The sequence below is a fragment of the Panulirus ornatus genome, chromosome 32, assembly GCF_036320965.1.
Source record: "Panulirus ornatus isolate Po-2019 chromosome 32, ASM3632096v1, whole genome shotgun sequence".
Taxonomy (NCBI): Eukaryota; Metazoa; Arthropoda; class Malacostraca; order Decapoda; family Palinuridae; genus Panulirus; species Panulirus ornatus.
Window position 1 is genome coordinate 19,894,605 of NC_092255.1, and position 144,179 is coordinate 20,038,783.

At 39.7% G+C, this 144,179-nt stretch overlaps 4 protein-coding genes across 13 annotated transcripts in view; 2 read left to right on the forward strand and 2 right to left on the reverse strand.

Moving 5' to 3' along the window:
- LOC139759127 (dual specificity protein phosphatase 10-like) overlaps positions 1–7,611 on the forward strand; it is a 45,830-nt gene extending 38,219 nt beyond the window's left edge. The window contains exon 5 of the mRNA XM_071681111.1: positions 4,416–7,611. Coding sequence (XP_071537212.1) covers positions 4,416–4,714 — 299 coding nt within the window. The 3' untranslated portion in view covers positions 4,715–7,611. The remainder of the gene's footprint in view (positions 1–4,415) is intronic.
- A 9,245-nt stretch (positions 7,612–16,856) lies between these two features.
- On the reverse strand, positions 16,857–34,048 carry beta4GalT7 (beta-1,4-galactosyltransferase 7). Its single transcript, XM_071681115.1, has 9 exons — positions 33,950–34,048; positions 32,587–32,692; positions 30,323–30,455; positions 27,678–27,810; positions 26,171–26,264; positions 24,084–24,307; positions 23,386–23,532; positions 21,653–21,782; positions 16,857–21,195 (listed from the first exon to the last, which is right to left on the reverse strand). Exons 1-9 carry the CDS (start codon positions 33,961–33,963, stop codon positions 21,007–21,009), a joined length of 1,170 nt encoding a protein of 389 aa, XP_071537216.1. The 5' UTR covers positions 33,964–34,048; the 3' UTR covers positions 16,857–21,006.
- Positions 34,049–37,479: 3,431 nt separating this feature from the next.
- On the reverse strand, positions 37,480–111,053 carry LOC139759134 (uncharacterized). Of its 3 annotated transcripts, XM_071681116.1 has the most exons (8): positions 110,920–111,049; positions 98,505–98,613; positions 74,354–81,203; positions 68,168–68,385; positions 66,841–67,016; positions 63,684–63,894; positions 61,814–61,954; positions 37,480–40,443 (listed from the first exon to the last, which is right to left on the reverse strand). In XM_071681116.1, exons 3-8 carry the CDS (start codon positions 81,126–81,128, stop codon positions 40,261–40,263), a joined length of 7,704 nt encoding a protein of 2,567 aa, XP_071537217.1. In that variant the 5' UTR covers positions 81,129–81,203; positions 98,505–98,613; positions 110,920–111,049; the 3' UTR covers positions 37,480–40,260. The 3 variants fall into 3 exon arrangements, with proteins under 3 accessions (XP_071537217.1, XP_071537218.1, XP_071537219.1); XM_071681117.1 differs by lacking the exon at positions 98,505–98,613 and having other exon boundaries at positions 110,920–111,053; XM_071681118.1 differs by lacking the exon at positions 98,505–98,613 and having other exon boundaries at positions 74,354–80,902.
- Positions 44,533–55,507, forward strand: LOC139759135 (uncharacterized). Of its 8 annotated transcripts, none has more exons than XM_071681125.1 (5): positions 44,533–44,634; positions 47,569–47,884; positions 54,355–54,546; positions 54,696–54,926; positions 55,175–55,507. In XM_071681125.1, exons 2-5 carry the CDS (start codon positions 47,684–47,686, stop codon positions 55,355–55,357), a joined length of 807 nt encoding a protein of 268 aa, XP_071537226.1. In that variant the 5' UTR covers positions 44,533–44,634; positions 47,569–47,683; the 3' UTR covers positions 55,358–55,507. The 8 variants fall into 8 exon arrangements, with proteins under 8 accessions (XP_071537226.1, XP_071537221.1, XP_071537224.1 ...); XM_071681120.1 differs by having other exon boundaries at positions 44,553–44,634; positions 47,609–47,884; XM_071681123.1 differs by having other exon boundaries at positions 44,600–44,738.
- Positions 111,054–144,179: the final 33,126 nt, after the last annotated feature.

Here is a 144,179-nt window from a genome sequence, read left to right on the forward strand (position 1 = left end):
TGACGCCCCGCCTGACCCCGGGCGCATGGATTTTCCAAGCCCGATTCAGGACCTCCACGCCCGCCACCACCCACCCACCCACCACGCCTCCCCACCCCTTCCCCTCCCCTCCCGTCTCTCTTCCCCCCAGTGCCCTTCCTGGAACATACCGTCCACATGCCCGCCAGAGCTTTGAGAGAAACTTGAGTCATTGTCTTCCTGCTGGGTAGCGCGAACAAAAATGGTCATCACCGCCTACCTAGGTTCTGCCTTTATGTTTCTGATGTCTGGGAATTTCTCTTTGGACTAGAAACCAGTATTTGAAGTCATCATAATCAAGTGGAGTGAGAAGTTATCTCGTTATCTTTCCGCTCATTTCACATTTATATTGTGCGGATCAAGTTAAACAAAGCCTCTCGGTTCTCAAACATCCATTTTCAACTTGTTTTACACGAGCTTCCGTGTAAATATATAAGCGCTTCGTATTTTCTTTGTATCTGTAGACCAAGATATATCTTCAAAGTGAGACCCAGGTTAAGTGTTAGGTCCACCATCTGTGACACACGCAAGACCATGACCCCCTATTATTTCATTGACGGTCAAGATACCGTCCGCGATATCTTGTACAGCATGAACGTTAGCGTGCGGTTTTATCTCCACGATCTGTCCTCGTCGCCGCCTGGCTTCCTGCTAAATCAGAAGGCCTCGCTGCCGCTGTAAGCTTGGAAGATAATCACAGAGCGCATCTCCCCGGGCATGGTCTGTGGTTGGGTTTTGCGAGGATGGCGCGCAAGTTGTACGTGGCCACCAGGACGACTCCCCCACCACCACCATTCATGGTAGGGACCTGCTGCTGCTGGCCGGGTCATGAATGGTGGTTGTTGGGAAGGAGGGAGGGAGGGAGTAGCAGCAGCGAGCGACGGCCGGGGGCTTCCAGTGTGTGGGGGTAACAAAGCCTGGGTTTATGTCTGCATACTGCACGGAGTGGCCAGCGGCGGCGGTGGTCCGGCCCGGCCTCCGCCACATGACATAGTTGACGGTGTTGCCGCGTGTGTAGCGTTTCCTGGTGTGTGTGATGAGTTGCTGTAGGGTTCCCATGACACCTACCCATCCACCCCACTCACACCCACCTGCCTCACACAGACACACACACGAACCTCTTTTATTTCATCACCGAAGAACTTCTATTATAACCTAAGCCGCAAATAACAAACGAATTTATCAGGACATTATTACTCAAAGTTTGAAAGTTGATGTACGAAGATTAGGGTAAATAAGCAGCTGTGTAGTGGGAGTAAGAAGGAGGAGGAGGAGGAGGTGGTGGTGGTGGGGGGAGAGGCAGCGATGGGGAACCAGCAACAGGTAGACTCCAGGAGATGACTCATGAATGGGCGGGGTCGCTTCACGATTCTGCCGAGGCAGCTGCAGAGTCGCTGCTGCGCCATGACTTCACGGGATTGTCCGCCTCTCGTATCCACACCTTTCTCTCGCCTAGTCACTCTCTTGCCCCCACGTTGATATTACTCGACCGAAAATATCGCGAATCTCGGCTCGGAGTTGGCCGGCGCTGGTAATGTGGATGACAACGGCATAGTCATCTTGCACGTTTTCGGACGGGGTCTTGTCATGTAGGGAGAATGGAGCGTTGGTTGGGCAAGATATAATTGAGACCTGCATATGACAGACTTCAGAATTAGCAGCCAGTAATGGGATACCACCTTTTTTCTCTCTCTTCGCTGGGAACACTTCCCCCTGCTGATTCGCACATCAATTTTCTCTTTCTCTCGTTACGTCGCCGTCTTTTGTCCGACGCCTTCTGAGGAGTGTTGACGGAGGAACCCCCTAGAGAGAGAGAGGGCGGGCGCGCCCATCGAGCAGTAACCAAATTGAAAACTCGTGTTAGGAAGAGAAATCTTTTCATAAGCGAAAGGGAAGAAGATGATGAGAGGGGAGGGGAGGGGGTTGGGGGCCGCGAAGGATTGGGGTGTCCGGAGAAACAGTGTTAAGGGGAGAGGAAGAGGGGAAAGAGATGGAAGGGGGAGATTTCTGGAGGGGAAGCGAGAGGGAGGGGAGGGGGTGAGACTGTGGTCATTGATAATCCTGGACTGGCTGAGCCATTCATTGTTTACAGCTTATGCCATGTGTTGGCCGACGCCCCGGGGAAACAAGATGGGAGGGGTGATGGAGGGGGAGAGAGAGAGAGAGATCACGTCGGTGCTGTTAGGCCTCGGCCTGAGCCGATCTGAGCCGCCTGTTTGCCAACCGGCATTAAGAGTGGTAGGAAGGGGACGACTGGCGGTTCGTCGTCTCCACCACACCCACCTCCTCCAGCATCCCACACACCTGCCCGCACCGCAGCGACCCTCCCTCCCTACCCTACTGTCTGGCCACATGCCACTCACTTCATCTCGGCCCGTCATCTGGTTCCATGTAACGGACAAAACAGTCTCCTCGCGTACTCATCTCTGCCTTCACGTCGCATCTCTGCCTGTACCGTCGTGCTCAAGGGCTTCAAGCTACCTTCGCGAACAACACGTGAAAGACTGCTGGAGGAGCGAGTGTTGGTTTCCGTACCTCCTGCGCCTACCGATGGTCAGGACATTAACTCACGGTCTGTTATCTGTGGATGGCAGGTCTGAACTAACCGTGGCTGTTTACTTCCCGTGAAGTATTTCGTACATGACAGTGACTGTCGCGTGATAGGGCGTCTGGCTGCTGAATGAGTCTGTGGAGGGATTCCTTCCACGCAGCACAGGTGCAGCCTACGTGACACAGCAGGGCCAGCCATTACAGCATACAGACACAGCTACCGTCTGCCTGCTGGCCGGATTAGTGACTCACGCACTTAGTCATCCTCCCCACGCTCACCTGCTTCTCCCTCTCCCCTACACACCACCACCACCACACCACCACCCATGTGCACAGTACAGCCGGAATTACAGTACCCGCACCAGGCACGAGACCAAACACTACAGACGTGAGGAGAGGGAGGGGGTCTGGGCCGGGCTAGGCTGCAGGCGAGGTGGTGATGGTCAAGAGTAAACATGACGGGTTGTGGTGGTGTTGATGGTGGGGTGTGAGGCTGCTGCTGCTGGTCGGCCGGCCGGCTGCATGCCTGCTTGCCTGTCTCACGCTTCATCAAACATCATGCCAACACCAGCCACCTACAGCCACACACATAGCTATTTCCTTGTGTGTGTGTGTGTGTGTGTGTGTGTGTGTGTGTGTGTGTCTAAGTACATATATGTATAAAACGTTCTGGAGGGCGTGCTCGAGGGTCGTACCGTCGTACTCGAGGATACGGTAAGAGAGGGCGAGGTTGGCGTGACACAACGCCGTCATCTCCCACCAAACCACCTCCCTCAGCTCTCGTGCAACCACGCCACAGTTGCACTCCATTGTGCATTGTTCCGCCTAACGTGGACGGAAGAGAGAGAGAAAAAAAAGAAATACCTTCATTTCTGGTAAATGTCCCGTAGCATATGTCGGTAATGTATCATCCCACCACAACAAATATTCGGTAACCTGTCGTAAATAGTTTACGACCAAAATCAAACATTTTGACGTTTCCGACACCTTCGGCCGAAGACGCCTAGTCTTCACGCGCACACTTGAGGCGCCGCTGCTGTTCTCGGCGTGCCGGTGGGCGGATTTCCCTTTTATTTCATTACACTAACTGAATCATTCACTCGGGGGGAGATCTGTCCACATCCCTGCGGCTGATATCTGGCTCAGTTAGGAAACCGACCGACCCTCTTGCTCTGATTACTGGCGAGTCTGACGGTGTGACACATTTAGTGAAGCTAACGATCACGTCACAGGAGAATATTACCCGCATGCCTTTGTAACGGATGTAACTTACTGCAGGGTAGCAAGGCCAAGAAGAGGCGGGAGCAGAGCCACCAGACTGCTGTCGTAAAGAACCTTAACGTAAGTACGTGAATAATTAATATACGATTTCGATGATGGAAGACAAACCCACACGAGGCAAGTTTAGAGCGGTGGACCAATAGGCGTGCGTGCGTGAGGGGTCCCGGGCGCGTGTGGTGTCTCCACCGGTAGGCGTGTGTGCGCGGGTTCCCCGGGCGTGGGGTTGTCGCCAGTTCTTGGGCCTAACAATAGTCCTCTCTCCCTATGACTCACCCCGCGAAACAAAAGCGTCCCAACAATTATTGCTTTGTCCCCATAGCTGCCGCTACCCCCTTGGTGGACAGTTGGTCTGAAGGCTGCTTGAATAGCAGTTAGCATTTGTATGGGGAAGTCCATTGTGGTAGGAACCCCTGTAGGAAATGGGTGGCTTTCATATCTAGGGTGGAAATTAATGAGTGAAAAAATATTCTTGCTGTAGTTTTAAAACAAAATGTGTGTGTTTGTTCTGCTTTTCAAATTCCAGACTTTCGCAACGTTGGCTAACCATCCATTGTTTTCTTCTGCAGACGATGCCCGACAGGCAGGCGCTCGGGTGCTGGTCCACTGTCAGGCCGGGGTATCGCGCTCGCCCACCATCGTCATCGCCTACCTGATGAAACACACGCGCATGACCATGGTCGACTCCTACAAGTACGTGAAGGCGCGGCGCCTCATCATCTCCCCCAACCTGAACTTCATGGGTCAGTTAGTGGAGTGGGAGACAGCCCTCCAGGCCAACAAGACCGAGGCGGACTGCAAACCCTGCCACCAATGTCAGTGGCAGCGGCAGGAGGTCAAAAAGGTCCCCAACGCCTGCCAGGTATGACAGCCGCCCGCGCTGAGCAGACACAAGGAAATGGCCCTGGGTATGGGCCTGGGTAGCTTCGGTCCGGGCGTGGTGGAGGCCAGCGCTGGGTCGGGAGGGCAGTGCGGCTGCTGGAGGCGCATGGAGGGAGGAGGAGGAGGAGACCAGGGTCGTCCGACCAACGACCACCACCACCACCACCTCGCACCCGTCGACCACCGTCTGCGCGACGGTCTCCAGTCACATCGGCTGAATACGCTCTTTATTGACGACTTGGAAGTCAAGCTTGGTGAAGAGGTGGGAAGACGGGAGGCAGCCGCAGGAGACGACCTCGTCATTCATAACAACATACGCACTGCCAGTATGCTGTTTGATGGTGACGACGTCACACTGAAGTCTTCGAAGAGGTGTCACTGCAGAGAGAGGGACTTGAGGGGAGGAGAAGCAGACGATGCAAGCACAGCCAAAAGAATGCGCACTGAACAAGTGGTCCTTAGTTTGTAAACGTCGTTAACATAATCAAAATCAGGGTCAAATGTATTGAGTCTATATATGCATTAGTAGAGGGGGGAAAAGTGAGCGTGTCTGGCTTGGCCGAGTGTAATGGTATTGTGTTGCACGTCAGTGTGTTCTGCAACATTGTTAATCAAAGTTTACTGTTAAGGGGCTTTACGAACTCTCGAAGCCCTTGGACTTCCACGTTATATAAATATATTTTTTTCATATCTTATTCCCTAAGTTCACCAACTTAACAAATCTTAGATATTCTGTACAATGAAGGTTGTGAGAAAGGAAAGTCAGAAAAAAAATCTTGTGTTAACAAAGTGTCTCTATGTTACTACTTTAGTAAGGTCAGTGATAACATGAATGTCTGTGGTGTAGAGAGAGAGAGAGAGATGTGTAGCAGGTCTGGGAGGAGGACGCTCAAGCTCTGTGTGCGCAGACGCTGTAACGGAAACTGTTTGGTCAGGGAAACTTGACGTAAACAGGAGAGCGGACCCTTGGGCCTGCCCAGATGCTCCCTCCCCCAGCAAGGCGGTGACCTAGTCCTTGTATGGTGGGGGGTGGGTAGTTCTGACAGCGCAGTATTAGTACAGTAAATGTGTACCTATGCCTTAACTAGTTTGTTTATCACTAGTGATTCATCATATACGTTCAAGTATAACTAGTTTTCCTGTGTCTCATGTACGTGAGGAGAAAGTACTGCATTGCCTTATCAGGAGCCTTTCACTGTTTCTGACAAGTTAAAATGTGATAAGTCTCCTTCAGTCTTCAACTTGGTGATGCGAATAGCGAATCTGTGCTTCGATCAGGGGTCCTTTTTTTTTTCCTTCTTTTTTCTTTCTCGAAGCACATTTTCCACAGTCACTACTCGCATTCCAGATTTTTCATCCGCCATTTTCGGGGGCACTTTATAGATGAGACGTGGTTGGTGATTAACGTTCTGTGGAGCCATCTTGTACATACATACATACATTACCAGCCCAGCCAGGATATTTCTGACTGGCTGCCTTCCTGTAGACTTGTAGTGGTGGATAATCAATCTGGTAATAGCCTCTTAGGTATCATGTAATGAAGTTAAGATAGATCATTCCAGCGGTTCACAAAGTTCACACGGAGTAACAAACAGTCATGGGAGTCATATATATATATATATATATATATATATATATATATATATATATATATATATATATATTATATATATATATATATATATATATATATATATATATATATATATATGGTCACCATAATCTACCTCGTCAACATAGCCGCATCCTGGAAATGTTGCCGAGTTAAAACTGGGGGTGACTGAAGGACCAAATATAAAACTATAGAAATACATAAAAAAAAAAATATCTATAGAGAGAAAGAGAGAATCAGGTGTGGCGGTTACCCGTTTTCGTGGCTTCGTTAATAAAAGCGAGGCTCCTCCCTATTGTACTTAGATGCCTTTACTCAATCAGGGCGATTTGTAAGGGATCTGATGTGTGTGTATTTAATGTTGTGAGTTTTGCCAGTGGTGAGTGGACTTTGCATAAAGCATTTCTATCACTAGAGTAAAATTAGGGAAAAAAAATATATAGAAGTGCAGTTCAGTTGCATTAGAACGGAAGTAGTGACGTGTCATTTCGGCGTCTTGCACTCAGGGAGTAGAGGTGGTAGTCCCGGGTAGCTGCGGGATACCGCCACCTCGCTCATTTGGCTCAGTTTTCTCCATCAAATAGTTTATATATATATATATATATATATATATATATATATATATATATATATATATATATATATATATATTATGTATATGTATATAAATAAATAATAATCATGATTTATGCCAATAAACTTTAAATACTATTTATAACAAACATTTTTTGTAGTACAAAGACAAATTTTATCATTTTTCATGTTAGGTTTTAGTCTCCAGAGAATAAAACTTCGTTCTTGTGCCACTAGAATTGTTTCTAAACCCCCCCCAAACCCCCCCCAGCGATGTCGGGTAGAGCAAATGCCCCACAAAGACAACGGTGGAGCCCCTCCCACGCATCACCCAGGCGTGGGAGGGAGCAAATGCGAGTGAATGTTTGAGAGTACCGGACGCCATCACTGAACATGATACAAGTCTGCTCAGTCAAGCGTTGGGAGATGCGTATATAAAAGTGTATACATACACGACAATCTCGTATCTTTTATGTTTACAGCCTGAAAACGAAAAAAATCTAGTCTTCTTAAAATTAGGTTTACTTCATGTTTTTAATTTTTAATTATTTTTTGGTCTGAATCCAGAAAATTGTATTTATTGTACATGATTTAGTGCAAATCATGACTTTGTATTTATTATCTAGAAACTACTGGAGAAGGCTTATATACCTGCCCTACCAGTGAAAAGATTTCAAAAAAATAAATGTTCAAATATATGAATTATATTTAATTTCTCCTACAAGTCGATGAAATTTAACTATGGTAAAGACAACCCACTGAACTATACACAAGACCTTCTACTGGCTCCTTCAGCCGATGAAAAGGCTGCTCTACTTCCAGTGGCAGGAGAAGGAGGATTCCTTTTGGAGTCTTAGAACCTTCAATGATCCACAAAAGACGACAATAAAAGCAGTGAAAAAGACAAAAACTGACAGCTTATAGAAATACCACACAAAAGACCCTGTTAAACATACACTAAAATCAGAAGTTATCTATCGATCTATAGCCATACCAACCAACATGCTAAACCTCCAAATGAGGATTCAGTGTAGACACAACACACCATAAAGCTCAGTGAAGGATTGCACCTCATGAAATACGAGGTTGGTGCAGGCATACAACCCACAATATAGAAGAGCTCAGTATAGCATACAACCCACAGAAGAGGTTAGTGTAAACATAGAGCCCACAAGACAATTCAGTCTAATGTAGACATACCCCAGCTTTCTGTGGCCAGAAACTGGTACTACCTATAACTCAATGATCAGATTACAATGAAGAGTTCTACCTACGGCGCGAGATCTTCCAGGAGAGTCTGCTGCCTTCAACCAAGTGGTGATGATACAGCCTCGCCAAGAGCAACTTTTCACTAAAAGTAAAACAGGAGCAAGTGTTTTTTTTTTCCCCTCGAAAGTTCAGTCTCTTTCCCACAAGCTACCTCTCTAAATCATAAGAGAAGTCATTGTGTCTCATGATTACTAGGCGTAGGTCTATCCTATCACTTGTACAAAATCCGAGCAGGAATACTAAAGTGGTCACACACAGCCTATACATAATCTATAGTTCCCGAATCACATACAACTTCCAGCTACAGCTTCAGCGATCTCCCAGTTCCAATCCCAAAATTTTAGCCTAGAATCTAAATCTAGAATACAGCGACCACTGTAACCCAAAAAACCTAAGGTTCAAACGCAGCCTATTATGGCAACGTAATTAAAATCCAATACGGTATAAAATGCTCAGATAAAGATTTAAGGGGTCACACACAGCCCAAAACTTGACTTCAAAAGTTACGTAAAGAACAAAGCAGCATTTCATTTTAGGGGAAAAAATAAGGTCCACTGTCTAATTTTCAGTGGTTACAAGAAACGCGTAGTCTCAGTTGAAACCATCTTTATATGACCACTCGCAATAGTACACAATGGAACTATCAATGACGACATTTCCTAACTGTTATTTATCAATACTGACACCCCTTCTCCAGGGAGCTTCTACAGCTTCAAGACGAGATGATAACTACGATGATAAGCTCGCCGGAGGTGACTCGTATCTCGCGGCGTAACCACAAGCAGCAAGCAGACTCCGCTTACGCCATAGTTCCAAGCAAAAGCACAATTCACCATTCCCGTGGGACCAGTAATAAAGAGCTACACTCATTACACAAAATATACAGGTACAATTCAAGCAGTATCCCACCGGAGAGACATCCCTAGTGCAGTCATAAAATCTACAGAAAAATGTTATCTCGTCACTTACGATGCACAGGACAAAGTCAAGCGTCTACACTGTGGCCTATCGTCAACATAACCACAGCTAGTACTGAAGTTAACTTTTCCACAAACATTTCAAATATTTCCCCGATACACGTCAAAGCTACCCACTCTGATCATACAGTTCTTTACATCCAAATAATCAATTCCCAGTTAAACGGTACCAGTCAAAAAACATCCGCTCTCGTCAAGCGCGTATCCCTCCACAAGAATAAAAAAAAAAAAAAAATCATACGTCCTGGTGTATCCATAACAAATGGTTTTTTACACACCATCATCAAAGAATCCCTACCTTCGCTGATGGGGGCTTCCCGTACAATGTGCTGAGCGCGACTCTCTCTCCCTTTCATCCTAGTCTTATATTGTGGCGGCTGAAAGATTCGAGGGTAAGTAAACAAATCGATTTGAGGCGTTCGCTTTACACCGCCATCTCGACTTCTCATCCAGTCTTGTCTCTCTCTCTCTCCCTCCGCCGGTGGATCCAACTCTTATCAACACCATTATCTTGTCTCTTGATGTGGTGGTGGGTGTCACTCCCGGTGCTACACGCCATAAGCTAAGCCGCTGGTCCTTACAACCCTCCAGCACTACTCCCGCTCCCCTCCGACAAGCGGTTGTTGGGGGTCGAACGATATCCCATAACCGCCCCTATTGGCTCTTAAATTGTTAGACAACAGCCTTGATCAATTATCTACTTTTAAGAACCATAAATTCTTCTTACTGTCTCGTCAAACAACGGATTTCATTTGAATGAAAAACAAATATTGAGTTCCACAGTGACTTTCATACTCACAGGCGAAGCTAACGCGTCGACAGAATACACTAGGAGTGAGGAAAACTGACTAGGATGTTTGTGAGGGAGTGTGGATGGGTGCTGAACAAACGCCTCCCGCGCTTCATGTATTAGTTATGATGTGCCCAAAATGGGACGCATCACATCAAAGGAAATCAGAGAAACGTATTATTTTGTTTTCTACGGTTAAATATTGACGCTGCCAACATCTTTGAACCAAGGGATACTATTATACAATAAAGTCTTACGCAATGGGAGCCATTTTATTTCGTTAAACCTATTGCAATTTTTCGCCCTTTCAAAATTCCGCTTCTGTGAAATATTAATTCCTTACATTCCCTAGATGTGAGTTACATATTTCATTTTTGTTACTAGAAGCTTGATTTTTCCATTTCTGAAATACAAGTATTCCTTATTTCCTGCGTTCCGCACTCAATTATAGCGAAGCACAGAGAACCACACCACTGTGTTGTTCCTGTTCGACCTTGTACACTCATCTGTGGCGCCACGGTTACTGCCCTGATGCAATCCGGTTTGTTGCCATAATATTTGCTGGCCAGGATGTGTACACGCCAGAACAAACATTCTTTCGTAACACCTCACTTCCACAAAGCAAAACACAGCTACTGCTCCAACCACCACCCACTGTGTCGACTATCCTCACGGGGCTGGGGTACAACGTTGGCCCCAGTGCCCATCTCATGCTGTTATTTACAGACTCGAAACCAGCTCTTTTTACGCCTCCGTCAGGCGAGTGCCCTACAAGGAACAACCCCACCGTACGTTCCTTACTGTGGTGACTAAAGTAATACTCAGGATATCCAGTTTCTACGAATCCCCTCATGTGTTGGACGTGATCACCATGGACCGTGTTTGATTACACTCGCTAAAAAGTGCCTGTTTGCGCCATGATCATCACACCAGAAGTGGTCTAATAGAGCCTGTAGTTCGCGCCGTCTTTCCCAATGAATACATATATCTAGAGATGCTGAAACGCCAGGCGGTAAAATAAACAGAAAACGACGACTCGGAGCAAACACCAATATGGTTAACATAGACACTTGTACCACGAAGTGTGATACAGTCACAATCAGGTATGTCCGGCAAGTTACACAGAATCTTGACCGGTGCATTCAAAGTGTCGGCTCACCTCTGTAATTGTTAATCACTTAATCGTACTCCATGTTGCCTGAAATCCTCCAATCAATGATTTCGGGACGTCACTAGGGCACTACCGCCATGTCAATGATACTCATGCATTTGACCATATCAGTCGACTATGTCCAAGGATTTCTATGACGAGTTATATCCTGTTTCGTGGAACTGTCAAGTATATGCAGTCGCAACCAATAAGCGTGTAATTCCCTCCCACAGTGTATTTCATATCAAGTATTTTGTATCACGAGTATTCTCTGACCCCCTTCACCATTATCATCCATGCCAACATCATTGCTCCCATTTCCGATGGGACAACGACCCTCTTTGGTCCATGGACCCCACTCGGGCCTTCCTGTCATATTACTGCACCCACTGAATGCTCCATGCCTGCCTCCACCTACCCTGCGCTGTGACCTAATCATCTATCCTTGTAGCACTTTTTCGATGTACTGGGAAATAAAAGCCTTGGTAATTTACAGGGGGGAGAAATCTGCATAAGCTAGCGGGAAGAAGTTCTGAAGTGGTAAGTGTGGACTGTGTTGAACATCTCATTAACCCCTTCTTGAGACGGCTGGGGGGAAAAATGCTGGCAAAACCTAAGACCTGATCCTAAAACCAAAGGTCGTGGTGCCAACATACCAAGAGGTCGTACAGGAGTGCTCAAGGTTTATCACAGGGATACACTTGTCCTCGTGTGTGGGTCCAGGGAGAGCCCGAAGTCATACAGTACACCCACATGACCTCGACTGACCTTTGCCCGTATATCGCCTGACAAGTTAACTAATCACGGTTCGGACCGCCCACCGCATGAACCAATGTGACCTTACAGAAGAAACTTGCTGGAAATACAACGTTCTACGGCAGCCAAAACTTAACAAATACACACGAGTACAACAAATATTGGTTCGGTTGTTCGGTCAGCTATTTGCTGCAAGCTTTCTTAAGCCTATCAAACTGCCAAATAAATGACGCCTTCCACGGGCGAAGATAATTCTACGACCACAAACAACCCACTCACACACATATGGCCCAAGCGGGGTTGGGGGGAAACCAAAGTTAATGGCACCTCACTGTAAACTTATATTACCTAATCCTACCACCCATTCTTTCGCCTGTTATGTTTACGGATCCTCCACATTCTGTAGTACTTTCCACTTCAGGTTCTGCAGACATCTCACGCCACAAGGCCGTTTGGTTCAAAACTTGAAAAACACACGGACAAAAATTGTGGCGTGTCGCCACGACCAGAATGACGCATGGGAAACGCCAGTTCAACCTCGCCGTTTAAATTCCAGCGCAACTTTTAAAAACATATGAGAGACGCGTCCTTCAACGCAACGGAAGGTTGCTCATATTCAGTCAGCATTCCTCGGCAGCCACAACGACCCTGCGACCAACGTCAACCCAAATGACCATAGTAACATGACCCCTGTAGCCGGGATAACCAGTCCAGGGGTAAAAATCTTAAGCCTTGTCGCCGCTCTCTGAAAGAAAACTAATTAGCGTCTTCCAAACCCGGGATCTGCTAAACGTTTGGATTTCAAAAGAGATCTGCTTTAAAAAAACGAGTTCATAACGAACCATCTGAGAACGCACCTGAACCCGTCCAAAATCTTGTGAAGTTCGTCATGGTGGGTTCAAGCATTCCCCCAAGTGGTAATTCTAAATATAATTTGGTCCACCTTTACCAGATGAAATCATCAACACACAGGATACGCAAGTCCAGATTAAACTTTGTTGGGAAACGAGTGATGCAAGACATTACCTCAGAGGCTAAATACGATGGGATTCTACTAACTCCTATATTACCATTATTCAAAAATCAAACTAATATTGCCCGACCTATGTTTCGTTATCGTATAAGAAAACCTACATGAAATTCTGATCGATACGTATTACCGAGGGTTGAAAAATATATATATATATATCCATTATAAACCGACCGTGGCTGATAATATTAACCGATATTCGATCGAATAAAAAGGTCCCAGACAATGTTAAAGTATACAGACTGTCAGGGGTCGTGTACCCGCTGCCATCGCCCATCTGTTCCTACAATGCCAGTAATTAAAAGGCAAAAATTACATCTAAACATAGAAACAATTTCACCTTATCCGAATGTCTAAACCATAATTTTTGTTTCTAAGGTCTAAAGCTCTTGTTCGGTAAATTTTCTTGTACTGGGAAGAGACTCATAATGTCAGAAAGTCCCACATCAGTCCAGTCCTGCCCATCTTTATGATCATTTGTTCCACTTTCCTAAGACGCGAGAGACCCATTGCCCACAATGCGAATTACCCCCGACAATTTCAACTAGGTCTTCAACGCTTATCATCATAATAGAAGCTTCACCTTAAAGACACAATAAAAATCACATTACATGAACTCCTTTTGGGTAACACGACCTCGCCAGACTTTATCCCATCACACCCAGAGGTTTTTAAAACACAGGAGTACACAAGGGTTGCACCGCTGCGCTCAAGATTAACTTGAGAAGTAGAAACCTGACGTCAGCGAGTCTCACATGCGTTTAATGTTGAAGTTTACGACACGACTATGCAACGTTAGTAAATCACACGTCCCAAGAATGCACAGTCTACCCACTTGAACTCATTTCAAGCAAATTTTACTCTAAGAGATAATATACGATAATTGCTTACTGCCTCGCGATTGTTACTATGTTTATGACCTAGCGTAACCCAACGGAATTTGCCCAAGTGTTTAATGTAGGTAGACTGGTGTATCCATGCTGGTGTATCTATGCGCATTACTGCATTTCCAAGCATAAAGTCTCCTACCTTACTGACAATCACATGATATATACACACACGAGACAGAGCACCGCAGTGTTATGACATCAAACAACTCTACAACTTGCTTCATGTTTAAAAACGAATGAGCGTGAGTCACGGAAATGCATGAACAGAACAAAAAAACATAACCCAAATTATTGAAATATAATACCTTAAAAAGAAGAAAAAAAACTGCAACGTTAATATCATATCCTACAAGATTATAATTAGGTTTGGTTAACGACATGATTAACTTCGCTGTTAAGTAATTTCATTGTTACGTTTACGTTGTCAATAAAAATTGTTAAAACTACATCATTACCTAATAAATGGTAATTTAACATAATGAGAACAACGCGTTTTCTCCTTGATAGATTTTGACGAAAAACAAACATGAAAACTGCTTTGATAGATTTTGACGAAAAACAAACATGAAAACTGCTTTCACGATCAAAATCTACCAAACAGTAGCAAACCAAACTTTCCATCTACCTGTGGCATCCTACTGCTATACCAATTGATAATACATGCAAAATACATTGAACAAAATGAATCTATAAACGACATGAAAGAAAAATATACAGTGGGCCATTCCTAACAAGTTAAATGCACAGAACAATTCAACCACCACAAGAATGTTATTCGTAAATACATCAAATGCTAAAATCCATATTACTGTACTGTAATCAGTGCCATCAGTAGACGATACAGTCCCCTCAATTACATGGAATCTGCGTACTTACGATATACTGAAAAATACCCATGAATCCAATCTTACAACCTTTCATTAGGGCATTACCTATGAAATGTCTCCCATATACCTCTTATTCAGATGTAACCTCTTATAACACCTACCGTTCAAGTCTGATCCATGCATCCACTTGTGACAGAGAAATGGCGTCCACTAATAGAAGCACAGAATTACGTGGAACACCACAAAATTAAAAACGAACTGGCCTATGCGCACGGTTGCCAGAGGTGAGTACCCGAGGATACGGACATGACAGAGAGTACGACCCTAATTTCTTTTACAAAGTTTTTGCCTTTGTGGAGAACCGTACAGAAAAAGTTTTTCTTATCTAACTTTTACACCTGATTAAACTCGCATTGAAAAGTACATGTTTTATGAGTAAAGAGTACTCAGAATTAGACTATTTCAAAAGCAGTACAACACACACACACACACACACACAAAAAAAAAAATGGGACTGCAGACGATTCCTTAACACTTGTTTTCAGGACCTCCTATTCGTCAGATTTTTACCTGATTCATTATCACTGATTTTCAAAACGACGAAATTTGTCGAAATTGTTGAATTTCAGCGAATATTGGTTATGGATTATGTGCACAACTACGTTCGGAAAAACCTTACAGCCCCTGACTTTACCTTTCATGGATTATGGGGACAAACAGAAAACCATCCAAAATACATTATAGATATCTCAACTTAAAATTTTCGTAATGTTCACAGAAATAATATATTCATACCATATTTATCCAATTTCGTGGTCAGCGCCCAAATGAACTTTGCTTGCATCACAATCATGTCAAAGCAACTATAATGGGTTCCAGCGTCGACACCTTCAAATATATCATACGTACTTTATTCGTAATTTCAGCTAACTTATCCAATACAACTACAAAGAATTTAACTTGAGCTAGTGTAACTTAAGATCATTAAATTCTGCCCTAATGTATAAGATGGTGTCCAACGGGGTTTTTAATGAACCGTTAATTCACATTCAGAATGCAGTAATACTACTGAAAGCTGAAACCAGAGGGTTTTTTAGAAAAAGAGTAACAAATATGTTAACATCACCGAATGACTCTTCTCCCCAATTATTCTTTGAGCTTATTTAGCTGTTAACGTGGTCCTCACCTTAACAGCAATGTCATTAGAACCATCTTCAGAAATTGAGTCCTTTTTAATGTCCCCTTCCTTGCAAAAAAAAAAAAATGCTAAAGCTTGCTCTTAAAACTTATTACAAGTTACGGTCTCGTAAAATATCAATGTTTGTCATGATGCCCTCTTCTAAACCAGGTAGTTGTCTTTTCTTTCTACCTCATTCACATATGGACTGCTTTTATTCTGTCCTGAAACAATCTTTCCTTGTCACACAGAACACTTAACTCTCAAAACTTAATATTCATAAAAATACATTTTTCTAAAGTAAGCGCTATGCACTAGCCCTACCTTTTGGAAAAATGGCAGGAGCAACAAGTAGAAGTAGATAGGAACATTGGACAGGAGCATTAGGTAGAAACGTTAGGTAAAAGTAAGGGGTAGGAATATCAGGTGGGAGCATTAGCTACAACATCAGGTTGGAAAATTAGGCAGTTACAGTATGTATGTCTTATCATCAGATTAGGTCTTATCATTCATTTCAAAAACAGAAAAGTTTACAAGCATAAATGTATTACACAATTTGTCAGAAACTGTGTGTAAGCATCTTTTGTAAAAATTCCCATACTCTTTTAGAGTCTATCTATTCCCATACTCTTTTAGTCTACCTTTATATTCATGTGCATGTAAACTATGCAAGATATTCTATATTTTAAATGGAAACATATGCAAGATATAAATACATATATATACAGGATATTCCCTCAAAGGCCCAGTCCTCTGTTCTTAACGCTACCTCGCTAACGCAGGAAATGGCGAATAGTATAAAAGCCAGAAAGAAAAAGATATCTATATATATTTTTTCAAACATATTCGCCATTTCCCGAATTAGCGAGGTAGCGTTAGGAACAGAGGACAGAGCCTAAGAGGGAAAATCCTCATTTGGCCCCTATCCCCAGGGATAATATATCTATATTTTTATAATATTATTATACTTAATCGCTGTTTCCCATGTCAGTGAGGTATAGCTAGGAAACAGACAATATTCATAAGACTTTTCATAAGTATATTCTAAAGGACAATATTTATAAGACTTTTCATAAATATATTCCAATCTGATATTTATTCAAGTACAAAGAAATTGTCAACTACCTTTACAAAGGTTTCATCACTGCAATAAGAAAATTAAGACACAATTCATATGATTTTTCTGCATCAAGCATATCTTGCACACAGTAAATGGCACAATTCGGAAAACATCCTTCGATGATTTCATAGTTAGCAAATAACACCTTAAGTTAACAGACACATCAACCTGACAAGCAGATGAACTGAGATTGAAGGATGGATAGAGAGACAGCGTCACACTATAAAATTTACTGAAAGCTGTGTGCTTACAGTAACAAGAAAGTTATCGTAGAATATGTGACTGGTACTTTTACATTGCTAAATATATTCTCTACCTTCAACTTAAATGTATAAAAATAAATAGATCGTCTTACAATACCACTGGAAAATTGCAACCCCAGCCTATTATGAGCAATGATAAAGGAATGTGTCATACAAAAAAAAATCTTACAAAAAAGTCCTCCTTTCATGTCACATATCTAACTATTTCACATTAAATGCCAAAAGAACATGATTTTCCAAGCTTTACAGTTCATACTTCTTTCAGGTATCTTCATGGTCAACAACTCATATATTCCAAAATCCAATTCCAGTGCATGTTACAAGTTTAAATTCTAAATTGAACATTGCAATCAATTATCATTAAATCCAATCTTAATGGCATGGTGGATAAGTGCATTTAATCTATCAGTTCACTCACATACACCCTTGACTCATGTTCAGTGTGTTAAACAATTCTCCAAACTAGTATCAGCTTTTTTTTTTAACCTTCCAAACTCCAAGTCTCCATTCAAACCACTTCTACATAAAAATCCCTTCATTGCATCCAATCCTGAATCATTCCTTTAATATTCTTATCTGACTGGTGCTACTCAATTCTTTTCCTTCATTCATCCACCTCTTCCTCAGTCTTCCTCTTACATCTTTAATTGTGCTACCATATGTCTTCTCGGCCAAACTATCTCATAAACCTTTAATGACTTTCATCTAAAAGTCTTTCATAACTTACCCTTCTCACATCAATCTTTATCTATCCTCCGGATTCCAATTATACCACAAACTGATCAACAATGCTCTAATTTGTTACGTCTTCATCTATGTATACAACTTCAGTTTCATAACCTTATATCTAAACTTTCAATCTAAACTCAACTTTTCAACTCCCCTCCTCACTAAATTTCATTTCCATATCCTCATCTACAACTTTCAGTTTTTATCGCCATTCAGACTGTGACATACCTACTCTCTCTAAAAACTAAAGTTGTACTCCTACTCAAATTAACTTTGCCCATTCCTCTCCTGCATACATTATCAAAAAGCCCCACTATTCTATCCAGATTCAGTAAAGAGAATACTATCATCTGTATTCATCTGTGATATCTTCCACTTTGTTTAAAAAAGTAATATATATATAGGCAGGAGCCCTCTTCTATATATATACATATAATAAAAATTAAAAACATACTATCCCTGGGGATAGGGAAGAAAGAATATTTCTCACATACTCCCTGTGTGTTGCAGAAGGCAACTAAAAGACGAGGGAGAGGGGGGCTGGAAATCCTCCCCTCCTGTTTTAATTTTCCAAAAGAAGGAACAGAGAAGAGGGCCAAGTGAGGATATTCTCTCTAAGGTTCAGTCCTCTGTTCTTAGGGCTACCTCACTGATGTGGGAAATGGCAAAAATGCATAAAAGATATCATTTTATCATATGTAATGGATGTTTCCCTTGTCAGCGAGGTAGCGCTAGGAAACAGACAAAGAATGGCCCCTATCCACTCATATACACATATATATACATAAATGCCCATACATGCACACATGCATACATATACATAACATATACACATACATACATGTACACATATACATATGTACATACTCTCTTACCTTTATTCATTCCTGGCGCTTCCCACCCCACAGGAAGCAGCATTGCTACCCCCTACTTCAGCAAAGTAGCACCAGGAAAACAGACAAAAAAGGCCACATTTGTTTACACTGTCTCTATATTTCTTTTTTCATTCTTGATTGTCGTTTCCCACATTAGCAAGGTAGCACAGGAAACGGACGAAGAAAGGCCACATCCTCTCACATCCATTCTTCAGCTGTCATGTGTATTGCACCAAAATCACAGCTCCCTAACACAACCAGGCTCCAAAGACCTTTCTATAGTTTAAAACAAATGCTTCACATGCTCTGCTTCAGTCCACTGAAAGCACACCAACCCCAGTATACCACATCATTCCAATTCACTCTATCCCCTCCAAACCTTTCACCTTACTGCATCTTCGGCCTCATTTGCTCACAATCTTTTTCTCTACATTCTTCTATCCATGGGGATACGGAAAAAGAATTCTGCCCAAGTATTCCCTGCGTGTCGTAGAAGGTGACTAAGAGGGACAGGAGCAGGTGTCTGGAAATCCTCCCTTCCTGTATTACTTTCCAAATGAAAGAACAGAGCAAGGAGTCGGGTGAAGATCTTTCCCTTTAAGGCTCTGTCATCTGTCCTTGATGCTAGCTCACTTGTGTGGGAAATGGCAAACATGTATGAAGAAGTATACAAATTATCCTTGGGAATAGGGGAGAAAGAATAAAGCCACATATTTCCTGCATGTACCATACACTAAAAAAAAAGATATTTGTATGCGATACACCACACAGGGATAAGTCTTTTGTCTGCCCTAAAACTTCATGTCTGGCGGCTCATAAATAAAATTTCACAATACTGATAAATCCATTATTGTATCGGTAATGCTGACCAACACTGTTGATTTTTTTTAACAGTGTTGCACAGGTAGGTAACTTCGTTTCAAACCTGCCACAGTAACTGGGTTAAAGCTTCCATTAACGCTTAACCAGTCTAAACATTCATTTGTAAGAAGGTCTATTTCTTTAATCCTCTTTCCATAACCACTCATTCCTCTCCAATTCTACTCACCTATCTGATCCAGCAGATCTTCACAAAAGTGGCTGTAAGTTTACTGCTTTCATTCAAAACAATAAACACCCTCTGAGGAAATCAGTCTGTATAACTTGAGATCCCAGCCCCAAACCCTAAAGCTCTCAAAAATGGATGGGTCTGAGGTAGACTTAATACTTCAATTAAAACCTTAAACTACAAAAATCATAAAAGAAGCCTGATGCAAAGCAATGCACAATAGATAAAGCTGTATGTGATCTTGCAAAGAGAAATTCACGTCAAGCTACTAGCCATGAAATGTTGTAGGAACTACACTCTAACATCTCCAGTCCAGCATTCTACACTCACAGTTCTGGTAAAGCTTATTTGCTGTGAGGAAACTTCCCAGCAGGAAGTATTCAGCCCCTGACATATGGAAACAACCACAGATGTTTATCAGCAATCACCACTTTGACAACTCCAATAATTCAGCACTTGAAGGGAACTAGTTCTCGGTGATATGGCACTTCTGTCAGTGGAATACACACCTCTATTGCTTAGGGATCCACACACTACCACAGTCCACTGCTTACTTTGTTTCTGAATCACTAAGCATAGTTAATTATATGAAACAAGTGACACTGTAAGAACTGTTCAAGAGGGTTCCAAAGCACAGTACATGCCCAGGTGCAGCAACTCCAACCCCTTTGCCAGGCCCCTCATCTCCAAGCCTGAGCTGAGTTTTAATGATCCTAACATATATTCATCCTCAACCCTAACTAGGTCTGATGTCATCCCAAGCACTTCAACTTCTACGTAATCTTTGTCTATATTATGTATTTTGGAATTGTAAACATGGAAGAATTTCCAGCAAGTACAGTATATAACTAACATTGTAATGTTGTTTAATGCTTATGTACACTGATATATTGGAAAAATAAAACTCGACAGGTAGTCCTACTTTATATTCGATCCTATAGTGTGTCCCCTTGGAAATACCAATACCTATGAAATGGAAAATTTCACAATCTGACAACTATTTGCTCCCAAGGTTGCCAGATTTAAGACACCTGAGTGTACCTTCATGTTTGAAGAAGCTGTAAGCATGCATAGATGCACTGTCACAGCTAGTATCAAAAATCAAATTTCACAATACAATCTAATGAGAACAAGGAAACTGCAACAATAAATCTATGATAAATATCTCAAACAGAAAAAAACATATATCATTCTACCCATCTTGACTTAAATGCTTTTTTCGGTTCAGCTTAGGTACAATTACATCTTCAGTTTTCTTAAAATCATGTGGCGTCTTAGGTGTATTTCCAATATTTTCAGTGCAATCACACCAAGGAGTTACAAACCTGTCACATTCTAGGACAACATTCAGAACTGTCAAAGGAGAACCCTGAATTGTTATCTGAAAAGAAAAAAACACTTATTACAAAAGTCATGCTCCATGATTATATTAAACAATTTTGTTTGAAAGAAAAGGAAACTGGTCTGTCCCTTCCATGGGGTGTCTTAGTGCATGTGGATGTAACTTGTGTGTTCTGGTTCTGAGTGACACAAAGCTCAAGGGAATGTCATAGGGGTAAAGTCAAAGGTTGATGTGAAAGCAAAAGGTAAGGAAGGGTAGCACTACCATTGTGGGAATGTGAAAGAGTGTAAGAAAGTGACCTACAGACCAGTGTGGGTTAAAATGAAAAAGGGAGCACTGCATCATCAAGGACTTTTTTGCCCCAGAAAAGCTCTCCTTATCCTACTTCAATATGGAGCAATATCAAAACTGCAGCAGCCTCATAAAAGGGGCCCTATGGTTACAAAATAATATAATCAAGAACTAACAATGTCAAGATGTATGGATTCATACTTGCCTCTATTTTGCTTTGGACCTGATATCGAACAGAGGAAAGTCCAGTCTGTCGATCACGATGTCTTGTTATCTCTTGCTGGTTGTAACATTTGATCATATCACGTCTACGTATCTGCCTGTCATGAATGTGCCTGTAAAATACATTCATAATCATTACTTATTCTTATGATTCCAGTCATCACAATCTTCATTTCTCAAATATCTTAGTAGCAATCAGTACTCTACAACAAATATGAACAGCCTTATGCATTATATATATATCACTGCATTGAAAAAAAAAATGTGTAGAAGTGAGCCAAGAATGATAAGAAACATCAAAATAAAGAGAGAATGGTTGAAGATATGGGATTGAAGGTAATTACACCATCAGCTGATTTTCTTTCTTGAGGATTGGAATGGGCAAATTTGGGGGTGGAAATAGAATCTGGGAAAAAAGTAACAAAAATGGAATTTTACTAAAACAAATCAGTTCATATGAAATGTGTATGCAAGTTTGTTAAGTAAAATAAATACAATGTAATCATTAGAAATTGACATGGCCTTTAATATTCAGCTAAATTCAATGTATCTGAAGACCAAAAAGCATCTTTATGAAGACTGACATCAAGCAAAGGAGTCTATGTCATATCAAATCTTCACCTTCACATTCCAATCATTCTAAAATCGAAGCAAGTTTTTCCAACATTACAGATCACAAGTAACAAAGATGGCTGGTGAAATGTGCCAACTGTAATGTATCATGATAAATGAGGAACTGATGGAATCATCCTTCTTGTTGAGGAACACATTGCCTACTCATACATGCACCTTGCATTACATAGTAAACCAAAAAACTATCAAATGCAGAATTCATAAAGGTTATATCAAAGAAACTGACAGAATAAATTTTCTGCAATATGATGCTGCAAGTGGTGCAATGGTTAGATTGATATGGAGGTTTTTCCTGTCCACATAACTATAAAGAAAAGCAACCAAAAACTTAGTTGAGTTATGAGTTCCGATATTACAGAAAGAGATAATGGTTGAAGAACTATGAAACTTACAATGAGATTTTGCCACTGAACAGATTTCGTATATGGATTAGAAAATTTTCAGCAAGCTGTTTATACACTACATTGGTCTTAAAGGCCAAAACTAGAATACAATTCTAAAGTTTGGTCAAAACATCTAAAGAAGCACAAAAAATTAATAGAGAAGGTTCAGAGGAGAACAACAAAGATAGTACCTGAAATAAGAGGGCAAGTAACATGGAAAGACTAACGACCTTATATTTGCCCATATTGGAAGAAAGAAGTGGGGGGGGGGGTTTTTTTTTTTGACCTGATCGCAACCTTTAAGTTTTTTAAACAAATCGATGATGTGGATTGAGAACAGTTCTTTGAAAGGTGATAGGATGGAATAACCTAAAGACAAAACATGAAACAAAACATAAATTGCTTCTAAAAAAAAAAGATGTAAAAAAAAAAAAAAAAATACTTTTATGGTATAAGAGTAGATGAACGGAATAAGATGACTTGGGGCTTGGTTAGTAAAGATATACCTGGTCAGGGATCTCCTAAATCAGAATGGGTTTATGGAGAATCACTTTGTTGTCTGCAAGGTTCTTCATGTAGCTACTATTTTGACTAGTCAATTAATATGATCTATGAAAATTCTCTTATCATATTACTGCTAATGGTCATTACTTAATTTCAGTTATGATATTTTGAAACTATCTCATGGGAAACTTCTTACCTGAATGTATGTTTTGTGCCTGAGGTGAGATTTCCTGGACGAAATATATCAAGTTTTGCTTCCTTAAGCCGAGCATAAAACTCATCATCTTCTAGCCCCCAACCCCAGTACTTATTGCTTAGTCCATCTACCTTGCGAAAGTGTTCTCTGTAAAAAGAGACATATTTAGTGTAGAAAATATTCACCTTACAGGCAATATCATTCTCAATTAACTGCATTACCACATAATCCTTACTCCATGATGCATATACCTAAGTAGCACACAATGATTCATACAACAGTGTTCATCCAAGAAAAGGAAAGCCATGGATACCCCCAAGATACCCGAAAGAAGCAAATTAGATTTAGATGCTATATGATTTCACACATTTCTGCTGTTTAAAAAGTATGTTCAAGGTTGCTGAACAAAACAAGTAAAGCTTTTTCTCTCAACTGATTTACCATATCTATTATCTATTACCATTTTATCTCTCTATCTAACCATTTATCTACCTATTATCATTAAATCCATTCCCATTTACATAGGGGTGACCAAATGTATAGATATGCAAATTCTGTTTTAATCCATGTTTTAAAGCTGGGATAAAAAACACCAAGCCAACAGGCTGACAAAGGAGTGGTACTAGGGGTTGACTTTTATCTTTCTACCCAAAATAAAATCTAATTATGTATTAGTTTAGATCACTAAAAACATTTACCTTCTAATGAGTAGAATACCACCAATAAAAGTAGGGTAATGATATCTCGGATGCAAGTGTGGAGCAGCAACGTGATACGGACCATCATAAGGAAATTCATAGGTTAATGCTGCATTCATGGGCAAGAGGTCAACATCATGCATTGCAATGTAATCACAGTCAATGCCCGACTCTAAGAAGCCTACATTCAGTAAAGAGGCTCGATTAAAGCGGAGATTATCCACCTGCAAAGAAAGTGTTTGAATTATCAGTCTCTTCAGACACAAGTAAAAAGTTCCTGAGTCTGACTTCTGAAGAATAACAAAACATTACAATATGTCAGTTTATCAATTGTATCATATACGAAACTTCTTTCTATATTTCACAGCCATACTATTGGAAGACAAATTTCTATGCCCTCTCTAAGAGATAGACAACAAAGACACCCAATGAACAAGTACTCAAACTACTAAACAGTGTGACTGTCTCAAAAGACTAGCTACTTAGAGCACAACAATCATACTGAGAGACTTGATTAACCCTTTCAATGACACTTAGGGTTAAAAAAAAGTTGTCTCCTAAACACATGAAAAGTAGCAAAATCTAAAAAAAAAGGTCAACAGGAAAAAAGTACCATGAACGTGTATCTGTGAGAAAAGGTATAAAGCTATACCATGAATTTTTTACACAATAATAATGCCGTCCCCTAGACTAACACTGACAAACTGACAATGGTTTCGACACTTATAAAGTATCTGAATAAAAAGTGCAAGACTCTGTATATTTCAAAAAAACAACTCTGGATAAAGGGTCAATAGTGTTAAGAGGTACATATTCTAGATGATCACAGACTGGTCATGTCTTTGAATTTGAACTGTACCATGGACTGGGAATACCACAACTGAAATGGTTATGAATCTGTTTGTATCAGTAATGACAAAAGTTACCAAATGTACATGGACAGTTACTACAATTCAGTGAAGCTCAATGTACAATATTTGAAGTAAGGTAAATATACTTGTGGTACTTTGAGAATGCAGTATGGTGCTTCTAAAGGCTTTCATGGTGAAGCAAAGAAGCTGCTGCCACATGATTTATTTTTTGGGGGGTGGGGGAGGTGGAGGACCTGTTTTGTCATTCTATGGAAGGCAAATAAATGGTGTCGCACATCACATGCCATAATGCCAACACCATAGAAGAGGAACGACCAATGAGAGTACACAACATATACGGGACATTGGTGAAAACAAGTCAATAAACCAAAGGTAATCTGTGATTACATGAAGGGATTGCATCACTCTTATAGAATGATAAAGCATTATCACACCACACAAAGGACCTAGAAGTAGACAAAACTAATCTTGTACTTCTACAGATGCAGTTCATAATGCTTATGTGTTTTATAAACACTGCACTAGTCCACTGATACCACACAAGGAAACTCATCATTCAAATTTCATGAGTCAAAACTTGAGTTAACTCCAAGAAGTGAAATTTCAAAAACTTGCAGAGCTTGTATGGTGTTGACAGGTGGTGATCTCAGAAATATGTGAAGACCAAGACTGCTCATGATTAAGAGAAGTAATTCACATATTCATGCTTCTGATGTTTTACCTCTAGACTTTAAATAATTAAAGTATACCATAAAGAATCTGAGCTCATAAAGCTCCCTAATTTCCTAAAAACAATTAATTCATGACAAAATGAAACTGAAGTACACTTTTACCAAACAAGACAGGTGGAAAGAAACCAATTGAAAGTCTCAGTGAAGAAATGACTAGTATGTTAGTGACAAGAAAATGGGCTAACACATACAAAGAGGTTGGAAGAACCAAAAATCTGTCAAGGTATACAACCTTCAAACTAGTAGATTCCAGACAACTGAATCATGATCTGCAAGCTCTTAGTGGTCAGAACTCCAAAGAGGAGTTAACCACTCTAGAAATTTACCTCTCACTTAATGGGTGTCTAAGTTGCTTCACTCCCACATAAAGTATAACCATGTCTGTCCCATTCACTGTCAAAGATAGAAAAGACCAATACTTAAATTCTATTAATCCCATATCACTTTTTGAATATACACAGATACATTCAGTAAAGACACCTACCTGATTGATTATGTAAAGATGATGATTTTTGTGCTGAGCATTCAGAAATTTATGAATATGAGGGGCAAATTCCATCAGTTCTTCAAAGCGATCTCTGCAACAATTACATCAACATTCCATTAGATTGCAAGCAACAGTCTTGATACTCATCAGTTGTAGTTCTTGCAACATGAGAATGGAATGCAGTATTTTCTTGAGTGGTTTAACCACAAACATGACTGTATTGTACTGTATACAAAGTCATTTACATACTTAGAGGTTTAATGTTTTCATTTAACTGTAATCTAAAACAAAGCAATAAAACATGGAACTCAGGTGTATAATCAATACACACACAGCATTCTTATCTCAAAAATTCCTCATAATTATACAATATACAAGCAATATGCCTAGAGTAATTCTAAAGAAATTATCCTAAGAGTTTACATTGTATAGAAACAACAATAATAACTGTAGATGTCACAAAGTAAACATTATCTATTATGGACTACTGCTACTGAGGTGTACTGGTGATGATAGTGGTTGGTAATGGTGATGATGGCAGTTGTACTGGTAAGCAGCAGTGGTGGTGGGCAGTCGTGCAGCTGAAGGATTGTAATGATAGTGGTGATGATGGTCAGAGAGCTGGTGGTGTTGGTGACGGTGGCACTAATGGATAGTGGTTGTACTTCTCGTCATGCTAATGGCTGGTAATAGCAAAGTTGGTAGCAATGGTGGTGATGCAGACGGTGTCACTGTTGGTTTGTGGTGGAGCTGGTGGTTGTGATGGTGATGGAAGTACTGGTGGTGTTAGTGGAGATCTGATGTATGATGTGCTCATAGGTTTAGTCAAAAGACATGTTCCCCTCCAACTGAACAATGGCAAAGTGCAGTTATAAAGTTATTACTTACAGTAAGTTTTTTCTAAACAAACCATGCATGTATATGACTTTTTCATGTACATTTAATTGTATAAGGCACTACACTATTAAAAAAGTCATTTAATCCTACAGAAAATTATTTGAAAAATATATTTTGAACCATACAAAGGTTAGTCAAGGGGAGCTGGTGTAAATCTCCATTGGACTCCCGTTATAACTGACTCCAAATATGCAGACTCTTTCAGAAACAAAATCATAATGTATTTCAAGGTTAAGGTATGTAGTAATTGCCAAAACAAGCCTAAGTTACAGACACATCTGAACGTTGCAGATGAATTTGGAGCATTCCAAGAGTTTATCTCTGCCCTATACCTGATTTGTTAAGTCATGACCCAAGTAAATTGGAAAATGTAGTAAACAGTAGCACTTTGCATCCTGCTAATTATACAAAATGTATCTGAGGTACCCTAAATCTCTGTAACATTTCTAGTGTTAGTATATGCTATATACTGTGTCTTAAATGTGAAGTACTTTGACATCCCCTTGTACTGTTATCAACATCAATATCATTTGTACATTATCAATCTAGTTTCTAAATGTACAATGTTTATTTCTGATTACATATAAACTTAAATAGTCAATCTAACCTGAATGGGATGAGAACAGCCAGTTTGTGCTTGTCATTAGGAAATGGTTTGGAGTCTTCCACCAATGAATGACCAAAGAAAGAGTTTGCTGTGACAGGATTTTGATTACTATGACACTCACACTGATCTGCAACTATAAAAGAAAATTATATACTTAGTGATTATTCTACCAACTGCACAAATAACAATCAAAAAGTTTTTATGGCAAAAATCACTCTGCTATACCATATTGCATGCTTGAAGTTACAGATTGATTGTTGAATATGATTAACATGATATGGCTAGAAACATTCCAACATCTAATTAAATGGTTTATGAAATAGAGTAGACACCTTTGTACATGAGGTTCTTTGAGTTTCTGGTCTTTAGAAAGCAAAGAAGAGTACTCAGTACTGATGTACTTCTGTATACATGTATTGAATATGCCGTTTCCCAACAGAGAGTAGGGCTGTGCAACTGTACATGCATAATCCCCTTTAATGTGCATGAGAGTAGCTAACACATACAGCCACAGCTACACACTGTATAAAAATTTTCAGTGATGGCTTCATTTACATTACCTTTCAGTGCAGCTAAAGGGAAAGGAATACTCAAGGCAACCATGGAATTTTTTTTTCCAGGGAGAAGAAAAGCAAAGAGATATTCAGTACAATGAGTTCTGACAATACCCACATACTGAGTAACATAGTGCTTGATTTGATGGGAAGAGACATTCCATGCAGATATCAGTGTTGCTACAAACTGCAACTCACTAAGCATCTTGCTGCACAAAAGTTTGGGAGTATCAAAAAAGTAAAGCAAAGAAAGGTGTCGATCAGAGGACTTGAAAATGGAAAAAGAAAATGAAAGAAAAAGATGCCATGAAAAGCTCCCTCCTATAAGGGAGGCCAAGGAGTATGGGAAATAAGACAGACCTGCTCCCTCTGGAATAACAATCATTCAATATCACAATAATATCCTATGATTTACTCTCAATCTGCCACTAATGGCAGGATTATATTGCATGAACCACTGACAGTTATTTTGCCATCTCCCATGCTACCAAATGGTCAGTCACAAATCTCAATAAAATCAAAACATGGGTAATAAAGGGTTAAAAATGCATGTAAGCTGATTAACGAATACAGGAAAAAATCATGTACATCTGAGGCAAACTACAAGGGGTCCCTTTCAGTGGCTGGAAATCTTATGTATATAGGGGATGATTCACTTTTGATATAATGGTTTTAGGAAGGCCAACTTTTTGTAAACCTGTCATAAAGTAGTTTTGAGATCATATAAGAACAATGAATTTATCTGTGAGATGGCTGGCTTGACACCAAATCTCAATGTAGGTGAAAGATGCAATGTCTGTCTCATCCAAAAATCTGTGCACAGAGGAACAAGAATACTATGTTTGTAATGGTGTAGCATTCACCTTTTAATAGAGCCCAAACTAAGAAATCATCCAAGGACAACAGATATTCACTTTCTTAGAAACAATTAAAAGAGCAATTCTACTATGCTAGTGCATCATCTTAGGTATATGGCTTAGACACAATAGGCATGGCTGCAACTACAAAGTTTTCCTCACCTCTTAGGAACCTAAGAACCTGGGAAGGAGCAAATAAGTATGCATTTCAAAGGTCCAGCTTACTACTACTCAAGGTATTTGAAGTACCTGTTACTGAAGTATCTCTCCCTTTGACTTTAGAGTACACAGTGACATGCAGATAAAGGAAGGTTTCTTTGAATGCCTTCCAAGAACTTGTGCCTCCAAAAATCTCCTCCCCTGTGTGAATACAAGTTTTTCTAGTCAATTTTCTCATAGTCAAAATCCCCAATTGTAAGCATTACCATTTCTGTGAGTCTGAATACGACTTACCATGCCTTTTGAACCATTCAGATTGTACCTTTATGATTTCATCTAATATCTGATCCAGGTGACATTATGGAACTTCTTTGAAGAGTTGTGCACTTTTAAAATAATCAGACTGGTTTTTTTGCCTACTTTCACCTTTCCCATTTTCTACTCTCTGAAGGGAATAACATCCCCAGTATTTCCTGAAAATTTACTTCTCTCAGTAGAAAGAAAGGTTTCATCCTCCTTCATTTTCTTTTTTCCTTCTTGCTACTGTGTATCCTCCAGTGATGATTCAAGCTCAGCTAATAATGTCACTGTACTTCCAGTACCTTTACCCCCTAATGATGGTACTACCCCATGCAAACACTTCCCTGCTCTCAAGTAAGAGTTTTGGCTACTGAAGAACACCAACCATCATGTTTAGATGGAATAACAGAAGGACAAAAATACAGACAACACAATCAATATATATTCAAAGGGCCTCTGTTGCTTTACTTGTTTGCAATGAATAATTTACCATAATCATATTCAAACAGCAATCTGCAAAGCTTAAAAAGGAATGTAAAAATAAAATACATTACAATAGTTATCTACCTGAAATGTAATAAAAGAACAATAAATCCCTATCAAAAATATTTTCAACACTGGCAAGTAAAATTATAGATCTGAGATCACATGCTGAACTGGCCAGCTAAGATTCTATTTTTTACCTAACCCAGCAATGGTAGGCCATATCATTCCAGAGAAACTGTGTCATAAAGCTCATAGACCTATTACAAAAATCCATCATACCTTGACATACCTGTATTTGTAGAGGGGAACAGCACATAAAGGAAAAGGAGAAAACAAAAGCCAAGACTCCAGAGAACAGTAGTGGGTCGCCTCATCCGCAACATGGTGGCTAGGGTTGATCCCATCTCCCAAGCAAGGGAGGACTGCATTAAAAAAATTCAAATACATATCAAAATTGTTATATCATTGAAACAGATTCATAAACAAATCATGTCAATGATGTCACATAGTCCTAGAATCTATTTTATAGGGCTTTTGTAGCTTCAAGGCTGCATTACAATCAAAAGTAAAGATATGATAGATTCAGTTAAAAAGAAAAGTTCCTCCACAAGAGTCTTTTAAATATAATGCTCACTCACAGCATAACAACATGCATCAATACAGTCTGGTAGCACCTGTTATCTATATGTTAAACATCATTCAACCATTCTCCCATTAAGAATACAGTTTATCATTTCATTTAAAAACATGCCATGTAATTCTTAAATGAACTTTTCACTTACACAAAAATCACATTCAATATCTGTACTAACTCTTAGTGCATTGTGCTGTAGTCCCAAAACCACAAATAATTCTCTCACTTGGAGCGAAAAATCTTGTTCTGTATTATATGTTTAAATTGTCTGATCTTTTTTTTCCAAGTTCCTGTTACATATATCTAAATCTGCACTTTATTTTTCAACCTTTTAAGTTACAAAGATTTTTCAACCTTTTAAGTTACAAAGACAAAAAGGTCATCATATGCATTAATATTAGCACAAACAACTGGACTGTCTCATCCGACTCCGCAACCTACCCTAATATAATCCTTCTCTACTATCACCTTTAATTCTAAATCCATAATACATTGTCTCATCTCTGACATCTTGACCCTAATCAAATTACCAATATGAAAAACTTTCTCCTACTTCTGATGCAATGTGCCAAAAAAATGAAACAAATCCTTTATGACGTTTTCAGGTTTTTGCTGAACTGATACTTTCCCCACTTCCTGAAAACTTACAATAATGCAGTTCACATCATCCTTCCCTCATCAAACTAAAACCAATGACACTAAACTCATCTCACTTATCCCTACATATGCAAAAATCACCATAAGCAAACACCTTCACCTTAAAGAATGGAACTAATCTCAGAGACAGTGCGGGTTTCCATATCATTGTTTTACTGCTAATTGTTTCTCTCCTTACTTGCAATATCACTCTGCTGTTCGTACCTTCAGTGAACCCATTGTCATAGCCAGTGGTATGTTAGCAAAAGCTTATTGACAATGTTTAGAATGAGGCTCTTACCATACTTCCCTTATAAGGAATTTCTCCTCTTTCTCTCAACAAGTTTTACCTTGCTGTCATTCTTCATATAGCTCCTTAATACCAAAGTCTTGAATTCATTTATGTTTGTCTCCGCTTTCCCTGCCTTCTTAGGCCCAATATTTTTGCTTGGCTGACCTGTGCTCAATCATCTGAATTGGTCAAAAGTAACTTCCCTTTCAGTAACTTTTGCACTGATTTTTACACATGCTCTCTCTCTCTCTCTCTCTCTCTCTCTCTCTCTCTCTCTCTCTCTCTCTCTCTCTCCTGGTTTTGGAAGGTTTCTGAGTTGGGGGAAGTGTGTGCAAAATGTTTATAAATGTAAGGCATGAGCTCTAGATAAGAATGTACAGAAGTGGGTGAATGTGTAGGAAATCAATCTCTATGATCCTTATGGGTAAGCATAAGGGTCATTTTCGCTGCATCCTCATCTCCACTAAACCCATGTCATTACTGGCCTTTGATTTATCCCTTATAAGTCATGTAAAAGTTTATCATCATTAGACACATAATCTGCACTACAGTACACCCCTGATGCCATAGCCTCTGCCCTAACCCTTAAGTGTATGTTTAAGCTTCTTTTTCCCTAAACCTTCATCTTCACTCCACATTTGACTAACCCATACTCTCTAATCCCTCAACAATCTTAAAATTCAAGCATCTTCATTTCATTCTTGACAAACACAACTTCAGCACACTGGTCTGTCATTTGCCTCTTTCAGGTTGAGTCAAACCCATCTTCCTACACCCTTAATGCCATTGATTAATCTAAAAACTTGACAGAAAAAATTTACCTCCTTCACATGGAGATATGACAAGAAAAAAATATGGCAAAAGCAAAAATTCATGCCCTACAGAAGTAGATATAATAATTACAAAAAAGAAAGTCTGAGAAATGGTTTAAAGTCTGAGAAATGGTTTAAAGAAAGTAAATATTCAAAAAATATTTTTCCTCACTTCTCACCTTTACATGATGAAGATTTCTGCAGGTATTAGAGGGGAGAAGTATGTTCCCTTTAGAATGAAAGGATCCATGGCGTAAACACTTCCTCACATTTGGGTCATCCTGCCTGAAAAGATGCAAACTAATTATAGAATTCTCGATATGTGCAAATGTGCATTAAAGCAAGTCACAGTGTAGTCATTTATATTACTGATCCTAAGTTAGCATGTGCCCTGTTTACTTTTTCCCACATTAGCAGGGTAACACAAGGAGCAGGCAAACAAAAGGCCTCATATTTTTAGATATTCATAATCTTTATCACCTATTCCATACCAGATGGTAAAATGTAATGTCCTACATTGTGCTCTTAAGGCATATCTATCATCACAACTTGATGCACCATAAAGATAAGTAGCCATTTCCCAAAGCTAATCTTGATGTGGATCTGCACCGACAGATTACTAACTTATCATCTTTTCTGCTATTAATACATTCACCACTATCATCTTTCATATTACACAAATAATCAATATGCTCTGAATCATGCCACAACACTATTATCATACTGTATTCCCTGAAAAGTACATCAAAATTGTAAAATGAAACCACTCATATTCCAAAACTAGTTCTGTTGAATGACAGTACTGGTAATTTATCACCTCGTAGATTAAGACGGCTTTACGTCTAGCTTTCTCATAAATCTTTTAATGAATTTTCACCGATTAAAGCAACATGAATTAACTATCCAATGCGAGATAACAACCCCGCAAAAGGAGGACGATAAAACTCTTAAATCTTTATATATGTGTTTCATAATAGTAAAGTTTAGTTTTAATACAATAAAATTGCTTACACTGTTAAGAAAATATTTCTCCACAGTCCTTATACTCATAGCTAGCAAAAAATGTCTCATAGAAGTAAGTGCATTTGTTGGGATGAAGATAACACATAAACACACCAGACCAAAACAAACACATTATCATAACATTCACATTTAGAAATATCAAAATTTTTGAACTGTAGTCAGGTTGGAGAAATCTGACGAGATTTTAAGTAATTCTGTTAACATCTAAGTTTTTTCACAGATTTTACATGTACCCCACGTTGTCCCTGAGCTTCATAGCCCTTAAAGCAATCGTCTCATCACAGGTTTGCTGAATGTTATCTTTCTTCGGTGTTTAAATAATATCTAATCACTGTTAAACATCATTTTATGATCCTTATTCATGCACTTCAATTAAGTACTTCTGTGGTGCCCTTACGTCTCCTGATTAACCTTATCCTTTACCCAATCAACTCAAAAACCAACATACTATGGAGGAAGAAGAAATGTTATTTAAGTCGAATTCCTCATATGACTAACGAAATACTTAAGAAATATTACCTATATAATGACATTCAGGTTGCGACCTGCCCCCGTCCGACCTCGCCCAGCTGACTCTGTTGTTGTTTACACGCCTCCCCCCAATATAGCAGGCGCAAGCATATGGTATCTTTCCATATAAACATATTCTCAACAACACCATTTCCGTTTATATCTTTTTTTTATCATAAAAATATATACAACAATTAACAAAATATATTTTGATCTCAAGTAATTTAGGCAAGACCGGACAAGAAAGAGCTTGATTTTTGTCCCTTTCAACCTTCATAGACAAGTTTTCCTTCGTAAATAATCTAGCTAGTAAGTCATATCTAAACAATATCTTTTTTCTCTAAAACTTAAAAGAAGCCTTAAGGTCGTCCATAAATTACGTAAAGTGTAATGGACGGACGGATCTAACCAGTTACCGAGTGACGGGGAAGGAGTATGTCAATGACCTATTACATAAGCTTTGCACTTTAATATATTTATTTGTTAGTTTGACAATCTTTTGAAGGCACACTCATAGGAATTAATATATATATATATATATATATATATATATATATATATATATATATATATATATATATATATATATATTTTGTTTGTTTCATACTATTCGCCATTTCCCACATTAGCGAGGTAGCGTTAAGAACAGAGGACTGGGCCTTTGAGGGAATATCCTCACCTGGCCCCCGTCTTTGTTCCTTCTTTGGAAAATTAAAGAAAAAAAGAGAGAGGGGAGGGTTTCCAGCCACCCGCTCCCTCCCCTTTTAGTCGCCTTCTACGACACGCAGGGAATACGTGGGAAGTATTCTTTCTCCCCTAATCCCCAGGGATAATATATATATATATATATATATATATATATATATATATATATATATATATATATATATATATATATATATATTATGCTTTGTCGCTGTCTCCCGTGTTTGCGAGGAAGCGCAAGGAAACAGACGATAGAATGGTCCAACCCACACACAATACACATGTATATACATACACGTCCCCACACGCACATATACATACCTATACGTTTCAACGTATACATATATATATATACATATACATATCTGCACATGTACATAATTCATACTTGCTGCCGTTATTCATTTCCGTCACTACCCCGCTTCACATGAAATGACAACCCCCCTCCCATGCATGTGCGCGAGGTAGCGCTAGGAAAAGACAACAAAGACCACATTCGTTCACACTCAATCTCTAGCTGTCATGTATAATGCACCGAAACCACAGCTCTCCCTCCACATCTAGGCCCCACAAAACTTTCCATGGTTTACTCCAGGCGCTTCACATATGTGCCCTGGTTCAATCCATTGACAGCACGTCGGCCCCGGTATATATATATATATATATATATATATATATATATATATATATATATATATATATATATATATATATATATATATATTTCATAATTCGCAGTTTTCCGCGCAAGCAGTGTCAGAACTGACAGTCACCATCTTATAACATCCATTCTACAATTGGCATGTGTAATTCAACGAAACTACAGTTCTCTATCCACAACCAGGCCTCACAGACCCTACCATTCTTTACACCGGATGCCTCGCATGCCTTGGTTCAGTCCATTGACAACAGGTCGACCCTGTATACCCTATATTTTCAGTTCACTCTATCCAGTGCACACCTGGCACCTTCCTGCATGTTTAGGTCCCGATCGCTCGAATTCTTTTTTAATTCATCTTCCCATCTCCAATTTGGTCTCCCGGTTTTCCTTGTTCCCTCCACTTCTGACACATATATCCAATTTGTCAACCTTTCCTCACTCAGTTCTCTTCAGATGTCCAAACGATTTCACCACCCTCACCACACTTTTTATTTCCACACACTTCTCTTACCCTTTTATTACTTACTCGATCAAACTACTTCACACCACATATTGTCCTCAAACGTTTCATTTCCAACACAACCACCCTTTTTCGTAAAGCCTTATCTATAGCCCATGCCTAACATCCATATAATACGATTGGGACTACTAGACCTTCAATGATACCCATTTTTGCCCACATAAATGACGTCCTCTCTTTCAGCACAGTCCTCAGTGCTCCAAAAACCTTCGCTACCTTACCCACCTTTTGACACTTCTGCTTCCATTACTCCAATTGCTGCCATGTCCATTCAAACTCGCACAACCAACTAACCTGCCCCCCAAACTCCTTGCTAAATTTATTCACATTTACTCTGAACTTCCTCCCTTCACAATCTTCCAGACTTTGTCCCCAACTTCCAAAGCTTCTCACTTAAATCTTCCACTGCTCTATCTTCAGCAAACAACTGACTCACTTCCCAAGCCCTCTCATCCCCTACAAACTGCTTACTAACTCCACTCTCCAAGACTTGCACATCTACTTTCCTCAACTCCATCCACACTTGACTGAACTTATATTTGATGCCTAGACATACATTAAAGACCATAGTTTTACCAACATTTGTCGTTGATAGCCGTTAAATCTAACATACTTAGGAATATCACTATACCAACTTCTTGGGCTACCACTGGCCCCTGCATCAGTCCCATGGGAATAGAAACCTCTGCACTTGCATCAGACAACCAACCCTCCTAGCTACAGACTTAAGTTTTGTCTTATCTGTGCTCCTGTATCCTTTCATTAGTTTTCAGTGTAAATACACAACCTTTTTGATTTAACCAAAACAAATAAATATTTAGTCTGTCACTGCAATATTCGACTCCATTTTTTTTTTTTTTGCAAATGATGAAACGAAAAAAAAACAATAGTTTGTGAGGAGACAGTAAACAAAAATACTAGTCTCCCTAAAGCAGAGATTGCTCAGTGCCAGTCAACTGACAACACTATTTCTGACTTTATTCCATTAATTATGTCCTTGCTTGTAAATCGAAGTCCAACTGCAACGTTCTCTACAGTTCTTCAAAATTTCCCTACACTTTAGTCAAATACATAATGTTAAATTTACAAACTTCCAATGCAAGATTTGTTAATGTTTGAAATTATAAGCACTGAAAAAGCTGATCATGAAATGTGGGATGGTAAATATGTACAATAAAAAAAGTGCTTGTTAGTACCTAGTTTGAGTCCACTGAATATTGCATTGTGATACTTTTGATTGTATAATCTGGATTGTAGGTTTACGCTTTTTGTAAAATATAGGTTAAAACCAGCAGTTGATTTAAACATTCATAAAGATTTATCGCCCTCTGAAGGGGCATTAGAGTTGCCAAAGAAAGTCATAGATAATCCTGATACATATATTCTTAATCACTGTTCCATGACATACATAACTTCGTGGGTAATGTTAGTTAATTTCATGACTTAAAACTGCACAAGAGTGGGGGATTATTTTTCATCTGTATCAAAGGGAAGGTAGATGGGAATTGTAACTAACACCTACCCCCATGAATTTATGTAGTACAATAGGAGGTAAACTGCAAGACGACTTTATGAGTCATAGGTTATAAGGCTATCCATTCCGTGTAAAATGGGTAGTATATCATTAACCTACAAGGTTCTTGAAACATGGGCTTTATGTCTATGGACATTTTAATTATAAAGAGTACATGGTATGACAGATGAAAATTTGTGAAACCAGGACTGTTACTTGGCAGTTTTTGGATTTGAAAGAATTCCAACATTTGTTGGTACTTTTTTGTATGTAAGACATGTTTCAAGATGTTAAACTTATGTATTAGTCATTGAAAAAATAAAAAGGAAAAAGCCTACAATTTTCAAAGGGGTTTGCAGTGACTGCTCTCTCTGAATATAAGTATGTTTAAAGAAGTGTGAAAATTGCGGAACATTTGGAGCATCGTAATCTATTCTTCAATGTTAAATAGATGATAGTGGAGAGGGTTATGAATCTTAAGGAAAATTTGGGGTTAATCAATTTAAACGTGATACGCTCGCCAACAATAAAACAGAGGCCAGGAAAACTTAGCTAACCTCTCTAACAGACGACATTTATCTTACTTGCTGATATCAAAATACGAGTCATGCCCAAGCTTGAGCATTAAGGCAAACTGCAGACTTCTGCTGCGGATTAATTTTAATACCTAAATATACACAACTATCCATGCAAAACAGTATTTGCACACTCTTAGGCATACCTAAGCCTAAACTACCATTATTCTTTGCCATTAGACAATTGGTGTTTTGCATATTTTTAATAAATGCTTTCCCACATAATTTTGTAACACATCACTCTTTCATTTCTCCAGTTCCAGTACAGCTTTTATCGTTTACCTTACTTTCCAATCTAAGTACACTCTCTACTGGCGAGTTCTAAAAAGGAGGTGCAAATTGTTAATGCACCAGCAACGAGTGTTAAGGAGGTGTACTCTGTAAACGCAACATCTACATCAGTTTTTTTTTCACCTCATTTGCATTCAAATCAAGGAAACTCCCATCTGAATATTAAAAGACACACTTACCATCACCTGAACATGCTGCATTTATGTAGCAGTGGGAAATGATAACACTCAGGTTTTTTGGTGAAAATATGCATGTATTTATACTTACAAACAGTTTTTAAGTATATACAATGGGTCGTGTACTACAAAACTAAAGTGATAAGGAGAAATGGTAGAAGGAGGAGGAGGAGAAAAGGGCAAATCTGCCTGACGTCATAAAATGTTGGTGTAAGTGGTTAAGATTGTACTTTGGGGAAATCACTGAGATCTGTTACAATGCCACACATCTTTGATTCAGAAAAAATAAATGAAAGGTATATCAAACAATAAATAGTGAGTAATCAAATATGACTGAGGAATAGAGACATGTGTAAGAGGAGGAAAACATGACAGAAAATATGCTATTGGTGCAATTTGGAAAACAGATGCAGATGAAAACTATTAAAAATCATAGGGTTCAATCAGAAAATATAAAACAAAATCTGATTGTTCAAGGAAGACAGAATCTACGTAAGAATCATTAGCAATCATACTTGGAGTAAAATGACCATCTTTAACTTAAGTAAAACTATGCTGTCAACAGTCAATACTTCTAAAAACAAAGATATAGGAGACAGGAAAATCAAGTTTGGGTATCTGACTAGGCTAAATACAGAACAAAGACAGGAACATAATGTACATAGGATAAATAATAATTAATTTACCCACAAAATTAATATACTGAATAAGAACATACTAAAATATTTACATAAGATGCATAAGATAATAGTAAGTCACTTCCCGTACAAATTCATTCTAATAACTTTTTTATTTAGGAATATTTCTGAACAATCAAGCTATGGTATTAAAATAAATCATCTGATCAAAATTCAGTAACTTTCATTGCATGAGAATGACATATGTTTCAAGGACTGCTAGAGCATATAGGTTGTACTTTATCAACAACTCTGAACTATAAAAATCAACTACAAAATCACACGCGTCAACTTTCATTGAAAAGATATACAAAACATTCGCACTGTGGGATATCCATCCCATAAAATAACTTCCCATGTAAAATATAACTTGTGCACAGCTGATTCCTATGTATATACAGAAGTGTTGAGTGCAGGAGAATGTTTTTTTAAGTTAAATTTGCATATGGACATTCTGCCACACCAAAACACTAAGGAAAACCCACAAGTTTCCCAGCTGTTCTCTGTAACTACCAGTCGCAGGACACTATAGACCACCTTTCATAGTAAATATATCCACTTCTGCAGGCGATCACATGGTTCACTATACACTGTACATTATTGCCCCTAAGTGGAGGTGACGGGGCCACGTGGGGTGTGGGAGAACTTGCATAAAGGCCTCAAATCACTGCATATACAGTGTCACAAATTATTCACCAATATCACACTACAACACTTTCCTGTCAGTCACATGTTCACTCACATATAAAACTGTCAACTCGGAAAGTATATGATCATTATGGAGTATACAATGAGGATCTTGTCAATAAAAACGAAGACACTGAAATAAGGTCATTCGTTATAAAAGTTTCCTCTAAAACTTTGGATGTATTGCAGTTTCCTAAAAAATATGTCCATATATGATTACCACCGGAGAAACTACGAATAACGGTTTCACAGTTTCTATCTTGCTATTTCACACACTGGCAAAATCAACAAAAAACCAGTTGATAAAATAACTTGAGCGGCCATGAAGACTTGTCCTGTTGCAGCCATGGCTCGACATGGACTTCTCAGTAATAAATTATGAGCTTAATATTAAAGCACTAGATTCACTTTATGCACCACAAATGGCCCTCAATCCAGCGCGGTGAAGTGTCCTTAAAAGGTCCCAACAACTGATTCCAGAACCAAGGCGAGGAAGGTGTGATTATCCTAGTCAGCTAGAGCGGCAGGTTGACGGGCTTTTGTAGATGTACATGGTGGGAGTCCAGGAACCTCTTACACATGTGGGCAAAATGCGGCGACGTCCACTGCTGTAGCAGGAGGCGGCACTCGGACTCCAAGCTCAATTCCAGTTTGGTCACCAGGTGATGGTTCATCAGTGCCTTGGTCGCCTCCATGCTCTGTACCAACACAATAATATCAGTTTATAACATCATGCTTAGTATAAATATATAAATGAGCGGCATCATGAAACACAACAGACTTTCATGTATATGTACATGGAAGCCTGAATAATCAACTACAGTCCCTTCCTAAAGGTAATAAATTGTGCTCTATGTTCCCACATCAAGTGCTTGGATAAGAAAACCTGCATCTTGTTGCTGGTACAATGAGACCTAAGGGAAATTACTACTCATATGTTGCCTGTAAACAAGATATACGCAGCTCACCACAACGATGTTATACAATAAGCATAAACGCACCAAACCCATAGTCACCAATTAGGCAACTGTTACAAGGTTTAGGCTGCTCCCGAATAACCCTTTCCGTTCCTCAAGTAACAAAATCACCTATGTGAAAGTTTAGCTAATGCACATCTTGACATGGCTCCTTTAAAATGTATTGCTGGGTTCCTCCTGCAAGAGATTACATCAGTTACTCTGGCGAGGCTGTATCACTGGGGCGATGGTCTCATCACAGAACTTATCACTCCAAGGCGTCTGCATTTCCCTAAAACTGGAAGCAGCACACCCTTGGGCTGCAGGAGCAAAATTTTATAAAGAGGACCTGGGTAACACCAGGACTCTTTCACTGAAACATGGGGTAATTACTAAAACACAGATGGGTAGATATATACATAAATTGATAAAATAGTTTCCATGAGATACAAACCTGAGTAACCCTCTACACAATACCACCCATTCCCCTCTGTTCATTTCCTTGCAAAAATTCCTATATAAATCTAGCCTCACTTATTCTAATCTTTTTGTGAGATGAATGAGTGGGAAAGTGGAGAATCTGTATAACACAACTTTCTATGTACAAAGGTGCTTTTGGAGGGGCGGAGGGATGGGTACTGACGAGTTATCTACGACGAAAATCTTAAGGTTATGGAAAGTCATGCGATTTACGAAGTTACGTGTGAGATGGAGATTAAATATTTCCAGCATGATTTCAGTCAACAAACAGGCAATCTCTTTACAGCACTTGATATCCACTTAACTCATAAAACTTTCTTAGTGACTCCTAGATTTTCCTGTGGTAAGCACTACATTCATATCTCAACAATGATGCACTTACACCAATCTAAACCTGTCCATCAGGTATTACTGTCCCATACCCAGTTCCTGGGGTGGACCAGGTACACTAACACTCTAGGCAACATCACAAATCCTCAACCTGCCTAATACGCTAGTGAAGTAATAAAACTCCTTACTTTTCACTTTACACACAAAGCACTTGTTCAATGAAGAAAAACGTCTGTGTTCACTGATCAAAATGAATGAATATTACATGAAAAGCAAGTTAGGGAATAACGTTATCCCTTAAATCTTAATGTTAAAGACGGCATGTTCTCATCCCTAAACACACCTACTCCAAAACATGAGCCACCAAGACAGAAGTGTCCCATCATAAGCCTTAAGATCGATTCCCCCATTACAAACTAAGGGGGACATGGACCGCGCGCGCTGTACATGTTCCCTTCCTGGCCACTCTCTCGCCCGCATTCCTCGCCGCCATTCCCCTGCCAAACAACTCATCACATTCAAACTCCCGTCTAGCACCACTACCCTGGCGAACACACACACACACACAATACACATAGGAACAACCGTTACTTCTTATAATTTGCGTTTAAGAGAAACAGATTTTTCTATTTTTTTTTTACAAAAAAGGTTCTTCAAGAGATCGAAGGCCAGAATATTCCTAAATGTTCTTCTAAACATATCAAAATGAATTCATGCAAATAGATACGTTTATGCAAAGGTTTAAACTGTGTTCCTTGCACTTCCTTAACAGTGTAACTTCCTTGAGAGTGTAGACAGAATCACAAAGCCTCGCCTTTGACCGCAAATCTAAGAATCATCCACAAGTTAAGGGTTGTTACCTTCCACGGCCTACTTTGTATTATTGTTGGCTCTATTTACGAAGCAGTTTACCAATACTGCTTCCAAATCTATAAAGCGAGCCGCCTGAAATACTCAAGCAGGCCAACCACAATAATTCAACAAACCTAAGAATGACTACGAAAAGCTACTTTTCACGTGAAAACGCTGCACATGTGGTTCTCAACGAACCTACGCATAAAACAAGAGCAAACCTCCAACCAAGAAAGTCCACTCTCTGGGCTATTTAAAACCACTCCCGAGTGCAAGGGCGTAGGTGAGAGAGGCAGAGTGCACTTGGCATACGTCAGCGAGAGTTGGGGAGGCACAACATGGCGAACCTTCCTTCTCTCCATTTCCTATACACTTGTCCCATCCCAAACCCATTTAGTCCTTTAAACTCTTTCTACTCTAATATCGTGCCATAAGATATCGGGGTATCATTGTGCCCGAAGAACAGAGCAGAACCTTCGTTATTCCCCAAGGTCAGCACTCCACATAAACTTCTTTTTTAACTTTACACGCAAATAGTTATTACCAAAATCGTGCTCAAAGGTCTGGTCTCGGTGATAACCAAAACTAGCATTGCGGTTAAGACTATCTGCAACATGTATAAAATTCAACCTACATTCACACAGACCAACGTGCAATGACCGTCACAAAGGATAATTCGATTCAACTTTTATTATAGGACCAGCTGCTAAACTAATAACTTGCAAACCATTCACCTCGCATAAACAGTAGTCAAGGTATTGCGAGTTTTCAAAGGATATTAGATCTAAATGGCCTATCCTTTACAATACATATGGCAGGGTTTATATATTACATTACCTTTTTTTCAATTGAGCAGCAGTTCATCTGCTTCATAGGAAAAGTGTAAAGAATTCTGAGATAACTTGGGCAACTTGTAATTCACTTTAGTGCCTTAATATCTTTTAAGGTTTCGTTTAGACGTATTCAAAGATGTAACTTTTTCCCATAATCCAAGACTGCTTTTGTGTTTATATCAGCGCTCAAACACTTGCACTTCCTGAGACTGACAATGCCACGATGATAGAGCGATATTACCAAGAAGTTAGCCTTCATCGAGCAAAGAAACCATGTACTAGTCGTGATTTTTTTTTTTTTACCTTTAACATACACGTTCACTTGACACACTTGATTATGATGGTAAATGCATTACAACAGCCTATTCACACTCGTTTCCTTGCCCTACCTGTTGTATTAGCTGGTTCTGTAAAGTTACATACTTCTGCAAGACATACAAATTGTTTTCGAGTTTCTCTCCTGCGAACAGAAATAAGGCACCATTATCACACTCTTAAAACACTTATATAAAGGGAAATCCACGACTTCTTCGTTATTAGTAATGGATAAACATGTAACCGGCTTAAGAAGCAAGTGCGTTTACATTCTAGTGTTCGGATATTAAGACAAGTAACGAGTACTTCTTAAAAACTCAAAAAGCGTTGATTCGGCGAGCAGATTTATTAGTAGGGATGATGCTCAATTACTTCATTCTACTAATTCTCTCTAGGACTACGGAGTAATCAAAAGAAACATTTCCAGCCCTCAAAATGACAGACTTGTTTAAACCACATTGCGTCGTATTCAGCCAAGGGGTTCAAAATTAAGTTAGAGAACGATGGTTTTGGATTCAGTTCTACAACTCATTAAAACTACGTTCATTCAATATTGCAACTGACTACATGTACTCTACTTTTGAACGTTTGATATACCTAATTCTTTCTGAAGTTATGTAACAAGTTCTTGCCAATTCTAATTTCAACATTTTTCAATATTGCCAGTCTCAAAAAGCTGTCCCCAAAACGTAATCTATGACATTTTTTACACTATGTGATCGTTAGGATAGCATACACTTTTATTCCTTCAGAAATCATATGTATGCCCGCTCCCTTGTCCACTACGACAGACATCCCGCCCATCGTCTGCTATGACAAACACAAGCAGCGCGTCCCCTAGTCCAGAGCAATTATTACAGCTCGTACTCTTAATCTAGTACCATAAATACCACTCGTCCTCATATCCAGTCCGATAAATACCGTCCGACCCCTTGTACAGTACGAAATTATACCGCTCATCCTCCGATAATACAAAAGGAGAATGCAAAGGGACCAACCTAGTCGTGAAAGATAGTCAGTAGCAGAATAGTCTGGGTTCGCCAGCCAGCCTTCCCGTCGTGCACAGATGGGGAGACTTGTGTCACGCAGTCACAGGCGGATACGAGCAGCACCGTGTAGTGAGGTGCGGCGTGTTGGCTTGGCTCAGGTGACGGCCAGAGCCAGGGAGGAACACTACTCAACTGGATAGGCTCTTTGCAGCGCTCCCCAATCCTATCCTGTTCTACTGTATGTGTAAAATCCGGTGTACTCTACAGTTTCTGTATCATCATCAATAATCTATACACCACCACGAAGGAAAACTACTCCAAGGAAAAGTGTGCTTTACCTCCAGTGATACAGGAAATCTTTGGGGGAATCAGGAAGTGTAAGAGGTTGGGGAGGGAGGCGCGTGAAAGGGTGGATGTGTGATGATGATGCCAGTGCTGGGGAGAAAACGAGTGACAAGAACATTATCCCGTGTAATACATATGGTGACTAACGTGTGATATACTTGAGTTCTAGAGCAAACAACGCATTTAATGTCTGTCCCGGTGTTTGAGGCTTCTCTCCACCAGTCTCAATACAAACCCCGGCCGCACCAACAGGAAGTACAAGGTGTCTCAAACGGTTCGGGGACTCGGTGAACGGAATTTACTAGTTTGGTTCAACAAAAGTTTGTGATGTGTGCAATCTGGAAAAAAAAAAAAAGATGTACTAAAAGATGAATTGTGTCCGCAAGTCCGGATTTTTTAAGGAATGTTAAAAGTTACCGTGGGAAGTGTGTGAGGTTTCGAAAACCAAGAAAGCGATAATTAATTAATGACTCCGGTCTTGTGGTGGGTGTGTTGGGGGCAAGGATGGTAAGTGTGTAGTGATGAGGCGGAGGGCGGGGTGAGAGAGAAGCAGTTGGCGAGCCAAGTGAGGGCGAGACGGGGGGCAGACCTGGCACGCACCACACGGCCGCCGCCGCCGCCCCTCACCAGAAAAACGCCTCGCACAAAACAACGAAGATGCGAGTTAACTCCACTGTTGCCAACCGTACATTGCCCCCGATACACGTAATTTCAATATGCTGGGTGTGGCCACTAAAACTTCCAACTCTTGCAGTCTCAACACATCATCCAGTAAAGAGAACCCGTACATGATACATACCAAATACATACATGACATCCGCGCCCTGCTCAAAAGACATATACACAAAAGCGACAATAGAAACTAAATGCCCTCGGAACACTAACAAGCACTAGATTTGGACAAGAATACCTAAATATCTACTAACCATTCACCCACTCCACTTTAAACGATGTCTCACCTGCCTGGTCTCCCATCCTCTCAAAAAGCAAATATACTACTGACACTGCACACAATAACAAAATAGCGCGCTCACAACAATCACAGGCTGCCTAGCTATCACAAATACTCAACACCTTAACAAAGAGGGTCCCAATACAGACCCACCTCAAAATGCTCGGCACCCAATTCTATATGCAACAACACTTAAGTTCCCTTCCACCCAAACCACTCTACATCTAACATCCCACAATAAATAAATAGCTCAACCCTCCTTCACACTTCTGTAACCTCTACTCACAGGTCCCACACAAATATGACGCCGGCAAAACACACACTGAAATAACCCGACAAGCGTGAAACCGACCTCCTAATTTAGTAATACACAAATGGATATCCAGGCACTCTTGGAATTCTTCAATCACTTGTTTTTTTAGTATATTTACTAGTATTTTTTTTACCAATTACTTTCAACTACTAAATATCTAAGCAAATTCCACAATTTATGTGTTATAGCAAAAAAATAATATGGTGGTAGTGTTAAATACCACAAATTTCGGAACAAATTATCTTTTCACCTAATCATAACATTTCAGCAATTTAAAAAAGATTTCTCAAAGCTGCTGAAATACACAAAGCCAGGCTCTACTTCCTGAAATTTATTTCCTCAACTGAAGTTCCAGTCTAACTGCACAGAGGTTTTACACAGGTTGTCCTAAGTTACTTTTACATCGCCTCCAGAAGTGGGTATACTATGATTCTCTTACATCACTACATCTCCTCCCCTTTTCCTTACACCAAAAAAGTCCTTCATATAATCTTGTCAGTTCCACAAACTTGACCAGTAAGACCAACTTTCTAGCGAACTACCACATACCCTACCCCGTGCAAACACAGAAATAGCTTCCCTAGAATGTAATAAGGCTCAGCAAAGCCACCAGCTTTGATCGATACCACTGATAAAACCATACATCTTTCAGCTTATTATGGTTGAAGGTGAACCTAAGAGAACACACTAAGCTTCACTGATGAGAGAAATCTAGATGATGATTTCTTTTCTAATTCCTCCAAAGTTTAAACTTTGGAGAAAGAGGAAATGTCCATGCCATTTACATCGAAATGCATGATTTTCTGTTCATGGACGGAACAAGTGACAAATACTTGTTACCACAGCACAATACATGAAATCACTCCCACCAAAAAAAAAAGTATCCAAGGACTGGAAGAAAGAAAATAGGGAAGGCATGAAGAAGAAACGTGAGAGGGGGATGAACGATAAGTTGATTAGATTAAAGGGTGAGAGTAAGAATGAATGAAGAGAAGACCTGAAGAAAAAGATGACATGTGGGTCTTAAGGTTGAGGTGTATGGTTGAGAGAGATTGAGACAGTTAAAAGGTAGATTTGCTGGGTTTAGTGGATGAGAGATGAGACTGAAAGTTTGAGAAGGGCTGAGAGGCTAAACAGTGGGTGTGGGATGATCGGTTGATATATAGGTAGAAAAGTTAGGATTTGCAAATGAAACTCACAAAAGTGGATTTACAAAGAGGAGTATGAAAGATAAGGAAGTTAGGACTGATAAAGAGGATGAGGTGTAAGGATGAGATATAAAAATGTTGATAAAAGAATTAAAATTTCGAAGGAAGGTGAAAACAAGGTGGAAAAGGAGAAAAAATATTAGGAAATGAGAAACAAGGTACACATACAAACAGGTACCACAATGCTGCAGTATCAAGCAAACTTACGCAAAGGAAGTACCATTAAACATGTGCCTCTTTCATTCTGCAGGATCATATGACTAAATGAAGACTGTTGTGCTTGCTTACAGCGTGGTGCAAAAATTCACCCAAGAAAGGTGACTCCCCACTCATCGATCCTCCCTGAAAGATCTGTCACAGGCAATATGGTGGCGACTGTGAGTGTGATGACAACAGCTTCAGCAGCAGGAATGCTGCTAACAATGGTTTTGATGTTAGTGACGACAACAGAAGCAAATGCAACACCAAGTACCACAGGCCAGACTGAGGATGACTCAAGCATAAGCAACCTACTTGAACACCTATCACTGCTCTACAAAAACACCTATGTCGTCTATGGCAATGGGGTAATTCATCTTCACTCTCCTTGTCATTTAATAAATATTATGAATGTGGATCTTGAATACTGAATCCTTTAATAATCACTATGATGAAACAAAATTTGTGGGTATCTTTGCATCCCTAAATTTAAGTCTAAAATCTAAATGCACGTGATTACACAACTACCCAAGCAAATTCAAACTACAAGTAATTTTTTGGTGGTAAAATCATTGATAAAATGTGTATCTGGCTCTGGTTAGGATATATATGAGTGAGGAAAGATTGACAAAGAGGATATATGTGTCAGAGGTGGAGGGAATGAGAAGTGGGAGACCAAATTGGAGGTGGAAGGATGGTGTGAAAAAGATTTTGAGTGATCAGGGCCTGGACATACAGGAGGGTGAAAAGCGTGCATATATATATATATATATATATATATATATATATATATATATATATATATATATATATATATATATATCATATTATTTTATTTTGCTTTGTCGCTGTCTCCCGCGTTAGCGAGGTAGCACAAGGAAACAGACGAAAGAATGGCCCAACCCACCCACATACACATGTATATACATGCACGTCCACACACGCAAATATACATACCCATATATCTCAACGTATACATATATATACACACAAACAGACATATACATATATACACATGTACATAATTCATACTGTCTGCCTTTATTCATTCCCATCGCCACCTCGCCACACATGAAATAACAACCCCCTCCCCCCTCAAGTGTGCGAGGTTGCCTTAGGAAAAGACAACAAAGGCCACATTCGTTCACACTCAGTCTCTAGCTGTCATGTAATAATGCACCGAAACCACAGCTCCCTTTCCACATCCAGGCCCCACAGAACTTTCCATGGTTTACCCCCAGACACTTCAAATGCCCTGGTTCAATGAGGGTCAAATTCTTTTCATCTAACTATACATTCCAGGACTTCATCCCGCCCTCCCTTAGTAATGCAGTTGCATACTGTCCCCTAACCTTTTGAAGTTACAAATCAACTTAAATATTTTATTTTCATACTCAATAATAATCCCTCCAAGTCCTTTAGCCTGATGAGCAGCTATATGAGAGAGAGTTTGTTCATGATGATCAAATGAAAAGTTTAGGATTGTCTTCTGCTTTTTCCACCTTAGTATTTTCAAAACCTCTCTGCACTTCTCTCCTTACTCAGCAGTATTCATTTCTTGCTCTCCTGTATCTTTCATATGCTGATTGGACACAGCTTCTTTTATGTTTTCTCCACAGTACATCCCTGAACTCTCTCATTTCAAAACAATTCTCAGTGGTGTAGGAAAAGAATGTTACTTATGTGAGGTATGTGATGCACAGTATAGTCAGAGTTTTGTTAACTGAGTGTGACTAGCTACAGAAGTGTTTGGAGGAAGGTTAAAAGTAAGGGTGCAACATATATAGAATTTCACTATCTAGCCACATACCATATTTCCTGGATCAGACATCTAGCAACCTTAATATCTGATCTATATAATCCAGCCAGTTGGTATATTTAGCTGTTTCTTTACACAAAACGTGTGATCAAATCATAACTTTGAGCAATATTCAGAGGGACACTCAAATAAAAAACATACTAATGTTAATTCGTTTTTCTTCTCTGAAGCTACTAAAGTACCTTATAAATTTCCATGAAAATGAATTACTACTTTCTTTACCAAAGAAATAAAGATGTAGAATGTGTTATCTTCGGTTCCCTAAGAAAAATATAGTTATTTGAAAAAATGAAAGATTACAAGGAATTTTCTTTTTTGCAACTTTCTGTTCTTTCAATAAAATACTCAAAAGCAAGCACATTTTCTTTTAAAATTTGGTTACACTGCCTATTCTGATACCCGTAAGTTGAAGAACAGGAAGCTGTGAATTTTCCAGGTTAAACATGCTTAAATCATTTTCCTCTTCTAATTACTGTCTTAAATGGATTTTCAGATAATGCTATTTTCTGTCATGATGTAACACGAATATCTTAATGGGATACATACTACAGACTTTAGTCATTACAAAAATTCATTATTTCCCTAAAATATAAGGTTCCTTTTCATTTTCCTTTGGGTACATTTCATTTTCCCTATTTTGGGGGGCAGCTTTTCTGGCTGGTAATAAGAATGTTTCATAATTTCTTTTTCAGCCCAACTAAAACCTTAAAAAGTGTATTTTTCACTGGATAGCATTACCTACAAATAAGAGATGTTGACAAAGTGACTTGAAAGGGAAATTGTTCAAGATTAAATTATGTCATGGTACGCCATAAATTAGGAACTAAAGGTGTGTTTCATTTTATCTCATATAAAGGATGATAAATGAAGCAAAGCAGAGAAATTCAAAACCTTCCTGTTGTTTCTTTACTTCAAATTTCATTAATTTCCCATTGTGATGTTTTCCATTTTGGCTCATGAGCTTAATTCCTTGTAATGCCCTGTCAGTGGGCACAGGAAACAAATAATGCAGCCATCTTTAAACTTCTTCAAGGACTTGATCGCAAGTTACTAGGAATGCCGTCTCCTTCAGTGCTCTAAAGGAAGATGTAATTGAAGTAAAGCAACATTTCTGAAGACTGAAGGAGCACACTGCTACTCCAAAGAGGAGAGAATCTTCTTTTTATTCACCACAATGAAAAGAAGTTTCATCAGTCAGATGTTTCTATGTTAATGCTATTTATTGAATAAGCTAAGTAACCTCTTAAATAATGCACCATTTAGTCATAAAATAAAAGTTTGATTATCACTAATATCAAGCAAGGAGGGGTAAAAAATTCTTGCTCAAAACTATTCAATGATTAAGTAAAAATATTTCATAATAAATGTACGATGTGTTACTGGCTTTTATTTTCCTTTTTGTTTATTCCATCTTCACAAAAACACTGTTAAAAAAAAATAAATTTTCAGCTTTCCAGACTGATAGCAGATATTGTAACTTAAAAATTCTACTATCCAAGTACATCCCTAGTTATATGGATGAATGAAGATTTTTCTGGAGATGCTGACTTTCTGTTCCAAGTGAACCACTGCTTCAATTATGTGATGCAGTGATGCATGTCAATTGTTACTTGTGCTGTCTCATAGTGTTGTTAAGAGACGGTAAAGGCAATTGCATACAAAAAAAATTTTTCACTATGGTGTGCAGATGATGGAAGGCAATGTAGAAAGAGAAAGAAGAGGATGGGAGAAAGAACTGTTCATTGGATAACACCACTGTAGAGCTTGAACATTTTAGAGGTGAAGCCTTTACATGTGGCCCTGGCTGGTAGACAGCTATGAAACTCACTAAACAATCTTTTTCACAGTTGAGGAGGATGGTATTAAGTATCTTTAGTGTGAGGATGTGGATGTATACGGTACTACTACTTTATAATTATACACCTCCAGTACCCCTGCCCCTACTAGGCTCCACTAGTCAGAAGCAGGGAATGGACTCCTTTGGAGTGAAAAGTTCTTTGACAAGATTGAACTCCAATGATACAAACTTAAAGCATAACCACAAGCAAGCCATGTCTAGCAACATCTATCTATCTATATATCTATGTAGAGCAAGTACGAAAATGTACATGTGTATGTATATGTGCATATGTGCATGTATGGGCATTTATGTATATATATATATATATATGTTTGCTTTGAAGAATGTATGTGAGAAATACTTAGAAAAGCAAATGGATTTGTATGTAGCATCTTCTGCAGTTTCTCACATGAATCAGCCACCAGCTGATTTTTTTTTTTTTTTTTTTAAATTTATGGATCTGGAGAAGGCATATGATAGAGTTGATAGAGATGCTCTGTGGAAGGTATTAAGAATATATGGTGTGGGAGGCAAGTTGTTAGAAGCAGTGAAAAGTTTTTATCGAGGATGTAAGGCATGTGTACGTGTAGGAAGAGAGGAAAGTGAGTGGTTCTCAGTGAATGTAGGTTTGCGGCAGGGGTGTGTGATGTCTCCATGGTGTTTAATTTGTTTATGGATGGAGTTGTTAGGGAGGTGAATGCAAGAGTTTTGGAAAGAGGGGCAAGTATGAAGTCTGTTGTGGATGAGAGAGCTTGGGAAGTGAGTCAGTTGTTGTTCGCTGATGATACAGTGCTGGTGGCTGATTCATGTGAGAAACTGCAGAAGCTGGTGACTAAGTTTGGTAAAGTGTGTGAAAGAAGAAAGTTAAGAGTAAATGTGAATAAGAGCAAGGTTATTAGGTACAGTAGGGTTGAGGATCAAGTCAATTGGGAGGTAAGTTTGAATGGAGAAAAACTGGAGGAAGTAAAGTGTTTTAGATATCTGGGAGTGGATCTGGCAGCGGATGGATCCATGGAAGCGGAAGTGAATCATACGGTGGGGGAGGGGGCGAAAATCCTGGGAGCCTTGAAGAATGTTTGGACGTCGAGAACATTATCTCGGAAAGCAAAAATGAGTATGTTTGAAGGAATAGTGGTTCCAACAATGTTGTATGGTTGCGAGGCGTGGGCTATGGATAGAGTTGTGCGCAGGAGGATGGATGTGCTGGAAATGAGATGTTTGAGGACAATGTGTGGTGTGAGGTGGTTTGATCGAGTAAGTAACGTAAGGGTAAGAGAGATGTGTGGAAATAAAAAGAGCGTGGTTGAGAGAGCAGAAGAGGGTGTTTTGAAATGGTTTGGGCACATGGAGAGAATGAGTGAGGAAAGATTGACCAAGAGGATATATGTGTCGGAGGTGGAGGGAACGAGGAGAAGTGGGAGACCAAATTGGAGGTGGAAAGATGGAGTGAAAAAGATTTTGAGTGATCGGGGCCTGAACATGCAGGAGGGTGAAAGGTGGGCAAGGGATAGAGTGAATTGGATCGATGTGGTATACCGGGGTTGACGTGCTGTCAGTGGATTGAATCAGGGCATGTGAAGCGTCTGGGGTAAACCATGGAAAGTTGTGTGGGGCCTGGATGTGGAAAGGGAGCTGTGGTTTCAGGCATTATTGCGTGACAGCTGGAGACTGAGTGTGAACGAATGGGGCCTTTGTTGTCTTTTCCTAGTGCTACCTCGCACACAAGAGGGGGGAGGGGGATGGTATTCCATGTGTGGCGAGGTGGCGATGGGAATGAATAAGGGCAGGCAGTGTGAATTGTGTGCATGGGTATATATGTATGTGTCTGTGTGTGTATATATATGCGTACATTGAGATGTATAGGTATGTATATTTGCGTGTGTGGGCGTGTGTGTGTGCACATTGTGTATGGGGGTGGGTTGTGCCATTTCTTTCGTCTGTTTCCTTGCGCTACCTCGCAAACGCGGGAGACAGCGACAAAGCAAAATAAATAAATAATAAATAAATAAATATATATTTACTCGAACACATGAGGGGGGAGGGGGATGTTATTCCATGTGTGGCGAGGTGGCGATGGGAATGAATAAAGGCAGTGTGAATTGTGTGCATGTGTATATATGTATGTGTCTGTGTGTGTTTATATATGTGTACATTGAGATGTATGGGTATGTATATTTGCGTGTGTGGACGTGTATGTATATAAATGTGTATGGGGATGGGTTGGGCCATTTCTTTCGTCTGTTTCCTTGCGCTACCTCGCAAACGCGGGAGACAGCGACGAAGCAAAATTAATATAAATAAATAAATGAATAATATATATCTTATATTTTCCCTGGCTCAACATAAGGGCTAGTTTGTTGGTGCAAACATTAACTGCTTATGTACTGTAATATGAGTTCAACAAGCTTCACTCGTAAAGTATGGTTAATCTTTTTCTGCAAAGAACTAACACCCTACATTTAGGATGACATAATACATTAGATGTTAGCTTTTAACTTTATTACTCTACTTCCATAATTTCTTTTGATGTCAATCCGTACTTTCCAATCTTTAATATCCAAAGAAGAAAAACATGATGTATGAAACAACAGTGAATTTGTTTTTACATCAAGGGTTAAACACTGCTCTATCCTAACAGTATCTACTGAAGCATCCAGGGTAAACTAAAGGAAGTTCTGTGGGACCTGGTTGTGGACAGGGAGCTGTGGTTTCGGTGCATTACACATGACAGCTAGAGAATGGATGTGAGTGGATGGGGCCTTTCTTTGTCTGTTCCCGTTGCTACCTCGCTAACGTGGGAAACAGCAATGAAGTGTGAAAAAAACAAGGGTGAAACACAACTCTACATCTAAGAGTACTACTACATTCAAAATTTAAAGACTACCAAAAGATCCTTATTGGGGGACTCAAGGTGGACTAGTGGAAACTAGGAGTCAAATATAAATATTTTTGAGATGGCAGTGACTTTGAAACTGCATAATATTACAGGAATACAAATTAAGTAAGCACTGGAAGACGTTACCAAAAGAGTAAATATTACTGTGCAAATAACATCACTGTGAAGAAAATTTAATGACATAAAATTCATATTACACCAACATAACATACTATGTGAATTATTGCATGCAAATTAATACTACAGCACATTAATTAATCATTCTTCCTCCTTATACATCCAGCGGCGTAGTGAGCGTGACCTGCCAGAATGTGCATCATCTGAGGAAGCATGCAACTTGGCACACAGTCGGTTTTGGCTAACCCCCATTACTGAACGACTCTGCCGCTGCTCTGACCGCTTCGAGTGTCCATTACACTTTACTGGTCTTAATGATACTCTGTCCCAACATGTTTCAAACAGAGCACAGCTTAAGGTATTATGATTCTATTCTATAAATATACACAGTTACAAATGTGAAACTTTGTCTATATCAAAATGATATAAGCAGGGAAATAATCTGATAAAAGTCTTATACAGTAATTCATTCAAATTCTTTTCTGATAAAAGTATGAAAATTTTCAGTTCTGTGGTAAAGTAATGGAGAAGTCAGCAAAGTGTAGAGAAGGAGAGATAGCCCTAAAGGTACATTATGTGGAAAGGCAGAGCCAACCCTTCCCCAGTAGTACCACGTGGGAAGGTATTGACACACACACCACTATAATGTGCCGCTGTCCATGGCCTAATTCATGGACATTAGCAGATACTCAAATTCCTTCTCCAAAGGAAACAATCTATTCTTACACATGTGATCAGGTTAGTAAATTTTTGATGTACTGTCAGTATTGTTAAATTGTAAGATGGCAAGCTTGATATTCTTTTCATGAAATCATAGAAATGAACAAATTAGTGATAAGGAACAATATCATCATACATTCTAACAGACCATCATAATGTATAAACCACTAATTCAGCTGCCAAGGTGCAATACAGGGGATGAATGTGGCTATATCCGTGCTGATATAACAGACCATCATAAAGTAATGTATAAATCACTATTTCAGCTGCCAAGGTGCAATACAGGGGATGAATGTGGCTATATCCGTGCTGATACGCTGGCAAGTTACTACTTGTGTTCATGCCCGGTGCAGCACAGGTGCATCTTCAGGGGACCACAGCCCACACAAATCATAACAAAACTACACTTCCATGGTCCTGCCTACACTGGAAAATGCACCCCAAATTGACCTCAGTCTATTATCATAGTAACATCTTCATCAAGTAGTTAATCTAATATTCCTGTGTAATCATTAGATTAAAGAAATTACATCTTGAAGCTAATGTAGCAAGATAATTCTATATATATATTTATAATATACAATAAATAAATATAAATATTTATTTTTTATTATACTTTGTTGCTGGCTCCCGCATTAGCAAGGTAGCGTAAGGAAACAGACGAAAGAATGGCCCAACCCACACACATACACATGTATATACACACACGTCCACACACGCACATACACATACCTATACACCTGAACACATACTTTTTTCTTTCATACTATTCGCCATTTCCCGCGATAGCGAGGTAGCGTTAAGAACAGAGGACTGGGCCTTTGAGGGAATATCCTCACATGACCCCCTTCTCTGTTCCTTCTTTTGGAAAAAAAAAAAAAAAAAAAAAAAAAAAAAAACGAGGGGAGGATTTCCAGCCCCCCGCTCCCTTCCCTATATATATATATATATATATATATATATATATATATATATATATATATATAAACACACACAGACATATACATATATACACATGTACATAATTCATAGTCTGCCCTTATTCATTCCCGTCGCCACCCACGAAATGACAACCCCCTCCCCCCGCATGTGCACGATGTAGCGCTAGGAAAAGAAAACAAAGGCCACATTCATTCACATTTAGTCTCTAGCTGTCATGTATAATGCACCGAAACCACAGCTCCCTTTCCACATCCAGGCCCCACAAAACTTTCCATGGTTTACCCCAGATGCTTCACATGCCCAGGTTCAATCCACTGACAGCATGCCAACACGGTATACCACATTGTTCCAATTCACTCTATTCCTTGCATGCCTTTCACCCTCTTGCATGTTCAGGCGCCGATCAATCAAAATCCTTTTCACTTCATCTTTCCACCTCCAATTTCGTCTCCCACTTCTCCTCATTCCCTCCATCTCTGAGACACATATATCCTCTTTGTCAATCTTTCCTCCCTCATTCTCTCCATGTGACCAAACCATTTCAAAACACCCTCTTCTGCTCTCTCAACCACACTCTTTTTATTACCACATATCTCTCTTACCCTTTCATTACTTACTCAATCAAACCACCTCACACCACATATTGTCCTCAAACATCTCATTTCCAGCACATCCACCCTCCTCCGCACAACTCTACCTATAGCCCATGCCTTGCAACCATATAACATTGTTGGAACCACTATTCCTTCAAACATACCCATTTTTGCTTTCCAAGATAATGTTCTCCCATGAGTAAGATGGCCCTTAATTTTTTATCAAAATCTCCATAACTTTTCATATATTTTGTTTGTAAGTTGACCCTAGTTTGAGAACGATAACAAAACAACATCTGAGAATTAAAGTACTATGAATCATCCTAGTCATAGCACTTTGCTATGATTTTTTTTTCATTGATTTTTTTTTCACTGTCACTTGTGTTAACACAAGTTACTTTGAGTGACCAGCTTGGGTGGGTATGTCCTGTCACAATACATCCAATCTAGTAACATCCTCAGGTACTATGGTCCACATTATGAATCACTGAGTTGCTTGAGAAAATGTCAGCTGTGAATCCACAGATGGGATGTCATCACAACAACAGAAATGCCACCAACAGTATTACCAAGTCTAACAGGAAATCTTCTGACCTCACAACTCTGTGATGAGGTGATATACTACCATAATCAGTCAGACACAGAGATGAAAGTAACGGATGTTAATACAATTAACTTTATCACAGAGGTAAATCTTTATTTGTAGATTCATGGAGGAATATGTAGACCAAGTGCAGTTTTGGCATCACTGCATCCAAGGACAATAGACTAACTCAGCTAAGGAGCTTCGAGTACCTCTGGTGCAGCTTACAGGTAACTGGCTTAGGAAGTTAGCATAAGATTAGTAGTTTAGTTTACTGTGAGCATGGCATAGCTTATCAGTGCTAACTGGCATGTATTTTCATGTCTTAAGATGAGAGCTTTTCCCTCCTTCATGCATGGATTTCAACCCCATGAAAATAATACTAATGAAAAAATCAACCCTCTTCTTGTTATCTAAAAAACGAAAGAAAAAAAGTCTTCGAAAAAACTGACTTTTCTACGAATATATGCAGCAGGGAAATGACTTGGCTAAATGACTGGACTCGTACCTGAACATGTTTGTGGATGATGCAAAGAGAGTAAAAAATGATTGGTATCACATCAACTTACAAAGCATCTTCGAAAAACTCAAGCTGGTCTGATTCAGGGTATATGAAATTCAACCCAATAAAATCAAAGCAATGAAAATGGGACAGAGAGAAAGAGTGCCTCAATATAAATATTTTCTAGCAGGATATAAAATAAAAAGTAGGAAGCTGTATGCGAGAGTGACTTGGGAGTTGAAATTATACTTAACCTGCTGCAAGAAATCTACCTCAGAAAGGAGTGCAAAGGAGGTAAACTGTCTGCTAGAAAGTATCATAATTACACTTAATCAAAAGGATAAGGAAATGTTCAGAAAAGAAGTAAGAGTGAATATTATGCTAAAATTGAAATGCTTCTAGATTCAGATCCCTGCACTTAAAGAAGCTTAAAGAACTGATAGAGAAGATCCTGTGGAGGGCTACAAAGATGGTACCAGAATCTAGATGACTAATCTATAGTGACAGGACAGAAAGCCTAAATTTGCCAATCATCTATGTGAAGAGTATGGGGTAACTTGATTAAAACCTTCATGTTTCTTAACCACTTCACTGGTCTGAAAATGCCAACGATGAGATCTTCACATGATAAACAGATATAGTAACTAGAAGTCAAAACAAGAAACTAACAATAAAACTTTTTAAAAAAAGATATAAGTAATTTTACATTATCAGGGTGAGTGTTGACGCTATGTGACAAAACTGAAAAATGCTGACTGTACCTGAAAATTTAAAAAGCTGTATGATAGTAGAGACAGTTCAAGAGATGGAGCCCCTCAGTTGTACAACTCCCTACCTGTATTGTATGAAAATGTAATCATGATGGTAAATAAACACATGAACTGCCTATACAAGTTCAGATCCCACCTACAACTAGTGTTTATCATATAAACCTTCATTCTGCAGTGGTGAGTATTGATATCAATGAATTTTAAGGCCCTACAAATGCATACCAGTAATTGGAGTCTACTCACAGCCAACCCATCTGATCATCCCTCCCTTTGGAATTGGTCAGTGAATATGTATCTATCATACACAATTTTATGTATGTGCATACACCCAACTTTAGAAACTCCTGAAACTGGTGACAAAAATTGGAGTGTGTGAATCAGGTATGCTGAGGGTCATACATGAGAACAAAGGGTAATGAAGTGCAGCTGGAGGATGAACAGAATGGTCTGAGCATGAATCTAAAAGGGTAAGACTTGGAGGAAGTGTAGTGCTTTAGTTAACTGGGAAAGGATGAGGTAGTGGATGGGCTGCAGTATGTCACGGAGGGAGAGGGAGTCTGGTCGCATCAACCTTTAATCTGCTCCTATCATCAACTGATGATCCTCAAAGGATTACTCCCATTGTCACATGCCAATTAAACTTCGCTCATCTCTGGTTAAATATCCAGCTGCCTTGCTGTACTATTAGCAGCATACGTGAAATTATAGGAAAAAATTAAGCTCCCCTCAGTACCCATGAAACAATCATTATAGTTGTATGATACTGACACACAGGTGTGTATACGTAGAGCGACACAGAAAAAGAACGAGAGGAACATTTATTATATGTACAAGCTGGTGAGGAAAATGGAGATTAAAATGAGAACTGTGAAGAAATAAGTCATTAAAAGTGATTATTGTGGAATTATGTAAAAAGGAAGGAGACTAGCACAGGACACCATCCTCCACAACATAATAGCAGTAGCAATGTCCTAGACACACTAGTTGCCATGGAAGGTATGCTACTCTACTTTCTTGAACCAGTACCATCAACACAATGTTAGAAAAGTGAAAAAGAAAATAAGCTGGGTAGGAAGTGTGGTGGTTTGTGCACTGGTTAATGCTTCAAAGACTTTCACTTCCTGGGAAGATACTGAAACCAATACTGGTACTGAAAAAGTACATAAAAGCATATTGTACAGACATAATGCAAATAACATACTGGTATATCACAGCATCAAGTATGAAATCTAAATAAAAGTGTCCTTTAGTATAGATATAATTCGTCTTATTCGCCACAAAAGCTGTGTCTATGAGGAATACAAGCATAAAGTGTGTGTGACATTAATTGACAAGAAAAAACACATCAGACCTCCATATTCCCTTCTCTTATCATGAGGTGGAGAGAGACAGCATCAAGCTAGTCAGTGCCACAATCTCCTGCATCTTCCACTCCAACTAGCAAAACAAAAGTTGGTATACTGCATGATGTTTTTGTGTATTTAGGGTATTTTTGCATGCAAAACTACAACTCCACAAAGGATTTTCTTTTTCATATGTGAGTATAAAATGGGAGGGAGTGATGCTGTGTGGAGGAGTAGGTTGGAGGATAAGAGGAGGATAGGGTAAGGAGATATTTTTTCATGCTTTGCCATTTCCTAATAATAGCAACAATCATATTTGTTATATAGTAAATCCAACTGCTTCTCCCACCTTAGTGTAGTAGTGTCAGGAACAAAGGACATTATATACCATTTTAAATGCTTGCTTTACATTTCTGACCCTAGCAATGCAGCAGATAAAGAACGGCCTTATTCACTCCAGTCTACTCTCTAAATGTCATGTACAATGTACCGAAAACTGGACCCCCTATCCACAATCAGGACCCAGAGACACAGTGCACTGACAGACATAACTATGTATAACATAACATTCTAATTTACTTTACCCAATGGACGCCTCAAACCCTCCTACATTTTCAGACCCCAACACTGAGAAGCATTTTTCATTTAATCCTGCCACTCCCTCCTCTGTTCCTTCCTCTTCCTTGTTTCCACTACTTTTGACAAGTATAACCTCTTAGTCATCCTCCCCATAAGTTCAAACCATTTCAGCACACCCTTTACAGCTCTCTTTTACACACTCCTCTTTCTACCACAACTTGTTCTTACCCTATCACTTCTTATTCAATCAACCCTTCTCACACCTCATGTTGTCCTCAAACATTTCATGTCCAACAAATCCATCTTTTCTATACTACTTTTTATCATGGACCCATGCCTGGAAACACCATTAGGCCTACTATACCACCTATCATGCCCATCTTTGCCCTCACAGCCAGTGACCTCTCTTCCAACAGATTCCTCAGTGTGCCCAGGACCTTTGTTCCCTCATCCTCCCTGTGGCTCAATTCAGGTCCTATGATTCCATTGTTGCCATGTCCACTTCCAAGTATTTAATACACTTGACTTCAGGTATCTAAAACCTCCACACTCTACTAGCCTTTGCCTCTCTACTGCTAAACCCAATAACCATTTTTTTTTCCTCTTCAGTCATGAACAAAAGTTCACATCAAGGCCAGGCCTTAACTGAAATATACAAAGGTTAATGAAAGGGAAAAAGAAGAGACAAGGAAAAGTATTTAAGAAGAGACAAGGAAAAGTATTTAAGAATTTTGGAAAAAGCAAAAAAATTTTCTTTTAAAATCTGCCAGGTCATAGCTGTTATGAAAGACACGAGAGGGTAGTTTTCCAAAGCTATGAAGTGTAGGGAAAGGAATATTTATCAAAATGGCCTATCCTTGAGTTGCCAATGGCCACAAAGTAACCATGATGCAGCAGACTACCAAATATAACAAAGTATAACTAGTGGAGAGGGCACACATCCAGTTCTTGGGAGCAAATAACCAAAGTAATTCCTATAGAAGAGGGAAGGTGAACCAACACTGGCATAAGCCAAGCTGGTCAAGTTTTGAAAGTAGCCTGGGAGAGTTTACAAGTCAAAACAAGTTTCAACTAATCTTAGTCAATTTACTCTCAACAGTCACATTTCACACACTTCCAAACTTAAGACACCAACTTCAGCAGCTTCTCACCCAAATCTGCCACCAGCACTTTCATCACTAAACAGTAATAACAATAATAATGTGATTTTTTTCATTCTTGTTAGCATTTTTCCTGCACAAGTGAAAAGAGAATTTATAGATTTTTCTTCTTTTTTCATACATGGGGAAGGGATCACACAGGCAATATTCCTGTTTACGACTTAATGATTAGGCAAGCAGACGAACACAAAAGCATTCACATGGAGAGAAAAAAAGAATCCTAAACACCTACTCCCTGCTAGGGAAGGGACAGAACCTTAAGACTGTATTTTAAATGAATACTCTATACAAATTTACATTTTCTCATTAAAAGTATGATAATCAATAAATTTACAAAGATATAAAAATCTGATAAAACATATGCTCATTAAAAAAATTTATCATATTAGCCTTTCTAGAAAAATAAGGAAAAAACGATACTGGGCTCACTTACTTGTGCCGATTGTGTTGCAAGGAGTGCTACCTTTGGTATAAGCTGCTGCTGATAAGTCGCTGGCCATATGGATTCAGAAGCAAGACCCATCTCCTCAGCCTTTGAGGCTGTTAATTTGTGGCCAAGGAACAGTTTTGTTGACTGTTAAAAAAAAACGAGAAAGACTACAATACAAAAGCATCACAAGTTGAATAACATTAGAGCTAGAAGCTGTTATTCTAGAAAGAGAGAGAGAGAGAGAGAGAGAGAGAGAGAGAGAGAGAGAGAGAGAGAGAGAGAGAGAGAGAGAGAGAGAGAGAGAGAGTGTGTGTGTGTGTGTGTGTGTGTGTGTGTGTGTGTGTGTGTGTGTGTGTGTGTGTGTGTACTGAAATGTAAAAGCCCTTCACAATAATGTAGAAACGAGGAACAAATGAAAGATGTCCTCATTTGCACACATCTACTTTGTCATGTGCACCCAACAGAACACTATCCTTGCATTTTTGTGTTGGATCATATGACACAACATACAGGGTTAGACAATATAACACAATGGAAAAAGGATTTTGACAAACACTAAGGTTTTCCCTCATAGTGGTAGCCATGATGCATTAACTAAAATATATAAAAAATAGGGTATGCTGTTTTCAAAAAGATGTAATGCATCTATTAAATTCTCATTTTGAGTGTGATTACTGATCAGAGCAGCTACCATAAATATTAAGAAATCATTCTCGCATTCACAATTTTTAATTCTACCACAACAAAAAGAGCCAGTGTTCATTTCACAATCTCGACCCATTTGTGTAGATACTGGACAACCTCACAAATTCACTATCCTTGAGGGCTCTATCCCAAATGAAATATTGAAAAATCTGAGTTACTAAACACAGCAAAAGTATTTCAAAATTTGGGATATTTCATAAATTGTATTCATTTATTGAAAAAAACTCTAGAGATCATCACAAACCTTATAATGTCTTTACACTTCATGAAAAAAATGCATGGCTTGTACGACTTATCATGATGTAGACTGAAGTGATGGCATATTGTACGAATCACACCAGGCCCATACCAGACCCAGTCACTATGGTACTGCCTTCATGAATTTCTAACTTTTCAGATTTCTATAAAAACTAAAATCTTCATCAAATAATGTAATCCATTTGTATATTAATATACAGGTATTTGCTAATTGGACTTATACTGTACAGCTACTTACATGGTGGTATACAAAACATGCCCTGAGTTAAATGCACAAATCAAAAGACGGGAAGCAACTAACACTCTGGGTGCTGGAGTAGCTTGAGTTAGACAAATGGCAGAGTTGACACTCCCAACATATTACCAAAGGCAAGAGCCACCATGTGATATACACCATGGGATGACCAAGTGAGGTCCCAATTCAGAATTTTTTTCTTAATCTTATGGAAATTTTGATCACTAAGTCAAAACCACATGTGCAACATGTTGTTTTACAAGATTTGTTCAGCATGTGGGATACCATTTTAATTCTTTACAAGCTGCAACATTTTTCCCAGTGCCATGATACTTTGTATGGTATTTCAATGCAAAAAAAAAACTGACATTGAGAATTTCCATTTTCTGAATAAAGAATCAGCAAAGTTGTACTGGAATTCATTTTTTAGGGGTATAGTCTATCAAAACCAGACCCTAACATCCCTAGCCAAGCCCTAGAGACCACTATATAAGCGAGTTCCCTTAACTGCTTCATGTGTCCTCGTTCAGCCCACTTTTGACACTGCAATACTCCTAAAAAGTTTATTGTGGATTAGAAAAATCCTGCACCAGAGTATTAATGTAAGCTCTTCTAAAATACAGATTTGTTTGTCAAAAACTATAATGAAATCATTACTTTATAACCTAAACTTACCGGCAATTTACCAAAGAGGTAGGGGAAGGTGTATGTCGCTCCACCCTCTGGCACCTGACCGAGTTTGGCATACGGAAGGTAAAATTCTGCCTTGTCATTTGCGATCACCATATCAAATAGGGGTAACATAGTGACACCTAAGCCCATTGCATTTCCATTGACACCAGCAACAATGGGCTTTGGAAACTGCACAAGGGCCTTCAAAAAATCTCTGAAAATGCAAAACATCATAAAGATTTTAAAAGATGTGAAACTTTCATAGTTTTATATTTCAACTTATTTAGCAGGGTACCCTAAAAAGAGCTTTTTCCAAAAATTAGTCATCAATCACCTACACACATTTATCCAAACCTACAGTTCTCTCAAAAACATACTCCTTTATTTTATCCCTTCACATAACTTTCTCTGAAATTACTTCTAATCATCTCATTTCATAATATTCTTTCATACACATCTTTCCATCTTATCTTAACTCTCCCACATACTTATTACCACTTACCGCAATCAATTCCAAGCTTTTTCTCTCTACTTTCCATCATACCTTCAAACTTTGGCCATACTTACTTCCACTAACCTAACTTTTAACCTTCTCTTCTAAGAAACTCTTTTCCTTATTACTATCACCAAACTTGCACATAAATTCAATCTTCATTCTTTTTACCTCAGCGCTCACTCAATTTCCTCATTCATAATTCCTTGCACTGAATTGTAAGTGCATCCAATATTCACTCCTGAATATGATCCAAATCAAATAATTTACCCAAATAAACACTACCACATGATTACCCTTAAACCTCTTTCAACCTTCCATTCACTTACATACAATCATTAATCTATGTTTTCTTAAAAATCTTTGTTTTGTTTGTTTTCCTTGAATTTCATTTGGTTTAATCCTCTTACTCAACATTCACTTACGGAAATACCTCAAGTGCCTAAAATCGGTAAGACACTGAACACTTATAGACATGGTTCAGGTGCATGTGCACTCTACAACTAATTACAAGTAAAGCTCACTTTTTTATCTCTTTATGTCCCACTGCATAGTAGAAGGTGCATGCTGATCTATTCCTGTTTGTCTATTTGTACATCCATCCCAAGCAAGCTTGTTAGAATAAAAAACCTAGCTGACAGAGAAAAAATTGCAGGTTAGTTTATGTGCACATGTAGAGTTTATAAGATTTCGAGAATGGTTAATCTAAAAGCTTCTACTTCCCTAACTAGGTGAAATTATGATGACAAAAGGTAGACTGCAAATGAGATGGAGAGATAAGCAATGACACCAATGTTGATGGCTAATGGGAATATGATATGAGAATGCCAAGAGAATGATGAATGACTGTGGGTGATGACATTTTGTGATAATGGGTATAGAAGTGAATGGAGACATTATTACAAGAAAACTCTGCTTCATCTGGAAAAATGAATAACTATGAAATGGAGCCAGGAGTATGGAATATTTTGCTACTTTCAGCACAATGGGTACATTTTTTTTTCAAACCTGCTCACTGAGTGAGTTAATGCCAGAAACATAGACAACGACCTCATTCACTCACATAAACTCTCTACGAGTCATGTATAATGGACCAAAAGCGCTAAACCTACCATCCACAGCCAAGCTTTACAGGCCATTCTGTAGTTTCCTGACTGCTTCATGTGCCCTAATTCAGACCCACTGACAGCACATTACCCTGTGTTCCATAATGATCCAATTTAGTTTATCCCATGCAAACCTCTCACCCTTCTGAATGTTCAAGCCACTATATCCCAAAGTCTCTTTCACTCCATCCATTGATGTCCTCCTCCCTCTTACTTCCTCAAGGTGATGTATACACCTTCTGGTTAGTCCTATTAAGCTAATCCTCTCCATATTTCCAAAACTTTTTCAGCAAATCCTAGTCTGCTCTCTCAATCACACTCCTCATGTGATCATGTCTCTTTTTTATGATGCCATTCCTCAAATGATCGATCTGCCTCACACCACATCCTCCTTAATAAACCAACAACACTGGCATCCTCTCCCACCCTATGACCCACTTTAGCTCCCATGAATCCATCTGCTGCCATGCCCACTCTTAAGCACTCCATTTCCTCCTGGTTCTCTCTCTATTCAAACTTACAGTTACACGATTATGACTTACCTATGATACCCAATGACTCAGTGATTTTATCTGTAAACTGCAATGAACTCACCTCCCACACACACACCCACATACCCTAACTCCAAACATAATAACATTCTGTAGATACATCCCATCTCCAAGACCCCAGCATCTATCTCCCTCACTACCCCATCCGTGAACCGATTAAATAGCCATTGTAAAATCATACACCATAGACACAAACCTACCTTCACTTGGAACCACTAATTCTCCTCCCTTTTTATTTGCACAACTGCCTTACTCTCTAGATAAAAACTTTTCACTAAATCAAGCAGCTTTCCTCTCACACTATATATTTGTAACACCTTCCATACTGTATTTCTGTGAACACAATCAAATGGATAAAAGAGGACATATACCAAATGGTTGAGAGACTATAGATGAACTGGATCATAATGCTTTCATATAGACATCATGGAGGTGAGACAACACACAAACAAATGTTTAAGAAATTGCATTCTCCTCAACTTCTGGCTTTCCGATGGTGTGATGCTGGGATAATTATTCCCTCAGGAGTCCTAAACCACTGCTAAAAGAAGTAGGTGCCATTTTATTTTGATAACAAGAGAAAAATGTAGGTTTTAAAGAATGAGAAACTCATTCTCTCAGGGGCTGTACAATGATTTCCTCTATGTATATACTTTGTGTTTAGAAACACTGACCCTCTGCATTTATATTCAAATCCAGTATTACAATGCTTCCCCTCTTTTATAACAGCAGGACTGTATGTACCTAACATTAACTTGTGTCAATGCACTGCACACAATGAAAGCTCTATATCTGCCTCTGCTAACTGACCTTTACTCACAATAACACAGACTTAATATGCCTATGTATAGTTAGCAAAAGTGATTGGTTCTGAATGATTAATGCACAGCTTGTCTATCATTATAAAAGAATAATTTCATGAATGACAAGTGTTGTAGAGTTCATCCTGAGTATGGTGGGGTAAGCATCATCAGGAGCTGATAAACTGTAAAAAGAACATCTAAACTTACTTTATGCCTCGGACTAGATTTTCAGCGTTCTTCTTTCGGGTATCTATGTTGGGGTGCTGAAGCGCAGTGAGATCAACACCCTGGCAGAAGGTAGACCCAGTGGCAGTAAGTAGAACCATTCGAACTGATTCATCACGTTTCAGGAGGTTCAGAGCTTCACACAGCTCTCGTAAAACCTGCAAAACACAAACTTTCATGATACACCTATATCAGTCTTATTTAACTATGTAACCCAAGACCCCTTTTATGGGTGCTCCTGCAGTTTCAAGGCTGTGCTACCACCAACAGTAGGGAGATAATGGATTTCTTTTGAGAGAGATACTCTTCAACAGGACTGCACTCATTTTTGTCTACTGATGATGATACAACCTCACTAAAAGTGACCTTACACGAATTGTGTAACTCCAAGTAGGTGGAGTCCAACAACATTAACATATAAAACAGCAGTATCATTATCAATAGTCATAAATCTGAGACCTCTTCTATGGGACTCCTGCAGCTATGAGTATATGCAACAGTCAGTAGCAAGGACATGGACTTCATCCTGGGGCTGGAAGTACAGTATACATACATGTATACATTCCTGGCCTTACCTTCTTGCACCAGGAACCCCTGAGTTTCTATGGTTTCTACTGGTTGGGCCCACATGTCGAGGAGTGTGATGATGTATGCATATCATGTGAGGTGAATGAGTGCTGAACATAATGGGATGGGATTGTCCTGGGAGAATCTTTGTATTCTTAAGTAGGTGCTGAGTGCTTGTGGTTGCTTGGCAGACAGTAATTGTTCTGAGTGCAGTGTTTTGTTTGGTTTGCAGCTTTCTTTCAATTGTTTTTGAGAGGGTGGATGATCTGGCAAGTGAAGTAGAGTTTAGGGTTCCAACTATCTATCTATCTATTTACCCATCTATATCTCTGAAGCCTAGTCCTTCCATGAAGTCCCTCAAGGGGGTGCCCACAGCAAAAGTCTCCATTACTGGTGAACCCATGCTGCTTCTCAGCCTTTAGTTCCTCACACTTAACAGGCAACTGGCGGAGGGAAACTCTAGCACAGTGTTTCCAGAGGATACTATTTCATGTTCCTCCCAAATACTTCTACCTAATGCTCCTGCCTACACTTCTAAAAAGTATTTCTACCTAATGCTCCTACGTACATGTTCTTACCTACTACTTCTATATACTGCTCCAACAATTTTGCCAAAACACGGGGCTAGAACACAGTGCTCACCACACGAAAATCTAGGATTACAAAATAAAAAAAAAATCCAGTATGTTCTATAAACCAACTACTAACATAAGCTGAGCATAACCCATTCACTCTTTCTTACCCTTGAATTCAAGGCATTCTTCATCTTCGTTGTTGATGGGGAAAGAATAATCTGTGTGAAATTATTGAATTTCCTAAGAGATATATCACGGTAGTGATAGTTGCTTTCACTTTGTCTCACACTGGCCCTCTGAGACTGACGGAGAGACTCTCCTCCAATACGCTGCCTGCTCTTTTGCTGTCCACTTCCATCGATAGTTCTGACCAACGAGGGAAAACCTGAAGATATTCGGTTGGTTAAATTCTTTTCTTTAAAAGGGATTATGCGCAAAAATACTCTAGCTTGAGATGTGCCGCTCAATACATCACAGGTTGAAACACTGTGCCAGTATAGACACGTCAACATGTGCTATGCTGTTTGTTGCATCACATAAGACAATGTGAATGCAATGACACATTAGCATGCACCTTATTGTTAGTGATATCATACTTTCATACCACTCACTAAACAGATATATGAATAATGAAAAATCTAATCAATCACTTTTCTTCATTTTTTTCAATAAAAAATTATATACATTATAGACAAAATATAATTCCTTCTAAAAGTAAACATCTTCAATTTAAGAGAAAGAGACATACTTTTCAATTTCAAAACAAAATGGCATATCTACTGATGTTATTAGTGTTATTAGTACTAGTATTTACTGTATAACCCATATAAGAATAATAAGATCCAAAAATTACTGTCATTCAACTTGCATTTATCCAAGGAAATATATGATCATTAAACCATGTTCCCCTTGCAGACCCTTGTGTCAATCCATTTCCTCTCTGAAAACCAAAATGGCAAGTCTGACTACCCACCCTTCTGTAAAATATTTATAACTATCACCATCATACGCACAAATGTTCATCAAACACAATATTAGTACACATGGAAACCATAATCCAGTAATCCACTATCTGGTGATTTCCTTATCCAGTATTTGTGAGAAACAAGTCAACCCTTAAACAGAAGGCATAATCCAAAAACTCCATAATTTAAAGTGAGGAAACTATGATAGATTAACATTCAAAATTAACAAAAAATACATAAAAAGTTACATTACTGCTACCTATGTCTTGGCCTGATCCAGTGATGTGTGAGCACCTGGAGGAGTTGTGAATGACCTGTCTGACAACACCTGTCATGACAGGAAAACATGATATTTCTTTTTCTTGAGTTTGTATTACAAATGAATTCTAAATTTCGAAAATAAGCAAGGCATAAGTATTTACATGTTCTGCACCTTTTCTGCTAACATTCATAATGAGGGAATCTGACTGGGGAATTTCTTTCTTTCTTTACACCAATCACTCACATTTCGTACACAGGCACAATGTTGGTGGTGAATAATTTGACCATCAGCAGAAATATTACAACTTTCACACAACAAATTAGTGAATACATTCAGTAGCTGGCAAATGTAGGACATTTGAGATTTATTTCTAGCTATTTACTTAACATGAGTCACTGAATTCCTCCAATGCCCTACAGTCATATAGAAAAGTAGGTACAGCTACCATGTAATTTCTTCCAAACAAATAAGTCCAGTGGAGATGCCTCCTTTGCAGCCCTCTGTGTGTAATCATGATCAAATCACCCTGTAGGCCACTTATTTCTTCAAATTTCTCATGTCATTTTTTTTTGTCATTTTCTTAACAGCTGAAAAATATCACAGGAGTTCCTCCTACTAACTTAGGTCATCAAACAATCTACACCATTCCCACATGGTTACCATGTACACAGGACCTTCATAAGAAAACCATGCACATCTAATGGTGGATGAAGGGAACTGAGGACAGCAGATTTTTCTCTTGCACTTTCCTGGTGGTGGAAGAGACCTCTATAGGACACTAATATATAAGCTCAGAAAGTTAGCACATCAACTGATGTAACTGCTATTTTCCGAGAGAACATCAACTGACATCAGCCGCTGCTTAACCCTTGAACATATCACAAAGTATTCTTTTCCATCCCTCAAAATTCACATTTTCAAGCTGTTTATAAACACTTTAACCTTACAATTTCAAAGATATTCATATAACAATAAAAGAGAAGAAATCATCATATCAGATATATACATCATCCTTTTCTCTCAAACTAATAATGGGCACCCTTTTTCTCAAACTAATAATGGGCACAAGTTTTGTCGATGTTTCAACACAATGTTCTAAGCAGTGTGGGAGTATGGCCTGAGTGGCGAGTTGCCACAACAAAAGCTCTTATCGTTTCTTTTTTTAACAGCAAACTCATTACTGACTATTACTAACTTATGATGATTATTAATATCTTATATCTTCTGATGTTACTCTTTTCTTGCTATAATCTATGTGATTCATTAATATTCTTTTCAAAGTAGCAAAACAATAAAAGGGTGTAAAAGTACTAGGGGTACCGCTCAAATGCAGGGTTGTTACAAGTCAATCAGGTGCTGGCAACAATGCCTCCACTTTTGCTAAAAACTTTCTCCTGCCTCATCCTCATCAACTTTCAATGACAGAGGAGCTGGGTTCAAAAATCACTTTCCATATGATCCAAAGAAAGGTCACTTATCATCAAATAATTCAGGATCATCTTCTGTCACAGTTCTCTCAATCCAGCTAAAACCAACTCAATTTCCTTCCTGGAAAACTCAAAAATGTGCTCTCATTCACAAGGCAGAAGGATAACTGACTGTGGTAATAAATCATCATGCACTGCTACCTCAGTCACCACCCAGGTATGGCATGCAACCCTGCAATGGAAATGTGAAGCTCAATGCACAAATATTCAAATAGAGGTGTTGCTAAGGTCACATAAATATGTTTGGTGACACAAAAAAATATTCAAAAAATTGTGTGAAAATAGCAGGAAATCACAGAGGCAATCATTCACTAGAAACAGGAAGCATCCACCAAGGAGTATAAGTACAGATGCTCCTCGACTTACGATGGGGTTACATTCTGATAAACCGATCGTAAGTTGAAAATACATTTAATACTGTACATCTAACCTAGCAAGCATGATAGCTTAGCCTACCCTACCTTAAATGTTCTCAGAACACTTACATTAGCTTACAGATGGACAAAATCATCACCACCGTAAAGTCGAAAAATCATAAATCGAACAAGTTTTAAGTCAGGGAGCATCTGTGGTGTATACAGTAAAGTTGTTTTTACAGTGATTGTGAATCCACCACATTTACAGATAATTAAATTAAAAATATTGCACCAAAAGTACATAGCCAATCCCATGACTGAGACTGAGGGGGAAAGTTTGGCGGTGGGGAAGCAGGTGACGAGGAAGTAACCTCATTTACAGTTAACAAAACTAAAAATCTATAGCACCAAAAATACACAGCCAATCCCATGAATGAGACTGAGGAGGAAATTTAGTGTCGGTGGTGCTGGGGAAGTAGGTGATGAGGAGGTAACCTCTCTTCCTCTTGTTTATGATGGTGATACAACGTAAATTCTCATGTTGTAAAGCTCCACATATTAATACTGTACAACTTACAAAAAGAAATAAGACACTTAACAGTTTTTTCAGGAATACTTTCTACTACTACATCATGTTTCCTAGAACCTACACATTTACAGTTAATACAAATAATAAATTGTTAAACAAAAAAGTAAACACCAATCTCAAGAGCTAAGATGAAAAAGAAAATTCATGAGACAATAGCAATGGGGAGAGGATGGAAGAGTAAACCATCATTCACTTGTTCTTCCCTTCCTCTCTCCCTCTTTCTTTCATTCAAACCCTATGGGCCCTTACAATCAGCTTGTATTAGTTGTTATTGTATAAGTCTTTTCCCTCTTTGATCTTACATTCAGTATATGTGCACAGCATTCTACATTATCATTACTCATCACAAACATGAAAAACTGATATCAATATGGATACAGAGGGAAGGAATAACTACCACCTATTCTCCTGCACACTCTTTCCACCACTACAGGTTCTTTCACTTATTGTTTTATGTAAATCTTCTTACTTCCTTAATTTCACTTCAGCATTTCCACATTAAACCAAACTTCATTTATGTTTATAAAAAAAATATACAAATGACGAGGGCGAGGATCTCCACCAAACTACTCAACTTACTGCTATCAAATAAAAGGAAAATTCACAAAATATACCAAAACTAATTGCCCTATCAGGAAATACTGAATCACCTCATGGGATTCAAGGTACTTTAGAGACCATATTACATACCTGTGTTACCCTCTCTACAATCCAGCTAGGACTTACCACTACCCCTTATCACCAAGTCTACTTGTCCTGCATATCTACTTCTAATGATGAAAAATCTCATCACCTTTTGTGCTGTTTCCATATAGTACACATTAAATGTTATATTTGCATTAATAACTGTCTGCATAATTAGGTGCACTGCCTATGCATTTACCTCTAATAAATGTCTTAAATGAATGACAAAACATTTTTTTTTTGGGGGGGGGTTGCAAATCTAGAATGTATCCCTATCTCTTACTTGATATAGTGCTGGATAACATATATATCAAACTTAAATACATTCTGTGATGTATTTTCTGTTTGAGCACTCATCAGTTTCGTAATACAACTGAAATGTACTGTAATTTTCTTGATATTTCATTCACGTTTTGTGTGAAAATTATACTGCAATACCTCTCAAAAGGAATATAATCCCCTTACCTAACTGAATCCTTTGGGAAAAAATTATTAACATTTTGTTAAATTGTGTTTTCCAAGAATGCATCACCAACATTAAGCTGGAACCATGTGTACTGCTACATAACAAACTTGATTCACAGAGCTGCCATCTTTTTCCTTGAAACCATCTGAGGTGTAACCCATCCTCATTAAATTAGTGTCAGTAAGAGACTAATCACTTACACAGCTGACATGGGGCAATGTGACAGCGTGATACCATGGATATGGCAAAATGGTACAGCATTAGCAAGAGATTACAATAACATCTTTAATAGTTATTCAACACTACTCTTCAGCATGACTGTGGTATTTTTTGTAGCTTGTTTATCTTGCTGACATCAGCCTAATGGTTCTGACAACTATATATAAAACTTCATGGGAGAAGGGCAAGTGAGTGTATTCCTCAAAAAGAATGAATAAACTATCAAAATATAATACAGAATGTCTTCCTTAAGCTTTGACAATGATACATATTACACAAGTTACACACTATCGTCAAATTCAAAAAAGTTATCTAGATCTTAAAACATTAAAAAAGCACTCCATATAAAGAATAAAAACAAAGTTAACTATACAAAACCTCTTATAATCACACAAATAGCTACTAAACCTTATAATCACAAATAGTTACTAAATCAAATTTCAATTACACAAGAATGAATAATGGTAATTCTAAGCATGACTGCAGCACTAGAGAAGGATCTCCAACATAGTAACGTGAACTACATCTTGTCCACTTAAATATATAAAAAAAATCCTATAAGACTACCAAAGTTCATCTGTAATCAGAGTGTTAGTCCCTTAATTGTTCAAACTAAGCTCCTAAATTGCCAGTAATGCTCAATACTCTGCTCTTCTGGCTCTTTCTTAGAAGAAACTGATACCCCTTGCCTGCAGAAACATTAAGACTGACTTAACTACAAAACAAGGGCCGAAGTAACAAAAAGAAGAAAAGCATAAAACAAGAATGAGAAAAATAATGAAACAAAAATATTATCTTAAGTGTGAGAATGTGTGACAGACCACCAGATGGCACTTAAAGGAGGATATACCAACAGATATCATATCCGTAATCAAATCAATTTCCATCTTTCTGATAACTAACACTTTTGCCTGTAAATGAGTATCAATACTTTCATATGCTTATTGTGAAACATGGCATACTATATCCCTAGACTTTTAACACACATTCATGTAAATTTCCAAAAGCTGCATCATTCATATTTGAAATGACTAATATATTTCAATGTGTGAAAATACATTTCAAAAGACATGGGACAGCACACTAAAAACATAAAATTACACCATTCTAATCACTCATTCCTTATCTTTTTCACAATATAAATAACAATCATTCTTTCTGGATAGGCAATCCAATATCATTCTACTTTTCTAAAGAATGCCACATATCAACTGCATCCTTTCTGTCCCCCACGACATAATGATGCTAAAATGGCTGCTACACTTTCCACCAAACATGAGAGTCAACAAGTGAGATTAGACTGACAGTTGCATGCATGAACTTACTTGAAACAGAAGGGCTGGGTATGTTGTCCAATCTCCTGAAGTGCAGTACAGGTGTGCATCTTCCTTGGTATGACAAGGTTCTGCCTTCCGAACTTTTAATTGGCATTCTTGTTTCCAAAGGTGCTGATGAGGGTCTGGAATTGGGTCTTCTAGAGTCTTCGCTCAAATTTTGTACATTCTGCTTACTTAGGAGAGTTGTTTTCCCTGCTACTGAAACTGTTGCAGGCTGTGGTAATGGGCTTGGTCTAGACACAGACTTGATTGTCACACTATCAGATGCCAGCTTTATTTTCAGGGGAGGTACAGACTTGCCTGGCTCCTCTATGGTTGTTGTTTGCAATGGTGTCTCATTGAATTTTTCTTTGGCTCTCCTCAATACATCTTGAAGATCTGCTAAGTTCATATTATCATCTTCCTTCGACTGAGAATTACTGGCTAAACTATTCATTTCCTTTTGCTTTTGGGGTTTCAACTGTATTCTTATCGTTTTGCTCTTTTGTTTAACAGATACTGGAATTGTCTTTCCTTTCTTTTTGGCCTGATTCACATCTGCAACAGAGGTATCACGTCTTATAACAGCAGACTCTTCCTGCAATTCATCAACAGAATCTAATTCATATGGGTCCTCACTTGGTTCCTGACCTTCCAACCGTGACCTTTTTGACTCTGGCAGTTGTACAGATCTGGTAGAAGAATTACTTACTGTGCTGGCCCCACTCAACTTCCTTTTCCTACTCTCTGAATGTAATTCAAGGGAGGATTTACTAGATTTACTGCCTCTGACACTCCGAGAACTACTAGCTTGTGATATATCACTACCTGCATCATCCTGGTGACTTCTTCTTGAGTGGGGCTCCAAACTGGTCAAAAGATTAAGCACTCCTTCATCCATGTACAATGTATCAAGCTCAGTGCCTCTTTTCTTCTTCTTGGTACTACTAGTAATAAGGGCTTCAATAGCATCTAATTCTGGGGATGATGACAGCATTGGTTCAGCTGCTCTCTTTGGACGCAGTTTGTGAGCACCAGGGTCATTATTTGGGGAAGTTTCAGGAGCTATACCAGATTCTTCACCCATACTCTTAAGTATGTTTTGGACTCCTTCATCTTGAAGAAGCTGCTTTAAAATCCTAGGAACTTTTTCCTTTGATTTTGAAGCTGAGGAACTCTGAACTTCTGACAAAGACGGTGCTGTGGAGGATGTTTGTGCTTCTGTCTCCACTTCTTGTGAAACATCTACCTTAGCATGTTCTGCTGCCTTATATATATCTTTTACCTCTGAAACTTCTGAGGAACTGACAGTATCCAATCCTTCACTAGCTTTTGATGCATTAGTACCTTTATAAATGCGGCTAACTTCTTTCTCACTAGCTTGTCCCTGCTTTTCTAATCTCGTTTGTGCTTGGGTGCAATGATGAGTCTCAACATCATCTTTCATACTTTTCATAATTGTGGTATCTTTCTTTGCTTGAGTGTAATGATCATCATCCTTCGTGTTATGCACGACTGTGGTCTCATTCTTTACTGTAACATGCTTCTGGCTGCTGCCCTGTTCACCACTATCTGTAGGAACTAGGCCAACCTGTTTCTTTCCTTTATTCGTTAAAGTTTGGGTACTCACGTGTACATTATTCCTATTTTGGTCATCATTTTTCTGTGTTCTGCCCATTTCATGAACTTGGTTAATCACCATAATCTCAGAATCATCTGGCGTTCCATTATCTTTCCCTACTTTCAATGTTCCTTTTGCCATCAACTCTCTTTGGGTATTAATGTCTTCAACAATATCTTTCTGTGCTGTCTTTATATTTTCTTCATAATCATAAACATCTACCACTTTGTTTACTGGCACAGATTGATTTAGTTCTCTTGCTTGTTGGTTGTCTGTGACCGTTATAAATTCTCTTGTCTTACTAAATTCTTGTAAATTAGCACCTCTGCGTACCAAATTTTTTTGTGGTATCGGACTATCAATCACTGTTATGGCATCTTTGTGACCCAGAACAGCACTTGTTCCAGGAACACTTTTCTTAAGAGGACTGCCCTTTGGGAGTGAAATACCTTTCTCAGTAAAACTTATCTGAGAAAGTCTATCCTGATGAGCTATACTATTTTTCTCAGGTGCACTACTCTTCTGAATTGGCCTACTTTCCTGACTCTGTTTAACATCAGATCTGCCTTTTACGGACAGCACATCTTTCCGTGATGGCCCAATTACCCGGATTTCATTACCTTGAACAGGATAACTTTTCTCAACTACACTATCTTGATATGCTACATTATCTCTGAGGGCTGTACTACCTCTCTGGATTGGTCTACACAGTGCATCTAATCTTTCGTTCTGAACTGCAGTATCTGCTGAAGATTGAATTTGTTTCTCATGTGAATAATCAAATATGCTGTCATCACACTTTAACTGATCAGATGCCTGTGCTGTATCTTTTTGTACTATGTTACCTTTCACTCCAGGTTTACCCTTTTCTGTCTGGATTTCTTTCAAAACAACATTGCCTTTTTGATAAGATCCACTCTTACTTGAGGAAATTACCTTTAGTGAACTATTTCCCTTCAGTGCAGACTCGTCCTTCTCTACAGAATTTGTTTTTGACAAAGTACTACTCTTCTTTAAAGAAATATTGGTACCTTTCTCTACAGAAACTGTTTTTGGCAAAGTACTACTCTTCTGTGTACAAATACTATTCCCTATAGAACTAGGTTTTAGCAAAGTATTGCCTGTATGAGATGAAATATCCTTCGCTACAGAATTATCTTTTGGTACAGTATTACTCTTCTGAATAAAAATATCTTTCTCAGTAGAATATGCTTTTGACAAACAACTCCTATTCTGTTCAGGAATAACTTTCTCAGCAGAACTGGCTTTTAGCATAGTGCTAATTGTTTGCGTAGAACTATCTTCCATAGTAGATTCAGGTTTTGGTAATGCAGAAGTTTTCAATGTATATAGATCCTTTTCCGTAGAAATTGTCTTAGGCAAAGAACTTATTCTATAATCAGAATCAGGCTTCTCTGTAAAATCAACTTTTGACACAGCATTACTTTTCTGTAAGGAAACATCTTTCACAACAGAGTCAACATTTGATAAATTACTACTACCTTTTGTACATATCTCTTTCTCTGAGGCATTTGCTTTCAGCAAAGTACTGGTCTTCTGTGTAGAAACAAACTTCTCTGCAGCATTAGCTTTATGTAAAGTACTACCCTTCTGAGCAGAAATATCTAACTCAACAGAACTAAGTTTGGACACAGTACTACTCTTTTGGGAAGAAACATTTTTTTCAGAATTATCTTTTGGCAAAGTGCCACTTTTTGTTGGAGTATTTTTCTCTGTAGAATTAGACTTTAGCATAGTACTGGTCTTCAGGGTACAAATATTTTTCACTTGAGTATACACATTTTTCTCTGAAGAATTAGCTTTTGGTAAAGTATTACTCTTCTGCAGAGAAATACCTTTCTCTGCAGTGTTAGCTTTAGGCAAGGTGTTCATCTGTGAAGAAATTTCTTTCTCAATAGAATAAGTGTTTGGCAAAGTACTGTTCTTCTGGGAAGAAACTTTCCCTGCAGAATTAGCTTTAAGTAAAGTACTACTCTTCTCTGAAGAAATATCCTTCTCAACAGAATTAGCACTCAGTAAAGCACTTTTCTTCTGAACAGAAATAATTTTTTCTGAAGAATTACCTTTATGGAAAGCACTATTCTTCTGGGAAGAAGTTTCCTTCTCTACAGAATCTGCATTCAGCAAAGTAGTTTTCTTGTTAGCAGTAATACTTTTGTCTGCAGAGCTAGCTTTCGACAAAGTATTACTCTTCTGAACAGATGTAACTTTCTCGGTAGAATTAACATTGACAAAAGCATTTTTCTTCTGAGGAGAAATGCTTTTCTCTGCAGAATCACTTTTAGGCAAAGTTTTATTCTCCTTTGTAGAAACTTCTTTCTTTGCAAAATCAGCTCTTGGCACAGAACTGCTTTTCTGAGAAGTGTCCTTCTCACTGGAATTACCTTTACTCCTCTGCAATAACATAGCTTTCTCTGCACATTCAGCTTTTGGTATAGTACTGGCATCCTTCTCCGAAGAATCCCCTTTTAATGAAGTATCATCCAGCACTAACATACACTCAGCAGAATTAACTTTTGTAAATGTACTAATCTGTGTACATACATCTTTACTTGCAGAAACATCTTTTAGCAAATGAGTGCTTTCTTGCAAAGAAATGTTCTTCTCATTGGACTTCATTTTAGTTGCAGTATTTCTCTTCAGTGGAGAACTTTCTCTCTCTTCAGTAGCAGCAGTTGGCATGATATCATCTTTCTGTGCACAAACAACTTTCTCAGTTGAACCAGATTTAATCAATGTATTACCCTTTTGTGTGGAAACATCAACAGAATCATAAATTTCCTCAGAATTATCTTTTGATACATATTTTCCCTTCTGTGCAGAACTACATTTTTGCACAGCCTTACTTCTTGGTACTTGGGTACTATTAACTTTTCCTTCCTGTGTATAAATACCTTTTGGACCAGCCTTACTTTCTTGTGCTTCAGTAGTTTCAACTGCCCCGTTAACTCCAGCTGTTGAAATACCTTTCCCTATCACAGTTTTCTCTATATCATGGTTAGATTCTTTACGTTTGGTTTGAACAGCTTTCAATTTTGGACTTGACTTGAGTGCTTTTTGTTCCTTTGTAGAAGTAAGGCTTGATGAAATGGCAGTGACATTTTCAGGTTCAGATTCTGAGGGCACTTCTTGATGTGTGGGTTTTTGGACACCTTTTGCTAGCTTTGTACTGTGAGTTTTATCAGGTGATATTGGTGTTTGATTACATATTGAGGCACTTGAGTTCTCATTTTCTTCCCTGTCTTCTCGCAAAGACTCACTGTCCTTCTTCCCAGTAGAAGCTTTCCCTTTTTTACTTTCATGCACTGGAAGAACTGATTGAGGGGCTTTTTCAGTATTTTTATTTTCAACACTGGATTTAATTTCCCCTGAATTTCTCAGCCGTTTTGGTGTAGGAAGTGAGTCTTTGGTATTTGCTTCATCTGAAGCCCCTGGAAGAACTGGTGTTGCAGCATGTGATAACTTCTTTTGTGGAGAAATTCTCTTCCCTCTTAAAACTGGTTTGCTGACTGGGATAACAGTCTGTGGCTCACCATTCATGGTGTTATGAACATCAACAACCACTGTTGCCAATTTTCTGCTTGACTTTCCAGGTGAAGTGGCATTGCTATCTTTATTAACCTCTGGTCTTCTCTTAGGTGGTCTGCCCCTTGGCCGTTTCACTGGAGAGTCAACGTCTACAGCACTTGTGGAGGAGCTTTTCTTATTACTTGCATTTTTTTCAGGAGTAACTGGTTCACTCACAGACGAGGTTTCTTCTGTTGCAGAAGGACCTTTCTCCTCAGCAGAGCCATTCTGCAAAACTTCAGTGTGACCATTCAATATATTCCTTGGTTCTGATTCTGATCTTCCACCAGCCCGAGCACTTACTTTTCTGCTACTTCCTTTCTGGGTACCACCTTTTTTCCTTTTAGTTGATCCATTATCTACAGACTTTGATCTTGTTGAGGTTGGTGAAACTGATCTTGAAGATACAGCGATTAGGGGACAAGAAGCTTTAGTTTCCGTTTTCAAATGTTCAGCTGCAACTGGAGCTGGAGTTGTCACAGGTAAAGAAGCAACAGGGGAAGAAACTAGGACCTTAACATCATCTGATTTTGTATTATTATCTCCAACAGCACCATTTTCTATCTTACGAACCTCCCGTAATCCCTTTGTGAGAGACTTGGGAGTAAAAAAGTTTTTCTTTAGTGCAAGAGAAATTGGCTGCTCTGGAGTATAAGGAGTTGTTGGTGAATTAGGCAAACTGACTGAAGTATTTATTATTGAGCAATTTGTAGGTGTGGTACCCTTTGGAGCTATTCCACTCCGCAGGTATGTTCCTGTAATGTTAATTTCATTTGGACTTGATTTCTTTGGGGTGTTACTATTAGGAGTTCCTCTTTCAGGTGTGCTGACAGACCTACGAGTTCTTCCTGATTTCCTCTTCTGAACTGTAACATTAGTTTCTGAAAGAAGGCTTGCCTTCCCATTAGCAACTGGTTCCTCTATATTTTCAGTACCCTGTAAAAATTGTTGTTTCATACTCTCTAGAACATTAGTTGTTCCCACCACACTCAATGGTGTGCCACCTGTTTCAACTTTCATGGTGTTTTCACTTTTGCTGTTGTTATTATTGTTATTCACAATATTTGCATCATTTTCACTATTTTCTCCACCCTTCGACTTCGCTTTAGATCTACGTGGTCGTTTCTTCGTTAAAGCTGCTTGCTTTTCCTCTTCTGCCTTCTTACGGGCACGGTACTCTATCCAACGAATTTTTCGCCCATCAACCTTGGTTACTTTCCGTACCTCGATCGCCACTTCTAGTTCTTGTAGCTGGCTGAGTGCAATTTTTTTCTCTTCGTCAAGAGTTATCCTGGCACCTTCACCCCCCGCAGGTGAGTCAGAGGGTGTGGTGACAGCCAGCTTGGTGCCTGTGGGTGTAGATAGGAGTGAATGTAGGGAGGCTTCCACTGATGCAGGGATGGTAGGGGTACTGGCAGCAGCAGTGTTGGTGGCAACGCACAGTGCAGAATCATGCAACAGGGTGGAATTGGTGCCAGTGGAGGCTCCTTTACGAGGTTGAACAGCAGAAGGTACATTGTGCTCCTCCTTGGTAGGTGAACCAGCACCCTCCAAGGCAGCAGCAGCAGCCATCATGCAGTAAGCCACACACTACACAACAACATACACGCAGCCTTAGTCCTACTACAGTCCAAACGCCTACACCACAACCTGCAAACATAAACACACCAAATTAACAAAACTAAGGAAAAAGACTACAAGGCAAAAATAAAGAAATAAAAGCTACTAACAAAATCAAAAGTAAATAAGAAGCCAAAAAATCAAAACTTATTCAAGCACTAATGATCTAAGCTACTTATCTTACCTGTGGTGGTATCACTGAAAACTTGCATTCTAAAATTACAGTCGAGGAATACAGAAGCAGTTTCTTAACCAACTGCCTCTTTATCTTAAGTATACCCATTTTGGAATTTCTTGGAAAAAGTTATTCCAAGTAAACTCAAGTTCTTTGTGTTCTTACTTTTCTAACTCAGAAATCACTTGTAAGTGACTCTAGTTACATTTTCTGTCAACAGATGTCAACAAAACCATTGTTCACAACACCCAACAGATAACAGCCACACATAGCCATATGAGAAAAGTTGCAGCTTTAGCCTCTTCCTCAACTGTTTCTACACTCTGTCATCCATCAAAATGTTAAGTGATGATGACCCTGAGAGTGATGATCATGAGGGTATTGAAGAATTTTTGTCTGATGAGGATAAGGGGTCTGGCTGTAATGATGCTTCCACTGATGCAAGAGGGTGGACCACAGTAAACCCATCATTACCATTTCTCCCAAGCTGTGATTTTCATTTCTTAAAATCTGTGTATATGTTCTTTACACAAAAAAGTAATGATTTGTCTTTACCATCAAACAACTGCTGTTTTGGAAATGGTGAATTTTCTAAAATAGCACTTCATAACAAACTGTGAGTTTTGCTTTGTCCACAAGTTAACATTTCAAGACAATAATTAGAAATTTACATGTCTCTGGACCCAACTTGGAAAATCATACCGAGGCACGGTTCAAACGATAATTAACAAGAATAAAATATATATCAGCACATCTTTGTTTTCTTAGCACAGAAAGGAGAGCTGTTGTGAACACTACCCAACATGACAACGATGATTCCTTTCATCTGTAAGTGAACCTAAGATAAGATTCAGCTCCGAAGAAACATCTACCATGTTGATCAATGCTATTCCTCTCCTAAAGGAATTAGATCACCCAAAATAAATACTCTCTTCACCAAAACATTAAGTGTTCCCTCAGCTAAATAAAGGAAGCCACACCACAAACTCTCCATAAATACAAAAATCTTCTCTTGAGTCACTTCCTTTGATGCCCAATTTCCCTTAGGCCTTGAACCTTGTCAACAACAGTTATGCCAACAACAGGGTCATCCAGGAATGTATACCAAGTGGTTGGTAAAGGACTACTGTATGTGGTGTGATGAAGGTTGATCGGCAACAAAATGACAGGGTAAGAGAAAGGTGTGGTAATAAGAAGAGTATGGTTGAGAGAGCTGAAGAGGATGTGCAAAAATGATTTGTACATATAAAGAGAATAAATGAGGAAAGGCTGACAAAAAGGGTGAATGTGTTAGAAGTGAGGGGACAATGATAAGGGGAAGAGCAAATTGAAGATGGAAGAATGGAGTGAAAAGGGGTTTCGAGTGCTTGGGGCCTAAACAAGGAGAAGGGCGTAAGGCATCCACATGATAAAGTGAATTGGAGCAAAGAGGTATACATGAGGCAAAGTGCTGTAAATGGACTAAACCAGGGCACATGAAGCTGTCAAGGAAATCCTGAGAAAGGTCTGTGGGGCTTGGTTGTACACAGGAGGTTGTGGTTTTGGTGCATTACACATGACAGTTAGTGGATGTGAACTAATGATACCATTTCCTCATCTGTTCCTAGAACTGCCTTGCTAATGTAGGAAACAGCAAACATGATCCTAGCACTACCTCGCTAATGTAGGAAACAGCAAACAAGAACAGCAATAAAAATCATATATCTTCTTTCTTTCATACATGTTTGCTATTTCCCCAAGAGACTGAGGTAGCATCCAGGAGTGATGATTGAGCCTTAGAAAATTCTTTCTTTGGCTCCTTCCTGTTCCTTCTTTTGGAAAATAATAATAATAATAATGATTTTTTTTTCATACTTAATCACCACCTCCCACATTTGAAGAGAGGACACATCCACTCACATCCATTCTCTAACCGTTATGTGTAATGCAATGAAACTACAGCTTCCTGTCCATAATCAGGCTCCACAGACCTTTCCTTTAACATTACATAACTTAAAAAATGGGGGAGGGGGTGCCGTTTCATGTGTGGTGGGGGTGGCAATGGGAATGGATGGGGGCAGCAAGTATGGGTGTGTACATGTGTATATATACATATATGTCTGTGTATGTATATGTATGTATACGTTGAAATGTATTGGTATGTGCGAGTGTGGGCATTTATGTATATACATGTGTATGTGGGTTGGTTGGGCCATTCTTTCGTCTGTTCCCTTGCGCTACCTTGCAAACGCAGGAGACAGAGAATAATAATGACAACATTAAATGTAATGAGAATATCAAGTAATACAAGACATTGATTACAATGCTAAAAATGTGGCTGAACTGATACACTAACAGTAGGAGATAACCTTAATGTTTCTAAATCACTCAAGAGACATAGGCCCAAGCCAAACTGCTTAAATATCTTATTTCACCTCTGGTGTGTTTATTGAAATTAAATATGAATGAGAGAGGACCTCCAAAAACATTCTACACATCCACTGACCTTAGCACTGTTAAAGAAAATTCACTGAATCTAGCAAATGGTCACCAACTCAATTCTTTGGCTGATCTTAAAGAGTTCAAGTGATGTCTTATACCACATTACATACTAATTACCATATCATTCCAACTAAACTCAATCACCACATCAAGTCCACCCATGCCTTAATCTATTTCTACTTGTAAATACTCTAATCAGCTTTTGTCCTGTTTCATACACTACACTTATATATCACATTAACATTTAACGCTGTTAATGTAATTAAGCACACTACATTCTTTTGTCACAGAAGGTATGAATATGACAAAAACTTAGGAAAAAAGTAAAACAATATGGTAAGTCATAAAGTACATGATATGTATACGGACTAAAGCACACTGGCACGGTAGAAAAGTGGAAAGCTGACTGTGGATCTGTGAATGCTTGAAAACAGGTACTGTGAACAGTAAACATGCATCCAAAAACTTTTGTGACACCAAAATGACAAATACTAAACAAGGAAGGCATGTACAAACACTCCATACTATACTGTACATCAATACAGCTCCCTGAAAGTTTACATGTAAACTTCATATTAAAAGAATTACTAAAATAACTGCTAAACTGGGCTTCAACGCATGGCAAACATAAAAAAGTGCAAATCCAACGCCTTGACCAAGCTCATTACCTATGTATGATACTAACTATAGCTTACCTGTGATGACCCTCCATGAACAGAGTAACATGTCTCCAAACAAAGGTTGAAGTGCATGAACTGCCACCTACCCCTCCCATTACCTCAACCTAAGCTGTGCCTGATCCCATCCCAACCATGTCTATGTAACTAACAAACTCTGCATCACTGAAGCAAATCAAGGATTGATTTTGGGTAAGTACCATACAATTATTTCACCAAATGTTTATTAGAGTTTTATATAGCATATATCTACATATATTACAACCAATTAACATTTGGTAAAGCACCAGTTAAGGGTACAATATCTTCAGACTATAATCAATGAGCGCATATTTCAATAATCCATGTCTTTCAGAAATCCACAAATTACTTGGTCCCAGACATTACAGGCTTTTGAATCTCAACCTGCTTTATCTCTGAGAAGAATATTCTTTCAAAAAATATGTACTGCCAACACAACACTACAACGATGTTTACTATGAAAAGGAACTACATAATAAATGTCATTTGTTACTACAGGAATGCTTCCTATGGGACTATGAACAGGAATACACACATATCATCACTACACAGAATTCCCTTGCAGGATTACAAAAAACTATTACAAACACTACACCACAGTACAATTAAGAAGTAAGGCTAGCTAATACATGCACTTACCACAATAGTGTTCCCTTAAAGAAGAAAGGAAAATTAACTTAAACATTCTAAACTATCTACATCATGGTGGCTGCTTCTCACATACAGGTGTACAGTATGGTTATCCATGCAGATTAAGATCACAAATAATGTAAAAATAATGATGTTCCTATTCCTAACACAACCAGACTTTCTCTATTTATATCTTTCAAAAAATCCATGATATATCTTTCTTAAACACAACTTGAGATATTTGCACTACATCCTATTCTAATAAACAAATAACTGCCACTTGCCAGCTCCCCAGTTAAGCTTAAGAAGGAAATAAGGAAATATATTTCATATCTAACCCACATCAAAAGTGAACAGTTCTGTCTGTCTGATAACTCCTAATAAGTAAAGTTTCTTATCAGTCTAAAGATAGGATATGTACTCTCAGGGTCTCCATGAAGCTATCAAAAATACATTACAGACCTTAAAATAATTTCCTATATTGTTCTTGGAGACATGGTATACACAAAACAGTGCACTGCATGTGCTGCTGGGAAAATGACTACTGTCAGAAAACTGTAATTTCTGATGTCTACAATGAGCCCATCAGCGATAACATACAAAAAATAAAATGCACAAACAAATGAACTGATATAGAAGTACACCACCACAAACATATAAACAGAAATGTACAAACACACATACATACGCAAACCATTACTCTTCATGATCTATGTAAATGACTTGCCAGAAGGGTATGGACTCCTTCCTGTATACATTTGTAGAAGTGAAGATGATGAAGATGAAAAGTTCAGAAGGATCATATAAACTTACAAGGAGACATAGACAGACTAAAGTTGGTCTGATACATGGTTGATGAAATTCAACCCCAGCAAATGTAAAGTAATGAGGACAGGACAAAGAAGGTCTCAATGTGATAATCATCTAGTAGGAAACAAGCTTCAGAATTCTATGTGACAAAGACCTGAGAGATGAGAGATGACACCATTATCCCCAATACGTCACCTGAGAACCGTATTTGGAGAATAGTTATTGTGACTATCTGCAGGCAAATATTAGAATAGCTTACAAGTATATGGACAAAAGATATCAAGCAAGCTGTTCATGTTCTACATATGACCAAAAAAAGGAATATGCTTCTCACATTTTGTTACTACACCTTAAGAAGCATAAAATGCTATAGAGAGGGTCAAGAGGAGGGCAACAAATACGGCATTGGAATTGAGCTGTGAAACAAAGAATAGTTAGAGGCATTAAATTTGCCTATCTTGGAAGAAAAAAGAGTAAAGGGTGACCTGACCACAACCCTCGATATTTCAAAACATACTGACGATATAGATGATAAACTGTAGTGGAAGAGACAAGATGTAGGAATAAAGCAACAAGGTTATAACATGAAACTAAAAAAAAAATGTAGAGATGTAGTTTTATGGCATAATAATGGATGAAACGAATAAGATGACTTAGCACATGGTACATACAGACAGCATACATAAATCTCAGAAGTAGCATGATAGCAAAGAATGTTCAACAGATGGGGCCCTCACAAATGCAACACTCCACCTCCATACAGAACAAATAGGGAGAAACATATAGCTAATTAAACAGGCATGCATATACACACATACAGGTTGTACCTCTTTAATCTGGAAAACAGAAACTGACCCCTTTAAGGGCCCTTGGGTGAACATTCTTGCCAGTTACCATCAGCATGGTTTTACATGTTCCTGCAACATTACTGCAGCCAAGAATTGTTACCCAACTTTGGAATCCTTACCCCCACATGGAGACTCCTCAACATCTTAAGCAAGGGTTTTATGTGACATACGATACCAATATAGGGCAGATTCATCAGCATTATACACTTTTGGGGGGTTATAAGAAATAAACAGGACTATCAATTAGCTTGGCTGCAGTGTAAACAGATTTTGGTGCCTTAGTGCTGTTAACAATGCTGCCCTTGTGGCAGATCCACAAACTAATGTCAGCATTCAAAATGTACCAGACCACAGAGCACCAGATTAGTACAACCTGTACTAAAATAAAAACACACATACACACTCACTGACAATGTTGACTGAACACTTTTTAAATCACCAAAGAAAGATCAATGAGGTAAGCTAAAAAAAAAAAAAAGAAAAAAAAAGAGGAAACTGTATTAAAGATGTGGACGAGTGGAAAAAGTTATGAGGCTATGAATACTAATTGTAGAGAAATTTAAAATGTATGATAGTAAAGAAAGTACAATACAGGGCCCATACATGAAACTTTTTTCCTCATAAATAAATCAGATAATCACTATCAGGCAACTGCACACACTCCAGCACTTAAATAGACTGTGGTGATAAAGCTGGTTCTCATTTTGAAGCAGTAAGTGGAATATATCATTTTCCAAGTGCTTTAAAGCAATAATAATAGTTACTGAAAGATAATTTGCCTCCTTCACAATTCTAAACATTCTAGTTGGTTTCTCTGCACACTTTCTGACTAAAACACCATCAAAGTAATTATTCTGTTTCTTCATACTATCACTTTCCTCACTGTGCGTTAATATTCTCTAACGGAACCATGATCCATTTGTAATCTTGGTACTACTTCATCTGAATGGAAGAGCAATTGAGAGTAAAAATGGGGAAAGGGGGGGAGTAGAATTAGAGTCCCATGTATAAATGAGAAGAGGGAAACGCTTGATGAGTTCTTTGCTGAAAGAGGAATGGTGACAAGAAATACATGGTTAGGAGAAAGTGCAAACAACATTAAGAGTTAGTGGGATTGGGGGGTCAATAGACATTACTGGAACATGAGCAAATTGACAAGCAAGCTGGGGAGAAAAAAAAAAAAACTCTGAAGCTGGGTAAAGAGTTTGGGATTGTATGGCAAAGGAGAAAGCTGAAAGTAAATGTGGATAAAAGTAAGGTAAAGAGGTGCAACAAAGAGGCAAGACCAGCAGGTTTGAGTGCAAGTTTAAATGAGGAAGAATTAGAAGAAATGGAGGGCTTTAAGAACCTGGGAGGGGATGTGGCAGGAGACAGCAATGGAGGCTTAAGCAAGTAAAAGATGGAGCTCAGGTCCTGGGTGCCTCAACTCTTACATAATGGCTGACAACAACTGATGATCTAACTTTTTCTAAATCTGTTTACATATGCAGCTGACTTATAGTAATATACAAGCCAACAGAGGTCCCTCTATCACTAAGAAGGTTTAGAAAAAATTCTGTTCTCAGTATCCCTACAACCACCATCATAAGTGTATACTCAATCACACATACAGTATTGTGTACAAGGCAACCTCTTGGAAAATCATAGAACACTGGACAACCTATGTCATTGGGTGAACAATTATGAGGAACACTGAGAAGAAGAACATGAAAAATGAGAAGAAAAAAGTGATTCAAAGAGTGATTTAGTGAGATTACAAAAGGAGGAGGGAGGTCTGCACTCAAGGTGTCCCCAAAGACTGCTTATGGAATAATTTCTTACATATCAACCGAACCCAGCTTTCTCTTTATGGTAACATGAGACAATGGAGGGCTTTGGTAAAAGATGATGAATAAAAAATCAAAATACTACATGAAAAAAATCACATCTAATATTCTTACTACAAATGCCTGCCACTCACTGTCTTTACACATTTGAATTATGGTGTTAAGTGTAATATTTCTACATATATTCAAGTTATTCACCACAAATGCTGTGCCTGTATATGAAATAAGAGTAGCATGTGAGATTCAGATACAGAAATATCTTCCCATTCTTACCAGTGAATCTCCCTTACACTGGTTTTTAACATGAAATGTAATATTCATAATATATTGATGTTATTTAACACCATCACAGAGCATGTGCTTGATGCAAGAGTACATTTTGAAGAAAAGCACAATATATAGAAACATTATGTCCCCTTACATAAGGAGCTTTCAAACATGTCATCCACACCATTCTCCATCCTCATTTAGCAGATGTGACAAACACTGAATATAACATTCCTTGCATCTTCTGTTATTTTTGAATGCTAACCTACAATTTTAAATATCCCTTTATTTGGGGGACATACTGTTTGGTAGTGGGCCTTCTAGATTATGTCAACTGGTTATGGGTTAATGGGTGAGAAAAGAGCGGTCAGAGTCTGTATGGGCACAGATGGGTAAGACTCAGTTATAGTAATACTAACAAAGTTGTAAGGATGCAAGTCATAGGCCTTGAGAACAAGAGAAATATTATGGTATATGTGTTGGAAATGATATGCCTGAGGATGCAACAGTACATGTTGTGAGGCATGTTACTGCCACACCTCTCTTTTCCCCATCCAAAACATAACATTCCTGCTCTCTCTCTCTCTCTCTCTCTCTCTCTCTCTCTCTCTCTCTCTCTCTCTCTCTCTCTCTCTCTCTCCATCATTTAAGAGGGTGGTCCACTCTGGTCTCTTTGGGCATTCTATTATCACTGCTATTTTCCTTGTCTTCTTGTTCTAGCTTTGCTCTGTCCTTTTCACTGAAGAGTCTATCCAATTTCTAAATGAACAAGTGTCTTCTCTTGTTTCAATAACATCTGACTACTGTACTTCTTCAAGAAAGGAATCTTACAAGTCTTCCAATGCCGTCTTATCATATTTTCCAGTTCAATTTGTTTCCATAGTTCCAGTTAAAGTACTTTGCAGTTTACCTATTACATTTTATTGCCCTGTCCTCTTACTGAATGGGTCCTCTACAAGACCAAATATCAAAAATAATATAAATCTTTCTATCACTTGCTTGACATTTTCTTCACACAATGATCTAGCCCACTCATTGGCTGCCTCACCTGTATCTGTTGTCCTGTCCAGTATACTTTACATCATTCTCTTGCTTTCTTTATCACTGTCCTACAAATACCTTATTTGGTCAATATATTCTCTAGATACCATCCTAATGTCATCTCTCCTCTGAATGGAGACAATCCTGATCACTCTGCTACATTTTCTGTAGCACTGTCTCCACAACCTCACTCAAGCTTTGATTCTCTTAATATTTTTACTCAGTTCCTGATTGTGACCCTAACAGTTTCTTGTGTTCCTTACATCAGAATCCCTCAGATATGACTTGTCTCTGCCTTTCAGTGTTGGCATTCCCCTTCTGCAGGTTTATCTCCATGTCCCTTACAAAATCTATTCTTCCATTTCTACTCTCTACTTTCTCGTTCCATTTCAGGATCCTTCTCTCCTTTGCCTTCTGATGCCAATGACTTCCCAGTCCATCTATTACTACAGCTTCTGCTCCCACATCCTATGCCTCTTTATGTCTTCATCCTTCAGAATAAGATCTTTCCCTAGCTCCTGACTGATCCTCAACATCCTCCCCACTTCTAAAGTGCCTCCATTGATCCTAACCTGTGTCTTACATTTTAAACCTCCTCGAGCTTTCGTGACTTTCAAGATGGACAAAATCACATACCTTTTTTCTTTCATGAATAGACCTTGTCCATCATTCTGCCCTTACAATTCTTGGCATATCTCAACAGGTATTCTGTCAATGCAACACCAAGTTCTACACACAGCCTTATCTACCTTCTGACTGCACGCAAATCTACAAAAGACTAGCAAACATGCATAAGACTATCTTCCTGCTACTGCTCTCTTGCTCCCACCCTTTATGTAATTAGTTATGACCAGTTGCTCCAGCAATCACTTTTAAACAATTAATTACTCCCAGTGAATACCCATACAAAGGTACCTTATAAACATCTGCATTGCTGTGATCCCTCAAGATTATTGTCATTAGAGTCCTCAGCTAATGAACTGATAATTCTACCTTCTTACTCCATTTCATTTTCTCTTAAGTCATGAACTTTGTACCTCTTTTCTTTCTTTGAGGTAACAAACAGGAAATACATTAAATATCTTCATTCAGGATATCACAATTCTCATCAGCTGCCAAGGTTGTATCTGCAACATGCAAGCCTCCTCAACTATTCAAAATTACAAAAGTATTTTCACACCTCCTATGAACCTTTATCCTACTGCTCTGAATTCTATTACTGCCAATCTTCAAATCTCTAATCAGCTTCTACTTATCTTCCAGCCCCAGGAGCCCCTTCTATCTTCTATGGGGCCCTTGCAACACTGAAAGCTCACAACATCCACCAAATGGGTCCATAGACCAATTAGTGTGGTGATACTGCATGTGCATCTGCAGCAAATGGAGAGAGTGCACGGCAACAGAGCATTAAATGCTCTGCATCTACATAATGAAAGGTGCACTGTGGGTATGAAGGATCTTATATCTAAAACTGAAACTGGCATTTGTAATGATGATGGGATAAGTGATGTCCTGAGCTCATATGAGGAACTGCAGTGAGCACATTTCTGGGGAGTGTGGATTCACATGAGTGTATTTCAGGTGGGATGATGTTTAGAACAGAGCAGCAAAAGCAAAGTTTAGTACCTGTCAAGTAATTTCAGTGTGTACATGTTTTGTTGGTTGTGTTTGGGGGAGGATTTGTGTCATGGGTGCTGAGGTGTGAGGCAAGCATAAGCTTTTATATTTCTACTTGGGAGTTGGTAGTTAGTTATGGAATAGTTTGAATGGGAAAGGTCTAAAGCTGCTGCAAATAACCAGTACCAAGCATATTGTCATGGATTGTATTTGGAAAATCTTTGTTTCATTGTTTGGTGTTTGCAGATGCTAAGAAGCCAGTGATTATTCTGAGCCCTCTATATTGTCTAGTTTGCACCTCTGTTATATTTGCTTTTGACAGGGTGGATGATGAGCATGTAGCTTGAGACAAAGTGAGTGAACTGTTTGTAGAGGACACAAAAGATCCTTCTTCCTTGTTCAAATCAGGTGCCATCTGGTGTTCTTAAAGCAATGACCATGTTTGTTGTTTATGTTATGATGCCTGTGGTGTGGGAAGTAAATGTCATGAATGCGTTTTATGTGATACTCAGAATAGTTGGTGTTTCATCAAGTATGAGCAATTGCCAAATCAAAGTGACAGGGGATGAATTCATGTCTGAGGTCACAAGAAAGACTGAATATCAACTTCTGTGGAGAAGCTGATATCATATTCTGGATGAGCCACTGTTCCAAAAGTGCTCTACAGGTGTATGTCTGTTGTCACTTCTGTGGTGTCAGTGTGTTGTGATGGACTATTAGGTCATCTGCGTAAGGGAGAAACTTCACAATGTGGTCTGCAAAAGGTAATGGGATATCTTGTAGGAAAACTGAAGAGGGATGGAGAAAGAACTGCTCCTTGGAGAACTCCAATGTGGAGCTTTGAGGTCTTAGCAGTGAAGCCTTCACAAGTGGCTCTGGCTTGGCAGCCAGCAATGATACTGGCCAATTACTTTTTGTCACATTCTGAAGGGTGGTGTCAAGCATCTTTTGTGTGACAGTGTCAGAGGAGTCTCAAAACTTTCGCTGCTGTTTGTTGCCACAACTACAGCAAGGAACGGGTGTTGTATTTGGTTGAAGCCATCAAGGATATACTGTGAGACATCTGGGAGTTGTATGGTGGTGCACTGATTGGGTTTAGAACCATGATGTTTTTGTGCATGGGTTAATTTTCTTTTTCTTTAAAGTAAGAGTAAGTTATTTTGCTTGTGTTCTGGAGGAGTTTTCAAAGTTTGAATACTTAAATCATATGAGACATTAAGCAGTATGAGAAGGAAAAGTTATTACTGCAAGCTTCCACATCACTGATCTTCCTGTGTGACCAGGAGAGGTTCATAATATCTGTAACAGATATAGACACCGTTTCAGTGATAATATGCTTCATCATGGAGTCTGATTTTCATGGTTCTGAAGTACGGAATGATCACAGAAACTCCCAAAAGCTCACAAAGTCCATTCCAGGAACTGAACTTTAAACAACATTATGTACCTGTACATTCCATTAAGTGAAACAGTCTTTTTAAGGATAACACTTTTTGTTAAAAAACTACTTTCTAAAAAAAACTAAATGCTTTGTGCAATACTAGTCCATCAGCTCAATATCCAATTCATAGCACAGCCAAAAGCAGTTGAACATTTGTGATGCTGAAACATCTGCAGTTCCAGGTGCACGAAAGAATGCAAGTAATTGTCTTTCCTTGGTTCAAATCTCTTTGTTTTGCAGCAAACTTATACAAACTATAGAGATAAAATGCTAACCATTCAACATCATATGAATATGAAGTAAGATCACTGGTAAATCCACTATGCAGTGTGTGCATATTTCATGAACCAATGAAAACATCCCAAATAACCCGGTTCAAATCTATCAAATTCAACTACTGCTCACAGTATGTGGTCTTCTTGTTCATGTTTACTGTAAGCCTCTCTGCCCAATCCTTCATACCTAATCCCACTGAGGTGACTGTACCATGAAGTTTATCATTCCTTCCTATGGGAAAAATAAAAGGCTTTGTAAAGTTTGCACCAAACTTTACTGTGGATTAAAGACAAGTACCGAAGTGAAGACCCATTTGCTTCTTTAACTGTACCTGCAATGTCCCATCACATCACAAAGGAAAAGCACTATCACAGCGCTTTTCAACCTTTTCAATTCTGTCACACTCGTAAAGCTGTTTCAGCTTCACAACATAATAAAGTATTCAGGAGTTTCTCAGAGGTTGAAAAGCACTGCATTGTCAGAAAAACAATTCCCTTATCATTTCCTCTTCAAGCGTTATTCCAAACCTAACAGCCAATTTATCACCAACAGGGCACCTGATGACTGCTCTAAAATTTCAAAGCTGTAAAAGGCTTTCTTCCTTGCCCAGTCTCTGCTGCAGTGAAACCATCACTGAAGAAACTTTTACAAGTAGGAGGGAGAGTGACAAATGCAGAACCAGTCTGTGTTCACAATCATGCTAATTTCTGACTTGTATGGGAGAGCCTGTTCATAAAGCTTCAACTGCAGCTGAGCCAGCACGTGGTTTACCCTTTGGCAAGCCAAAAGTGTTACATCCAACTTGCTGTTGCAGCAAATATGCTATGCATTAGAGTAATCAAGAATTTTCTTGTACCATTTGGAGGACTGGTGTTGACAACTTCAATCAGCCTCAAGGAACCACTCTCTCTTAAACTAAGTTCCTCTCTTAGGCAGTGCTTAATACACACAGTTTTTTCTTCAGATTTACATGGAATCAACACACAATGAGAAGACTCCATCCTGCAAAAAAGAAAGCATTAAAGTATGCTTACGGCCCTATGCATTCATATTTCTGGTTTTCTTACAATGCTTACATAATTCAGGAAAAAGAACAAAGGAAAACTATCAGATTTCACACAGAACTTGTAAAGCAATACCATGTGTTAGGAACTTTTCTGACAGTGTAAGGAATGGGAGCTTTGTACTGAGGCTATATTCCAAATTTCTATAAGCAATGGAAGAACAAATAAGTAGACAACTAAAGGGCCACTGCAGGTAGTTCTTGTAATGGCAGGAAGAACACTAGTACTTCCTGATATCATAATTGCAAAAATCTAAACAGTCATGAAAAGGGACAAATCTGACCAGACATATATCACATATGCATATGTATTTTTTACTTTACATCATTTAATGGCAATTCTTTAATACCCAACTGTCTCTCATGTCATAATATCAGTGTCAGGAACAATCAAACAATGGCCTAATTTGCAGGCATCCACTCTCTAGCTATCACAAATAATGTCTTGAAACCAATGCCAATCATTGCCATGCACCACAGACTACTTATGGTATATCCTGACCAATTTATAAAGACCTGGTTAAAGTCCACTGACACCATGTCATCACTTAAATACTGTACCCCACTAATCAAATTCAATACATCCTCTGCATACCTCTCATCATCTTTAATATTCAGACCCTAATAACATGGTATCAATACCAGCCCTCTCAATCTGGTTGGATATAATGCCACATCTCTGCCTTGCATTGTTATTCCTTACACGAGTAACAAGTTTCATGCCACAAATCATCATTTGGCATCTAATTTCCAGTCCATCCTCCTGACTCATTTCTTTTTTTAATTTTAGGTCCACAACAAAACCATACAACACTGGCAGGATTACCATACCTTAAAACATACCTATCTGACCTCTCCTCTCAGACATTCCTTTATGCAGAGCTACAGTAACTAATAAAACTGATGTAATTTTTCTGATACATTAAATTCCAGGGCCTGCATTTTTTCACCAACTTGCAGCTAAGAATTTCATAAATGCAGCCAGGAGAACAATGTGCAAAATATGTGATAGGCAGTAAGCAAGCTTGAGGAGGTGGCCAAATTTCACTTGATAAATTGCATTTTGAACAACAAAAGAAACAGAGATAAGCTAAACAAACAGGGAAAGACTCTGGAGATGGGCTAAAGATTTCAAAAGAACCATATTACAATATTAAGATATATGTGTCCTACCTTTTACTGGCCATTAATTATTAAACCTTATCTGATTTTGAAAAAACACAGTTTTATGTTGCCTATATGTTTAGTGTAAGAAGTTGTGATGTGATGGGGCAAATATCACACAAGAGAAGATGCAGCAAACTTAAAAGAACGGTAGAAGTGCAGTGTTGAGTCATCAGCATATAAGAGCATTTGGTTATCTGTTGAGGCAAATCACTAAAAAAAGGAGAAGCACTGGTGACACACAGATGGCTGAGGGGAACTGCTGTTCATGTGGAAAGGATTATAAAATTGTCCATCGACAATCACAAGAATAAAATGGCCAAAAAGCCTTATAAGAAAGAATAGAATGAAGGAGGACAGCCACAAGAAGGGAGCTTGGAGATCAGTCCCCAATGCCACACCCCATGTAAAGATTTTGACCTTGATATATCAAGGTCTCTCAGAAAAGATAACCAGAAATTAATAAGAGAGGGAGGACATCACCAAAGGATCTCATCTTGTACAATCCATACTGGAGATCAGAAATATTGTTGTGAGATTCTTGTTGAAATGAGATTAAAAGACTTTACAGGCAACAGAGGTCAGAACAACAGGATGATGACTGGAAGGGATGGGACAAAAGGCCCTCTGTGAATTATGCTGAATCAATGCATGTTTCCATTATGAAGAAAGTATGTTTAGTTTTCAAGCAGAAGTGGATATGAGAAGAAAGCACAAGAAGAAAGTCAAAGGCATTCCCTCAAAATACTAGGGAGAATGCCTTCAGCTCCATATGCCTTAATTGCGTCTGGAGACAGGATGCTTTCTGGCCTTTTATCATACATAGACGAAAGTAGCATTCCACGTATAGCAAACAGCTAACATGATAAAGAGAAAATTACTCCTCAAATCATGCCACATAAGCTGTCTGCAACTAAATTTCCATAGCCCATGTGCCTCATACAGCAAAAAAATAAAAAATGCTCAAGAAATCCTGGGAAATGCACTTAAACAACAAATTACTTGTATTCATTGTCCAAATCCATTTTTACACAAAAATACACTTAGCACAGAATACAAAAAAAAAATCTAAAGCAAAAACTGTATTTGAATACAAGATAACTTGAAACCCCATCAAAGAAACAATGTGTTATTCTTGAGAAACAAAGCCATTTCTAAATCTTGAATGGTCATAATTAATTTCCTTCACACAGCATTTTATGTTATATGGTAGATATTGCAAATTTAGCAGAACTTTCTCCCATCCAATCCCTAACAAAAGTTAAGTTCTCAGAGGATATTCATGTATCATGCTAAACTAAGATCCATAAGGGTCAATAACAACTAGATCTGTGTCATCAGAGTGTCATCAGTTAATTGATGACACCACACTCAAGAAAAAACAGAAGGCCATATGTTTGTATAAACGATAAGCAACACTAGATAATGTCTCATTCATCTATATTCAGAACATGCTAATACTACCTTTACTTTCCTCATGTGTCAAAAATCAAATCATCTCCAAAAATTTTACAGAATCCTATACACCAATTAAACCACTATTTTATGAAATCACTATTTCATGAAACAAATAACTGATGCTTTAAAATAGCAAAAGAAAAATAAACCAACTACCATTTTATGAAACAAAAAACATGCTCTAAGATAGGAAAAGAAAAATGAAGGAAAATTACAACATGAATGCCTATTTGGAAAACAGGAATCTCTGAAGGACAGTGCAGTGAGTTGGAAAATTTGTACGTAGTTAATAAGCAAGCTAAATGAAAACATAATGAAAAGACAAAAGAGAAAAGCAACTTTCCCTGGTGTTGCTTTCATAACAGCCTTCTCCAAGAGAATCGCTTTCATAAGCAAACATTTCCAAAAATGGGGCTTCTATCAGCAAACATTTCCAAGAGTGGAGCTTCCATAAGCAAAAAGGACCATCAAATGCCTAATGCATCATGCCTGTTTAAAGTGTCAGAATGAATGGACAGGGAGCTACTCTTACTAATTTCTGCGAACTGTGCTTTAGCAAGCCTTATTCTGAATCCTTCCAAACTTATCTAACTTCGGAAGCTGCTAACTGAGAAATAATTTCACATCTGATACAAAAGTTTATTTGAGATTTGAATACCACAGTGGAACAATTAAAATGCAAATGACAAAATCAAAATATCCTAGTCACTCACTTTCATACTCAAATGGAATATCATTCAACTTTCGTCTTTTAAAAATTGTGTATCAGAATATGTATCAATTATCTGTGTCTATGTGCTACAGTAAAAAAACTCACGATTTCAAGGTATGGGAGAAAGGATGGGTCAATTAGTTGAAAATCTGACTCAAAAGAGTAACAATATGATAAATTTAGCATAATAACAGCCACATCCTTAAAAACAAATGGTAGTGTGAAGTTCAAATGCAAGAAATATTCAAATTAAGGAGAGAGGTCCCACACTTGCTCAATACATTGAAGACATGGGTAGACACATCTAATAGTGGTGGAAATTTTGATTATCAGGTCCAACCTGAAGTTCAAATGCAAGAAATATTCAAATTAAGGAGAGAGGTCCCACATCTGCTCAGTACATTGAAGACATGGGTAGACCCATCTAACACTGGTGGAAATTTTGATTATCAGGTCCAACCTGACTAATGAGTAATACAGATGGAGTTTTCAGATATTTCATCAGAATCTTTTCTTTTCAAATCTGTCTGAAATATCCAAAAATATCCAAGATTCAAATCAGTACAGTTTGAAATAGTGAGCTTTTCATGCATTATCAAGCTGATGGTACATACTCCTGCAGTTCTAACATTCATAATTCATAACAATAACACTACTAACTTTGATAACAAATAACATAATGCTCTACAAGATACAACTAACTCCTAGTAATTAGCTAGTAAAGATAAACTATTCAGACACATACTAACCAAGAATGAACGACTGTTAAGAAAAGAACACAACAAAACTAACGAGGATGACAATAAACAATACCAGCTACTTACTGTTTATCCTAGGAAACTCGGGTATTACGAACACCAACAGCAACCCTCAACTCCACCTCCACTCCCTCCCATATACAACACAACCAACACAACCAGTAAGACCATCTTTCTGTAAACATATCAAGATATCACATTACACATCAGAATTCAACAAGGTTTCTTTGCTTTAGTTACTACAGTACTGTGCTTCACTTCAGGCCTGATGAATTCTAACAATTACAACTTTAAAAGAGTAAAATCATCCATATTTGTCATAAGTAACTGATGTCTTGACAAGTATAATTCAGTAATGTGAAATCCAACCTCTGAATGCAGGCAAAAACTGTTTAATCTACATAAACTATAAAACACATCCAAAAAATATTTCAGTACATTATGAAAAATTAACTGCTAGATACAAAAGACTTTCACCTACTTATAGCCAGATCGATTCCAATTTTTCTTTTTTCTTTTTTTGCTTATTCAGATGGTCCCTACTTCTAGTGTTCCCTAAACTGAAATCATCTTTTTACAGTTGTTATGAATTATAGTATTCAACATTTAAAAAGTACCTCATATGATGCAAATAACAAAAGAAAAAGATTTTGAATGGCACTCAAAATGCCTAAAAATGGTGAGCTAAAAATTAAAGAAATTACTAGCTACCTCAAGAAAGACCTCAATTCAAAAACACAATAAGATCTTCATAATTCATCTCAGGGATCACCATCTTCCCACAACTGAAGTGTTTTAGTTATATTTCCATATTGGAACATACTAGTTATCTGCAAAAACAGATTGCATGTAGTCATAAGGCAACAAAATAATACTAATAATCAATAGTAACTGAGTGTCTTCAGCAATAATCACCATAAGAAGTGGATAAGACTCCCTACAATGCAAATATTAATTCCTTCAAAAGGGATTAGTAGTATGAGACGAGCTGCATGCCACCTGTGACAAAGCACCTGTACCACTGAGTTGTGTCAAGCAGCTTTTGTGAGAGAATGTGTCATTGGACAGTGTCAAATGCTTTGTTGATGCCTAATGCCAATAGTAGTGCAGAAGAAGGGTTGTGGTTGGTTGAAACTATCTAGGATACGTTATGGGAGGTCATGAGAAGCAAGGTGGTGGAGTGGTTGAATCAGCAGACATATTGTATAAGTGAAAGTGGGATGTTTTGTTTCATTCTGTCGTGGATCAGTTTTTCACAATTTTGGGTACTGTGGATGAAAGGGCAGTAGGAGGATGGGAAGTTCAGTGGGTTGGAGGGTTTTGCAAGTTTCTAGGTGTTTGGAATTTTGTTGTATAGCCAGAAATGGTTGAAAGTATCTGTAAGAGCTTCGGCAGATTTACACTAGTGGTTATGGGTTAGGGTTAATGGCACCAGCTTGCATTAGTAACTGGGAGAGGATGCCTGGGTTCTCATTTCCAAGAAGTAAAAAAAGAAAAAAAAAATGTGTGTGAAGGTGTAAAATGGGTAAAACCCATGGTCCCACACAGCAGCCAGGGACTACTAGAGGCTGTTCTCTATGGTGAACAGGAAGAGTTATTCCTTTGGGGAAATAGTTCATCTGTGATTGATAAAAGACATCCAGATGTGTATGCATGTATATCATCCCTGGGGAAATGAGAGAAAAAATACTTCCAATGTATTCCTTGCATGTCGCAGAAGCCAACTAAAAGGGGTTGGAGAAGGGGGCTGGATATACTCCCCTCTCTTTTTACTTTTCCAAAAGAAGGAACAGAGAAAGGGGCCAGGGGGGCCAAGTGAGGATTTTTCCCTTTAAGCCTCAGTCATCTGTTCTTGATGCTAACTCACTAACATGGAAAATGGCAAATACACATGTAAAAAAGGAAAAAAAAAAAAAAAAAAGAATATATGGTGTGGAGATAAGTTACTAGAAGCAATGAAATGTTTTTACCAAGGATGTAAGGCATATGTATGAGAAGGAAGAGCGGAGAGCGATTAGGTTCAGCAGGGGTGAGGGACAAGTTAATTGAGATGTAAGTTTGAACAGGGAAAAATTGGAGGAAGTGAAAAGTTTTAGATATCTGGGAGTGGACTTAGCAGCTACTGGAACCATGGAAGTGGAAGTGAGTCACAGGGTGGGATGGGGGGATGAAGGTTTTGGGAGATGAAGAATGTGTGGAAAGAGAGAACATTATTTCGGAGAGCAAAAATGGGCGAAGATTCTGGGAGTGATGAAGAATGTGTGGAAGGAGAGAATGTCATCTAAGAGAGCAAAAATGGGTATGTTTGAAGAAATAGTTCCAACAACATTCTATGGTTGCAAAGCATGGGCTAAAAATAGGGTTGTACAGGGGAGAGTGGATGTGTAGGAAATGAAATGTTTGAGGACAATATGTGATGCAAGGTGGTTTGATCGAGTAAGCAATGAAAGAACAAGATAGATGTGTGAAAATAAAAAAGAGTGTGGTTGAGAAAGCAGAGAAGGGTGTGTTGAAACAGTTTGGACATATGGAGAGAATGAGTGCGGAAAGGTTAACAATGAGGATATTTGTGTCAGAGGTGAAGGGAACAAGGAGGACCGGAAGACAAATTAAGGTGGAAGGGCTGGAGTGGAAAAGATTTTAGCAATCGGGTCCTGAACATATATGAGGGTGAGTGGTGTGCAAGGAATAGAGTGCATTGGAACGATGTGGTATACCTGGGTTGACATGCTGTCAACAGACTTGAACCAGGGCATGTGAAATGTTTGGGGCAAACCATGGGGGCCTGGATGTGGATAGGGAGCTGTGGTTTTGGTGCATTACACATGACAGCTAGAGGCAGAGTATAAATGAATGTGGTCTTTTTTTGTCTGTTTTTCTGGCACTACCTCGCTGAAGCAGGGGGTACCAATACTTTTTCTCATGGGGCGGGGTGTCACCAGGAATGGACGAAGGCAAGTATTAGTGTGTAAAAGTGTATATATATGTATATGTCTGTATGTGTATGTATATATGTTGGTATGTATATGTGCATGCATGGGCATATATATATATATATATATATATATATATATATATATATATATATATTTTTTTTTTTTTTTTTTTTTTTTATACTTTGTCGCTGTCTCCCGCGTTTGCGAGGTAGCGCAAGGAAACAGACGAAAGAAATGGCCCAACCCCCCCCATACACATGTACATACACACGTCCACACACGCAATATACATACCTACACAGCTTTCCATGGTTTACCCCAGACGCTTCACATGCCTTGATTCAATCCACTGACAGCACGTCAACCCCTGTATACCACATCGCTCCAATTCACTCTATTCCTTGCCCTCCTTTCACCCTCCTGCATGTTCAGGCCCCGATCACACAAAATCCTTTTCACTCCATCTTTCCACCTCCAATTTGGTCTCCCTCTTCTCCTCGTTCCCTCCACCTCCGACACATATATCCTCTTGGTCAATCTTTCCTCACTCATTCTCTCCATGTGCCCAAACCACTTCAAAACACCCTCTTCTGCTCTCTCAACCACGCTCTTTTTATTTCCACACATCCCTCTTACCCTTACGTTACTTACTCGATCAAACCACCTCACACCACACATTGTCCTCAAACATCTCATTTCCAGCACATCCATCCTCCTGCGCACAACTCTATCCATAGCCCACGCCTCGCAACCATACAACATTGTTGGAACCACTATTCCTTCAAACATACCCATTTTTGCTTTCCGGGATAATGTTCTCGACTTCCACACATTTTTCAAGGCTCCCAAAATTTTCGCCCCCTCCCCCACCCTATGATCCACTTCCGCTTCCATGGTTCCATCCGCTGACAGATCCACTCCCAGATATCTAAAACACTTCACTTCCTCCAGCCTCTCACCATTCAAACTCACCTCCCAATTGACTTGACCCTCAACCCTACTGTACCTAATAACCTTGCTCTTATTGACATTTACTCTTAACTTTCTTCTTCCACACACTTTACCAAACTCCGTCACCAGCTTCTGCAGAGGTATAAGTTTGTTGAGTATTCCTGGTAAATTATATGGGAGGGTATTGATTGAGAGGGTGAAGGCATGTACAGAGCATCAGATTGGGGAAGAGCAGTGTGGTTTCAGAAGTGGTAGAGGATGTGTGGATCAGGTGTTTGCTTTGAAGAATGTATGTGAGAAATACTTAGAAAAGCAAATGGATTTGTATGTAGCATTTATGGATCTGGAGAAGGCATATGATAGAGTTGATAGAGATGCTCTGTGGAAGGTATTAAGAATATATGGTGTGGGAGGCAAGTTGTTAGAAGCAGTGAAAAGTTTTTATCGAGGATGTAAGGCATGTGTACGTGTAGGAAGAGAGGAAAGTGATTGGTTCTCAGTGAATGTAGGTTTGCGGCAGGGGTGTGTGATGTCTCCATGGTTGTTTAATTTGTTTATGGATGGGGTTGTTAGGGAGGTAAATGCAAGAGTTTTGGAAAGAGGGGCAAGTATGAAGTCTGTTGGGGATGAGAGAGCTTGGGAAGTGAGTCAGTTGTTGTTCGCTGATGATACAGCGCTGGTGGCGGATTCATGTGAGATATATATATATATATATATATATATATATATATTATCCCTGGGGATAGGGGAGCAAGAATACTTCCCACATATTCCCTGCGTGTCGTAGAAGGCGACTAAAAGGGGAGGGAGCAGGGGGGCTGGAAATCCTCCCCTCTCGTTTTTTTTTTAATTTTCCAAAAGAAAGAACAGAGAATTGGGCCAGGTGAGGGTAGTCCCTCAAAGGCCCAGTCCTCTGTTCTTAACGCTACCTCGCTAATGTGAATAAGAGCAAGGTTATTAGGTACAGTAGGGTTGAGGGTCAAGTCAATTGGGAGGTGAGTTTGAATGGAGAAAAACTGGAGGAAGTGAAGTGTTTTAGATATCTGGGAGTGGATCTGGCAGCGGATGGAAACATGGAAGCGGAAGTGGATCATAGGGTGGGGGAGGGGGCGAAAATTCTGGGAGCCTTGAAGAATGTGTGGAAGTCGAGAACATTATCTCGGAAAGCAAAAATGGGTATGTTTGAAGGAATAGTGGTTCCAACAATGTTGTATGGTTGTGAGGCGTGGACTATGGATAGAGTTGTGCGCAGGAGGATGGATGTGCTGGAAATGAGATGTTTGAGGACAATGTGTGGTGTGAGGTGGTTTGATTGAGTAAGTAACGTAAGGGTAAGAGAAATGTGTGGAAATAAAAAGAGCATGGTTGAGAGAGCAGAAGAGGGTGTTTTGAAATGGTTTGGTCACATGGAGAGAATGAGTGAGGAAAGATTGACCAAGAGGATATATGTGTCGGAGGTGGAGGGAACGAGGAGAAGAGGGAGACCAAATTGGAGGTGGAAAGATGGAGTGAAAAAGATTTTGTGTGATCGGGGCCTGAGCATGCAGGAGGGTGAAAGGAGGGCAAGGAATAGAGTGAATTGGAGCGATGTGGTATACCGGGGTTGACGTGCTGTCAGTGGATTGAATCAAGGCATGTGAAGCGTCTGGGGTAAACCATGGAAAGCTGTGTAGGTATGTATATTTGCGTGTGTGGACGTATGTATATACATGTGTATGGGGGTGGGTTGGGCCATTTCTTTCGTCTGTTTCTTTGCGCTACCTCGCAAACGCGGGAGACCGACAAAGCAAAAAAAAAAAAAATATATATATATATATATATCACATACAAACCTCCAACAGCCAGGATCAAACCTGGGACCCCTTGTGCATGAGGCAGGCATGCTAACCGCTAGGCTAAGGGACTGTATAATAGGAAACAACTATTCGAAATACTAAGTACTCGAATACCCTTCGTCTCACAATGGTGAGCAACGGGGTCTATCGGTTGTTTCAGAACAGAACACATAGCCAGCTGATAGCGTTTTACCAGGTTCGATCCTGGCTGCTGGAGGTTTGTATGTTCTATGAAGGTGCGCGTTCATATACACTTTATTCGTATTCATAGAACTCCGCGTTGTACAGTCAGGTTCGGTAAAACGCTATCAGCTGGCTATGTGTTCTGTTTGGAAACAACCGATAGACCCCGGTGCTCACCATTGTGAGACGAAAGGTATTCGAGTACTTAGTATTTCGAATAGTTGTTTCCTATTATACAGTCCCTTAGCCTAGCGGTTAGCATGCCTGCCTCTTGCACAAGGGGTCCCAGGTTCGATCCTGGCTGTTGGAGGTTTGTATGTTCTATGAAGGTGCGCGTTCATATACACTTTATTCATATATATATGTGTGTGTGTGTGTGTGTGTGTGTGTGTGTATATATGAGCAGATGAGCCATTCTTTGTTTCCTAGCACTACTTCACTGATGAGGAAAACAGTGATCGTCTGTTTCCTTGCGCAAACTCGCTAACAAGGGAGACAGCAACAAAGTATAATAAATCATATATATATAAAAAAAAGCATGTGCTAAGACAAAAATATTACTAGTGTTTTTATGAAAAAGATTATAATTCTAAAGAGAGTTTCAAAAATCCCAAAAGAATCTGAACCTTTGAGGAACAGTTAAAAAGATTCCAAAACTGACTGATACTGTCTCCAAGCAGACACATGCACATTGTGAAACAATTCATTGGTACATTCACCATATTTCAGATTGCAATAGTCTTCAAGAAATTCATACACATAAATTACAAAGTCCAGACCTCCCTCACCCCAGACTGAGGTAGTCTAAGATCACTGCAGAATCAGGCAAGACAAACTGCACAATTTTAAAAAGTTCTGGAACTACTTAGGGTTACTTAAGACACTAAACTCAGAAAGCAAACAGTTTTGGAGAGACTCTCCAGGACATGAAATTTGTTTGAGAAGAGGAAAAATGTAGTTCAAACACTTTCAACCACAATCAAGAAAACTATAGCCACTGTCCTTGCAGAACATCAGAGACAGATGTTGGTAAGAGGACATTTACTTGGGAGAAAATATCCACGTGGAGATTTCAATGCCCACCATCCTGTTTGGCTCAACATGGACTCTCAAGATCCGAAGTAAACTACTTATAAAATAACTACATTACTTCAACATACTAAACATATATAACCAGCCAGCCAGGATCCCATCCACCAGTACTCAACCAAACTTACTAGGCATTTCCTGAGCACACCAGTACTGCCACCAAAATCCATCCACAAAACTATACAAAGACAGACTGCCCAGCATTAATATAGTACAGAGAATCCAACCACTAAAACTTTACCATATATGATTTGCCATCCCATATCATGGCATCTCTCACTTCATCTGCATCATCAACCAAGACAGTAAGATGTACATACCATAAGGATACAGTGAGCAATATAACCCAAACATCTCAACCAAAGTAAATGATGTGAAACTGACAAACATGTTTAGACATAACCACTCACCACCAACAGGATCATGAAACTAATACATATCAAACAATGCCACCACTAACCCAAAGACAAAAGCAAACAAACTGGCACTCCTTCCTTAAAACTAAGAATGAAAAATTCCAAAGGACCCAACTCCTATGAAAATTGGAAAAAAATCCACAGCAGTAGCAGGGAAATGATGATTTTGATGAAAACTATACTCTTTTCCAACATCAGGCCTTTTCACTTGTGGTTTACTATCTTGCAGGTGGATAATGGATACATAGCTGAGTTTAACAAAACCACATAAGATATTGTTTGTTATATATATATATATATATATATATATATTGAAGCGATGTGGTATACCAGGGTAGACGTGCTGTCAGTGGATTGAATCAAGGCATGTGAAGCGTCTGGGGTAAACCATGGAAAGCTGTGTAGGTATGTATATTTGCGTGTGTGGACGTATGTATATACATGTGTATGGGGGTGGGTTGGGCCATTTCTTTCGTCTGTTTCCTTGCGCTACCTCGCAAACGCGGGAGACAGCGTCAAAGCAAAAAAAAAAAAAAATAAATAAAATAAAATATATATATATATATATATATATATATATATATATATATATATATATATGGGGGGTGTGTGGAGGTCGGGGGCGGAAGTGGGTGTGTTTTGGGGGAATGGTGGTTCCAGCGGTGTTGTGTGGTTGCGGGGTGTGGGCTATGGATAGAGTTGTGCGCAGGAGGGTGGATGTGCTGGAAATGAGATGTTTGAGGACAATGTGTGGTGTGAGGTGGTTTGATCGAGTAAGTAACGTAAGGGTAAGAGAGATGTGTGGAAATAAAAAGAGCGTGGTTCAGAGAGCAGAAGAGGGTGTTTTGAAATGGTTTGGGCACATGGAGAGAATGAGTGAGGAAAGATTGACCAAGAGGATATATGTGTCAGAGGTGGAGGGAACGAGGAGAAGTGGGAGACCAAATTGGAGGTGGAAAGATGGAGTGAAAAAGATTTTGTGTGATCGGAGCCTGAACATGCAGGAGGGTGAAAGGAAGGCAAGGAATAGAGTGAATTGGATCGATGTGGTATACCGGGGTTGACGTGCTGTCAGTGGATTGAATCAGGGCATGTGAAGCGTCTGGGGTGAACCATGGAAAGCCGTGTAGGTATGTATATTTGCGTGTGTGGACGTATGTATATACATGTGTATGGGGGGGGGGGGGGGGGGGGGGGTTGGGCTATTTCTTTCGTCTGTTTCCTTGCGCTACCTCGCAAACGCGGGAGACAGCGACAAAGTATAAAATATATATATATATATATATATATATATATATATATATATATATATATATATATATATATATATATATATATGTGTGTATATATGTATATATATATATATATATATATATATATATATATATATATATATATATATATATTCCCTGGGGATGGGGAGAAAGAATACCTCCCACGTATTCCCTGCGTGTCGTAGAAGGCGACTAAAAGGGAAGGGAGCGGGAGGCTGGAAATCCTCCCCTCTCGTTTTTTTTTTTTTTTTCCAAAAGAAGGAACAGATAATATATATATATATATATATATATATATATATATATATATATATATATATATATATATATCATCCCAAGGATAATATATTATATATATATATATATATATATATATATATATATATATATATATATATATATTCCTGGGGATAGGGGAGAAAGAATACTTCCCACGTATTCCCGGCGTGTCGTAGAAGGCGACTAAAAGGGAAGGGAGCGGGGGGCTGGAAATCCTCCCCCTCATTATTTTTTTTTAATTTTCCAAAAGAAGGAACAGAGAAGGGGGCCAGGTGAGGATATTCCCTCTAAGGCCCAGTTCTCTGTTCTTAACGCTACCTTGCTAATGCGGGAAATGGCGAAGTTTGAAAGAAAAGAATATATATACATATATACATATATATATATATATATATATATATATATATATAGTCGACATACTGTCAATGAAATGAACCAGAGCATATGAAACGTCTGGAGTAAACTATGGAAACGTCTGTGGGGCCTGGATGAGCATAGGGAGCTGTGGTTTCGATGCATTTCATATGACAGCAAGACTAAGTGTGAATGAATGTGGCCTTTTTGTTTCCTCGCTGAAGTGGGGAGTAGCAATACATATATATATATATATATATATATATATATATATATATATATATATATATATATATATATATATATATATATGTATGTGTGTATGTGAGTGGGTTGGGCCATTCTTTCGTCTGTTTCCTTGCGCTAGCTCGCTAACATGGGAGACAGGGTCAAAGTACAATAATAATATTAAAAGTATGCTTATTCATAAACTAACATTCAAAATACAAACAAATTTTGCTGACTAGCTGTGAAACACTATTCTATATATATATATATATATATATATATATATATATATATATATATATATATATATATATATATATATATATATAATACTTCCCCATTAATATAAAGGCTTTAACATTTTCTGGTCTTAATGGCAAAGCTGAGAATATTCTAAGTAATAACAAGATATAATAACTGATATTCATTTTCTTCCACATTGCATATAAACATGATCAAACACCACCATACTAATAACACACCAGATGTAATATTTTGATTCATCTTTCCAAATTCCCCAGTTCTGTCAGATTTTATAAAATGTTATACCAAATGATGAACACATAGGAGATAATACTTTTAAATATTCAATAAAAAAACAAAATCTTCACAGGGAAACCAAATCATTCAGCTTTTATAAAACACACTTCTTGCATAAAGAGTTACACCATATAACACTCACATACTAAGACATGGATTTTGTATCAAATTGCAGTGGAAAAGTATGAAGCAATTACCTGAGTGTAAAAGTTCATGTCATTTCAACTCACTAGGAATAACTTGAAAATGAGTGTAATGTGAGAAGCTGTATGTAACAGATCAAACCATGAATTTATGAGTCAGTTCAATAAAGAAGGAAAATATATCACCCATAAAGAAATATCTTCTGCTCTTACTCAAGTCATGAAAAAAAAACATACTTCAAAAACCCTAATTATTAACAAATTCATTACAGTAGCTTCATTATCATCTTATCTTTGCTTTTATCAAATAAAGAATGATAAATGCACAATTGTTATACAAAATAGACAAAATTTTTGAAACCTTACTAAAACGTATTAAGCAAACTTTAAGTATCAACAAGTGCGTGTAAACAAATAAGAAATAACACAGCAAGGGTCAGAGGGTGAAAAAATAGGTATGGTTGGAGGCACTGCACTTAACATGCATGAGAAAATGCCTTATTATTCATATTCCACAAGAAGTAAACTATTCTGTCAGTCCCCTCACGAATAACTACTGTATCTGCCAACTAGCATTAACAAATCTCAATGATCCAGATGGTCAGAGTTTTGTATCAATATAAATTTGTGATCAGGCTCTGTTTTCCCACGACATAAACATTAACAATACTGATAAAATTTTATACATATCCTTTACATAGTTCCACACAAATCTTTACAACATGACTGTTAAAGCTATAATAATTACAACATGACTGTTAAAGACATAACATTTGTATTTCCAGCAATAAACAGTTACAAAACTGATGGAAGGAGAACCTTTGGGGTTGAATTTAAATGTAAGCAAATGTTTGAAGTCTTTCAGCTCCCAAAATTTCCAAAGAAACACCTGTTTAATAATGCTTTCTTTACACCTTCCTCAAACCCAGAACTATTCTGTAATTTCACTCAATAAAATCCTACATATAAAATCTCCATGAAGTTTTCTGAAGTAATTCAACAACTTCCACCTAACACAGTAATGTTTAAAAGATGCTTATAGTAATTCACACTTTGAGGTACTAATCAAAGTGCATCCTACTCCAACCATTCTACAATTGTCCAGCCATGTACAAAAGTCTAAATCTTCAAACTTACTCAGTACCTAATTACACTCTAAAATATGATGTCAAACTTCAAATAACTTATGGTGTAATAATGGTTTCTATGTAAGTCAACATTGAAGACTCCCACTTGTTGCAACGAATTCTATCCGAAATTAATAATGTCTACATTAATCTCCACTTATTCAATGAACATTCATGTAAATGAGGTGCCATTAATATATGTACAGGAGGTCCCATCTTGCTCACACCAAGTGACCATAAACTCCAAATCAACTTTCCAGATCAAAATATTTGCAAACAACCTTCAAAAGCCTGACCTACTTTTGCAACATTAATAATATTAATGATTCGTATTTGAACTTTCCACCAAGTAGGTAGTGTATAGGGGGCAGGGTTCACCTCCTATTTCATAGTTCACGTCCAACAGAATTGGGTCAACCTCCTCCCAATACCCTTCAAAAACCTCCAACTTTCTAATTCTCTTTTCAAACCCTCGACAGTACAATAGCATGAGTAGCCACACTTCCAAACCCTTAACACCTATCTTCACCTCACGGCAGGAGATGTGTACATCTCTATACCCTCGATATTTACTTGTGTCTGACACACTTACACTTACACTTACATAAACAACTTGGGTGTTTTGTCATGTTTCATTAACACACAACACCACTCGACTTGCCCACTTAATACTTCCCGACATATCGTGGCGATCTTTCTATCCCCAAACCATACTTCACTGCAAGAGTTGTATTAATAAGTGTAAAGCTGTGTGCCAATACGCAATAAACCGAGAGATAAGAAACCGAAGCGCGAGAGAAACCCTGGCGAGTAGAAACCAGGCAAATCCCTTCAAATACGTCAATTTTCAACGGTATTCGCCGTATTTCGCAGCAAACCACCGGAATTCAGCATTTCACTCGAAATACCGGGCATGGAGAGTGAATTCCTAGGAGTGCATGTCAGGCGAGGTCATGATGCTGGAAAGAAGAGGGCGGGGAGACTAAAATCTTGAGAAGTAATCACGCTGTGCATCCCCACTGTTTGTTGTTCTCACAGTAAACCTCACTTAACGATCAAGCATACTTCAAACACAGTTAATGGCCAAACTAAGCAGAATTTGCGGCAAACAACGTGGTCAACTTACGGTGCGTATCTTGTAGCATGAACTCGAATCAAGTATCACGTCGAATAAATTCGATAAAGGCACTAAAACGTAATATTACATATTTCTCCCACCAACCTGTTCCTAAACGGGGATGGCGGGAGCTTAATGCGCATGCGCCACCACCCATCAGTGCTGCCACATGGTCAGGTCGACTCACCCTTAATTCTCACCTTTTCTTTTACGCTTTCACCGTCATATTAACAACATAAATCACAAACAACCTTAAAAGTACTTATAATATACCATATACTCCAGTTTTTATGGATTTTTTCGAAGATAAAACCTTATCCTACCAATAATTAACGAGTGTTGGTGGTTGGTATGAAGTAACTCGCCGGGGAGAAGGGACCCGACGGGGAGGAAACACTGGCCACTGATAGAGACAACTTTGTGTGTGGGGATTGAAATTCTTGGTCTGGGGACCGCAGACTGTCTGAACCCATAAAAATTATAACAACTTCTGAACTGACATTTGTATCTGTCTGCATCACCTGAGAAAGGGGCACAATGCACGTTCTCTCCCGGAAGAAGAGAACATACAGATACTGGAGTAAAATGTGGCGCGAGATAGCGAAAGGCATAAGGAAGGAATAAAATTACGTGCGTATCTGCACGCCACTCACACACATCATGAGCTACATTTGGTTGTCGATTTATCTACGTATCTGTCATGAAGCATTATCATCCGATCTGCCACAAATTGGTCAACACGGCACCAGTATTCATAGAGCTTCAGATAATGGAGGGCATCATCATCATATTGTTAGTACAGAGTTCCTGCACGTGAATAATGTTAAAGGGCACACTGAGACAAGGAGCATGTGAGGATTCAACCCCCAGTCCTCCACTCACAACCCTCCCCTCTGAAAGGTCCCACGCTGGCAGGATGCGTTCACCCGAGCTCACGACCTGCACCTAAAATATTCCAGTTCAACGCAATTTGCTTCTATTCTAGTGATACACAGGTGGATTTTGATATCACGACCTGCACTTAAAATATTTTGATGGCACACAAATTCACTTAAGTTTTAGAGAAACACTCTCGGATTTTGAGCACTGAAAGAATTAATCAAATTCACTATACATAACTTGCTTCTCGCAGAAGTGGAATATAACCATGTCATTAAGGGCTTAATGCTGTTTCATGCACTAAATGATAATGATGGGAGGCAAGTATGGCCATTAGTATTATCAGGGTTGACAGGAGTGTAACAGGAAGCAGGCTCACGACAATGATAATGGAAATAACGTTGCTAAAATGAAGCAGTGGGCGAACAACTGCAGAAAACGACAAAGGACTAGTGAAAAATGGACAATGTACAAGAAAATGAGAACGCTGATAGAACCAAGATGTTAAGACACGAAATAGGAGAGCAAGATCTAATGAAGCAGTTAATGGACAGGACTTAAACAATTTTACGTATGTGTATAGAGACCTGAGCCTGAATTATTGTAGCGTATATTGCAGAGCAGTTCAACAGATGTTCCATGATAGTATACGCCTCTGGCTGGCAAGTCTGTCACTCAGTATGTATCAGCTCAGAACCCACAACATATATATTACATCACAGTGATCGAAAATAATTCAGTTAGGGGTAACATCGTCTCCACAAAGCTGACAGCCAACCTACTTTCTCTGTACTTCCTATTCTAATCGGCCACATTCCTCCATTCCTCCCACTGTATCGCTTACCTTCAAATTCCTCCTCGGACAATGTAACTTGATGTTGATCTGTTGACGGCCATTATATTCAAAAATATGTGTTTTCACAGGTTAAGGAGGGATAGTGTAAGGATTGACAAACTGAACCGCTGTGTATCCGTCCTTTTTTTTTTTTTGAGAATACGAAGGCCCTCGACGAACCTCAAACCCCAATGGAGTCCACATTTCCCTGCTGTTGGAAGTAGAAGATCTATGGGTTGCTGCAGCCTTTAGATATGCGTCTTTGGTAAAACATACATTAACACGCATATTCTTTTCAAACTTGATCGTAGCTTCCTGCATTAGCGAATTAACAACCGGAACAGACGAAGAAGAGCCGCATCCGCTCACATTCATTCTCCAACCGTCATGTGTAATGCACCGAAACTACAGCTCCCTATCGACACCCAGGTCCCACAGATCTTCCCATGGTTTACTCTGTACGCTTCACGTGCCCTGGTTCAGTTCACTGACAAGCACGTCGACCCCCGGATACCGCATGGTTCCAATTTACTATATCGTGCTCGCCTTTCACCCTCCTGCATGTTCAGGCCACGATCGCTCAAAATCGTTTTCACTTCATCCTTCCAGCTCCAATTTGGTCTTCCCATTCTTCTTGTTCCCTCTACTTCCGACACATATATCCTTTGTCAACCTTTCCACTCATTCTCTCCATGTGTCCATAACATTTCAATACACCCTCCTCAGCTCTCTCAACCACACTCTATTTATCATCACACCTGCCTCTTACCCTTTCATTACTTAACGCAGCTGGAAATGGATGCATCTTACAAAATATATGAAGAACTACTGCTATAGTAACACTTGTGGATACAGAGAACACGGGTGAGGGAAAACTATAAATCCAGTGATAGGTAAGTTTAAAAAACCAAATGATGAAAAAAAAATAATGTTTAAGAGATGAATTACCAGGAGCGTAAAGGTCTCAACCTGTATCATACAAATAGGAAGGAAATCACACTACACACCAGGTAAAGGCCGTGTAAAGTTTACAAAACATGAAAACGGGTTTAGCGTCAGAGTTAGGGACAATTGACATATTATTGATATTACGACCAAGAAACTCTGCGGAAGCTGGTTTCTCTATTCTTTAAATGAAAAGGCTCTCAAGAAGATGGAATGTTTAGATCTGTTAGAAAAAAAAAAGAGGTGGGTGAACATCAAGTACTTGCGGATAATCTAAGTTCGAGTTCTCGAGTAGTGTGGGTCATTGTAAAGACATGAATCTTACGAAAAAGTTAAAGTAACTGTAATGTACAAACTGATAAAGAGGTACGATGAATCAAAATATATATTCCATGAAAAATAATGGCGTAACTGAACTGGTTCGGGAAAGAAGAAAGGTGGAATACACACCTGATGTCTCAAATGGTTGATTTTAATAACAGGGAGACATCCAAGAAACGAGTCATCCATAAGGTGGAAAGCACACATAACCATAATGATTTACTACATGCACAGGAGGACAATCCCTCTCCTAACATATTACAAAATAATTTATACAAACCTCAGTGACTCCGACACTTCCTTTATACTGGACAATAAATAAGGCCTGCACAAGACAGTTGAAACAAGAGGTACGTAAATAGTGTGTATGTGGTCTTATGATTAAATATTACACCTCTTTTTTTTAAGTATACTTCTGGTGTTGATGGCTGTAAGTTAACCTTGATGGCTTAACGACGCTAGCAGCTGATGGGCATAAAGCCTAGCCACCATTAACCCTGAGGAACATAACTTACAAAACGCACTAATCCACTTAACTCACATACGGGCCCGACCGGTGCCAAGAACGGGCTGTCATTGACAAGACTCCATGCCAGGAATGATATAGGAAGTTTATAAAGACTGTAGGAGCGTAGGAGCAAGGAACCTTTATATAGCGAGTGCATATGGTCTTGAAATTATCTTGAACATTTGAAGATTCTTGTATTAAAGTCAAATTAGACTGAAGGTTTAGACTTGAAAGTTGATGGTCTTATTGACCCTGTGCAGTCGGTATGCCTGAAGCCCAAATAACTTACCAACTTTAGAACTAATGAATCATGATTCTCACAGAAAAACAAACTAGTATCAGTGATGACATGAGAGGTAAATGAGGAAGTACAGAGGCAGGATACCCAAATATACAAAAGCTCAAGAACTACGACAACGAATGTTTCTCTGAACTAATCATTACTTTCCAGTTTTAAACTGGGACATTTTTTTTTTTTTTTTTAATCGAGAGCAGTAGAGAGCTATGATGAGACGTTACTGTAGCTGCAACAGTTATGGGGTTTATAGCTGGGCATCAGTAGGAGGAGGGAAAAAAGATCACGTCGTAGTTTGAAGAGACGCATCTGAAGGTTGAGTCAACCAATGAGAAAACTAAGTCTATATAATACACCAAAGAAGCTGACTATAAATGTGGAGGGGATACATCCTTCTCGACACAAGCGAAAGCAAGAGATGGATAAAAAAAAAAAAAAACACTTAAAATCTATAAAACCAAATACAAGAGTGTCCCTTTCTTTCCGTGGATAACTTGTCAGTTAAGGAAACGAAACCCAGACTCAAAAGCACCAAAGGTAACGGTAAAAACCTTTAGGAACAAACATGCATGACGAATGGAAGTGTTCACCGTGAATATGTCACGACCTCTGGCTTTACTGGGCTGCAATGGAGGTGGAATCATAGCTGACGTCAGCAGCGAACAATACAATATCGGGGAAACTCAAAAGCAATAGCTAAACCCCCACACACTGCTCGTATTCATCATGAAATCCCGCCTTTACTTTAATGAGAGAGTATTGATCCCTCCCTTGGGTGGTTTACTAAATATTTAACCCACTGTGGAAAAAGATGGGAAAATCCCCATGATGTGCAGAAATAACTACTGTTATGTGCAGGTTCAAGAAGCGTGACTGAGACTTCGCCCAAAAAATCTCCGCCAAACCGGACCATTCTACTCGAGAGTGCAAACCCTCAGAGGAAAATATCAGAGCCTAATCATTACTACACATTTCTCTCTCTAAGTAGCAAGAGATATGAAGCTAAGTCGTAAGCATCACGCCCTTTGGATTTCTTAGTTATATATATATATATATATATATATATATATATATATATATATATATAAATGGCGTCCTAGCTTCGTCTCTTCGATGTATATCAACTGACTGTTATATTTCTCTCTTGTGTCTCCCCTGATGATGTGATTATTACACGAAAGTGCACTTGGGAACTTTTCGTGTTTCATTTTCCCCGTGGACTCGTAGGAATATATATATATATATATATATATATATATATATATATATATATATATATATATATATATATATATTCCAACAATGGAATAAGAATATCTACATTTAAATCTGTGCGACGCCATTAATAGTATCAAGATTTGTTCTCTTCACGGAGCGACATTGAACTAATAACATCAAGACCTCTCACACTGTGTATAGACAGACTATATATAATGTAAACACATACATCCTTTAGGAAGTTAATGCGGCACTGAGAAAACACTTATTCCAAGTACCCGTAAAGTGGCAAATTCATTATGTAAACCCGCATTTAGCAACCGGGCGATGGGATACGTAATCACCACAGCCGCTGACGCTTGACGATCGGAATGTGAAGTGCATGGAAGGTGTATAACCAGGAGGAAAAAAAAAGGAAAAAAAGAAAATACAAAAATGGATAAGAGCAATCAAGATTAACTCGAATCAGTCAGTCATGGAAGTGAGTGAGGCCAGCGAGTGAGTGACATAATATTGTGGGAGATGAATTATGTACTATACCGTCAAGTAAGGACAATGGTGCAGTCAGGTTTACAGTAATGAAGATTCGAGCAACATAGTTACACATATGAAAAGAAGTTATAAGGCTTTACTGAGGGGAAGAGACGATCTTCGTTAATCTTAAAGAGAGTTTGTAGGAAGAACGAACTCGTAAAGTGGATGAAAATGATAGGAAAATATAGCATCGTTGTAATAGGAAATACATAAATTTACGTTAAGAATGGAATATGAAATGCTGATGGAATTAGAAAAGGCCAACTCTCTTATAATGAACAATTCATTGGGATGTTACTATGAAAAGAGACAGAGCAAAGGAGTTAGAACAGAGCAAGGAAAGACTAACGCAACAAGAGAAAAGCCTAACTGAAATATCCTGAAAGTGGGAGATTTTAGTGGCATGGATCGTGCGGCCGCCTTTGGCCAAATTCAAGTTTTTTTCTCTCCAGAGACGAGTCCGGAAAGAGCTAAGTAAGATCTACTCCTTTATATCATGTCTTACGGAGGATCTGCAAATATACTTACATACGAGTCGAGATGGACTGACACCGGGAAGAAATTACCAAGATCTAATAGTGAAATAACAGGCCACTGTACAATACCATAACATCAGGTTGCTGCCTCAGGCCAGCTGGACGGCCCCCACACATCATCATGCATTGTTGCCAACTCATCCATGTAAATGTCACTAGATCTATCCTCAAATATAGCTAAAAACGTTATAAGAAAAGGCATTCATATCGAAACGCAAGTAACATTGCATTGATATCGAGGTAATCAGTCAATATAAGTTCTATGAATGCAAGCAAGACTCCTCATATTGTTAAAAACAAAATGTCCGATGTCGACAACACCGTATGCAATGGCGTTTGCATTGTAAGCGCTGAGTGGTCACAATGCGGGAGATTTATGTCCCATGGCGGAAGAGCTCAGCTGATCGCGGGCGTCTCCCGCACAGTGCGGGACACTTGGCATGCATGCAAAGTTCGGTGGGGAATTGGACAAAATTACAGAATGGTAAGCAACCATGATGATGGACTAGTAAATATATCAGAGGGAACTGGCATAGCGTTTTATTTACGGGTTATTGACAAAAGCCAACCTTAGATTTTGGGCCCCCTCTACTTCAACCATAGCGCTCCCTCTCCAGCAGATAAGGGGAATGCATTCACTATGATAAATTCTTTAGATTTCATTGATAAATTAATGGAACTAATCATGTTGGAAGCACATCTAATTTTACTGCTAGACTTCTTCTATTACAGGAAGATTCGGTGTGAGCCACCATACCTGACCACTTCCTTAAATCTACCAGGTTGATTATGTGTAGGGGATGGGGTATTTTTATCCTACCATTTTGTTTCTCAAAAAAAAAAAGATATAAGTTCATGGGCTTAGAGTTCAGGGATGGCATAAATGAAATCAACCCAGGTGATAAAATGAATTTAGACACCAAGGCTAACAAGAAATTAACCTATTTTCAATGCTTTATTTATCAAAAGGCCAAAAGTAGATGGGAGGAGAGGAACAGTAACCCCTTCCACACAGAAATTCACACAAACAATAGAGTAGAATTTTTGTTAATATACAGTGTAAAATATACGAGTCCCTGGATTAAAGAGTTAGATGATAATGATGATACAGTTAAGTTGGTGCAAGAGACAGAGGAATAAACTTTCTTCAGTGGTGGAAATGTAACTGATAGTGATATGGGAGGAATCTCATAAAAGTGAAACCCACTACGAATGTCTGAACCTACATGTTGGTAATGAAGACACAGAAGCTTAAGGTCTTAGAATGCGTTTGGAAAAACCTTTTTCTCCCTGAAATTTAGCTTCTAAAACTGGAAGTAGAAGAAGCCTAGGAAATACAGCTTATCCTCCTCGAAGACTGCTCAGGCTGCGGTGACCGTGTGTGTGTGTGTGTGTGTGTGTGTGTAACTAGGATGAGAAGAAGGGAGATATAAACAGTATGTTTGAGGAAGGTAACCTGTATGTTTTGGCTCTAAGGTACTCTAAGCTCAAGGGGAAGGGGGAAGAATGGTCTGGGAATGTGCGAGGGTTAGTGTAAGGGCGAAGCAGAGGAGGCAGTGGCACACTCACTTCCGCTAAAGAGGAGGTTGTGGGACCATAGTTAAGGTGTGTAAGGTTTAGACTCAGGCTACTTGGGTGAGGATGAATATGGCCTACGAGACAGAGCGTAAGACGAGGTGCGTCACAGCAGCAAAGGGTGGATGGGATCACGGTTAAATTTCTTACGGAAGAGTGACACTGTGTCGTTGACTGGTTAGTCAGGATCTTCAGCGCACGTACGACACAAGGGAAGACGCCCGAGAATTGGCGAAATGCCTGTGTAGTGCCATTATACGAGAGCGAGATGGACCAAAATGAACACTTAAATGACAGAGTTTACTGAGTATACATGGTAAGTTGTGTGGGAAAGGGGATTTGAAAGGGTGGCGGCATGCATGAACTGGGAAAGAGCAATGTGTAATCAGGAATGGTAAAGAATGTGTGGATCAACTGTTCACTTTGACGAATATATGTATAGATACTTAGAAAATGGGAGGGATTTGAATGTGGCATTCAGGGATCTGAAGTAAACGTATGGTAGGGTTAACAGAGATGCCTTCTGAGAGGTGCTACGAATACATGATGTGTGAGGAAGGCTACGAGATATAAATGACGAGTATTTTTTATCGAAAGAGTAATGTGTGTCAGTGGGAAGGGGAAGACGTTGGTAGTTCCAGGTTTCGAAGGTGGGTCTGCGCAACGCTGTGTGATGTCACTATGGATGTTGAATCTGTATATGGATAGGGTGATAAGGGAGGTAAACGCATCGGTCTTGGAGAGAGAGAGAGAGAGAGAGAGAGAGAGAGAGAGAGAGAGAGAGAGAGAGAGAGAGAGAGAGAGAGAGAGAGAGAGAGAGGTGGCATGTATGCAATCTGATGGGGAGGAAAGCCTAGGTGATTATTTAGGCGCTGTTTGCAGACTACAGGTCTCTGGCAGCAAACACGAGAAGAGAAGCAGAAGCTAATTTTTAGGTTTAGAAAAGTGTCGGAAAGGAGGAAGTTGAAAGTTAATGTGAAGAGAAGTGAGGTTATGGGGTTTAGCAGCGGAAGGAGACAGGATGCTGTTAAGCGTGAGTTTGAATGGAGAGAACTTGAAGGAAATGTAATGTTTGAGATGCCTGGGAGTGACATATACATGGCAACAAAACACAGAAGGCAATAATTATGGCGATAGTCAGTCAATATCTTTTGTACACAGCAAAAAGACACCATAAGATATAAACGATATGGTGAAAAGCTCTAGAGAGTCTTATATATACCATAAAAAAAATCATACAATGTGAAGAGTATGGCAACAAAATCCAGTGTGACAAATATGGCGACAGAACACCGTAGAGTGTAGTAAGTATGGCAACAGAAACATGGCGTCAACCCACTGAACTATAAAGATATGGCAACAACACAGCGTAGTCACAATCATGGCACCAAAATACTGCAGGGTGACAATCATGGCAACTTCCCACAGCAGCGTTACGATTCAAGCGAAAAGACGCTAACGTGACACATATGGCAATAACGAACAACACTACGGCAATTACTGCAGCAAGGCACAGTGTCGTGACGTTTAAGATAATATATCATCACAACATGCCATTTATGGCAACACCATACTGTGTACTATGAGAATTATGAGAACAAAAACCTACGGTGACATTTATGGTAACACTGCGGTATGGTGGTGATGGCAACATCATATAGTAGCATGACAATCATGACAACTTTACACAACACTCGATAATCATGGCAATAACTCCCTGCATTGACAATTATGGCAACACTACAGTAGTAACAGTCACAGCAAGAAAACCTTGAGGTAACAGTGGCAGCAACATAACAACCCAGTGTAACAATTTAGACATACGTAAATTAGCAACACTTTATTAGCTTTAGGCAGCCAATCTGCTGAAAATACATTGATGTATTATAGACATTACAGAATGGTAGGTCATGACAGTTACTAGTTAACTAATCATACAACAGCTTAAGATTAGGGTGAGCTCGATATGTCCATGATTTGGCTAAGCACATGGTTGAACTACATCTGGATAGACAGGGTGATAGATATACGGGATGTTTAACTAATGGTTTATACGTTATGATTATGACAACAGAACCCTGCAGTGGCTATTAGGGCAACACTGGCGTGAGAATTAAGGTGACACCAAACTGTAAACGTGACAATTACGGAGCATAACACTGCAGTGACAATTACGGAGCATAACACTGCAGTGACAATTACGAAGCATAACACTGCAGTGACAATTACGGAGCATAACACTGCAGTGACAATTACGGAGCATAACACTGCAGTGACCATTACGGAGCATAACACTGCAGTGACAATCACGGAGCATAACACTGCAGTGACAATTACGAAGCATAACACTGCAGTGACAATTACGGAGCATAACACTGCAGTGACAATCACGAAGCATAACACTGCAGTGACAATTACGGAGCATAACACTGCAGTGACAATCACGGAGCATAACACTGCAGTGACAATTATGGCATCACTTTAGCGTGACGTTATAGTAACATGACAATGTAGCCTGCCGATAATGACAGCGTTACATCACAGCGTGACATGGTAATATCACAGCATCAGGCAATAGGAAAATAAAACACTTCATTCTGGAATTTTATTCATTCTCTAATAATCTTATGACTAATTACCTTTTTTATGATGTTAAGATCTTCAATAAAACTGATTTACACTAAATTTTTTGAAGGACGAATAACATGTAACAAGGATATTTAATTACAAGATTTCATATGAACCTGAAGCGTAACAACAAATTGAGTATCATACATATATATATATATATATATATATATATATATATATATATATATATATATATATATATATATATATAAGGCTCGAGTACTATGTTATGAGCATACAATGCGTCGTGATACGCTGCACATCCTAGTTAAACACACAAAAGTATATGGGTTTTAGTACCCGATTTTCATATTTTATTATGAATAATCATGTACACACCAGAGTGCTCTAAATCAACGCTGCTGCATCAAATATTGCACGTAAGAAAACATGAATAATATATACGTTTATATCCCATGAAGAAGAGAAATGAAAGAAAAGTTGATAACAGCTTGGCAGTCGCCGCCACTAACCTGCTTCTTGGAAGCCACATCTACGGAACAATGTCCTTCAAAACATATAGCAGTTGTAATATATGCCACTGTGAATAGGTTGCATAATGATGTTATACAAGATGCGACGATTGACGGTAATCACTTGAGATGTGCTTCTTCGTGTAATGATGTTTATGATGATAGTTAAAGAAACTCAAGAACCTTTTCATGGGAGTCCCTGCAGCTTCGAAGATGCTTTCCAGTCGATGGTGCGCGGTGGGCTAGGTTTCTCTTGGCTTGGACGGTTCTCGCTCCAAAGGAGTCCATTATTTTCCTATTACTGGTTAGAGTGCTGCAGGAGCCCCATAAAAGAGGTCTTAAAGTATACTGGTTATCTACCGCTGGTGCTGACAATGTAGTCACTGACCACCTCACACCGAAGTTCTCGCGACGCCCACCGGCCGATACGAATGAGGCGTTCTCGGACATCCTGGCTTGTCAATCCTGTCTAAATCTAAAGTGAATTGATAGCCATAGAAAATGACCAGACACACAGCCGTGCGGGACTGGCGTAGCTGTCATCAGACCTACGCAAATGAAAAGGATATGTCTCCCTCACGATCCTTTTAACATGATGTTCTGGATACAAGTTCGCTCCTAAATCTCAGCGAAGACATGGAGACGGGAGTCCACTCTCCTCCATATTAAAAAAAATTTGGTTGCTGGTGTAGAATAGATTACTAATGTAGTTTCATAAAATGGTACAAGCGTAGCCACCACCACACATAAAGTAGGTAAGTAGGTAGGTAGGTCAGGTCCTAGGAGGAACAAGGGTTAGGATAAGTAATCCCAACGTTGGAGACACCATCACAAATTATATATTACCTGAACCTTCGACTTATCACCGAGTTCGACCTTTGTCACCACGTCCCAGCAGCGTATCACGTGAAGCCTAGTTAGTCCGCCTCGAGAACTTTACTGGCGCCTACCATCGTAAAACATGACGTAGAGAGGAAAACAAATAAATTCAGACAGCAACAAACCACTGGGTACTAACGAGGCTGTTTGTGATTAATGAAAGGGAAGAAAGACTCGTGGATTAATGTGGAAGAGTATAGAGATCAGCTGAGGTCATGTGCTGTAATTAGAGGTGCAAGTCAATCAGGGTTAAGATTGGCGGGTCAGTAGGTGAGTGGGAGAGTGTACAGCTCTAGTAAGGTCATGTCAGGTTCACCCAGGTGACGAGGGAGTCAGTACCACCAGAGAGGGTGTGGAGGAGGGAAATAATGACAGGAAAGAAGGGAGATAGTGAGAGGGGAGGAGGAGGGAGACAGTGAGAGGGGTGAGGGAGGAGACAGTACGATGGAAACCATCATCCTCTCACCACATCATGTCTCCAACCTATGAACAACAATCCCAACATGGCATCAGCAACGCGCCATTCGAATAATATTCCACCAAATATTCAATAACAAAAATATGACAACCACAATCGCTTCCATGTGGTTTTCAGATCCTTCTGTTCAAGTTCTGAACTCTTGAGTACGATTAGCCCGATCTTTAACCCGGTTCTTAATGGTCAAGCAAAAGGTCATGCTATTAAACACATGGGCGTAAGGTCGTCTTTAAGGGTCGTAAACTCACGGGCAAGAGGTTAAAAGAGACAGACTGTTCGTATTCTAAATGTATGAGTGTAATTAACGGTTAAGCCCCAAAGGTCAGGTCATCACAGGTGGTTGGGTGTTAGTTCGTCACACAATACTGCCCCACTCAGGGAGAACCCCCGGGGACCTATGGGCGTCACGGAGCCACAATTAACCTCCCATTTGTGAAGAACCGTTTCATTTTCTGAGGTTAGATTCTCAAAGAAACTGTTGCCTTCTCATCACTAGTGTCAAGTATCTTTAAAGATATATATATATATATATATATATATATATATATATATATATATATATATATATATATATATATATATATATAAGTTGGAGAGCAATACCTCGCACAGGTGAGGTGGGAGCGAGGCTGGTGGTGGCTGCTGACAGACATCTCGTTCACCACCCGCCGGACCCGGAGACAAGGCACATGACTCACCATCTCTCATGGTGACTCATGATCCTTGAGACGAAGTGATCTTGAAAACACATTGAAATAGTCGTAAAAGTTTGATTCTTATAAGCACTTATTCCTGGAAACACACTTCAAAGCATAGGAAGCTGCTATTCAAAGCTAAAAAATAATCCTGCCCAACCATAATTTGGGATTCATTATATATATATATATATATATATATATATATATATATATATATATATATATATATATATATATATATTCTCATGCCAAATAGATATAATTTGAGTAATTATTCTACATAATGTTCCATGTGATTTGCAATATAGTTTAAAAGTAAATAAACTAATCATAGTACCATGTGTGGTAAGGACTTTTATCCAACGAGGTTTAGAAATTGACTAAACTTTTTTTTTTTTTTTGTATTGATCATCAATAGCGTGAGAAGTCTTCCCCGCACCTTTACCCCAGCATCACAGAAATAACCCCACTAGAACAAAAGGTTAAGTTATGGAAGACTAGAACAAAGGAACACGATCTGCAACCTGCGTACTACCGTCCTTATGGATGGTCTGGTTCTTTGATGTTTAGGCTTACGAACTAATTGGGTCATTAAGGTTGTCAACGTCTAATATGTAATCACCGCCCTAAAAATCTTGAACACCAAGGGTTAAAAATAATTATAAGACCATGTATATACACACACTCTCACCGTGTACGTGGGCCTTGCTTGCTCTGTTCTTTGTTTAAATTCTCTACATCCGAAAGACGCACTTTTATACTGGGGACATATTTTGTAGATGTGATATTAACAATTACCTTAAAACAATAAGAATTAGAAGTACAAGTTACGTTTCGTGAAAAGATTATAGAAATATACAGTAATTGATGAACATCAAAATCATCCTGTATACGGGATCAACAGTCAGTTACAGTTCTGAAATACGGGATCAACAGTCGGCTACAGTTCTGAAATACGGGATCAACAGTCGGCTACAGTTCTGAAATACGGGATCAACAGTCGGCTACAGTTCTGAAATACGTACAGTCAGCACAAGTACCAGTTACCTCCGTGTTCAGGAGGTAGGGAGAGGACACCAACACACACACACAGAGGCCGCCAGCCAGGAGTTACCATGTCAACAAAGAGTTCCCGCGCCAGGCCCGGGTCCACGTGAGGGCGCGCGCGCCCGCGGCTTCCACGCAGGAAATACTTGACCGCTGGTTCTGCTGCTGGTGTGACCTTCCCTCCTCCTAATTATAGACGAAACAAAAGAAGAAAAAAAGATTATTAGAGTTACCATCCCTGCTGCGGAAAATAAGTACAATATAGGTAAATATCACAATATGTGTGTTGCAGATGTAGGCATCATCACCTTGAGGCTGTAAGGCAACATGACTCCTAGTGTTGTACGTAGCATCACACTGGTGTTGTAATGTAACGTAAGTAGCATCTCCCTAGTGTTGTAAGGTAAGGTAAGGTATCACAACCGTGGTCCTGAAAGTAACATCACCCGAGTGTTGTTAAGAATCATCACTCCAGTGTTATACTTCGATGTTGTAAGGCAAGTTCTACCACCCTAGTGTTGTAAGGTAAGTACTACCCTACCACCCTGGGGTTGTAAGGTAAGTACTACCCTACCACCCTGGTGTTGTAAGGTAATACTACCACCCTGGTGTTGTGAGGTATCAACACTCTGGATGTTGTTAAGCATCATCACCCGTGTTATAAAGTATTATCACTCCCATGTTGTTTGGTAAGCATATGTTATAAATTACGTATTATCAATCCCATGTTGTTTGGTAAGCATATGTTATAAATTACGTATTATCAATCCCATGTTGTTTGGTAAGCATATGTTAATATAGGTAAGCATATGTTATAAATTAAGTATTATCGCTCATGTTTGGTAAGCATATTTTATGAATTAAGTATTATCGCTCATGTTTGGTAAGCATATTTTATGAATCAAGTATTATCGCTCATGTTTGGTAAGCATATGTTGATATAGGTAAGCATATGTTGTAAATTAAGTATTATCGCTCACGTTTGGTAAGCATATGTTATAAAGTAAGAATGATCACAGACATTTTGTTAGGTATCTCGTGGCGGCCACATTAACCTTTACCGCTCACTTCCTCACACATAAATACTTCAGTAGGACTAGGCTGCAACAGGCGCCACTCCCGTGCTCTTCCTGCTTGCTGCCTCAACTCCTTGTCTTCACACGCACACTCCTCCCTCCTCCCCGCCGTGGTCAATGACGTATTTACACTCACCTAATTATACATGTTCTACGCGTGTGGGGGGATCCATCACCTGAAGTTCCTCTGTTATCAATACAACTTTTTAAACTTCTGTATTCTCCTGGCATTCACTATATCGTGACTCAGTTCAGCTTCTTTATTTTGTACTTTTCTACTGTAAATGTACTTCTTTACATCTTTGCGGACAATTTATCTGATTAGTTTATATAATATGACCGTTGGTAGTTGCTCTGTCTTTCCTATGCTTAAGTTAATTTAACTGGAGTAAAAGGTTGAGAGTTCTGTTAAAGTCATCTCTTTACTCTTCTATGATGGGGAACCTCTGACCTTAAAAGGATCCATTCCGTCCATGTTATTGAGTTTAGCGCAGCTTTGGAGTTGCAGGAGACCCTGGGGTTATGTAATAATAATAATGATAATGATAATAATAAATGGCTGGATGCGCAGTAATAATTGAAAGTATGACGGGGTGTACAAAGGAAGGAAGTTAGAATCTAATCCTCGAAAAAGTTTTCTGAATTATGTTAAATTTATGTGAATGGTCAGAGTACCCAGGGAAGGCCTAACCCACTGGGGATATCCCACCAGTCTTATATCTTCACTAACAAAGGGCTGTATCCCGCTACTGGTAGTGGTGGAGAATGTTGGTGTTGGTGATGGTGCTTGGAAGGTGTCCTGCTGGAGAGGATAATATTATTGGTGGTGCTGTAAGCAATTATGATATTGGAGCAGAAAGTGGTGGTGGTTGTGGCGATGAAGGCCATAATGACGGCGATAGTTGAATAGTTGGTGGTGCGGAAACAATGTTGGTGGAGATAATATTGCTTGTGAAAGTAGCAGTGGTGGAGATGACTGTTGGTGACGGGTGACGTATTAAGTTTTAGCGTGGGTGATGGTGGTGGTGAGGGAGGGGAGGTTAGGTCTTCTGGCCCTGATATGATAGCACTGTTGATATACCTGATATATGTCATGATTTGTATACATAAAACGTCAAATAAATGTTACGACAAAACACGAGTATTGAACTGATAAATAATTATCAGGATGCACTCGTTGTTTACATATTGCTGGCTGTGGCGTCATGGTCGAAAGAAACAGTTGTCACTGAGTCATCTTTGTTTCGCTTGGATAATAATATATTTCTGGTCATTTTTGTAGTATTTACTATCATGTGTAACATGCCCATATTCTACCAAAGATTGTTGGATTAAGATGCAAGAGAACTACACTTTGAGATAGAGACAGGGCGAGGTATTTCAAATGGTTTACGGAGTCGAATAAAGTTGCCATTTTCGCCTCGTTTTCAATTACAAAGGCGGAGCCTTACACTGTTCCTGTGAGGGTTTTAACCTAATGAATACTCACATATGAAGACTAGGGAGTTCTCTTTTTTGGATCACATTCACTCACAACCAACCTCTGTGATTTCCATATGATCACGGGACTCAACGCTTCAAATGAATTTGAAAATTTCTTGTTTAATATCACAAAAAAATTATTTCTCGACTACCTTAGGTTCACATAAGTACTTTCCTGTAGCCCTTTTTACAAACTGAAGCTATCAAATTCTAAAATCACTGATGCGTATTCTTAGCTGATTGGATAATCTCCCTCACCCACTTACACACTTCGATCGTTACATTCCATGTTCTACGCCTTTCTTAGGGAATGCTAATTCATTGGGTCTCTCCTTAATAGGAAGGATTTATAATGCGGGGGATTCATGTCATCCTCCACTGTATATTTGTAGAGGATTTCTCTCATGGATCACATACTAGGGTAATCAGAACTTAATTGCAATTTAACATAAGTAGTTTTGCTGCTACTCCAAAAAATGTCTATATCTATTTTATTTCCTTTCGGACTTTGATTCTAAGGTTAGCGCTTACCAGTATTCTAAACTCTCACAGTTAGATTTCTAGATAACCCTGGGATAGGGGAGAAAGAATACCTCCCACGTATTCCCTGCGTGTCGAAGAAAGCGACTAAAAAGGACGGGAGCGGGGGCTGGAAATCCTCCCCTCCCGTATTTTCCAACATAGGGAACAGAGAAGAGGGCCAAGTGAGGATATTCCCTCTAAGACTCAGTCCTGTTCTTAACGCTACCTCGCTAACGCGGGAAATGGCGAATCTGTATGATATATATATATATATATATATATATATATATATATATATATATATATATAATGACAAGAACTTAGTCTTTAGCCGCACGGTGAAGACAATTGAATTCAAAACATGGATCTTGTTCCAGCAGGCGTCTTCCCGCGCCCCAAAATCTCGCACTTAGCCACTACGTAGTAAACATATGGACTGTGGACTGTAATGGATACCTCCCTCCGCCCCAGTGGGTCTGGTGTGGTGGGACGGGGAGACCATGGCAGCAGCATCTCCCCCCCTCACCACCCCACTCTTCCCCTCCCACTTCCTCGCTGATTGGCAGAGGACGCGACGTTGCCAAATGTCCTCACCAACGTACCCATCGGTGCCACACGTCACTCCAACCTATAATGAACTGTATTAATCCTATAATGAACTGTACCAAATAAATCTACCGGAATTTATGATCTGCCACTTCTTCCACGATACCGGGGTCATATTCTTCATGACATGGGACGTAATTCCATGTCATTGAGGGTTTCAGGATCCTAATAATGTTAAGTTTGCCTCACGACTCGTAATAACAGTGTCATAGCATGAGCCTTCCTGTCATACCGGGTAGGTTATATCCTTCACGCCATACGCCTACGTTAAATAACCTCCGCCTCGTATAAATTCAGAGGCATCTACGCCTCGTATAGATTCAGAGGCATCTACCAGTCACGTAATTCGTGTCAGGCCGTTTTCGGGGGAATTTGGCCTCTTGTTAACCACAAAAACGACGGTACGATCCCTTTGAGCAGGACACTATAACCGTAGGGTATGACCACCCGACCTGGGCCAGGCCACACCGTCGTGCCCTGGCGTTGATCTTCATATATATAATATACGCAGATAAGTTTCAGTTGTTTGGATCTGAAGACATGTTGACCGTCGATGTACGGCCATGATATTAACATCCTAAAAATATATCAAATATCTAAAAATGCACTGCAGATATTCTCCAACACAAGGGACTCTCCAACGCTATGTTTAACTCCAACATTAACTGACTCTCCAACGCTATGTTTTAACTCCAACATTAACTCTCTGAACGTCTCACATCGCTTAACTAAATTAGTTTTTGACCCAGTCGCTATTAGACAGTGTCTAATCTGACACATTCTTATTGTCATAAACACATTTTCCTCCCAACACTTCGTTATCAACTATAACTAAATACATTTTAACACCTTCTTATGTTGACTTTCGACCTTCCAACACTTACAAGTCTCTAACATTTTCTGATATTTCAGAATTTTTTTTTTTTTTACTGTACTGCAAATTCTCTACACTGATGTTCACCACCAGAGACATAGTCCAGCTATGTAATAACACTATATAACGTTCTCCAACACGTTATACGACACTGTATAACGTTCTCCAACACCTTATAGCATTCTTCGATATGTTAACCACTGAAGTCAAGTGTAACACCTCGGGGACGAATTGTGGCGTATGAAGTGTTCTGCAGTAGAACATGGTGTTCTGCAGTAGAACATGGTGTTTGCTCTGCAGTAGAACCTGGTGTTCTGCAGTAGAACCTGGTGTTCTGCAGTAGAACCTGGTGTTCTTCACGGATCTGTCGGCCACCAACATTTGACTCTCCCACCATAACCCATTGCACGGGTTCGAATCCCTGAAGGAACAGTAGTAGGTCTACAGTTCAACCAGGTGTTGATTTCCCCCATTAAGATTCAGTCGATGAAATGGGTAAAAATGGCTTAGACTAACGTAGAATGTAAAACAAATATACCTTTTTTTCGCGTTAGCGAGTCAGCGTCAGAAGCCATGGGAGAAATGGCCTCATTCAACTCAAGACTCGACTGTCCAATCATATCCAATCACGTACCAACCACCTGAACACCGTCATTAATACACCACCTTAAACAGCCCTCCAGCAGTGGCTTCCTTCACCTGTAATCCATCCCTCTCAAAACCTTAAAACGCGATGGGTTCCACTGTGAAGCCATTTTTCCTCCACGAGCAGCGGTGGTGCACGGCGTGACATTCTCCAACAGCGAGCGGCGGCATTTTCAACATCCTGTTGTGCCACCACCAAGGTGGCAGAACACATCGTTCTTTTCCCGTTTATCTTAGACGTATCGGCAGGAAGCCAACTGAACGCCTTCGTATATACTCTTCAACACTGTCTACCATTCTCCAACACTAGGCTCTATCGTCTCCAACACTTTAGTTCACATGAGAGCGATATTCTCCAGCAAATATGGCGTTGAATCATATATAATTCACCCATGACGTTCGTTTTGCATCACTTTTGCAGGACGAAACAATGTGACATTTTTTCCAGCATGCTTTAATTGGCTTCCTTTACAGTGCGTGACATTTATTTCCACCCAAGACGCTGCTGGTAAGGCAGTCAACACATAGTTTTGACCACAGTCATGATCCTCGGCCATATTCTGGGCTGTCATGAACGATCCAGTCTTTGATCTTCGGTGAAGTTGACGCTCTCCGTCGCTAAATTATCTTAGCGAACTTTCCTTTCCGCCAAATAATTCAGTCTCTCTCTCTCTCTCTCTCTCTCTCTCTCTCTCTCTCTCTCTCTCTCTCTCTCTCTCTCTCTCTCTCTCTCTCTCTCCCAACCACCGGATAATTTTTGCGAACTTTAACAGTAATAGTTTTGGACAACTTTTCTGCCCGACTTGACTGTAATGGACTTTTAAATGGTAATTGGTCCTACCCAACTTTATCGCCAAATAGTTTCAGCGAACTTTTTTGGACTGCCAAAGGAATTCACGAACTATTTCTTTTTTTTTTGGACGGCAGATAATTTAAAGCGAAATTTAAATACCTGTCAAGATTATTAGGAACTTCAGACGGTCAAAGGGTTTAATGATATCATTCTTTCACACTGTCAAGGAACATTAGCCAACTCTTCTGTGCCAAAGAGTTTGTAGCTTACTCTACAGTGAACTTTTACCGTACGGAAGTTTTGGCGAAGTTTACTGTCATGTAATTTCAGCGAAGTATTGACAAACGATTATAATGAATTTGTTATTGTCATTTCTAAAAGTTTTTTGTATTTAGGTATAATTTGAGATGGCATCACCAGCAAATTATTGTATCCACGTTTCTTAATCATGTCGTTTCAACAACCTTTGTCTTCTCGAAATAGGCCTAGCGAACACTCTCGCTAAATATTGATAACCTATTTTGAAGGCAGCTAAGTTTCCAAGCTATCAGTAGCTGAGCCGCTCGTAGCTCAGCTAAATATTCGTTATGCCTATCTTCTTCCAACCATTACTTTCGCTTATTATAAACAGCAAATTCAGTGTTTGTATACTTTATTTAATGACTGGCTGATTTCTGATCAGATGACAGGGTATCAGCGGTAAATACGAAACAAGGAAAAACTTTGGAAAATAGGAACTTGATAGGCTATGGCCATCGTCATTTTTGTTTTGATAATCTCTAATAATCATGTGGCTCTCCCACGTCATGGTTGTGGCTCCCCCACGTCATGGTTGTGGCTCTCCCACGTCATGGTTGTGTCTCTCCCACGTCATGGTTGTGTCTCTCCCACGTCATGGTTGTGGCTCTCCCACGTCATGGTTGTGGCTCTCCCACGTCATGGTTGTGGCTCCCACGTCATGGTTGTGGCTCTCCCACGTCATGGTTGTGGCTCTCCCACGTCATGGTTGTGGCTCCCCCACGTCATGGTTGTGGCTCTCCCACGTCATGGTTGTGGCTCTCCCACGTCATGGTTGTGGCTCTCCCACGGCATGGCTGTGGCTCTCCCACGTCATGGCTGTGGCTCTCCCACGTCATGGTTGTGGTTCTCCCACGTCATGGTTGTGGCTCCCACGTCATGGTTGTGGCTCTCCCACGTCATGGTTGTGGTTCTCCCACGTCATGGTTGTGGCTCCCACGTCATGGCTGTGGCTCTCCCACGTCATGGTTGTGGCTCTCCCACGGCAGGGCTGTGTCTCTCCCACGTCATGGTTGTGGCTCCCACGTCATGGCTGTGGCTCTCCCACGTCATGGCTGTGTATCTCCCACGTCATGGTTGTGGCTCTCCCACGTCATGGCTGTCTCTCCCACGTCATGGTTGTCTCTCCCACGTCATGGTTGTGGCTCCCCCACGTCATGGTTGTGGCTCTCCCACGTCATGGCTGTGTCTCTCCCACGTCATGGTTGTGTCTCTCCCACATCATTGTTGTGGCTCTCCCACGTCATGGCTGTGGCTTTCTCCCACGTCATGGTTGTGGCTCCCACGTCATGGCTGTCTCTCCCACGTCATGATTGTGTCTCTCCCACGTCATGGTTGTGGCTCTCCCACGTCATGGTTGTGGCTCTCCTACGTCATGGCTGTGGCTCTCCCACGTCATGGCTGTGTCTCTCCCACGTCATGGCTGTGTCTCTCCCACGTCATGGTTGTGGCTCTCCCACGTCATGGCTGTGTCTCTCCCACGTCATGGCTGTGTCTCTCCCACGTCATGGCTGTGTCTCTCCCACGTCATGGCTGTGTCTCTCCCACGTCATGGCTGTGTCTCTCCCACGTCATGGCTGGCAAATCAATTAAAAGATAACGATTTATTTTTTCTGAAAACGAGTAATTTAAGAAACTTCACAACCGCTGAATGTAGATAATCTATTCTTCCATATTGGTCTAGTAACGTTAAGAATGTGAGACTTGTTCATGTGAACTAGGTCATAAGGACTGTACCGTAGACACCAGTCAGTACGTCAGGACTGTACCGTAGACACCAGTCAGTACGTCAGGACTGTACCGTAGACACCAGTCAGTAGGTCAGGATTGTACCGTAGACACCAGTCAGTACGTCAGGACTGTACCGTAGACACCAGTCAGTAGGTCAGGATTGTACCGTAGACACCAGTCAGCAGGTCAGGACTGTACCGCCGGTACTATTCATTAGGATCATGACTGTACCGTAGTAAGAAAGATTTCCATTACTCAAATTACCAAATCTTTGTTTACGTCTGAGCTTTTCCCGCGCGAACTTGGCGTACTGAGAGGCGCCGTTCCAATAATGTTGCCATCACTCTCTAGTGTACACGTCAGTCTTCTGTTCCCCTGGAGGCCACGGATATACCAGCTCTGAACCATTACCAGGGTAGTGAAGGTTACCGTATTAACCTCACGTCATTAAACGATGAAATGAAAAAATAAATCAGTGGATCATCTAGTACTGTCGCGTTGCGGTCACTAAAAATTCTATCGTCGATAAGCACAAAAATATATAAAGTTGCCAGGCGGTATGAGAGCGAATATCATAGCAGTTGAAATATTTTGTATATACTGAATATCGTCTGAGTGTCTGACGTGTTTCAGCGCACTAGATATACCGCGGGAAACACTCCGTTTGTCTATGGCGGGTCAAGGCGCGCCACTCAGAATTTCTACCCACGAATATATACCCTTCTCAAAGACAGTCCTCTCTCTCTCTCTCTCTCTCTCTCTCTCTCTCTCTCTCTCTCTCTCTCTCTCTCTCTTCTCTCTCAGTGGAAGGCAGCGATGGTATGACCCAGCGTTCTCGAAAAGGGGATAGGTCACCTGTGGAGTGCCGAAGGGTTCTGTCCTGCGACCGCTACTCTTCTTGATCTAACGTAAACAACTTACCAGAACGTGAGGGACCTTCCTCCCTGGAAGCTGGTCTGATCCGTGGCTCAGGAGGAGGAGCCACCAGAGTACAACGTAACGAGGATGGGTCACAGCGAAGCAAGACCTCGGTGTGATCATCTTAACCTTAGGAAATTAGCTACAGGAATATATGTGAGAGAGAGAGAGAGAGAGAGAGAGAGAGAGAGAGAGAGAGAGAGAGAGAGAGAGAGAGAGAGAGAGAGAGAGAGAGAGAGAGGACTCGGGAGCCGACATTGTCCCTAACTTGTGGTTAGAGAATAGTGAAGGAGACCCAACAGTTTGCTATTAAACATTACCATCGTATTCAAGTTCACGGACATATTCAATATAAAGTGGTTTATAACCCACTTGAAAAAAGAATATTTTATGGTAAATGAAGGACATCTTGTACCGCAGTACCAGTAATGCAATATTTCTTAGTTCGTAAATAGATATGTATCTTCATTTTTCATCGTGGTTTCCCTCTATATAAGACACTCTTCTTTCTGAAACCAGATGGTCAGGTGCCAAGTGACTGGAAACTAGCAAATGTTACTCCTACATTAAAAAAAAAAAGAGAAAAAGAGAGAGCCTGGAACTACCAACCAATTAGCTTTACGTCAGTGTTAAGTAAAATGATGGAGAAAAAAATAATACAAGATAAAATCGTCATGTTTCTCGTATTACGTGTTTCAGTGGTGGATTCTCCTGTGTTGTCATCTGAGCAACAGTGGCTTGAACACTTGTGTGATATGGACTCCTGTTTCGTATGCCTCTCTCACCCACTCGTTCACTATTGGCTATTTGCATCACGAAACTGTACACACCGCAAGGTGACCACGTAGGTACGACCTTTTGAGAATGATAGTACGATTCTTGAGCACGACGGTACGACCGTTGAACAAGGCGGTACAACTTGAACACACGACGGTACGACCGTTGAACAAGACGGTACAACTTGAACACGCGACGGTACGACCGTTGCACAAGACGGTACAACTTGAACACACGACGGTACGACCGTTGAACAAGACGGTACAACTTGAACACACGACGGTACGACCGTTGAACAAGACGGTACAACTTGAACACACGACGGTACGACCGTTGAACAACACAGCAGGCACAACATGGAGTAGGTTATCAACATAATGATAGTATCAGTTGTTATCCACAACCCTGACACAACACCACGTCCATAAGACAATGGTTTGTACAAACACAGACCAACACACACACACGACCTAAACTCCTGCTTGTGTGCCCCTCACAACCACCACCACTAGCTACACCACGCAATACTTGGCAAGCTGTTGCGTCACATAAGTACTGTGAGGCCTCCAGTAACTCAAGAGTGGGCCGCTTTGATATCTGCTTCTTTCCCTGATTACTGTGAAGCCTTCAGCAACTCAGGAGTGGGCCGCTTTGATACCTGCTTCTTTCCCTGATTACTGTGAGGCCTCCAGCAACTCAAGAGTGGGCCGCTTTGATACCTGCTTCTTTCCCTGATTACTGTGAAGCCTTCAGCAACTCAAGAGTGGGCCGCTTTGATACCTGCTTCTTTCCCTGATTACTGGGAAGCCTTGAGCAACTCAAGAGTGGGCCGCTTTGATACCTGCTTCTTTCCCTGATTACTGTGAAGCCTTCAGCAACTCATGAGTGAGCCGTTTTGATACCTGCTTCTTTCCCCTATACCTCGAAGCTTTGGAACTGTTTACTTTCTCATGTTCTTTCCTAATAACTACAACCTGGCACATTTCAAAAGACAGGTCTTTCAATTTCTCAAAAAAAAAAAAAAAAACGTAAATACTTTCCCTTGTCTTTCTTTTTCCGTTCCGTAATTCTCTCTATATTTCAATTAAGGCCTGGCCTTGATTTGGACTTTTGTCCGTAAAAAAAGAAAAATGTCAGTGTCATATGTGTCATCACTATGGCACCGTCGCTGACCTGGAGGTGGTCACTTGATGATGACGACCAACAACCAGTTTATGTTCTGGCGATCAACAGTGATGTGTGGACGGTCTGTTTACACTACAGCTTCCAATATTGTTAGCGCTTCCACTCCCATATCAGATGACCATTATGAAATGGATCTTATCACGTGCTTCTGTAACTTGGCATATTTTATTAGTTATTATTATAATCATTATCAATATCATTATTATCATTATCATTATTATTATTATTATTATTATTATTATTATTATTATTATTATTATTATTATTATCATAAATAGTAGTAGTAGTAGAAGTATCATAATTATCATTATCATTAGTATCATAATTATCATTGTCATTATCTCTTTTCTCCCCAGCGATTAAAAAGCCATTATCTTGGAATAATCTGCTAAGTTGTCATAGAACCAGCTATAGAGAACGTAGCGTAGCTAGGAATAGAGACACCACGGGGGGAAGGAGGAGAAAGAGGAGAAATATGGTACGTTAAGCATATATATTTTTCTCCTGTCTCTCGTTTCTTATCGTCTGTTACGCAGACTCAGGAGGGGCCATGGGAAGTAAGTGGCAAGCGCTGTAACTATTATGGCTCCAATTTTTCGTATTTTTTTCTTTTTTTTCGCATTTTTTCCCGCCCGCGTCGAGATCCTAAGGCACATTATTTTTTTTTTATTCTTACATATTTTTACTCCTCGTCTTGCTCATCCCTACATATATGGTCTACATACTTTATGTACAATAGAGCAAAAGTACTTTGCATATCTCCTTCCCTATTATCACTTCTCCAATATATTCCGTGGGAGACAGAAGAGATAACATCTCCTCCCTGTCTCTCCGTGTTATCTCTGTGATTAGCGAGATAAGGGGCGATAACAGGTGAAGGCCACGACAACGATAAGAACCCGCGATTAGATAGCTCGAGTGACGATAGACATATACAGGTGGAGGTGGGAAGGGTTTATGGTCAATGCTTATGGTGAAATAGACGCGATCTATCTATCTATGGTTTGTAGTAAAGGAAAACGTGGAGTGGGAGTACAACTTGTTGATGTTGTGGGGTTGGGTAATAAGAGTGGAACTGAGCTTAGATAGACATAATTGTAGGGGAGGGGGAGACTGAAGTGGTGGTGGGCGTAAGGAGTGGGGTGGGGGGTTAGAACTGATGTGGGGGGGTACGATGGTGTGGAGGTGGGTGAGTGGTGGTCAACCATAAATGTTACCCCCTTCCCCCCCACGATAAGGGAATGGGGGCTGGGTAATGGCGGGTCGACTTATAGAATTCGGGATGTATTGTCGTGAGCACGACGGTACGACCCTTGAGCACGGCGGTGACGGTACGACCCTTGAACACGACGGTACGACCCTTCAGCATGACGGTACAACTCTTGAGCACGACGGTACGACCCTTGAGCACGACGGTACGACTCATGAACATGTGGTTAGGGTGAATTCTACTAACCCACGTACCTAATCGACCATGAGGGCCGTCTTTGCCTGGTAGTACTGTACTATGCCTGGTAGTACTGTACTGTACCTGGTAGTACTGTACTATGCCTGGTAGTACTGTACTATGCCTGGTAGTACTGTACTGTGCCTGGTAGTACTGTACTATGCCTGGTAGTACTGTACTATGCCTGGTAGTACTGTACTGTGCCTGGTAGTACTGTACTATGCCTGGTAGTACTGTACTATGCCTGGTAGTACTGTACTGTACCTGGTAGTACTGTACTATGCCTGGTAGTACTGTACTATGCCTGGTAGTACTGTACTGTACCTGGTAGTACTGTACTATGCCTGGTAGTACTGTACTATGCCTGGTAGTACTGTACTGTGCCTGGTAGTACTGTACTATGCCTGGTAGTACTGTACTGTACCTGGTAGTACTGTACTATGCCTGGTAGTACTGTACTATGCCTGGTAGTACTGTACTATGCCTGGTAGTACTGTACTGTACCTGGTAGTACTGTACTATGCCTGGTAGTACTGTACTATGCCTGGTAGTACTGTACTATGCCTGGTAGTACTGTACTATGCCTGGTAGTACTGTACTATGCCTGGTAGTACTGTACTGTACCTGGTAGTACTGTACTATGCCTGGTAGTACTGTACTATGCCTGGTAGTACTGTACTATGCCTGGTAGTACTGTACTATGCCTGGTAGTACTGTACTGTGCCTGGTAGTACTGTACTATGCCTGGTAGTACTGTACTGTACCTGGTAGTACTGTACTATGCCTGGTAGTACTGTACTATGCCTGGTAGTACTGTACTATGCCTGGTAGTACTGTACTGTACCTGGTAGTACTGTACTATGCCTGGTAGTACTGTACTATGCCTGGTAGTACTGTACTATGCCTGGTAGTACTGTACTGTACCATGACTGGTTATCGAGGGATGGTGGTCCCACAGGTGTGGTCAATATTTGTGTGGCACAGTGGAGTACACTCGTGTTGCCCCCGGCTTTTACCCATGTGTGTGTGTGTGTGTGTGTGTGTGTATGTGTGTATGTGTGTGAGTGTCGTGTCTTTAGTCCCGTGTGTACATACACACACACACACACACTAGCCCTAGCCTGAGCCAGACGTCTGTGTCTATGCGTCTCTCTCTCTCTCTCTCTCTCTCTCTCTCTCTCTCTCTCTCTCTCTCTCTCTCTCTCTCTCTCTCTCTCTCTCTCTATCTTCGAGTGATCTTCTAACTGTATACGTAAGGTGTTGTATTTCCACAAGTGACGTCTGCATGATGTTGGGGACAGTGTAGTGTAGATAGGTATGGAGGAATTGATGGGTGTGGCTTAAGATGGCGTTCTGTGCTGACGGAAGTATGTATATGGTGTGGTGAAGGGTGGGGGGGGAGGGGAAGTGAGTCATGGGGCGTGGCAGAGAGAGAGAGAGAGAGAGAGAGAGAGAGAGAGAGAGAGAGAGAGAGAGAGAGAGAGAGAGAGAGAGAGAGACGCAGACCATACAGACACGAGGTCCAAAGGAAGTGGTCCGGCCTTAACACGATCAGAGAGAGAGAGAGAGAGAGAGAGAGAGAGAGAGAGAGAGAGAGAGAGAGAGAGAGAGAGAGAGAGACTACATAGCCAGCCTCTCTCTCTCTCTCTCTCTCTCTCTCTCTCTCTATATATATATATATATATATATATATATATATATATATATATATATATATATATATATATAAACAAACGGTGTCGGGCGTCCAAGCGTAGGCCTGGCCTTTGTGTGGGCAGCGGGAGGTTGGGTCGTGCGGCTGGCAGCGCTGCCGGCAGCTCGTCTGGGAGGCCTAAACCCGACTGGCTTGTAGCCCACTCCACGGGAGGTACTGGGGGTTATTTTGGTGCTGGGAGTGGAGTAAGAGCGACCTTTTGGAGGGAGCAGGGAGTGTGGGAAGGGTAGGCCTAAAACTGTGGAGGGAACGTGGGAGGTGGAGGGTAGTGTAAGGCGTAGAGGGTAGCGTAAGGACTGGAGGGAAGTGTGTGTGTGTGTGTGTGTGTGGGGGGGGGGAGGTGTGGGGAATGGAGGGGAATGTGGGACGTGGAGGGAGGTCTGGTCCTTGGAAGGTAGAGCAGGCTTGGTGGAATGTCTGGGAGAAGTGTAGTGTGTGTGGGAGGTGTATAGTGTGTGTGGGAGGTGTATAGTGTGTGTGGGAGGTGTATAGTGTGTGTGGGAGGTGTACAGTGTGTGTGGGAGGTGTTTAGTGTGTGTGGTAGGTGTATAGTGTGTGTGGGAGGTGTACAGTATGTGTGGGAGGTGTACAGTGTGTGTGGGAGGTGTATAGTGTGTGTGGGAGGTGTATAGTGTGTGTGGGAGGTGTACAGTGTGTGTGGGAGGTGTATAGGGTGTGTGGGAGGTGTACAGTGTGTGTGGGAGGTGTATAGTGTGTGTGGGAGGTGTATAGTGTGTGTGGGAGGTGTATAGTGTGTGTGGGAGGTGTATAGTGTGTGTGGGAGGTGTATAGTGTGTGTGGGAGGTGTACAGTGTGTGTGGGAGGTGTATAGTGTGTGTGGGAGGTGTACAGTGTGTGTGGGAGGTGTTTAGTGTGTGTGGGAGGTGTATAGTGTGTGTGGGAGGTGTATAGTGTGTGTGGGAGGTGTACAGTGTGTGTGGGAGGTGTACGGTGTGTGTGGGAGGTGTTTAGTGCGTGTGGGAGGTGTATTGTGTGTGTGGGAGGTGTATAGTGTGTGGGGGAGGTGTATAGTGTGTGGGGGAGGTGTATATAGTGTGTGGGAGGTGTGTAGTGTGAGTGAGAGAGGTGTATAGGGTGTGTGGGAGGTGTAAAGTGTGTGTGGGAGGTGTATAGTGTGTGGGGGAGGTGTATAGAGTGTGTGGGAGGTGTATATAGTGTGTGGGAGGTGTGCAGTGTGAGTGAGAGAGGTGTATAGTGTGTGTGGAACGTGTATACGCACCACACCAGGGTCATAACGGTATACACACCAAACCAGCGTCATGACAGTATACGCACCATGGCGTTATACACAGGAGTTGGAGGAGGAGGAGGGGGGGGTCACCTTGACATGCGTCGCGCGTACCAAAAAAATTTCGTTATATAACCTTCGCTGTAAGTCTACGGAATCACCGACTTTGGTTTCACAACACCTCCCCCCCACCCCTCCCCCCCATCCGTCCATTTAATACGCCATTACCATACTTGGGGGCCCCCATACCATGGCACCATAGTGTACACTACCATGAATTCATCCTAACCTAAATGGCATTATCAGATACGCTGTTGCAAGGCCATGATGGTGGCGGCACGATGGCACCATAACACTACCACAGATGACACCATGGCACCATAACACTACCATAGATGACACCATGGCACCATAACACTACCATAGATGACACCATGGCACCATAACACTACCATAGATGACACCATGGCACCATAACACTACCATAGATGACACCATGGCACCATAACACTACCATAGATGACACCATGGCACCATAACACTACCATAGATGATACCATGGCACCATAACACTACCATAGATGACACCATGGCACCATAACACTACCATAGATGACACCATGGCACCATAACACCACCATAGATGACACCATGGCACCATAACACTACCGTAGATGACACCATGGCACCATAACACTACCATAGATGACACCATGGCACCATAACACTACCATAGATGACACCATGGCACCATAACACTACCATAGATGACACCATGGCACCATAACACTACCATAGATGACACCATGGCACCATAACACTACCATAGATGACACCATGGCACCATAACACTACCATAGATGACACCATGGCACCATAACACTACCATAGATGACACCATGGCACCATACACTACCATAGATGACACCATGGCACCATAACACTACCATAGATGACACCATGGCACCATAACACTACCATAGATGACACCATGGCACCATAACACTACCATAGATGACACCATGACACTGAGCCTCATGACGCTACCATGATGGGAGTGTCATGCGCAAGATAAAACCTCTCCATGGTATGTGCTTGTGCGCGACTACCATGATTTACGATATGGCTACCATTGTGCTACATCATAACAGACGCAGTTCATTAGTCTTGATCATCTATACTTTTAGTATTTTTCTTTAGTTACTTTCTAAAGTATAAACTCTTACTTTGCCAAGTACTTTAGTCAAGTCTGGAAAAAAGCCCTCCGTTCCCTTCCCTTGCACTGGACCCGTCACATTCGGGTAGTCACTTGTTTACCAAATGGCGTCCTAGCTACGTCTCTTCGTTGTATATCAACTGACTATTGTATTTCGCTCTCGTGTCTCCCCTGATGATGTGATTATGACACGAAAGTGCGCTTGGGAACTTGCCGTGTTTCATTTCCCCGTGGACTCATAGGAATATATATATATATATTTTTTTTTTATACTTTGTCGCTGTCTCCCGCGTTTGCGAGGTATATATATATATATATATATATATATATATATATATATATATATATATATATATATATATATATATATATATATATATATATATATATCATTGTAGTAAACCAAGTTTTGATTCTGTATTCTTTTACCTGATACAAACGCATGTTGACCTTCGATTCCATATCAACTGTTGCTCAGCTTGTCTTCCAATCATATCTTATTCCATCGTCCATACAATTGATTGACGCGAGGTGTCATAAGGTCTCCTGGTGTGTCTAGCTCAGGCACAGGCGCGCACACACCGTACTTCTGCGTATTGCTGTTGTATTATATACGCCATCATCATGCGTATATCTACTGAACTGCTTCAAGTCTCGCCGTGTTGGCGGTCGCGTTAACGCTGTCTTGTGCGTCTGGGGAGAGAGTGTGACATTACGCATTAGTAGCCAACATAATGGTTTCTCACGGCTACACGATATATATATATATATATATATATATATATATATATATATATATATATATATATATATATATATATATATATATATATATATTTCTTTCAAACTGTTCGCCATTTCCCGCATTAGCGAGGTAGCGTTAAGAACAGAGGACTGGGCCTTTGAGGGAGTGCAGGAAGTAAGGAACAGGGTGAATTAAGACTGTGAGGGTTAATGGTATGTACCTGTTAGGGTCACCTGACCTGACTTGACCTGACCGAGGGCCGTGACAGCCGTGGTGAGGTCAACGACCACCACCTTGATAGTATCATCACACAAGGGTCATATGTCAACACCATAAGGAACGCGACGGTACGACCCTGAAGTACGAGGGTACGACCCTTAAGTACGACAGTACGACCCTTGAGTACGACATTACGGCCCTAGAGCACGAGGGTTAGACCCTGGAGCAGGAGGGTGCGACCATGGAGCTCGAGTGTACGACCATGGAGCACGACGGCACGACCCTGGAGCACGACGATAATCGTACCGTCGTGCTGAAAGATCGTACCGTCGTACTCAAGAGTCGTACCGTCGTGCTGAAGGGTCGTACCGTCGTACTTAACGATCGTACCGTCGTACTCAAGAGTCGTACCGTCGTGCTGAAGCGTCGTACCGTCGTGCTTAACGATCGTACCGTCGTGCTCAAGGGTCGTACCGTCGTGCTGAAGAGTCGTACCGTCGTGCTCAAGGATCATACCGTCGTGCTTAACGATCGTACCGTCGTGTTTAACGATCGTACCGTCGTACTCATCAACAACGTTCAAATCAAAAATCTTAATTCCTTCATCAACGTGGGAATCTAATTTCTTGTGGTCGAGATATTAATATCTGGTATTAAATGTAATTCTTGTTACTGTTCATAACTACGTATACTGTTCATAACTAACTATGTATACTGTTCATAACTAACTATGTATACTGTTCATAACTATGTATACTGTTCATAACTATGTATGACGGGGTAGTTAGCAAGGTGTTCAGTGTCTGACCACGTACACAAATGGCATTTTCACTGTATGTGAAATAGTTGATGTAAAATGTAATTGAACGAGTCTCTCTCTCTCTCTCTCTCTCTCTCTCTCTCTCTCTCTCTCTCTCTCTCTCTCTCTCTCTCTCTCTCTCTCTCTCTCTCAAGTAGTCCCTGAACGTAATCGCTGGCTACCTCAAGTCGTCCTTGGCTGCCTAGCGTGGTATCATGACTACCTCACGTAGTCTCTGGCTACCTCACGTAGTCCCTGTCTTCCTCACGCCGTCCCAGGGGCGCGCCAAGGAGTGGCTGGCGCGCCCGTGAGCAAGAACAAAGAATGGTGACGTCACAGGCCCGGAGGGCGCGGCTCGGCGAAGACGCACGGGAAGTATTCCGCCTACCAGGACGAACGAGGCACAACAGTGTTTCATCACGACGCCCTGTGATATTCTCCCTACATCACGACGCCCCGTGATATTCTCCCTACATCACGGCGCCCTGTGATATTCTCCTTCCATCACGGCCTGCTCTACATCATGCCGCCCTGCGATATTCTCCCTACATCACGACGCCCTGTGATATTCTCCCTACATCACGACGCCCTGTGATATTCTCCCTACATCACGACGCCCTGTGATATTCTCCCTACATCACGACGCCCTGTGATATTCTTCCTACATCACGACGCCCTGTGATATTCTCCCTATATCATGACGCCCTGTGATATTCTTCCTATATCATGACGCCCTGTGATATTCTCCCTACATCACGGCGCCCTGTGATATTCTCCTTCCATCATGGCCTGCTCTACATCATGACGCCCTGTGATACTCTCCTTCTATCACGGCCTGCGATATTCTCCCTACATCATGACGCCCTGTGATATTCTCCTTCCATCACGCCCTGCGATATTCTCCCTACATCACAACGCCCTGTGATATTCTCCCTACATCACGGCGCCCTGTGATATTCTCCCTACACCATGACGCCCTGTGTTTGGGCGCGAGCCAGGCAATGAATTGTGCCACGGAATGAGTGTAAGTCAGTCAGTTAGTCGTGGAGTGATGTGGGGGTAATAACGCGGGCGCAGTACGCGAGCTGGGTGATTATTAACGTTTATTCACCTTTAAACAAG

Excerpts from the sequence above, each read along its gene's own strand:
- beta4GalT7 (XM_071681115.1), bottom strand. Across the intron at positions 30,456-32,586 it reads GAAATCTTCATCATGTAAAG|TCCTCCCTTGCTTGGGAGAT; the intron begins GTGAGAAGTGAG and ends TTTTTAATGCAG. Across the intron at positions 26,265-27,677 it reads GCTGTTCTCATCCCATTCAG|AGATCGCTTTGAAGAACTGA; the intron begins GTTAGATTGACT and ends TAATTGTTGCAG.
- LOC139759134 (XM_071681117.1), bottom strand. The coding sequence starts at position 81,128 with ATGATGGCTGCTGCTGCTGCCTTGGAGGGTGCTGGTTCACCTACCAAG. Across the intron at positions 63,895-66,840 it reads AATCTAGTCCGAGGCATAAA|AGATTTTTTGAAGGCCCTTG; the intron begins GTAAGTTTAGAT and ends TTGCATTTTCAG. Across the intron at positions 61,955-63,683 it reads ACCTCTTTGGTAAATTGCCG|TCAACAAAACTGTTCCTTGG; the intron begins GTAAGTTTAGGT and ends TTTTTTTAACAG.
- LOC139759135 (XM_071681120.1), top strand. The coding sequence starts at position 44,578 with ATGGGGAGACTTGTGTCACGCAGTCACAGGCGGATACGAGCAGCACCG. Across the intron at positions 54,547-54,695 it reads CAAACAGAGCACAGCTTAAG|TTCTGTGGTAAAGTAATGGA; the intron begins GTATTATGATTC and ends GAAAATTTTCAG. Across the intron at positions 54,927-55,174 it reads ATTCTTACACATGTGATCAG|CTGCCAAGGTGCAATACAGG; the intron begins GTTAGTAAATTT and ends TCACTATTTCAG.